General features: G+C 36.9%; 3 protein-coding genes across 5 annotated transcripts; 2 read left to right on the plus strand and 1 right to left on the minus strand.

Moving 5' to 3' along the window:
• Positions 1–1,145: 1,145 nt before the first annotated feature.
• Positions 1,146–24,727, minus strand: LOC149784064 (uncharacterized). Its single transcript, XM_089932166.1, has 6 exons — positions 22,762–24,727; positions 20,914–21,170; positions 20,174–20,282; positions 18,750–19,007; positions 17,691–17,822; positions 1,146–1,719 (listed from the first exon to the last, which is right to left on the minus strand). Exons 1-3 carry the CDS (start codon positions 22,799–22,801, stop codon positions 20,235–20,237), a joined length of 345 nt encoding a protein of 114 aa, XP_089788292.1. The 5' UTR covers positions 22,802–24,727; the 3' UTR covers positions 1,146–1,719; positions 17,691–17,822; positions 18,750–19,007; positions 20,174–20,234.
• Positions 2,596–10,818, plus strand: LOC149784065 (uncharacterized). Of its 3 annotated transcripts, none has more exons than XM_089932165.1 (8): positions 2,596–3,405; positions 3,888–3,974; positions 5,733–5,807; positions 6,195–6,229; positions 6,858–6,932; positions 7,311–7,373; positions 7,920–8,000; positions 8,530–10,818. In XM_089932165.1, the coding sequence occupies exons 3-8, from the start codon at positions 5,746–5,748 to the stop codon at positions 8,649–8,651; spliced, it is 438 nt and encodes a 145-aa protein (XP_089788291.1). In that variant the 5' UTR covers positions 2,596–3,405; positions 3,888–3,974; positions 5,733–5,745; the 3' UTR covers positions 8,652–10,818. The 3 variants fall into 3 exon arrangements, with proteins under 3 accessions (XP_089788291.1, XP_089788290.1, XP_089788289.1); XM_089932164.1 differs by having other exon boundaries at positions 2,597–3,405; positions 4,605–5,807; XM_089932163.1 differs by having other exon boundaries at positions 2,597–3,405; positions 3,888–5,807.
• Positions 24,728–25,100: 373 nt separating the features above from the next.
• LOC149784066 (uncharacterized) lies at positions 25,101–119,003 on the plus strand. The gene is made up of 23 exons (XM_089932167.1): positions 25,101–25,364; positions 51,496–51,564; positions 56,351–56,445; positions 57,672–57,773; positions 58,376–58,492; positions 61,611–61,895; positions 71,593–71,728; positions 75,824–76,040; positions 86,007–86,524; positions 90,773–91,114; positions 91,695–91,812; positions 92,428–92,607; positions 93,329–93,365; positions 93,894–94,166; positions 94,779–94,829; positions 102,202–102,344; positions 102,732–102,921; positions 103,212–103,331; positions 105,669–105,823; positions 106,685–106,807; positions 107,449–107,563; positions 113,869–113,962; positions 115,673–119,003. The coding sequence occupies exons 1-23, from the start codon at positions 25,288–25,290 to the stop codon at positions 115,803–115,805; spliced, it is 3,690 nt and encodes a 1,229-aa protein (XP_089788293.1). The 5' UTR covers positions 25,101–25,287; the 3' UTR covers positions 115,806–119,003.
• The last annotated feature ends 16,525 nt before the right edge of the window (positions 119,004–135,528 follow it).

Here is a 135,528-nt window from a genome sequence, read left to right on the forward strand (position 1 = left end):
GGTCGGGGTCTGTCCGCACCCCCGGAACCTCCACTCTTCGAGTGTGCCTGCTCGTATCGCTCCGCCATGCTAGCGATCTCTTCGAGCATCCTGTGCTCTCGCTCTGCTAGGAAGACCGCGACGGTAAGTACTCAGGACATGTTCCTTGAGTATAACCTCGCGTAGCCCGTCGTACGATCGTTCGACTTCGGCCATCTTCATCCACTTCTCAAATAACCCTCGAACACGGGTGTGAAATTGAGAGTGGGTCGAGTCCCGAAAAAGTTTACGGTACGTTTCGGTGGTCAGCCGATAATGGCAAAGAAGGGCCTTCTTGAGCGCATTATAGTCGTCAGCATCGTCTGCAGCTAAGCCTTGGTAGACTTCACGAGCTGCACCTTGCAAAAAAGCTGAGACATTAATCGCCCAATGTTGCTCAGGAATTTTATGAGCGCGAGCGAGTTTCTCAAACTGCACGAGAAAATCGTCGATAGATTCTTCCTATTTGTTGAACCGCGGCATGCTTATCTGGATGAAAGGTCGTCTAGTCTCTCCAGAACTTGTACTGGTGTCGTCCCTATGGGTGTCCCTAGCCGCTATCCTGACCTTCTCCATTTCGAGAGTGTGAGCCAGTCTGGCCAGCTCTAACTCTCTGTCCGCTGATATCCTAGCCAGCTCTTGCTCAGCTGCTATCTTAGCCAGCGCCTTCTCCGCTGCTTTTTCTACCTTCCATTCCTTGATTCTTTCTTCAATAAATGCTGCCAGGCGATCTCCCTCGTATCCGAGATCTTCCGAACCCATGGCACGGTACTCCTTGATCATTTGCCTTTCTGTAGCCATATTGTTATACTAATAGGAAGTGATACCTTGTCTCGACCTTACTAACAATGGACAGATATTACAAGTTCCCAGCCAAATACTTACCTGTCGACAGCAACTAATTTCGTTCAGGTAAGATATTTGCTCGATATTTGCTTCACAATTACTACAAGTAGTTAAAGATCTACCAAGCATGCAAATATCAAAAATAACAAACACAAGATGAGAAAATCATAAAAATTCAAAATACACAGGATGGAAAATATCTCACACTGTTCACTAATACTTCCTAACAAATAAACTTTAGGTCGTAAAATAATATTTATGTCTAATTCAAATCCCGGACGAAGCGCCCACTGTGAAGTTCTATGTAACTCCCTGTTAGTCGTTGGGGTGGGATGCTCCCAATATTTATTTGAATTATTGAGGAATTCCCACCCTGGCTCGTTTTTGTAGGAAGTGATATTAGTGATAAGAGAGGTAAAGCTCCGAGCCCCCCGTCAGCAATACCGACAATTAAATAAATAAGAATACGAGGGTGAAATCCAAAAGAATAACAATTTAATACATAATACAAATTAAACGATATTAAGTTCTCAACCAATCTGCTTCCTCTCGACCATGTGACAACCTATTTCATCACGTGATCTTAGTGTGAGATGGCTTTCCCCTGTACTTGGTTTCTAATCATCTGAGTTTCCTACGCCAATTGCTTTCCTCCTTCCGGCGTTCTCCGATTCTTCCTGTCCTCCTCCCCTTTTGTCTTCCTTTCTCCTCCTCCTTTTCTTTCTCTCTTTCTCCTTCAACGAGGCTTGTTCCCCGCCTAATTCTATTCTCTATTTCTCCTTCCGGCGTTCTCCGCCTATTTCTATCCTGTCTCTCTGAGACTCGGGACTTCACTACTCTGTCCCCAAAAGCTTCCTACGAAAAACACAAGGACGTTAGTATTTGTGTTAGCCATCTCGCTCACACTAAATCAACAATCAATCAATCATCAGATCAAGGTTATCTACATCTTTGGTCACGCATTCAAGCACGTCGAAAAACACACACGTTCTTATAAAAACAAAGTTGCAATAAGAGCGGTATCCTACTTATCATACAGATATCACTAAATTGCGTCAGATCAATATATATATATATATATATATATATATATATATATATATATATATATTCTTAATCTCATTATTCTCAACAATATCACAATAATCCGACGCATTTCTGTACATTACACTCCCACAAGTGTACACAAATATTCAAATATTCATATTTAAATTTACACACTGCAACCATTTCACAAGCTACCATTTAATTCACAATGGCAAAATCTAGAATATCACATGAATAATACACTAGTTTACTACGAAGTAACTAAATAGCGAAATACAATACTAATACTGACGAGCGAGCAATCTACATAATCATAGCTCATTTCTCAAGTACGCATGTAACTTAAACAATACAAGCGTAATTCTACGAGTGGCCGAGTGGTCTAAAGCGCTCACCGTTCCGGATCACTGCCATCTCACCTCTGTCTGCGTGTGTTCGAGTCCAAGGCTCGGCTAGCGTGGGTACGTGGGAAAGCCTGCCAGTAGCTTCTCGTGGGTCGGTGGTTCTTCCCTGGGTTTTCCAGGGTTTTTCCTCCACCAGTTATACTGGCCGCCATGTATAGCCTATCTTGTGCTGAAAAATGGCGTTAAACCCTAGAACAACAACTAGAACAACGTGTTAACGATTCTAGTGAGTAAATATACATATTGCACTTAATTACAATTACAATGCCGTAACATTCTGTAACAATCAAGCAAATAGCTCACTGACCTTTACAAAGCTTTCTGTCCTTAGAATGTACTAAGAGTTTTCCCGCCAAATCACGAGTGGCTCCCTCGGAGTGAGTATATTCTGCTTTACCAGTACGACGGCTTACAAATCACTAATTCGTTATTAGTTGAAATGAGTGTTAAGTTCTGATTCGACTAGATGGCCCCACCCTTCCTCAGTTCTGATTGGATATTAATTCTACCCCCAGTCGGTTCAACTTAACAGACGAGCCTCAGGCCATCTGTCAAGCGGAGAGATTTACAATAGCGTTGAGGGTCCTTTGTTCTTAAAACAAAGCTTTTAACATCTATATGCTAGGGTTAACACCTAACGGAGGGTTTTTGTACAAACAAAATCGCCGTAACAGTGCAAGGTCGAAATACTCATTGCGCTAACCCATTCCTTTGTTCCTGACTTACGTAATCGCGAGCAGGTAAATGTGACACATGTATAGCCTATCTTGTGCTGAAAAATGGCGTTAAACCATACAACAACAACAACAACAACAACAATAGTATCAAACTTATTCAGTACTGCAGGTGACTAATGGCTCAAATATAATTATCACTATTATAAATGCAAACAGAAGAAAGAAACATTTGTCTATCTTACAAGGGATTTTTGTTTTAAATCTTTAGTGTGATATTCTGGGCAGTCTGGAGATTCATGTTGGTGGGCTCTTTGTGGACACTGATGGCTGCACTGGTGTGTTTGGGAGTAACAGGGCCCATGGCTATTTTCTTCAGAGTGGCATCAGGGAAAATGTTGCATCTCAGATGCAGGGTGAGTTTGTTTTTATTATAGCAAACTCAGTAGGAAGCATCATATTTTTTAATGGTTGACATATACTAGTGTAACATTAATTTATGTGCACCAAGATTTTACTATTATCTCATTAGCATCATTTTTCTTGTGAAGTTTGAGGGCAGGTATAGGGATGAGTTTTCTCATGACATTGTTGCCATTAGCTATTTAAACTTGCCCCGAAGCCTTCGTCAGCATGACACAATTGGATGTAGACTATGGAGATGTGTCGTTTTCCACCAATGTATGATAAACACCATGCCATAACATAATAGGTGTTCCATGGAACCCCTGACCAGTGTAAGGACTAAAATAAATTGTCCTGTTGTTTTTAGTCCTTGAAGTCTTTTAAAAAAGGATGACTTGAAAATTGCATATGTTCATAAAAAATGTCATGCCATATGCATATTTTGTCATGTTTAAAATTGCACTTGCAATTAAATCATTACTCACTGTTACAGCCTCTGAATGTAAGTTACACAGGGAAGCAGATCAAGACCACAGAAAAGCAGTCAGATTGGTGACAAAAACATTCAATGACTGTTCGGGTAAGGTTAATTCTTTTAAAGGTATGTAAAGACTTATTTACTCAAGTGACATCCATGTACACATATTGAACATTTCAGAATATACATATTCAAAATGCACCTGTCAATTTGTTGTAATAACCCAGTTGATTTCAGACTTATTACAGATTTAAATGAAAGGTGAATCACTAAATCACTAAGATAACCATTAGCCCAGATATGTAGATATGATGATGCTTGAAAATAGAGTTGTGAGAAAGTTGTATTTCTCAAAATGAAATTTATTATGTAATGCCAGTCCATCTGAAAGACAGAATTTGAAATTTGTACCATGTATCCTGCATATGTACATCAATACTTTAAAATATAAATCAAACCCATAAAAATAGAAAAATTATTTGGAAAATATAACTGTCCATAAATGTAATTTTTTATATTTCTTAATATACATGCACTGCATATATGATTTGTCAGTTACTTCTGCTATCCCATAGGTGAATTCATATCATTACCTATTGCTTTAGTCCATATGCTGCATTTTGTTTATCTTCCACAAGTACTAGTTTAATAAACTCTACTGACTGCAGTCAGTATCTCAGTCTTTGTGTTTGCCATGAATTTGTTCTACATTACTTTGTATTCTCCATACAGAAAAAGCAACCGGAAAGCATCAAGTGCCCTACAAGACAATTAAAGAGGGAAAATACAGATTGGAAGTTAAAAACCTACCCAGTAGTGTTAAGTTCAGATACAAGAATCATTGACCATTATGTGTGTGTGTGTGTCTTTGTTTAGATTTTTAACCTAGCTTTAAAAAAATTTCAGCTATATCGCTGTCATATCTGCAGTGTGGCATCATGCCACAGACATGTAGCATGATGTCGCATGATGTCTCACCCAGTCACATTATCTTGACACCAGACTGACTAGTCCTAACACTAACCTCTTACTGCTGTGTGCCTAATGAAGCAGCTGTTATTACCATTTTTATAAATCTTTGGTATGTCTGGGGGTGGGTGGGTGTTGAACCTGTAACTTCCTGCATCCAAGGTTGAAACTCTAACCACTTAGGCCACTGGATCATTCTACCTTACTTAATCAGGAACTCATTAAAGCTACTGGTTTACCCAGAACGGGTCTTTGCTCATTTTTTTGCACACATAACATAATGCACAAGACATCATTATAAGCACATCAGAGAATTTGGAGCAGAGAGCACTATTTGTTGTTGTAGGGTTTAACACCATACATGGCGGCCAGCATTAATGGTGGAGGAAGAATCCGGGAAATCCCCAGAAAGAACCACCGGCCCTCGGGAAGCTGCTGGCAAGCTTTCTCACATGCCCACATTGGCCAAATCCGAGACTCGAATCCACGCAGACAGAGGTGAGATGGCAGCAATCTGTAACGGAGAGCACTTTAGACCACTCGGTCACTCTGGGCCCTCACACTATTTTGTAAGCAATACTAAAATATAATCCTTGTGTCCAAATTTTTCTTCTTTCATGTCAACTTGTATCTGTAACTTCTTCAAAACTGCAAAAAATGACAACTTGTTTAAAACATAGCTAATGTTTCTTTTTAAATTTCTGTCCAGTTAACATTAATTTGCTCAATGCTAATGTTTTTCGTTTAATACAGATCTTAATTTATATACTATCAATGTTGTAGTGATACCTGTACCTATGATTTGATGTTTGTTAGAATTTTTTATTTTTCATTTCATAGTACAAGTATATAAACAAATGTCAAGTTGAAACATTATTTTTATCATTACAGGGAGCCTAGTTGCATGGGATTGAAGACGCAAAAGAGCATTATGAGTGTCAAAGATATTGAGATCATTGTATTAAGGTGTCTGATCTTACTTTCTTCATTCAAGATCAGATTTTAACACATGGAAGAAAATGTTGCACTTAGATGTGCTTCTGCATATTACAATTAAGAACTTAATTGTTCGAGCTTAAAACAGAAAATTTGATGCATTTAAGCAGATATGTTTTGATTGAAGTACAGTTTGTGTAATATGAATGGCTTTTTAAAGTACATGATGTAATCCTCGAGTTCTTAAAATGGCTATGTTAATATTTGACAAGCCGTATACCACAATTATACAATTATACATATACATATATATATATATATATATATATATATATATATATATATATATATATATATATATATATATATATCCACAAAAGACCAAGGTATATCTGTAGTTTGCATTTTTCTCCATAGTCAACCAAGCAACGCTCCCGCACTTGGAAATGAAGGTATGTATATGTGATTACACTAATATTTTTTAATTGAGTGTATTTATTTTAAACATTTTTTCATGCTTATCAGTAACAAGTTTATTGTATGGAATAATGCTTCATTATGAGCTTGAGATTTTTTTCTTCTTGCAAACTTCATTTGGATATATAAGCATGTATAAGTCACTGTCTTGCATCTGTACGTAATGCACTACATACATTCAGACTTAGACGAGTTGCAACAGCTGGGCAGGAGCAGTGAGAAAAGTAAGTGTGGACTTAACTGTTTTGTTACCTTTAAAACTTAAAGCATTTATTATGATGTAACATTCAGTAAATTCAATGCTTTTGTTGGGGTCTTTAGATGTGATATTTTGTCCCTTTTTGTCTAAGCCTGTTGATAAGCACATAAAATTTGCCATAACCGTCTTTACACACATGATTAATGCCATGTATCATGTATGTTGCCCCAAAATAATACATGGTGTGTTCCTCATTTTAATGTCTTATCCATTTTGGCAGTCTTAATATTCAAACATTAAGTTCTGCTTTTACATGTCATAACTAATTTATTTGAATATTAAGTGATTTTTGGAACAATTACAAGCCAGTCTGCTAACTGTGATACATACCTTTAAAATTGCAGGTAGGCCATCTGAAACTGAAACTGAAACAGCTGGTCCTGAACAGTTGGAAAATGAAGCCATTATTCCTTCACAAAGTAAATTTATTAATGACTTGTGTTTCTGCAGCAATATATCAATACATACTATGTTTAAAAATCAGAAACCAGTGTGTTTATTATGCAGTAACATTCAGTAATTGCAAATGTAATTATTTTATTGGGTCTTTAAATGTGATATTTAGTCTAATTTTGTCTAAGCCTGTAGATAAAGAGATACAATTTATGCTTAAGCTTCTTCACACAGGAGTAATGCCATGGCATGTGTATGCTACTACAAAATAATGTATGGATGTATTACTTGCTATAGTGTCCATTACATGTTGTAGCTAATTTTGTTGAATATTATATGCTTATTTGAACAGTTACAGGACTGACCCTCTGCTAAATAGTTGATACATACTTTAAAAATTACAGGTGGGACTACTGAAACAGCTCAACAGTCAGACAATGAAGCCATGATTCCATCATTAAGTAAAGGTATTAATGGCTTCTATAGTTCCTATTTTTGCAATAAGATTTCGTTACAGAGTATGTTTTAAAACCAAAAGCCAATATGTTGAACCTTTAGAGTATCAGGATTTGTGTTGATACTTGGTATGTGTCCCAGAAGCACATGTTAAATGTTGACATATCACTGTATTCATTTAATTTATTTAAAGCAACCATGTATTGTTAGCCATCTTTTTGGTAACAGCACTGATAAGCTCTAACCAAAACATATTGTAATCAGGTTCATCTCCTAAAAGTTTATCTTGCCTAACATTTTTCATCTTTAAAATGTATGCAATGTTTTCTTCTTAGATCGCATACATGTTTTTGTATGACTGTTTCTCTGTCCCTTTTATGGTAATTATGCAGTAGTATTTGAACCCTTATAATTTATATTGCAATTTAAACAGAGAACTATTTTTACAAAACATAGTGTGGCAATTTTGAAATCAAGCTTTCACTAGGACTTGGTATAAGTGAATTTATAAATGAATATTAGCCTTGAAGTAACACGGGCACAAATTTGAATTTCAGATGTTGTTGCCATTTTGTTGGGTGCTGTTGGATCCAGCGAATTCCCAGAATCCAATGAAGTGTCAGTCGAGCCCTCATCATGTAAGATAATATAAATTTCTTTGTCCAATAAAATTGATTCATTATTTGATTCAGTGTTTTCCACATGGATTATCAGAATAGCATGTGTTAAGCTCACAACACACTGCAGATGCAATAGCCTGTTGAGTTCTTGCACAATATATGCAATCTTAGCCATTAGACTCTTCATTTAATGCACGTTTCCTGTTCACGTGCATACAACACAAAACCATCTGCTTTTAGATGTGATTAGCAGTGTAACTGATTGATTGACCTCAGTAAAGAAGTGGCATAAATTATTACACAAAATATAGGCAACTTAAAATAATTTTTACATCCACAACTTTTGTGTTATTTATGTATGACAGTCGCAGTAACTTTCATAAATCTGCAGGTGTGCTAAATGGATTTCGATATATGTAATTATAGGAATCCAGTGGAGTATATCTATGAATATTACTAAACCAGTAACATCCCATATATGTGCTCTGACAATTACTAAGTCTACTCAGTTATTTACTGAATGCACACATTATTTTGTTTATTGTAGCTAAAATCTATGAGGTTCAGCAGATTTTGCAGCAAAGGAAAAGGGGCAGAAGAAAAGAACTTATCAAATGGAAAAATTTTGATACGCCAACATGGGAACTAGAGGAAAATTTAGTTTCTTAGCTGTAGAAGGCTTGCTAAGGGCTGTTCCATTTAAACATACATGATACCCAAAAAATATCGGCCAGGGTAGTTCATTTTCACAAAGTTCATATTAAAATGACAAGAAAATTCGAAATTGCATCTATTAGTGAGTACTCCACTTTGAAAGCGCCTTCCCTGGGTACCATGTATGTTTTAATTGAACAGCACCTAAGCAGTTAAAATGCCAATTTATATAGATATCTCATGATCTTGTTTAACTTTTTTCCAAAACCACACTGTCGCCACTCAAAATAATTGAATCATGTGTGCAAGGTAAATTAACACTCAGACTGGATAAAGAATGTAAGAAAGAATTGAATAATACTGTTTAGAAAAATGTTCTAAATGTTTTGAGTGCATTGCAGGTAGAAATAGAATAAATTTGGCAGTAACTTTAGTCCTGTTTCTTTAAGCATATTGAATACTGAGGCACAAAATGGAATGAGTCTATCAAAATGGCAGTGCTAAACTAAACAGTAAACTAGTGAATTTTATTTATAAGGTACGGGAGCAAGCTTTCTCCATGATTATATTTGAATGACAGGTTTTGGCTATAATAGTCTGCTTACGCTTCCTCCTGGGGCAAGGCTTATCTAATTTGGAGTCTGAAGTTGCTAAACACAGTTTCTATTTTGTTGTTTTCAAACAGCAATTCGTGTTCAACGAAATTTTTTGGTATGAAATAAAAATCAGGAAACACAATAAAGGTAGAAGAGTCTGATTTGTCTTTTAAATAACACACATAGATAAAGAGTCATACATTTTCTCCTTAGTCATTATTTTAGAAAAATGGTGACAGAAAACTGATTTTATTAAATATAGTCATGTTTACACTAATAATTAGTCTATATTTAATTGAATGATCATGTTTGCTTCACGTCACCAGTTCTCGCATCTTTCCTGGTCAGACATTCAAGAAAGATAAACCATAATTGATTGAACTATTTGTACAGGATTTGAATCATTTTAGTAAATATTTGTATGAATCTCAGACATGTTATTAGTCCAGACCTGCCAACTCTTACGATTTTGCAGTAAGTCTTACAAAAATTACTCTTAAAATACAGACTTAAGCATACTAGCGAAATCTGTGGAAAAATTATAGTTGCCAAAAAACCTGTATAATTGGTTCATGTGTGTTTTATTTGGATCCGGGTGTCATCTTAGAATTAGTAAAATTAGTCAGGAAACCAGACTAACTTTATACCAACACCCCAGATCCTTTAAATTGCACCTGTTTCTTATGTGAAGCATCTGCATGATCATACTGTTGTTCATATAATTTTTTTAAATGGTGTCCAGAAAGTGATGTAATGTGTACAGATGTTGACTTTCTCAAGTGTTTTATATATGTTACACGTGTTGTCATAGTTACCAGGTATAAAATTTTGTGTCAGAGCCATTAAGTTAAGTATTTGTAAGATGTTTGTGATCATTTGTACTGAAGAGTGAGTTTGTTGTGAAGTTTATATGTATCTTATAGATGTGTTTGCTATAGACACCTTTGTAGTGTAACCACTGGAGATGTTAATTTCATAAATCTTTACTTGTGGGGGCAGTAAGCAAATTTATGATGTGCGAATTTTCAGTGAAATTTTTATGTATATTAAATATGCAAGTCTAATGTATCAGTTGTGTTTATAATGTAACATTGTGAGGTGTTAATTTTAATAAAAATCCACCTGTTCTGGACAGTAAACAAATTTAGAATGTTTATAATATTTGTGGTCATATTTAATGTGTGTGCAAGTTTATAATAAAGTGCATATATACATACATACATACATATATATATATATATATATATATATATATATATATATATATATATATATATATATATATATATGCACATGCACACATGTCTTTGGGCATAATGTACTTTAGATAAGATTGTACCAGCATTTTAGAAATAATTTTCATTAGACTAGGAGTTTACAGTTTACTTATTTATTTTTTCCACTGTTAAAAAAGAAGGTATAGTCCTTAACAAAGCACTTTGACAGTAAATTATATGTTAGATGGACAGTTTAGAATTAAGTAAACTGTATTAGTAGATGTACATAAAATCTTGTTTACCATGAACATGTACTACCACACTTGTTATTAAAAATGATGTTGAAATTGTTACTTGGAAGATTTTTATGCTGATTATATATCAATAAAATCCATCTATTTTAAATATGTTTTGTTTATTTTACCCCACCATTTTCCACATCACCAGACTTTTTGAACAAGGGTTCAACCTTAAATTTCATTACAGTTTATTTTCCCCCATTTTGTCAGCTTTTGTTGCTCATTGGTTTGCCAAAAGACATGGGTATCATTTTCTGATCGCACTGTTAGTATCAACAGTGTTAAAAGTTTTGAAAGTTGTAAAACTTTCACATCTGTGTCAGTAGTCAAATTTAAGTTTGGGACATTACTATATTCCTAAAGTTTGCAACATTATTATGTTTCTGGAGCAGAGATTTCTGATCCAATCTTGATCAAACTTCTAATATGGGCTTATATCACTCAGCTATCAAATGAGTATTATCATGAAATAAATCCATGCTTTGAAATGAGGTGAGTATGCAACTCTGGAGTGGACATTTCTGATCTAATTTTGATGAAGCTTTCAATATAGACATACATAAATGAAGAGTTAATTAATGATCGAGGGTCATACTTATGAATGTGGTGATCTTTAATCTGATTGGCTGAGTTTGTAGCCATTTTCAGAGCCCAGCTTTTGCTTTTTCTGTTGATAATGATATTAATATCCTTATAATTTTGCTTCATAATATAAAAGCATATTTGATATGAAGTCTCTGTAAGCATAGATGCATTTGGTCCCATTCTTCTACACTGTTGGATTTATAGTCAAGAAGGCTAATGGATACCATGATCGTGATGGATACTCCAATCACTATTTTTTTTAAAAAATAGGTCATCATTACATGCTTTTCACACTCCCGTGATATCTACCCGATTCATTGCAGGAAGCAATACTTCATATATAACGCAACCGGACCGCTCCAGTGTCCCAGTGCTTAGAGCGTTCTTCTCGGTTGTGGGAGGTCGCGGGTTCAAACCCGGGATAATGTGAATGTGTGTGACGTGATGCCACATGTATACAGCATGATGCACCATTGCTAGTGATCACTATTACCTACCACACTGCAGACATCGTATGTTTATGGCTCATATTGTTAAAAACTACGTTACAAATACACACACATGTAATACGTGATGTTAAATATTTTTGTTTGGTTTCGATTACCGGTGATTTCTAACACTATTCTAAACATTGGCCAATCTGACAAGCATACACAAATAATTGTTTCGTCAGCCATTAACTTGCACATGATATGTTCATGTGCAACACTAAGTGACTTTTTCTAGCATGGGGCTGTTTAACCCATTCTATAAATTGGCTGGTAGTAGACTTTTTACTAGACGTTTTACTGGCATTTTGCTTATCTGTCCCTAACTCATCCCTGGATAGTTCAATCGTCTAAGGCGCTCGCCTTTACATATCACTCACACATCTCACTATCCGCCAAAGTTCCGAGTCTCAAATCAACAAACATGAGTATATGAGAAAGCTTATCAGTAGCCAAGGACGTACTTTCTGCGCCATCAGTGGGGTTAACATACTTATGTTCCTTTATTACAAGAGTTATGCCGACCGAAAGGGCGCGTGTTCGAATACTATCATAAGAGCAATTTGGGTCAGCTACCCTCTTAATACGTCCATGAGTAAGGTACTTGACTATAATAGCGTTGGCGCTAAATAACGTACTTACCGAGACCAGTTCAACCCAGAAGATATGTTCATACGAACATACATTAGTGTAGCATGTGAAAATAATAGTCACCAGAATTTCTCAGCTTAGCAACTTAGGTCTTTAGCATCTATATCTGCTCTTTTCAATTTGTCAGCGTTTGACTTATTTTTTGATAGTTTATCATGGAATGGTACTTTTGAAGCCCGTTATCAACATTGTTAAAAGCTCCTCTCTCACATGTACCATATATTTACTTGCTTAGGTCACGAACTTTTTGAAATAGTTCCTCGCTTGCAAAGAATGATTTAGGTACACATATTTTACTTTCATATGTTTTCAGTCAAAGTCATACACACTGGGCCGGCCTAAGACGGATTGCACCGATTAGGCACAATCAGAACTCGCTCTCACATCGACCCGTCGCGTAAGTAATTTAAACAGAGATATCTATAGAGACAGTAATTTTAAAGCGAAGGAAGAAAATTTAAGTACGATTTCATATAAAATTTGTTTTAAAGTTTATTTCCAAATGCCGTGCTCACAGGGGGCCCGGCCAAACAGATCCAAATTGGGCCCGCGTTTTTTAAGGCCGTTCCTGTATATACAAGTTTTAGCAGGTGAATATATGCCATATAAAATAAGGAATGAATTAAGATGAAGATTAAACACACAAATTTGAAGGTGATATAATTCATACCATTAATACAATGTGCTCACAGTAAAACGTAACAGAAGATAATTTAAATACGATAGATTCCTCTTACATTTAATCATACATACCTATTTTAAAGAGAAAAATTACTAGTTCTAGAAACATAAACAAAGTCAAATCACTTGAATTCAATATCTTTGTTACTATTCTGATGGATGAATGGATGGATGGATAGATAAGATAAGATAAGATAAGATAAGATAAGATAAGATAAGATAAGATAGATAGATAGATATATAGATAGATAGATAGATTTAGTTAATACTAATAACTTTTCAAACGAGATGTTTACAAATTACAAAACTCATGTCGGAACTGTGTTTACCCTGTATTTCGCTATGGATTACTTTTTGCACAGTCTACTAATGGTAAAGAAGATTATAACATATAACAATACATGTCCTATTTTTAATTTTAAAAAACCAAACGAAGTCTTTAGAGAATACAATAGAGAATAAACATAAATTACATCATTCGCTGATCGTGAGGTCTCAAAATGCATTTCGTTCGGATTAACAGAAACATATCTTTTTCTCAGTTTCCGTACCTACTCTTTTTCTGGCGTGCAGGTCAAATAAATTTTTTTCTGACCATAAGCAATTTTCTTCCCACAACAAAAACAAGTTCCTAATTTTCCGAATGCTATAAGTAGTCCGGATTTATTTCCTCCAAAGGTAACATCATTAGACATCATACTAGATTAAGACGCTTACTATTTCTCCAAACAAATTTAAGCGTTTAATGAACATAGATTATATGATACAATAGTTTTGCTCACAGTTTTGGTTTAAAGCAAATAAAATCAGGCAAAAGAAGATTTATGTAATTTATATACACACTGATTAAATAACGCTCACATAGTATCATTTTGTTGAGTAATAACAACTAGGTTTTATTTTATTCTTCAGATGAATAAAATTCTCTCATGCAACTGGACATACCGATCCGGAAATTTAAGTTCCAAGACTGCTAGTCCTAGATCATACTATCTTACACATGCTCTTTCGTTAATCGGTCATTAGTGCATGCTTGTTGTATATACTCCTCCAAAATTACTATGATGATTGTCATAGAAAAGCTTAAAAGACACGTTCATCCGACGTTATCGGCGGTTCGGAATGAAAATGTCTTGGACGTCTAACATTGCTCAGTTAGAAAAACTTATCACTACTACCCTTACGATGACATATCGACATGGATTTTACACTACATGGGCTCGTATCTTTGCTTATACACGGTACTTGTCATACATATACTAGTATCGATTTAGTATATGTATGACAGGTACAGTGTATAAACAACGATACAAGGCCATGAGGTCTTCACTAAAAGATTCCTAATTTTATCTGTTGTTGTTGGGTTTAACGCCATTCTTCAGCACACGATAGGCTATATGTGGCGGCCAGTATTACTGGTGGAGAAAGAACCCGGGAAAACTTAGGAAAGAACCACCTAGTCTTGCCCTTACATCTTATATGTGCCTTTTCGTTTAGGAGCAACTAGATAACAATAAGGTGGCAGAGTGGTCTAAAGCGCTCTCCGGAACAGATCACTGCAATCTCACCTCTGCATGGGTTTGAGTCTTGGATTCGGCCAATATTCATATGTGAGAAAGCTTGCCATTAGCTTCTTGTGGGTGCGGGAGGGCGTAGGATGGGGGGTCACATTTCTTCTCACCAAACAAATTTAGGCTTTTGCAGTTGGCCTAAATGAAAATGTTGACAATCGGACATACAATATTGCTGGTAAGTATGAAAATCTTTTAATCACCGCTTGGGAGAAACTGATGGTTGTATAGATACGGTGTTTTTCACTGCAAGGCTTCCTATAATGTCTGGTTGGTTATAAATGAAAAGGATAATAATCAAATATATATGCAAGATAATTGGAACACTGAGCAGTTGAAATGAGAAAAAAGGTCTTATCTTGATGGGTCTAAAATCCTTGTGACCAGTAGAGCATCAGCCCCTGTTTATGACTTCTGCTTCAGCATGAATTCAGAAATACAAGTATTATTACCTTTTTGGAGTTGTATTTGAAACACTCATCAAAGGTAAATATGAGTTGTAGGAATAAATGTGAGAAATCGTGTCACCATAGGCTCATTTCTCACAAATCTATAGCAATTTCTGAACTAAGTGCAAGGATTTATTGACACATGGCATTCTCTTGTTGCATGTGTACATGTAGAGCATATTAATTTCACATCATTTGTTTACATTATTTGAATACTGTAAATTGCGCATGTACATTAATAGTTATTTTAGCAAATGACTATTCTGAGACTGTACTCAGTACAATGTTTTGCCAAAGAATGTTAAGTATGATTAATGAGTTTTATTCCGGGCTATGTTGGATTTCAGACATGTATTTTATAATGTCTCCTTTATGTGTAAGTGTATGTGAACATGAGTGTTTAATGCAGACACAATTTGTCCTAATAATACAATAATCTATTTGATACCATCTCTGACAAAAATAAAATACCCTCTTTGTGCACCATGTTCACGTGTAATTATACACTATGTTCCAGTTTTGCAAATCGGCTTCAAAATTGGGTCAGAAATGTACTCATGTTTATTAACTTAAAACAACCATATTTGAAAATGTACATTACTGCAATTACAAGTATTTAGTAAAGTAGAAAGATTGCACGTGATAATTCTTTGAATTTGTTTGTTACAGGAATTTTAATGTTAATCCTGTGAATGAAATCTTGTGAGTGAATTTTATGTGATCACTATTATTTAATACAGGTTGTTGAAATTGTTATTACGGCATGTCATGAAAGAGTGAGAACATAATAAAACGTTGTTATAGGGCTTAATGCCATTTTTCAGCAAAAGTTAGGCTATAAATGACGGTCAGTATAAATGGTGAAGGAAGAACTGGGGAAAACTCCGGAAAGAATCACCGACCCACCGGAAGCTACTGGCAAGCTTTCTCACATACACACATTGGCCAAACCCAAGACTTGAACCCATGCAGACAGAGGTGAGATGGCAGTGATCTGTAATGGTGAGCACTTTAGACCACTCGACCATTCAGGAATAAGACACGTAAATTAAAAGTTGGTTTCAAAACAGTGAAATAATACATCATCAAAAAGTCAGGTAATTTAAAATAATACATAACCATATGTTTGTGTTATCTACAAAACAAAACACAGATATGTTTGACAATTTATTGTGAACAGCATAAAACCAAACATGACTTGCCTATTTCAATGATTAAACAGAGAATGTATTCCATGCAATATGGCCAAGTTAGTTAAATATGATAGTGTTACATTAGATAGGCAACATGAATGTAGAGAACTCAAAGCAAGTCAAATCGATGAAGGATGAACATTTTCCATATGTCTAGTTGTGTATGGTTTCATTTATTACAGTAACACTCAGAGACATTTCTTAAAGCAAAGTTGATGTGTGCTATTTACCATTATTCCCAAGATCAAAGGGTGTTTTCTACTAATTCAAGGTAATTGTGTATAGAAGTTTTATTTGCAGTTTCACTGACTACCTGTCCTCCAGATTGGTTACATTTCAATAACTGTATGATCAAAACAAGGCAACAATTTTTTTAAACTGCACTATATATACAGAAGAGGGGACTGAAGTGATTAGATAGTAGAATTAACAGTGAACTTAATCTCAGCCCTCAATGACATTAAGAATGACTGGTGCCTTTCTTATTCTATATGTATATAAAATTTGGTTGACAGAATATAACTTTCACTATAAGCATTGAGAAGAAAACTTGTAAGGAGGAGTCCATTTAGAATACATGACAAAAAATGGCCAATTTTTTTTCACCTTCCCATATTTAATGGTGTACTTTTTCCTACCCCCATCCCTGTGAGTACACTTTGGCTTTTACTTGATCACACCCACTTAACATGCAAGTGCAATGCACTGAATGGAATACTACCCTCTTACACAATCAAAAATTATTTCCTGCACATATTTATAACTTATTTCCTTGATGCTTTTCATTTTTAAAATCAGTAATGGAGTGTAAAAACATTGGAAGGTGTGCCAATACTATGGGCTATTTGTTGCTGGCTAAGACATATAAGTTTTACTCATAGCTATAATATAGTTTATGTCATTAGGCACATATGTACTAAATGGTCTTAACCACCACCCCAATGCACACATATGCAAATTTCAAAATCACCTACCCCGTTTGTGCACCATTACTAAACAAACAGCCCCTAAATGTTCAATAAGGATATTTCTGAGATCAAGAGGTATAACACCCAACACTACCAAGTATAAACAACAGTATTCAGCTGGAGGGAACCAAAATGAGTTTACATGTTCTAAAGTTTTATTTGTTTACATTAGTCATTAGTAACACAGAAAGGACATGCACTGATCTCCTGGTTCATTATTTCTCACAGCATTGGACTCGTATGTTATATTTGACAAACAAAGTTTAATACTGATAAGAAAATTAAGAAAAAAGGTTGAAATATTTATGAACATTTATAATTCATTTTCTATATAAAAAGGAAGATAATAAATGTACTTGAAAGCATGCTGGACACTGAGTCCCTGTACCAAGATCTTCACACAGATGCTTAGGGTGGCAAAATCTGTGTTGGAAATTTCGATACTGGATCAGGCACTCTTTCATCAAAATTTTGTACACATTGTTCACCTGGAAAAGAGAAAAATATAATAAAATTGAAACCAGATTTATGTTCACTTCTGATTCTATTAATAAAATCTGCCTGCTTAAAACAGGTTTCCTTGCAACATGCTATATTACAATAATTTTTCTCATGACAGTGACTGAACACAGCTACACAATGTAGAAGACTTAGCACAATACAACAAAGTATGAAACACTTGGATGCAAAGATGTGATGTGATGTGATTTGGATTTTTAACGTAGCTTTAACAATTTTTCAGTCATATTGCTATGATGTCTGCAATGTGGCAGTTTATAGTGATGTCTAGCACTGGGGCATCATGCCGCAGACATGTAGCATGATGTCCCACCCAGTCACATTATCCTGACACCGGGCCGACCAGTCCTAACACTAACCTCTTAATGCTGAGTGCCAAGCGAGGCAGCTGTTAGTACCATTTTTGTAAGTCTTTGGCATGACTTGGCCGGGGATCGAACCCATGACCTCCCACATCCGAGGCAGACGCTCTAACCACTAGGCCACCGGAGTGGTCTGGATGCAAAAAAAAAACAATTGCAAGAAGAAATCACTGTAAACTCATTCTAAAATTAATTATCAGAACATCTTTTACATTTCCAACTTAACAATATATACAATAATAAAGTGAACCTTAGACACAGTTTTGAAAAGCAAATTTAAAAAAGCCAACATTAACAAACTCCACTTATCCAAATGTCTCTGTGTCCATACAACATGTGGAAACAAATATCAACTAGTACTCTTCAGTGATACAATGCAGCATTAAAACTTCAACGTAATTAGAATTAAACAAATTACTTCAGATCCAGCAATATACATTTCTTATTAAAAATAGTGTCTGCGAGAGTTTAAGATTTCTCCATGACATGCATTTGACTAAATGTATATACATTTAAGAAAATATTTCAATCTACCTCTTAAAATTTAATGTGTAAGCATCTAACTCTAATTCAGGCCTTGCTGATGTTTAGAGTGCTTCGCTTTCAAAGCTTCACAAAATCCTTTAGCAGACACCTGGCACTCCAACATAAGTGCTGTCAACCACTCAAGAAGGCCTTTGTGGAAAGCAAGTACTGGCTTCTCTGATGATGATGGCCACAGGTAGCTTCTCAGCATGGTCTCACCTGGAAATTCAAAACTGCAAAATTTCATGACTCGCTTATGTTGTCTGCCTGGAAGCAAATGCATGTAGAATATTCAGTCTTTGGTTCCAATGATATGAACATATTTACAGTCATTTGTTGATAAATTCAACTTATAATAGCAGGTAATACAGACAACTGATGACATTTCATAGAAGGCATTGGAACAATTGTTCCTATTCATTGTTTCTTGGAGATCAAGGATATATTATGTCTTCCCAATGTTAACATTTGAACAAAAATCAATATATTTCTTCCTTAAACCACATGTAAGTCATTAACAAAGTTTAGGTCTTTGAGACAGAACTGTTCTTCATGCGCAGGAACCTATTTCAGTTTCAGTCACAGTGAACTTTAACAATGACATGGCGATCCTGAAAATGATAGGCTTCCTCCATAGCTAAAGTGAAAGCCAGCCAAAACATGGTACATGGCAGAGTTATTGGTGTGAAAATGATACAGGGAACATATATACAGACATCATTACAGAATAGTTTGCAACTTGGGCACACAGGTAAAAATTTTCACAGCATCTTTTTAAATGAATTTTCTATCATACAAAATTGGGAGGGATATAAAAACAAAGGCAAAGCAACCACATCACCAAGCTATAACTCACCCATTAGTTTAATGCTAAAATGGTCCATGCAGAAGGGTATTGAAACTGAACCTTCTGCCTGTCTTGCACTGTAATCCACCAGTATTGTATATCATTTAATCCACTAAATTTGATTCCAGTTTAATTATGTATTCGGGGGTGGGTGGGTTATAATGCATAAATATCAGAATTCTTAATTTCACAAGTGACCTATTTCATTCAGTTGTAACATATGCATTCTATCAGCTGGATTAAAGTTTTATGCAGAGATTTTCAAACAATTAAATGACTTTTCAGGAACAATATGAACTGTATTGAAATTCAAGGATTTTATTTATGAAGGCTACTATACCCAAATTCAGGATATTTCAAGTATGAATTGACAAATATACATCACTGTATGGGTGGTCTGTATAATGTGTACTTAACCTCCTAACATGATAAAAAATGTTAGCACTGAACAAAACCTTAGGATTAGATTCACTGGTTAATATCGGACCAATTGCTCCCACACTGCAGAAAGTGACAGCTTCTTTCTAAAATGACAAAGGTTTCAAACGTTTAACTATTTATATATTAACATTTTATGACATATTACCTTTGTCATCTATTATAACAATGTCTTGGTGATAGCTGGATACACAAGTATGATTGGCTGGTCATGTCCATACTGGTGCATCCATGTGAACATATATGATGGTACCATTCTGGGAAAAGAAAAATCAGTGATTACAATCTTATTCGAAAAACAAATCTGAAAATGTGAAAGTGAAAATAAAAGCAAGTTGTATGACCTGTCAGCACAATAAAGTTGAATAAATTAGCTCTTTTGTTAACATAATCTGAAAAGTGAAACTGCTTCAATTACCTTCCCACAATCTCTGTTATAGGAAAGAAAAAACCTTAGACAAAAACTAGATTTACGGCCTGAAGTTTAGGTGCCAAAGAAATCGAGTACAAAGTCTGTCCAAGCAGAACTGTACCTTACTGTATTTTCAAAGCAAATTTTCTGCCAATAAATACACAAAATTGTACTTTACTGATTGTTTTCTTCTTCATTAAGTTATCAGCATGACTATTTCAATACCACCATTGTTCAGATTATACCTTCTCCATCCTTATAGATTTTCTTAACCAAAGATTTTCAAAAGGTAAGATTATATACAGTTGCATCCAGATACATTCCTATCTAAATAAGCATATACAAACTTTACTTAAAAAATACACAAATGCTTATTATCAAGGCTTTACAGTGTTTTAACAGATTTTTGATAAACAAAGAATCTACCTTTTAAGCAAGATGTATGTTGTATAATCTATTTTCCTTTATCGTTATACCTTAAATGCTTCAAACGTGTGAAGATGAGGCAGGCTGTGGAAAATACCTATGCAAGCCTGACAATATAGTGCTGATGTACCACAATCCATGCAACGAAAAATTTGGTCAACAGTCTGAGTACATGAGATGCAGGTGTGGCTAGGAGGCATAAAGGTCACTTCCATTCCAATATTCAAAAGTTGATCCTGGATTGCAGTCCAATTTTCCACTCTTTTGGACTTCTGCTTCTGGTATGTGGTAAACTGGGCACATGGATCTAAAAATAAAGAAAAGAATTTAAGTTAACTAGCAATGTGGAAATGTTGATCAGTTCTTGCTTAGCATACTTTCATAAAACCACAGTCATGGATAGATAGACAAATGTGTAAAACATCATCCAACCAATGTTACATATTGTGAGTACATTTGAAAACAAACCTATGTGAACAACACTTCCAAAATAGATCAAAACTGCAAGTATTGCTTAAAAAGTGAAAAATATGTTGAAATATACATTTAAAGTCAAAATAAATTTCCCAGACCATTAGGCAGGATGGGTTGCTGGCTGCATGTCAGAGTATAATAAAAATGAGTCCACCCTCTGTATGAGAAAGGGTATCTGCTACACACACACAAATATATATATATATATATATATATATATATATATAAGTTACCTTATTATATTTATTAAGTTATGACTCTAAGGCTAATTTCTTGGTGGTGAGGGTTGTGGGGAGATTATAGAAATAAACCCCAGGGTACCAATGCATGACCAAGGTCCAGGGTGTTCTAGTATGATATGTGCTGACATCTTGGTCACATTATCACAATGATCACACATGCCAACTGTCAAATGTTTCTAAAAGCACAAATACTATTAGCCCATGGATGAATACAATTTCAGAAAGTGTGCATACAATAAAAACATAACTGTTATTGACCCAAGGGTCTAATATAGAGAATTTACACTACATAACACACGTACAACCATGAAGGTCTATATCACAATATCCCAGCTTGAAGGGTCTAATATAGAGAATTTACACTACATAACACATGTACAACCATGAAGGTCTATATCACAATATCCCAGCTTGAAGGGTCTAATATAGAGAATTTACACTACATAACACATGTATAACCATGAAGGTCTATATCACAATATCCCAGCTTGAAGGGTCTAATACAGAGAATTTACACTACATAACACATGTACAGCCATGAAGGTCTATATCACAATATCCCAGCTTGAAGGGTCTAATACAGAGAATTTACACTACATAACACATGTACAACCATGAAGGTCTATATCACAATATCCCAGCTTGAAGGGTCTAATATAGAGAATTTACACTACATAACACATGTACAACCATGAAGGTCTATATCACAATATCCCAGCTTGAAGGGTCTAATATAGAGAATTTACACTACATAACACATGTACAACCATGAAGGTCTATATCACAATATCCCAGCTTGAAGGGTCTAATATAGAGAATTTACACTACATAACACATGTACAACCATGAAGGTCTATATCACAATATCCCAGCACTTAATCTATGAAAGGGAGGGCATACAATTAATTTAAACATGCAGTTGCAAACAAAAAGGTTAAGAAAAACTGTGCTTAAAGCTTACCCATCCTCTCTGACAAACTGCTTTTGTCTTTTACATGTATAAATGAATGGCTATTTACACCCTTTTTTACAGCCATATCCTTTTAATTTATGTTGTGGAACAAAAGACATTGAATAGCACATAGAAACAAGTTTCCCTGTACTTTATGTTAAATCTCCATGGCAGAAAAAGCTCCATTAAATAACTCAGTGCAGCCAAACAGTTTCAACATTATAACTCACCTTCAAATTCTTTATTTCCTACATCAAATGATGTCTGCATGCCTGCTTGTACTGGCACAGTATGATTATCTGCTAAAGGCACACCATGCGAAATACTTGCAACAAGAGTGTAAAAAAACTTACATATTATAATAGAGGATACTACAGGCTAATGGCATTTCAAAATGTGTAATATCTGAACTGAATTCCCCAATAGTGGTACAGTAATATGAATTTAAGCTATGTGAATAAACATTAAGGTCCAAAAAGTATGATAACATGTGTGATATGGCCAATCATATTACACATTTTTGTGGTATGAGTGTTTTGACAGCATAACATGTAGGCTATTAAGTGCTTAGGCAACTAAGTAAAGTGTCTTCAAGGACACACAACATGTAGCTGACCCAAGCTGATGTGATGGTAGGGTTTGAACCACTCTTCTGATCTCAAGTCTGGCACATTCACTATTAAGTCACTTTTAATGATAGCTGCCTTGGTGGCCATACTGGATATAAAATCTACATTTTAATTTAGGAGAAACTATGCATCATTTAAATATCTTGTAGTGAAAACTCCTTACTGACATGAGTGGTGTCCTTATTGGATGTCAGAGCAATACTATTTTCATTTAGAGAATGGGATGCATGTGTAGAAAGTTTTATGGCAATCTGACATATATTTTAGGACATGCAGCAATGGAATGTTTGTGCTAATGGATGGACATACACTGTATTTTGGAAGAGAGATGAAAGAAGAACAGACCATCTCATAAGACCTTCTGGTCTTTGACCAGCAGAGCCAACCACTCCCCAATTATCTTGTAAATCGATTAGCCCATGGCTAAAGTAATTTTTTGCTCCGTGTTCTGATGCTGATATGTTTTAACGCAGTGTCATCAACTCAAAGTTCACCAAATAATGTCATAAAAATGTTTTCACTAATCATCACTGAGACTGAAAAAGTCTTTGAAATTGCATTAATACTTGTGAAATGAAATAAAATATACTCATACAAATCTTTAATAACAACTCGAATATTAGACAGCAAATCAGCTAGTGAACATGTTATGAAAATGTGACAGTGGGTGATAAAATCAGTGACACTGTTTAGAATACTGTGTTACATTTTTAAAGTTTTATGTGGAGCTGTCTTTACCACCTTTATTTAGGTGGATCTTTCTTAACATAATTTGTATATATTTAAAAAAGTGCCTGTAATGTATGTTTCATAAGTAAGTATGCAGCCTCTACTGAAAAATCTCCTTTAATATTATATCTTTCTCACCGATTATATGCACTTCTACAAAAACAACTTATGAAAGGTGCCCAACCGTTTGAAAGCACCAAAAAAGTACATTCAATTACATATTCTGCATAAATGACATAAATCTAATTATTTTTTTTAGTTACAAGTGAACTATTTATTATAATACCATTAGGATTCATATCCAATTTTATTTTTGTTGATGCTTATAGCTTCTATAGGACACAATCTTTATAATAAAAAAACTGTGCTTAAAATTATGTTTGTTTCATTTTCCCAATAAACTTGTGCTTCCTATGTGCTAATGATGTTGCCTTGGAATATAACTTTTTTTGGTAGCAACGGACGTGTAGTGCGTCTAAAAAAGAGATGCACAACAAGAACAAAACGGAATAAAGGGTCGCTAGGTTGAAAGCATGCGATTAAGAGTACTAGAAAATATATCATTGTTATCTGTTATCCATACTTTGCAAAAATAAATAAATGTTTTCAAAGGAAATGGGATGTATCACTATGGACGCTTTACATTTCTGAAAAGTAAAAGTTCTTAAGTGCGTCAAAAGCGATGACTCCGATAATGATGTCTTCAGCACACTGATGTACAGAATATTACTTTTAATCCTACTTGGTTAAAAACTAGCCCATTTTGTTCTTGTATTTAGAACCCTATTTACAAATGTAAATTATCTGACAGTTTTCATTTCGTTTGGAACGTCCCCGTTTATTCGTCTAGGCCTATAGCAAAGTTTTATCACTGACCGGATGTTTGATAGAAATGACGCACATGCGTAAGAACAGTTCCGACAATATTAAGCCGTAAAGGCATATAACGTATACTGTACAGTATAAAATTATACGTTGTTAACGCCTGAGAGCTTTAACAGTGCTAACAAATTTAGCCTTGAAGGCTTTTACAATGTAGGGAGCGGGTGGTTATTTACTGTTTCATTAGTTTAGTATAAAAAGAAGGGGCATTGAAAGATCGTATTTTCAAAAATACTTTCAAAATTGTCAACAAGATGCATAGTCAATGCTTGATATCTTCAGTTGGCTTTTAACACCGATTTTTTCTGTCAGCGTGTCATGAATTCTATTTGATATTATCCTAAAGTACAAAACTTTCCCTTGGTTGCCTCTTCGTCTTTAAAAGACAACATTAGCTGTTACCAAATATAGGCATTGTGACGTTCTCTATGTAAGATTGACTAGTAACATCCATCGTGGATCCACACTAAGATTCAGGTCTAACTAGGTATCTGCAGAGACAACGTCGTTAGTATCATGGACTGGAAGATCACAGTTTTCTTGATTCTACTTTCTTTCTTGAGCTTCGTAACCAATAGTGATGCACAGAGCTCGTAAGTGAATATTTTCGCATTTTTCACAGTTTTATTCCACTTAATTTTTTCAAAACTAATATTTCTTGTATATGCCCATGATGTCTAGATAACTGACATAGAAATCTAGTCTTCATCCGTTGTTTTTTATTAGAATTTAGAACGTTCAGGTAACTAGTAAATCTATCGACCTTTGTCTACGAAACAATAAATCTGTGGGTAAAATGTTGAAAATTTCTCCTCAGTAACTAGATTGCTTTCAAGCAAATCTTTGCATGAAGAACAACATGTTTCAGACGTAGAATGTTATGCGTAAATACATAAAGTAAGATCTTCACGGAATATATGTGACATATTTCATTTAAGAACTGAATGTTGTATAATCTTAGATCGCTCTAGTTGTCTACCGTTTTACTTTCTCTCTATAACTATTTGATCTCTGTCCTCGTCTTTATGTCTTTGTTCGTTATATCCGTCCGTGATAAGCAGCTTTGTTAACCAGTGTTCAACAGTCATCAGAAGATTGTAATTCGTTTTTTACTTTCTTCTGGCAAAGTTGGGCAATTCATGTAGATCAAAATGACGAGAGAGTATTGTACTTTCCTGGATATAAGAGTTCTATGTACCTCTATAAGTCGGAAAAATAATGCGCAGATAAATATCATATACTCAGATGATCCAGTCAATAGCATAATGAAAAAGTTCATCGAGTGATTCTTTATTTAGATCATGCTTCATTACAAAAATGAAAAATGTAAAAATAAAAAACGAAAACAAAATATATGAGTCTGTATTCCTCTGCTTTCAGAGGACACCAAATTTTGTCAACATATCATAAAACATTTAATATGGGAATATCAGTGATAACAGTTCCCAGTTTCAAACCCATTTTAAGTGATACAAACCTAGGTTCATTTGTCTCTGGTCTGAAAATATTAATTTAACACAAATTACTTTAACGTGGCTGTCATGTTAACCCCGACCCAGAGTAGCCCTAGTTTGAAACATGTATAATCAAAGTAATTCTGACAAGCCATTGTTTGATGTTAAACATTGCCGCAGGCTACCACTAATCCACAACGTAAGATTGCCGTGGCTAGAAGTGGAGAGCCAGACCTAGGAGTTGCGAAGCCGCCAGATAGCCAATTATCACCTAGTTGTGGAAATGTTTGTCCAGATCAAAAGAAGTTGCCTGAAGAAGTGGGAGTGTCTTAACTTCTTTTCCCTGCAGACAGACAGACAGGTTGAACTGACCGCTAAGACGATTGGACAGGGTCACAGGGCCACCCAATCAGAATCGAGATAGGGGAGAGACCCTGATTTGGGTAGAATATGATCTCCGCGTCTTCCGGCAAGAATTAGTTCGCTAAGAGAAATTACCCAGAGGAGGTTAGCGTAACTTCGCATAGCCATTCGTTATTGGCGGGAAAATCTTAGAACAGGAAATTCTAAGTACAGACAGCTTCAAATAAGGTCAGTGAGCTAGTTGTTCGGTCTTTGCGGAATGAGACAGCATGTTAATTGTAGGTCGTATGTATACTTTATAATTACTAGAACCGTAGTACGAAGAATTACTTTGTGGTGTTAATATGTTTGCATATTTTGAAGGAATGAGTTGATATTTGTAAAGAATTATATAGCTTGCTAGCCGTCGTAAGAGTTAATATTGTAGATCGCTATATGGGTATCTTATAGTAGACTAGCACATGTGTTCATGTGATTATAGATTTTGCCATTATTGAATATTTGTGTAATGTACATACATGCGTCTGATTGCTGTCAGATTGTAGTACAATGAGATTAAATATATATGTGTATATACTGACGTGACGCAATGTATTGATGTCTGTATGACAATTCGCTGATACAGTGTTATTGCGCCATTGTTTACCCTGCAAGATGTGTGTGTGAATTTCGATGTGTACGCATGCGTGACAGAAACAGTGATAGCCTTATCTGATGATTAATTGGTGATCTAGTGTGAGGTGAGATTCGATAAAGCAGATGTTAACGCCTTGTGGGTTTTTCACAGGAAGCTTTGAGGGACAGACCAGTTACAGTTTGGTCCCGTAGTCTCAGATAGAGAGACGGAGGAAAGGAGAAGAAAGGAGAGAAGTCAGGAGAAGTTGAAGTCTGGGAGCGAAATTGGAGGAGGAGATAGTAGAGAGGGAAACGGAGTCGAAGGAGGTGTTAGAGGAACGGAAAGAAGGAAGGAATTAGCGGGAAAGAAAGAGATGAGTAGATGCAAGGACAGGGGGAAAATCGAACTCACACTGTAAATCACGGGATGAATTAGGCCGTCACTTGGTCGAGGGAAAGTCGGGTGATTGAAAGTTATCGTTTTCAAATTATCGAATTTATTAAATTGTTATTGATTGAATTTCATCTTCGTGTTCTCTATAATTTAGCCGTCGGCATTGCTGACTGGGGGCTCAGAGCTGTAAATCTACCTCGTCACTAATTTAACTTTCTAACCTCACGAGCCAGGGTGGAACTTTCATCATAATTTAATTAAAATATATTGGAAGAACCACACCCCAATGCGTGCAAACGTCACAGTGGCTTGCCTGTGAACCACGGAAATTAGAATTCAGAATACGGGCTTTATTATTTTTATGAAAGTGCACTTAAGAAATTATATAATATCAAAACTCTAAACAAGCATATGATCTTTATACAATTTACCTTTGGATTTCGGGTCGTGAAAATAGATATCCAGAACTAGCAATTTTTTTATGAAATGCGCATCGGAAGTAAGGATTAACCTGATGGTCCCAAACACAACCCAACCCTCATAATTTAGATATCATTATGTAGGTTTCTACACATCTCTAAAGACACTCACTAGAAATAAAATAATAAATTGCCCAGCAAGCTGAATAATAGGTTTTGACAACTGGTGCTTATGTAGATATTTACCAGAATTTAATCCAAGTTGAAAACGCAAATGATAGCCTCCAAAGTAATTGTTCTAGTCTGCAACATCTAGTTCTGTCATTGGAGTTATACATTATTTAAATTGTGATGTGAAAATTATGTGCTGTAATCCTTTATGGCCAATGCCCTCAACATAAAGGAAAGGTTTCACTTAACAATGCCAAATTGTTTTCATTTTTCATTTATTTGTCAAATATATATTTACACGTCAGTATGGATGTCGTCTATATAATAGTTGAAGTTATTGTTAAATCTGGTTAAACCCAGTTGTACTTGTAACACTTTAATGACCGTTGTGTAATGGCCCTTTTCAAGTAGGTATTGTTAGGTTCTGTTGGTATTTACATTCCATGATGACATCTGAGTAGTGAAGGGGGGCACTTTACGGTCAATGGGAATTAGCATTACAAGACCCCTTGGGCAAGATTACCGTCAAGGGAAAATTAACATGGAGAAAAATCGTGGGTAAGATTACCGTCAAGGGAAATTAACATGGAGAAAGAAAAAATCGTGGGGCACTTTAGCGTCAAAGGAAATTAAACAGGGTGGGCCGTTATAGCGTCAAGGGCTTTCACTAAAGTGGGCCTTTATAGCGTCAAGGGAAATTGAACATGGGATTTTTTTTTAAAAATTAAAAAATAGAAAAGGGGTAGGCAATGGAAAGACTATCTCTTTTCGAGAAATATGGGACCCTGAAAAGGACCTTTGGGTTTTCTTCTTCTAATTTCTTCTTTTTCTCCACCAAGTTCTTATTTTATCTCCTATACTCTTCTTCCCTTTCTTTTTTTTCTTCTCCTCCTCTTCTTTCTTCTTCTCTTCCTCCTCATCTTTCTTCCTCTTTTCATTTTCTTCTTCTTTTTCAATTTTTTCGTTCCATTTGCGTATTCTTATTCTTTCCTCTTCATCCTCCTTCTCCTCCTTTATCTCTTTCATGACACCACTAATCTTGTCCTTTGCTTTTCTTAAGTTATTAATTTCCATCTTTACACGATGGGGACTATAGGAATAATGGTCTTCAACGAGTCTTATTAGCATCTGTTCCATTATTCCTAAGTTGTCTAAAACGTCTTGCAAGGTTTGTATTTTGTCCATTTGGTTTGACGCCATCTTCTTTTTATTCTTTGCAGAATGGTTTGAACAACGAACACTGTGGGTTCTTATAGTGAAAGCGCGGACGTGAAGGAAAACATCCCCCTAAAACATAAAATGGATCTTACCTAGATCATGACCAAACAACGCGCGGACGTGAAGGAAAACATCCCCCTACTTTTTCATTTCATATAATATAACCCAAACTATACTCTCCACATTTGCTAAGAAACAATAAAGAAACCCATAATCTACTATTCTCACAAACATACCTTTACTCTTACAAACTCAAACACACAAACACATACTCTCACATTTTTTAAAAAAGAGTTAGTGTTTATATACACACTACTCTACCTACGCACATTGGCAAATCGATCGTTATTTCTTTTCTAGAGTATTGGGTAGCCCTGAAAAGGGCTGTTGGTTTGTTTTTTTTTTAACTCCTGATGCACCTATCTAATGGTTGCACCGTCCTGGCCTGGCGCCACACACGCATCTTCTTCCCCAGTCTTCTTTCACCTTTCTTCTGGGGAGCGCAGAGGGAGGATGATTCGCTTCAACACCCCAATCCTCCGTCTCGGGAATATTGAACGACATCCTCTCTTCTCTTTTCTTTTCCTCTTCTTCCCTCTCTCTTCTCTCCTCCTCTTCCTTCTTTACTCTTGCTTCTTCTACTATAGCCTCCGCTGATAGTTCGTTTACTATGCGCCTGGCATATTCCAGGTGCATCTGGAGTTCTAACAGTTTCACTATTCTGCTATTCATTCTTCTGGCTGTGTTGATCAATCAACAAGGGTAGCTAGACTGCCCAGCGAGTTTCAATTTATAGTGAAAGCGCGGACGTGATGGAAAACATCCCCCTAATAACATAAAATTGATCTTACCTAGATCATGACCCAAAACAACGCGCGGACCTAAAAGAAACACTCACTCACTTTTTTATGCTACCCATCACTATTGTAAAATTTTTTATAAATCACTTCAATAGACTATCCACATACGCAAAGCAATCCAATCTAACCCCAAATATACACCTCAAACAGCCCAAAAAAACAAACATCATTTTAATCTACTATCCACACCAACCTACTTTATCACTTACAAACACACAATCCTATACACAAACACATACCCTCACATTTTTTTGAAAAAGAGTTAGTGTTTATTTTCACACTACTCTACCTACACACATTGGCAAATTGATCGTTATTTCTTTTCTAGAGTATTGGGGTAGCCCTGAAAAGGGCTGTTTTTTTGTTTGCTATGGCATTCTTTTTTTAGTTTCTAAGAATGCGATGTCCTCTGAGGATAGACTTTCTGGCGATAGGTCTGCTTCTTCGAAAAGAGAAGAAGAACTCTTTAGTGTCGATACGGCAATCGACAAAGCCTCTGTCAGCTTCAGGTTGCTGCTGCTGTTGTTGCTGTTGTTGCTGCTGTTGCTGCTGTCTCTGAAGTCTGTACTTCTCTATCCATTCTTCTTTTTCCCTGTTCATTTCTTCTCTGAAGAGCTCTTCTATCAGATCTTCAGTGATTTTTAACATTCTCACATTCTCTATTTCTTCTGGCTTCGGTATCAGACTGTGTCTGACCCTATGCAAATTCACGTAGGCTTCGTTGAGTTTAGCTAGTTTGGAGCACATCTTCGTAGGAGGATGAGTCGACAATGGATGGTCAGACTGGAAACAACCCCGGTTCTTAAAGTCAAAGCGCGGACGTGAAGGAAAACATCCCCCACGGTCTTCGAGCCGCAACGTTCAGTGAGTGTCATGAGAGGGATAGTAAGAAATGAAAGAGCATCAATTCAACATTCTTATAGCTAAACAAACCACAAAGGCATTTTTTTCAAAACACAACATTTTTTATTCAAAAATCACTTAACACTAAACAACAACAACTCTAACATTTTTTGACAATAATCCAACACTATAACATCAAACAATTTTTTCAAATCACAAACATTTTTTTCTCAATAGACAATCTACTTTAAACAGGGCTGACAACGTTGTGAATGAAATCGTGATTTCCACTGTTGGAAATCATTAGGCCATTGATGGACACTACGTTTCCTAGCTTGAGACAAAAGATGAGCATAATGGTCACAAAACCATCGATCTACTTTCACATCGTTTCTAGCAGAAGAACGAGGATCAAAATGAGTCACTAAATGTTCTAAGGAATAGCCCAGGCTGCGATGATGCAGAAAATACACACAGTACTGTCCACACCCCAAGGAATCTGTGCCTTGCAATTTCACATTATTGAATCGGGTGGTCTGAGCATTTCTTCTCATAAAGTCAATGATATCGTCTTCCAAAGGGGGCAATCCGTACGAATCGAAATATTCCACACATCCTTCTTGAGGAAAGTAAACGGCTACCCAGTGGGTTCCTGGGAGATGACTGTCGTCCGTGTTGATCACGTAAGCTTGATGGTCTTTAGGTTTGCGATGAGGGAGTTCATCTTTAGCACAGACGACAGGATTCCAAGAAGACGTATACGAACTGTGGTTCAAAAGGTAATACAGTTCCCAGGTATCCATTGTTTTGTGTGTTTTCTTCTTCACAGGTAATAATAAGTCGTCAATTCGATCCTGACTTTTTGCTTGAAAATGTCTGACGAATAAACGGTTATTCGTTCTGTTTCCTCACTCTGATTCAGGAGAGCTTCGATACGATGGATCTCTTGAGTGGTTAATGGTGGACAAGAATGTTCACGCAAGTCTTTATACCACTGGTGCAACACGTCTTTGTTCGAGATGAGACTCCAAGCTTCGTCCAGATACTCGTCCAATTTTTCTTCTTGACTCAACATCAGGCATTTATCGTGTTGAATTTGACTGGGATGATCGTTTTGACATCCATAACAATTTTTCTTGATCAATTCCGTCATTTTGTCGACCAAGTGTTTGGCAAAACAGGAGACTAAATGGGCTTCTTGTTCTGGCCATCTCGACTTCATCATGACAACTTCTTCGTCTTTATCTTGAGATTCTTCTCCTTCCACGGTCTCCTCACATTTCATGTCCAAAGTTTCTCCACTAGGTAAAGAGGGATAACAGTCTTCCATGGCTTCTAGTAATCTAGAATGACTTCTCTCAAACTGTTGATTTCTATGGTATTATCGAATTCTGCATACAGGATGACGTTCACCGTTACATCAGGGGGTGGGTTTGCAAACTGAATTTCCACACGAATCTGGCCTGATTTTATAGGGTGGAAATGTCCGTCGTCGCTGCCTTGGTCTGGAGTGAAATCGAAAGCCCACAAAGCATAGCCTCCTGTATAATCGTCGTACGTAATGCCGTGACTGGTGTTGGTTCCTAACTGTCCGGTGGCTTCGTACAGGGACAAGTACGATCTCAAGTAATTGTTCTGGGTAAAGTTAGGCTCGAAAGGTCGGGTACACAAGGTCTTGCCATCGCGACTGACTTCGATCTTGGACACGCCAAAGTGTCGAAAGTTGAAAGGATTTTTATCGACAGCTCCGTTGAAGGCTGTATTCTCGACGATACCAAGGATCAAACGTTTGGGTAGCTGTCCTTGGAACAGATGATCTTCGATCATGGATCGCTGTCCCCTAGGAATGGTGAAGATTTTCACTTCCACTCGTCGGATCGGATACTTGGCGGTCGTTCTGCTCAACGTCTGACTGATGTCGTTACCTACTTTAGGTAACACTTCCACACGTCGCACGTAGAGTCTGGCTTCTTGGATGACAGTTTTGTAATCGTTAGTATTAGACAACAGATGGAAAGCGGCACTGCTGCGATTCAGTCTCAAGCGGACATCCACTCCGTTCAGCAAATATTTCTCTTGCAACCACATGTCCAAATGTAAACGATCCATCAGTTCTAAACTACGACTTAGTGCAATTTTCTTTCTTCGTTCTATAAATCCCGATAAATTTTGAGCATCCCCATCAATTGTAGTGCTGTCGAACTTTGCACCTAATGCGTCAGGCTTCCATACCACGCAAGCATCCAGATGAGTGTTTTTGGCTTCTTTTCCGTACGTCAAGAGATTTTCCAGGTACGCTCGGTAAGGGTAAGTATCCATGCTGCTGCTGACAAGTTTGTTGTTCAAGTACAAGTCCACTCCACTGAACAAGGAATGCATGAAATTGTTGACGGGAGCTACTCTGGACGTATCAATGAGAGGGTCACCGTCCACTTCGGTTACTTTGACTTTCAAGTACAAATAACTGCTATTCAGATCGATGTAATCTTCGGGCTGTCCTTTGATTTCAAACTCGATGGGAGCGGAATCGGTCAATGAGGAGACGGGATGAAATTCCACCCACTGGGATTCTTGCATGGTCATCATGGTGGGGGGCATGGCAAACAGGTCCAGTTCCGTCTTGGAACAAGCGCAAGACTCTCGGTGCATCATTTTTTTGTTGCTGTGTCTCAATAATCGAAAACGTCTAAGTCTCGAACGGTTCTTCTTTTCTTGGCCTTTCTAACTTGAAGTCTGGTGAAAGGGTGTTTTCTTCGTCGTCTCTTTCTGCCTTGTCCTTGCTGAATGCCTGATTCGGTAGCGTGCAGGGCATTTATAGGTGTGTCTCGTCGGCCCAAAATGTCTTTGCCCGTTTGCAGCAAGACATTTTTGCCTGCCCTCATGAAGGCTTCTTTAGGGTTTTGTTTGTCGATGATGACATTTTGGAGAAATTCTTTGCCTTGCGTCAGTGCCGCATCTTTCAAGGCGTGCAATCCGCGTGTCACCATCGGTTTCAACACCGGGGCCACCGAACGAAAGGCCGATTTTAACATGTCTCCTAAACCGTGTCCTCGCTGTCGAGCCACCCCTTGGTACACTGGATACATGACTTACTTACGAATCGTGAGAGAACCGTTTTCGAAAATGGAGTTTCACCGTGACTTTTCCTTTGGTGAATGGAATATTTTGTCCCTGATCTCCTTTTATAGCAATGTTGACCGTGTCCAAATACGACTTGCTGACCGGCAAATAGTGAGGATGTACAAATTCGCGGTGAACGTGATAAGTGTTTCCACCTTCCTGGTCACTGGTCGTGGTACTATCCACTTTGAAAGGAATGACACGCAGTAATGGCACAGAGGTGTGTCCCACCACGTTGTATTCCACCACATCGGAGTACGCGAACATCAAATTCAGTCCTTGGTTCAGTTCTACCGGTTTTCCAAAAGCTCTGTAAAAATCCATATTATTGTTGATCTTGGGGCTCCAATTGTTTGCGACCATTTCTGCATGTCCACCCAAAATTTCAAACAAACTACCATTGAACCTGAAGGACAACAGTTGAGTATCCTGAAATTTCATCAGTAAGCGACGAGCCACTTTATGGTACTCCAGGGTGACACTTTTTTTGACTCTGTTCAGGGCTTTGCCAAAGGCGAACTCGAACCTGTCCGCAATAGTGTCCACCAAATGTTGGCCACTAAAATAAAACTCTGCCGGAATTTTCACGGTGTAGATAATGAAGGGTGGTTTGCTGGCTGGTTTTGTGTCCCCTGAAAACCCGATGTCATTCATGTAGTTTTGTAATTGTTCGTTCAGGATTTCCACCTCAAAATAGTTTTGCTTTTCGGTGATGTTTTTGATTTGTGTTGGGTGAATCATTTCTACCAAAGCCACTTCCCAATGGGCTTCGTGATCTAAGGGGATGGCTTGAGGTAATTTGGCCGTGTAACAGCACAACGTGTTGTTGGGAAACACCTCCATGGAACTGTCACTGGGTAAGGTTAAGTAAAATTGGTTTTGGTGACTCATAATTCCAGAGTTCTGTGGCTGTCCGAGGGGTTAGTGGATGTCAGAGGCGTGTCTCCGCCCAAAATGGGGTTCTGGTTGTGGTTGTTGTTGGAGTGGTGACTGGCACTGGCACTGGACACAACGTTCCCGTTCGAGGAGAATTTCAGGGAGGGATTGGGAAGCAGGTAACCGATGCAACTGCTCAATAAAATGGTCCACAATTGTTTGTCTCCTTGTTGCAAACTCAAATTGGCAATGGCTGCCCCGATGACACAATACACCACGAAGATTTGGCAGAAAAAGACGATTTGCGTTTTAGGCACACGTTCTCCACACCACACCCACAAGGGTTGTTTTTGTAAATCTTGCACAGAAGAACTAGGGGAAGAAGGAGTGGTCGACGTAGCTGCGTCTGATGTGTGAAAGGGCATCATGGTCACTTCTTCTTTTTATAGTCGATGACTTGCGAAGCGTCGATCCAAGAATCGAAACTGGGTGGATATCCTTTCCAACGTACTTTGACTTCTTTGACACGTCGTTTGCCCACTTTACGGGTTCTGCGTTCGAGACTGCTTTCGATGTCGTACACGTCGTCTTCTTTTTTGGTGACACGTTGTAACTCGGGCAAATAAAACGTTCCTTTGAGCACTTCTCCGTTCATGTCTTCCAATTTATAGACGGTAGGATGACGGCCATGCACTCGTCCAGTGACACGAAACAATTCGGTCGTCCAGTTAGGTAAGTAACCTTTGTCGAAAGTGCGTTTGGTTTTGCCAATGCGCACCCAATCTCCTACGGCCAACTCTTCACTTTTCTTGGGGACAGCCCTCGTCGGGGACGTACCGAACAGACGCTCAAACACCAACACTTCGTTCTCGGGAGTCACGTCTTGCGGGGCACGTCCGATGCTTCGATGGTAAGATTGGTTGTACGCTTGCACCAGGTGCGGTAAGATGTCGATGTACTTCAGAGTGTGGTGATGCGTAAAATATTTCCACATGCGTTCTTTCAAAGTGCGTTGAAAACGTTCCACGATGCTGGCTTTGGTTTCGGGATTCTCGGTGGTAAAAAAATGAATGTCACGTTTCTTTAACTCTTTTTGGAAAGCTTGGTTCAGAAATTCGGTGCCTTTGTCCGTTTGCCATCGAAGAGGGTGACGACCGCTTTGTTTCAACACCCGTTGTAAGGCTCGCACTAACTCGCTGCTCGATTTGGAAGTCAAGGGCACGACCCAGGCAAATTTGGAAAAGACGTCGATGACACAAAACAAATATTTGTAGCCACGATTGTAGCTGGCCAAATGAGAGACATCGGCTAAATCGGCTTGCCATTGATGATCGATGCCTTCCACTCGGGTGCGACTTCTGACAAACTTGCGTCGAATGGGTTTGTGTAAAGTGTAGGTAGCTTGTTCTTGTAACCATCGTTGTACTTGAGGTAAACGGAGACTTTTCAGTCGAGTTTTGGCAGCACGATACAATTTTTGAACTCCTGCGTAGCCTGCAGGATGCGAGGGATCGTAGTAAATGCTGGCTAAGACTTTTTCCATTTTTTGTGTTTGTGTGTTAATAAGGCACCCACTCTTGGAAGAGGCTACTCTTTTTCTCTTGGGGTATTTTCTTGGATTGCAATGCTTTGCGTGTGCGGCCAGCAATAGGTGTCGAAGAGGAGAAGGATGTCTGAGCGGGAGATATCGGTAATTGTTTCACTTCTGTCTTCACTTCTGTCTTCACTTTCTTTTTCTCTTGTGAGGAAGAAGGGGTGGCCATCATCTTTTTAATCCATCCAATTCTGGAGGTAGGTGGTGTTGTTAACTTGCGTACTTTTTCTGGTGGAGTTTGAAACCCTTCCTCTTCTTCTCCTTTTTCTGTCTTGGTCACGGGTACTGGTGGTACTGGTACTGGTACTGGTACTGGTGATGGTGCTGGACTTTTCATCAAGGTCTTAAAATCTTTCAAAGTGGGTAGAGCTGTTTCGTCTAAAGCTTTCTGGTGAAAGAGTTGCAGTCGTTGCAAGAGTTGACCGTACTTTTGCGATTTTTCTGTTTCGGACAAATCTTGGCGATCCATCAAGGACTGCAATTCGTGTTGTAACTGGGACATCTCGCTCAAATTGGGATTGGGAGGTAAATGCGGGGTGCGTTGTTCTTGCCACCGATGGTATTCCATCCATCGTTTGTAAGGCACTAAAGCTAGTTTTCGTCCTTCCATGGGGTTGTCAGGGGTCGATTCTGAGATCTTGGGACTTTCGAAGGCCTTTTTATCTTGCTCCCACTAGTCCTCCCAACATGGTTCCCAAGACTCCTTTCAGTATGGGGCCTAACAAGAGAGGCAAAATGCCTCCACGTTGCACTAACACCTTCTTTTTTTGACGAATGGGAATTTTCTTTCGAACCATTTGGCGAAGAACGTGACGATGTTTGCTTAAGCATTGTTTCTGGTGTTTGGACAAAGGGATCGTGCCTTTCAAAACGTTCAAACAACATTCGCACACGGTATCGATGACCTCTTTGGAGGCCGTTTGAATGAGTTTTTTTCGTAGGGGTGGAGAAGCTTTGGACAGGACAGATAACAGGTCCCCGTGTTTGGCTAAACGTGGTGGCAGTCCTTTCCTTTTCTTTCCTTGGGGTTTTCTGGAGGGTGACATCTTTGAGTCTTTAGGAGCACCTAAAAACACTGATACCCTACTCGGTCACAGGCCTTTTTTATACTGGAACGCGTCGCCACTGATTGTCTTTACGTCGTATCAGTTTGAGGACAGGCATGACACGTCGTGCAGGGGTACGTAACGGACTAAATCGAGCCAGTTCTTGCTTGGACAAATCCAGTAAACTTTGTAACATGCCCGATCTTTCATGGACTTTGATTTTGGGAGAAGGTACTTTGTGAGCAGCAGCCACTGCCACTAAATTGGAGGGTCCTGCCACTGGGGAAGTTCTTTTGGGGGTCATCAACGGAGAAGTTCTTGGTGTGATCAACGTCTCCAAGTACTCTTCAGTTCCTGGTGACATCAACGGAGAAGTGGATAAACGTGAGGCTGCCGGAGACGCAGTCACCGCTGTGGCAGGTCGTGGTTTGCGAGTGTAAGGTTGTGTCCTGGCCGAAGTGCCTCTCTTGCGACTAGTTTTCTTCTGTGGACTTTTCTTTTTCTGAGGACTTTTTCTCTGTTTCTTTTTCTGGGGGCTTCTTTTCTTTTTCCGGGGTGGTGGTGTCTGGTAAGAGGAGGGTCCTGCCACTGGAGAAGTTATTCTTCTTGGGGACCTGGTCTTTTTCTTTTTCTTCTTGGGGCTTCGTTGGACTTTTGTCTTGGGGATAACTTTGGGGGCATTAGGATCCCATCTTAAGAGTGAGCGAATGATGACCCCTCCTAAAGTACCGCTCCCTCCAGGTTTCAAAATGATTTGTTTTTTGGTTTGAGTGTCGATGCGGGGATCAGCCAGTTGGACCAAAGCGACTTTGTTTCGATCGAAAAAGCGTTTGGTTTGATGAGGAATCTGAATGATTCCTTGGAGTAATTGACGTGCCGTCACCGTGAACCATCGTAAGACTTCTTTGAGACTAGCTTCTAAGACACGAGCTCGTGTTTGTGGATCTTTTTCTCGACTGATGCCATACAAGGCACGAATCAATTTGACGGGAAGATGCGACTGAAGGGACGTCATGTTCACACTGTGTGAGGCAAACGAGAAAGGGTCTGAGGTTTTTATAGATTTTTTTATGTGGAGTGAAATGAAGTCGAGGACGGAGACGTGTACAGGACAGGCCCTCCGTCTTGGCACCAGTGGTGAAACAAGTGGGTACGAAATCGCAAATCCTCGGGAGTCGTAGGTTTCAAATCGACGAGTAAATAGGCGTGTGGCGTTTGAGTGGCATCGTCGTACGCCTGAGTCAGCCAAGGCGTTCCTAACTGTTTGGCTAAGACTTGCACTTGCGATTTATCTCGAGGGCTTTTAAACAAGACCACGTAATGCGCATTGAGACTGATGGTGCGATGGGCTTTACTTTGTTGAAACAAATTTTGGGTGATGTAAATGACACTGGCATTACGGTGATGCCCTTTGCGTGTGAACCACAGTTTAATATCTTCTTCGTCTTCTCCTAACATGTCGTCGAAAATGACCAAATGGGTTTGACGGGAGTCAGAGACGATGCCGTCGTCTTCTTTAGGAATGCTTTCCACAAACACGATGGAATCGCCTTGACTTTCTCGCAAGAGGTTGTACGCCGATTGCCACTCTTTGTAACACCACACGATCCGTTGAGGTGGTCGATCGATCAAATGATGTTTATGTTCGATCAAACGTTTGACGAATTCGGTTTTGCCTGAACCGCTAGGTCCAGCAATGAGCATGTTAAAGGGATGGCGAAGATACAAAGCCTCCCAACTGGCACGATCTAAGTGTTCGTCGATGACTTTGACAGTAGAGGAAGAGGGAGTAGAGACAGCAGAGGTAGTCATGGTGTGAGAAATGTCACTTGTGACACTAAAACAAACAAGACAAGAGTTTATATACTTTTTCAGAACACGTTTATTGAATGTTTCAAATATGAACACGAAAGACAAAAATACATAAAAGCCAAAGGCTTAAGTACAAGGATAAAAGGCACATGATAACTATGAACGTGGAATAAACACAAGTGTCTGTACAACATGTTTTGGGTAATGTTCTAACCAGTTCTATAGTAGGGGGTAAGGTCACACAAGTGTCCTCCCGAAAGGGTCTTTCAGGTCTGTCCACGACAGTCCTGTCCTGGGTGACGGGTTCTTCTGGCACCGTCACTAACACGGGTTGAAAAGTAACTTTTTTCCTTGAACAACTCTCGTGCATACTGGGCCACTTCTTGGGTCCAAGCCTCAAAACCCCATTCTTTCCAGGCACGGACATCTGTCCAATGGGGATGTAAGTCACAAGCTACACACACATCGTCATACACGTCTTGGGTAGCTAAAAGTTGACGAATCTTTTTTTCCTGTTGAGGTCGAGAAGTATCCAGATGAAACCGCAAGGCTTTGAGCAAAAGGAGTTTTTCGTGACTATTTAAGGCCATTGAGGTGGTAAGTACTGATCGTAAAGAGTCCACAAAGAATCGGCTGGTAAACAAAATCCAAGAAAACAAGTCACTAAGACACACACCACTTGTCGTCCCAAATTGAATGGATACAGTTCTTGTAATAATTGATGGTAATGATCCACGGTTTGAATATGGTCATTGAGTTCCTTCCACGGAATCTGTTGGATGACATGTGACATAAACCGTGGCATGGCAGCCTGTTTTTATATTCTCTTTTTTTTCGGATGCAATAGACGTACTTTCTAGCCAGAGATCTTCGTTCTCCAGTAGGGAATCTAAATCTTGCATACTGTAACCGAAACGTCAGAGTTCGTTTAGGTGTTTCCTCTTCCTCTAAGTAGATTCCACGTAACAAATGTTTGTAATCCTTTAACTTGTCTTCCTCAATGCATTGCACTAGGTGAATCTCGAAGTAACCATAATCATGAACATATCGATCATTAGCGACCTCAAAGTTTTGAACAATGTCTGACCATTGAAAGAATTTCTGACGAATCAGTTCTCTTATACCATTCAGGTACCAGTGGTGAAATATCTGGTGACGTATCGGATGCAATTGTTCTTTACGTTTGACTTGTATTTTGACCAGCTCTCGGTAAATCCTTTCTCTCAACTCCACAGGCAAAGCACGAATGTTCTCTTGTAAAGTATTCATGAATAGGTCAGTCCATACAATTCACAAAAGTAATCCACATAGTGAGTAATTTCTGACCACTGCCATTCAGGGTAACGTCCAAGAATGTCACTGAACTCTTTTGATGTAAACGGTCTAAAGCGATACAATAGGAGGAATGCACCCTTGACCCAAAGAAATCTAACACACTGGTTGACTTTTTTCACTTTCCTCTTATGAATTTCTCGACACAAAAGTTCTACAGTGACCCATTGAGATTTCACTCTGGCAAACTCCTGCCAAACTTTCATGTAAATCTTCTCTTGTAGTTCTTTAGGTAATGATTCAATATCGTTTTTGAAATGAAGTTTAAATACTGGTCTCGGTGATGTCCAACATTTGACTCCTAACCAATCTGGTTTCTTCTTCGTCAACGACATGGTAAGTTACTTCAATGTCTCGGTCCCACTAAGGGTAAGTAATGACAATTCGGTGACCATCGAGCATGTTCTACGTAGGCCGAATCTTGCGGTTCCCAGTGGTGAAGTGACACACCGCAACTGAAGTACTTGACTTTATCTCCTTCGCCCAAGTAGAAAAATCCGGCTCTGGCTAATTCTTCGGGGGTCGGTCCTCCCAGATACTTAGGCCATTTTCCTTTGAACGATTGAAGACGATTTTCAAAGTCGCAGTATTCCGACAAACGCACAGGAAACGAATATTCGTCTTTCACAGGTTCGTTTCGATGAGGGTTGAGTGACATGGGTAGGAGTTTGCTCAGGGCTGGATGACATCCGTAGGGGGGTAGACGTGAAGGTGAACATTCCCCTTTAAAACGAAACCCAGTAAAATGTCCAAGAGGACGAGCGGCATCGCTTTCGCATCCCTCAGGTTTGACACGCACAGCATCACTTTCCATGATAGGGGCAGTGAGAACAAAGTTCCCATGATGCTTTACGGCATCGCTCAGGTCACAAGGTACAGCATCGTATCCATCGCAAGGCTCACAATCGCACTCGTCTGCAAACTCCGTTACGCAATTACAATGGTAACCACATGGACAATCGCAGTTTCCTTCCGGACATTTTCCGTCGCAATGCATGGGTCTTATCCATCCAGTATTAGTCACACTAGAGGAAGATACAACTTTTTTACAATCCCCAAACTGGAACGATGTCTCTTTCAAAGTATTCATCTTGTTCGCTCGGTCTTGGTAGTCACAATGAACTATCGATCTTGCCTAGGGTTCCTTTTTTATATACAGACCAATACGGACGTGACCGTACGGTAAGGTGAAATGATTGGGAAGTCGAACTCGCTTCTGGTATACAATTTGATAGACTTTTTCCAAGGGTCGACTGACGATGTGGTGAGTGGGTAAACGTACAATTTTGTTCGGTTGGTAGGTGGTCACTTTAAAGTTTCCATCCTCTCCCGATTGCAAGGCTTCTTTCAATACCCCAAAGTTGACCACTCGACTGGTACGATAATTCAGAGTCAGTCCTTTCACTTTGCACGTCGTGTGCACTTCTCCTTGTTTGTCACGGTATTCGTAGCCGTAATTTTTGGGACCGCCACTGACGAAACTTAGAATCTTGTCGTCGGGATGCTCGTCTGTCCAGGCTCCTAAACGGTCTCCTTCGATGTCAGGGTGATGTTGAATCGGGTGATGGATGTAAATGCAACTGTCCGTGTCAAAGTACAGGATGCGTTCCCCTAACAGTTCTAAAGCTTCGTACAATTTTAAGCGAGCATGAGCTGTCACGTAAGCCGCAATGATGACATTTCCAAAAGGGTCGTCTTGTACAAAGTCCAGATCTTCTTCGTAATTGACCAAGATTAAATTCTCTCGAACGACGTCCACGTGTTTCATGTATTTGGTTTTGTCGTGAATCATCTGGAAGTAGCGGGAAGGTTCTGTCAAATATTCCGTCTTGGGTAAACACGGTCGTTGTGCCATTTTTCCCCACAAGCAATTTAACATCACTTTGGCAAACGATCGCCTGCCTTCGTTTTTCTCGATGTGGTCTAAAGTGATGCCTTCTTGTTCATAGTATTTCTCTTTGAATTGTATTTGATCTTCGGGAGTGTGACACCAGGAAGGATAGCCGCTGGCTTCTTGCTTCAGTTTCAAAAAGGCATCCACGTAGTCGGCGAAAATGCCTTTCTGACTGGGATCACCCTTGTGGTATTGTTGTGTCTTGGGAAAGTGGCAAATTTCGTACACTTCTAACAGTTGGTATCCCATGTCCAGAGCTTTAAACAATTCTACGCTGACCCACGTTCCCGTCAAGGCCCGTTCTTCCTGGCTGTGCTGACAAGGTTGGTCTTGGTTGCACGTTTCGGCACAAGTACGGCACAAGGGAAACATCAGTTTGCCTTGACAATGGTGAGGTAAGACGGGATGGTAAAGGTTCGTGGGAGGCAAAACTTTACACTTGATCAAGCCTTCGTATTGTCGAATGTTTTTCAGGTCGATGTGTTCCGTCAGCAATTGCGGGTGCCCTACGGGAAAGCGACAATATTTGCACACGTAGGGATACAGCGAACACACGTCCAAGTATTTGATTTCTTCTCCTTTCTCTTCGTCGGCTTGGTACAGCAAACAGGTGACATTGGTCCTTCCTCCGTACAAACTATCCCTCGGGTTGAACGGGTCCATGAACTGGTAACTTTCCACGAGGCGTTTAAACTCGGGATCGGTTTTCAAACGGTGATCGTACTCGTGTTCCCACATTTCCACCACTTGGTATCCTTCCTGTTCTAACTTTAGGCGTCGCTGACAAGTGGCCTGGTACAAGTCTTCCATGGTTCGTTGCAAAAACTGATTTTTAGTGCCACGATCAGGGTAACAAACAGGACATCCGTGAAATAAGCAACCGTTAAACTCGTACACGATCTTGGGGTTTTCTAAGTCCCAGCCATCGACCGAATACGTTCCGATGGTCTTTTCGCCTCCTCCGTTGCGGGCATGCTGAATCCATTTGTCTTCCTTGTCGCACAAGTAATGTAACCAACGTAGGGCTTTGACCGAGTATTGACGCTTGACATAGTTGGTCGTTTGAGGACTGATGACAGCCACGGTGTTTTCAGGCATGAATCGTTGGTGGTACACTAAGGAACACGCTTTGGCAATGGTGCAACCTTCTTTCAAAGGATCGACCCCTCCGTGTTCCATGAACAGTTCTCGAAATTTTCAACAGCAACGCCGTAAAATGTCCACGTCGGAACGACAATACTTTAGCATTTCTTCCTGAAAGTCGAAAGGGTCCGAGGCGTGAGCCTGGTACCAAGCGTAGAAAGCTTCTCGTTGTTCGGTACGCATGTTGTCGGGGTCGTAATAGTGAGCCTCTGGTAAATGGGGTAGAACGGCGTGTTGATTGGCTTCCGTATTGAAAAAGTGTGGAAAGTACCCTTTAGCCATTTCTGTCATTCCAAACGTTTTAGGCATTCGACTCAAAGGCATGGCCAAATAGCTCATCGAATCTTTAAACTGTACTTGTCCCACTTGCATGAAAATGATTTTGGCTCCGTTCAAAGTCACTTTAGGACGTTTGGTGCCTTGTTCCGTATAGTACCTCAAAAGAAACTGTCCATCGTATCCGGAGAAATTGTGAGCCATCACCGTGGCATGACGATGACAATCTCCGTAACGTTCGATGTCCTCTTGGCTCCACGTCTTGTCGACGGGGTCTAAGACCCATTGGGCAAAATCGGCTAACGTGTTCGGTCCCCGAAAGATTTTTCACGCCCTCCAGGAATCTTGCTGCAGTGAGGGCAATGACTGAAGATAGGTTCTTGAATGCACTTCTCGCACGCTCGATGAGCCACGCAGAAATTAGGAATGTGAATGCCAGTCTCTTGCATGCATTCGAAATCGAAAAAGATGAAATTGCCTTTCTTCTTGTGACCGTCCTCTTTCTCTGGTGGGGGTTGGTATTTTTGCACGTAACATTGGTGTTCCAAGTCCACGATGTGGTGACAAATGTGACATTTTTTCTTTCCTGAACATACGTGTGCCTTGGTATTATTGGTACGTATGACTTGTTCACACGTAGAGCACAATCGCAGCAGTTGACAAGCGCATTTCTTCTGTGAACCTTGCGTCTTCAAATGTTGTTGGTAACAGGTAGGGCTGACAAACGTGCGCAGACAAGTTGAACAAGGCATTGGTTCTTCGCTCAGACAGGGTGAAGAGGCCAAACATCCTGTGCATTTCGATCCACAATGCTTGTGTTGCTCTCGATTGTTATAACCATGGTCACATTTCTCACAGTAATAACTGTATCCCAGGAATCCAGTGATACTGGTAATGGTATCGAAATGGTCATCGTGATAATAGACATGAATGTATTTTCCGTCCTTAAAGTCTTGCCCTCGAAACAATAGAGGTCCGCGCACTTCTTGAGGGTGCACTTTCAAGGTGTATCGTGGAGCTAGGACATCTTGCAATTTTTGCATCTCAGGAATGCCACAGGGTGCGTCTTTGGACAGGCCAGCTTGTTGCAACAGGAGTTCTGCTTCGTTTCGTTGTTTGGCTCGGTCCGATTGTTGAATAGTGTTCCAAGTTCTTTTCCATTCTGCCGTGTCGTTCTTGTTGGCATAGGTTCGTCCCACCACGATGGCACGGGCTAAACACATCTGGTCATGAGGGTTGCGAATTCGGACGAGACTCTTTTTGGTGTTGCGAAGGTCGTCCACCAATAACATCTTTTTGCGTCCAGTCCCTTGAGGAGGAGAGACGTGGGTCATGTCCAGTGTGGCTTTACCATCGGTGATGTCAAACTGGTCATTAGATTGTTGTACGTGTTGAATCTTGTCCATGACTTTGGAAGCAGTCAATTCTGCAGGGGTGCTAAACTCGATCCAAACAGGGGATTTCAAACCGTCGTGTTGTATGGAAAGTCTCAAGCGGTCGTCTTCTTTGGGTTGACATTGTTGCTTGAGTGCAGTGAGCAAAGAATCCCACACCCCAGTGATGAACACTTCTGCTTTCTCTAACGGCACTTCAGCCTTGAAATCTTTAAACTTCACCGTGTATTTGTAAGCCGTGGTTCTAAATTTTCTAGAGGAGCGATTTTCCGTCTCTCGAATGGAATAGTACTTTTCAGGGTTGACTAAGGGTGGTGAACTTGGTTTAGAGGGTTCGTATTCTGGTTCACTCATGTCCTATTCAAAATCACTGGCATGAATTTGTGCCAAGATTTCAGCCCTGGTACGAGGCGATAGATCACGTTTCTGCCTCTTACTTTCTTCTTCTTCTTTCTTCTCGAATGAATTAGATCGTTTCATCTTGAAAGCAAAAAGTCAAATGACTCAAGTTCAAACACCATGAGCTACTTTATAGTCATAGCAGACCAGCGTATATAAAAGGGTGCGTGTCTTGTCCTTTCACTATTCATTTCACTCTCAAGCCGAGCACAACGATGGAAGAGACTAACCAGATGGAACGTTTCGTCAGAGCTTTGCGAGGGGTCATTAGAAAATTCTCTTCAGACCAGCCTACGGACTACTCTCCTTCCTTTAGAGATAAAAGTCAAGATACTTGCTATATCTGTCAGAAGAAAGGGCATTGGTCTTCAGAGTGTCCAGACCGTCAAAAAAGAACAAAAACAGGGACTAAAAAAGACAAAAGTCAAGATACCTGTTATTATTGTAAAGAAAAAGGACATTGGTCTCCAGATTGCCCAAAAAAGAAACAAGAGGAGTCAGAAGAAAAGAAGGATTCTTCAGAAGAAGAGAGGGATTCTTCGGAAGAAGAGAGGGATTCTTCAGAGGAAGAAGAGGAAGAAAAAAGACAATTCTATTTACAAGAGGCAAAGAAACAGGAGAAGAAGAAAAGAAGAAGGGAAGAAAATGAGGAAACGACGGCGAAGAAATTTAAAAAACAGAGAGACTAAACAAGGAGAAAGAAGAAGTCAATGAACTTTTAATTAAAGTGTTGTGTTGTGAATTGTGAATTGGATTGTAAAAAATGGATAAAAGAATAAATGAATGATATAAGGTAAGTGTCTTTGAGTTTTGATTTTAAAATAAGAACGTACACTCACGCACTCATACACAGACACGTACTATAAGGGTAAAATGGTGGGGGTTTTTTGAGTTATTGGCAAATTGAAATTGTATTTCTTTTCGAGAAATGTGGGTGGCCCTGAAAAGGGCCTTTTTTTCTTCATGGTGAAGGGGTGAGTTTAAGCAATCAACTTTAACTGCCTTAAGCCTTTGCCACGGCCAAGGCCTACTTCTGGACTGCGTAATGTTGATGATGATGATGATAATGATTGGGTTGAAATCACTAAGGGTGGTACGGTAGGCTTAGTCACAGGGTTGACGTGTTTAGCTCGGGAAGGTCGTATTCTCTTCGGTCGTAATAAAGAAGTCTGATACATTTGTTTCAGACTTCTTAACTCCGCTGAAATGTCCAACAGTACCGTGACCGTTTGATTTTCACCCTCTTGTTTCTTTGCTGCTACTTCTTCTTGCTGTTGCTGCTGTTGTTTTTTTCTTACCTCTTCTTCTTGCTGTTGCTGTCGGAGAAAAGCCTGTTCCGCTTCCTTTTGTCGTTGTATAAATTTCTCCAATTCTTCTTTCTGTCTCTGTCTAAAATTCTCCACTTGCGGTAATGAAGAAGGTAACGCAGGTTCCGGAACAAATTCTTGCGAGGAGAGAAAATCCACAAAATCCCAATTCACCTCTTCTGAAAGTAAGTCCGGGTTCCCTTGGGCAGTCTCCCCTGTTGGTGCAGCCCAATGGATCGTTTTCTGAGTTTCCGTCATGTTGAATCACTGTCGCATAGATTGACTGCACACAAGCACTAGCGAATCTATATAGACCAACAGACGTCACAGACTGCTCTCTTCGGATTGGATGCGGGCTGACTGAATTTTGTAACGCGTGTTCGGATTGGTGAATGAACTCAATCCGTTTCAATCCTTCCTGTACCTGTAAATAAGCGCCGTTCAATGCATTGATTCACCTGTTCTCGTCGCTTCAAGATGTGGACTACAGTTGAGTCATCCACCCTTGTGTCTTCCATGATGTTTCGGACAGACTTGCTCATGTATGTCCGATCGAAGTGGACCGTTGTCCACAGGACAAACACCAGCCTGTGGATATGTAGGATCTACGTCGAAAGACAAGGATGCCTGAAAAGAGTGCTGATGTACGGACCAACAGTAAGACGCAGCCTAAGGACAAGAAGAAGACCAATGCGGTGCCATTTATGTTTATGAATACATTAACATAAACCCAAAGGCCCTTTTCAGGGCCAGCCATATTTCTCGAAAAGAGATAGTCTTTCCATTGCCTACCCCTTTATTATTTTTTTTAAAAAAAAATATTAAAAAAATCCCATGTTCAATTTCCCTTGACGCTATAAAGGCCCACTTTAGTGAAAGCCCTTGACGCTATAAAGACCCACCCTGTTTAATTTCCTTTGACGCTAAAGTGCCCCACGATTTTTTCTTTCTCCATGTTAATTTCCCTTGACGGTAATCTTACCCACGATTTTTCTCCATGTTAATTTTCCCTTGACGGTAATCTTGCCCAAGGGGTCTTGTAATGCTAATTCCCATTGACCGTAAAGTGCCCCCCTTCACTACTCATCTGCAATGCAGATCATTTTCTGGTATCAAATTACGTCATGTATGCATTCCGTTACTACACAAATCAGCATTATTGTACAGAAGCATCAAACACGTCAGTATTAACAAGGTGGTGCATATGATTATTAAAAATAAGAATTCTGCATCTGCAACAAATTTATTTTATCTTGTCTATTTATTGTTAGAAAAATAGAATCTTGCTAAATTTTGAAAATTCATACATAGCCTGTACCTTAACGTACGAAATGCACAATCATTAATACAAGACTGAAAGGATTTCAGCCTACGGGAAATATTTTACTAATTAGGTAAATTTGGACACAATCACTCTGTAATCCAATCATCAACTCATTTATTCATGCATCTTTAATTTTAGGTGACATAATATATTATTATTTATTTATTTGAGTATTATTATTATTCCATTTTTTCTTCTTCTGTTTATCTCTATTGAATTTAATTAAATATGCTATCTGGATGAAATCATCATAATGATCAGGAGTAATAATAATGCTGATGACGGTGATGATGATTATGTTTCTCACATAGTCTGATGATTATGTTTCTCACATAGTCATGTTCGCTGAGCATGAGACTCGAACAAACGCGGAATGAGGTGATGTGCCGATGATCTGTAAAGGTGAGCGCGTTAGCACATGTGGCCTCACAGGACTGCCAAGTCATAATTGCAAATTGGTGCCATTTTGGTATCAAATACTTGGAATAGAATTTTTGTAGACAGTTTGGTAAATAATAATAATAATAATAATAATAATAATCCTTTACACCAAATACGCTAAACAAAAAGGAAAGATATCACTTAACAATGTTAAAGTCTCTATTTTTTTTCATTTGGTAGTCAAATATATTTCATGAACGTCAATATTGATTGTGATACATACATCACAATTGTTCAATAGACATGTCGAATAAGTGCTGTTACCTCCTCTAGGGATTTACTTCCCTTGTTTGTACCCCCAATGCAGTTAATGTTCGAGTATCAAATTATGAGATGTATGCATGCAGTTACTGCATAAATCAATTTTAGTATATAGAAACGAAATATCAAGATGGAGTACAGAATCACTAATAACAAGAAACTCCACATCTACAACAATGTCATTTCATCTTGTCTATTCATTTTAAAAAAAAATATAATCTTCCTAAAATTTCAAATTTCATATTTAATCGATATCATAAGAAGTGTTTAATCCTTAATGTATCAAGAAAGCTGGCAACAATTCCAGCTTAGGAGAAATATTTTACAAATTAGGTAAATTTGGACAAAGTAATTCTTTAACTCAGTTATCCGCTCATGTATTTGAGCAGCATTAATTGTAAGTGAAATCATCAAATAAAATGTATTTGCTTATTTGCTTAATAATAATATTTAAATATTTTAGTGTTTATCTCTTTTTAATTTATATAAATATTTTAAGTGGATGAAGTAAGCATGACGATTAGGAGTGTGCTGGAAATGGAAATAATGGTCGATGTGTTTTTAGCTCCTATGTAATGTCATCACGTCCGCTATCCTGAAAATGTTTAGTGGAGACACAATAGAGCAGTGCGGGAGATCAGGATATCAGGCTAAACTTATCTAACCTTTTACAGTAAAGAGTTTGGAAAGGAAAATAATTTTCAAGGGATGTATTCACGTGCAGCATTCGAATCATAACTAGACCATATATTATAACACGTGCTATCTCTGTCACATCTGTAAACGACGAAACCAATTTAGAATTTTGAAGACGGTTTTATTCTAAGACAGACTGTAAGAGACCGTGGAATTGATAAGATATATATTCCAAGCCTTCATCGAGTTAGGATGTGTATTTATGCACTCATGAATTGCTAGCCTTGTCCGCTCAAAAGGAATGACTTTAACGTAGAAACCCTTCAATCTCTAGATATAATTTGAAGTAGATATTGGGCATCATTTTAGGAGTTAATTAATACCATCTCTGGCTATTTCGTAGGTATTTATTGACTTGAGTAACTACAGAATTACTTCATTGCAGCTTAACGATTCGTAAGCTTAGGAAAGAGCATAATCCAGTATCATTCGTTCGCTATTTCGTTATAGGAACCTATTCAACAAAATAATGAAGACATTAATTGCAAATTATAATAGAGGTTAAATACAAATTAGAATGTTTGCCATTATTTCCTGATTTATCCATGAAAATTACTGGAAAAGATTTCTCTATTATATTACAACATGCATCAAACTAGAGACATATTTCCTTTAATGTATGGTTCAAATGTACTTCAAAATAAAGACTTTAAAGTAACCCATGCAGCGTACCTATCGAATGTTCGTTGTCTTCAGAAGGTTTTACTCCAAGATGTGTACAGGGACGTAGGGTCATTATGTTATAGAACATTATGTAGCCACTGCTTAAAGTATGTACCAAGAATACTGGTACACTAACTGCATAGCCTCGATTATCCCTTTTCGACATTATTCCTTTTACTCATTTTTCCTGTTCTTGTGTAATTACCTTCAACCATGCTCCATACTTTATTTCGGGTTTGGGGGATGAACGTATGGCCGAGTGGATGAGAGCGCTGATGCACGAAATCTAAGCTATATGCATCGTTGCTAGTGGCAATGGCTTGATACCTGCTTAGTCCGAATAAAACCACTTTAACTTGTCTGATAACAGTGTTGTCATTCTATATAAATTTATTTTATAAACGCATGTATCAAAGCATAAAATATGAGATCATAAGATAAGTTCTTCGTCTCGTTTTGGTACATAGGTGCCAGTTTTTAGCTATGATTTGGCTCATATACCTTACATTTCTGAATATAAATCAAGTAGGTCTGTGCAGTCATCTGATTAATGAATTCCACCTGATCAGCGAGTGATCTCTCGTGAACCCCATGTCCTTATATTTGATAAGGAACCATTTATTGTCCGGATGAGCGCATGGCCAAATAGACTACGAATATATTCTTGACTATTTTATAATATACAAATATGAAACTTTGTTTAATTTGTTTAGTTTATATCTTATATATATTTTATAGTCTGTCTTATATAGTGAATGTTTTCATTGAGAAATGTTATTTGTAAAGTATTTAATATTGTACTATTTAAGACATATTTGCACAAGACGCCGAATCGAGTATTGGACTGAAAGATACTGCTCAGCCAGGGTCTGGTGGTGGTAAGTAAACAAACAATCTTAGCTTTCATTATGAAATTGAACATGTCGAATAATAAATTTAATGTAGATATGTTTTAAATCAACAAATGCAGTAGTTTGATTGATCTAGAATGATCTGGAGTCGAGTCTCTCTTAAGCGGAATATACTGAGAAGGTATTTTTGTCATACATTAGGAAACAAATAATGTTCCAGATTTCATTGCTTATATCGTGGCGATCATTCAGGGCCACATAAAAATCTAATCTCAATGCTTTGGATAAGAGTAAAATGTTATTTAGCGATGTTTGAATATCACTTGCGATACTTTTGTTTCAATTACCCTTGATGAATTAAACTGAAAGCTTATTTATTGTATATATATATATATATATATATATATATATATATATATATATATATATATATATATATACTTTAGAACTTTGTTAATGCTTTCACAATTCATGTAAACTTTTAAATATTTATGTACTCTCGACTGCTACAATTGCCACCCGTCCCCGCACCGCGTAGGCCATATGCACCCTTCTGTATGTCATAATAGGCTACGTTTGGAGGCAACCCAAACCCTAACCCTAACCCTTGACTGCGACAGTCCTGACAGTTACCATTCCAATGCATGATACTAGTTCGCCACCAACTTCTGCTGAAGGATTGCTCAGAAGTGCCTAATCTGATGAAGCGTCTAGTCACTCCAAGCTTAGGTGGCTATGTTAAACAGACTGCGTCGCGTCACTCCAAGCTTAGGTGGCTATGTTAAATAGACTGCGTCTAGTCACTCCAAGCTTAGGGGGCTATGTTAAATAGACTGCGTCTAGTCACTCCAAGCTTAGGTGCTATGTTAAATAGACTGTATCGCACTGGTCTTCAGAGTTTGAAAGGTCACTATTGTGAGAAAAATATTGTATTTTTATGCTCGGAATTACAAAAGGACAAGTGTCAATCGAAAATCGCTCATCTTTGCTAACGTATTTGACATGTGTTGCCATATTAAGAGAAACTCCATAAATGAGCGTTACTTCCGTCTTCTTGTCGGGCTCAAATGATGGATGCGTGCGACATAACGTTCTTCAGTTACGTGAACTCACACCAACGTGTTAATAGTCGACAACATAGTTAAACGCGGATCCAGGATAATTCGACCAGCATCTAGGAAGAGGATTTTATTTCCAAAACAGAGATAATTCCCATAAGTTCACATCGTTGAGACAACTATAGGAATGTGACTAATAGAGCTATCAGCGTTCATGATAGCAATACGATTCCAGAGCTTGGCCAGAGAACTAAATTGTATATTTAAAACAATACATCTTTAAAGAAAACATACATGTAGATAGTAATTTCATTCTGATATCCTGCTTTTGGCCAAGCTTTGTGTGGAGATACCCAACAAATTATCTCTAAACAAAATCTCTTAGTCGTGATATATGTTGGTGGCTGCAGCGAGATAACTTTACAATTTCAGAGCTTACAATGTCTCCAGAGATAAACGAATCAGCAATAGCCGTAACGTAAGTTCTTTCCCGCCAAAACAAACATATTGACGTCCGGTTACACATATTTACTTGCATTTATCAGGGCTGTATTTCTCAAACATCTCAGTTTACTCATTCATCCACAAACAGCTGAGATGCTTTAACTGTCTTAAGCATGACTACCACAAAGACGACTGGAAAAAAAATAATCTCTCGTAGGTGTCGAGACGAAGGCAATGATGAATCCTTATGTTAGGAGAAGTTCTCAGCAAAATGTCAATTTCTCATAATCGAAGGATTTCCACATACGTAAACTCGAGAATGATATCCAAAGCGTGAAACAGGATAATGGGATGGCTGTTGCCGAGTGCTGAAACGTTTAAAAACCAAGATTACAGACTTCACACCTACCAGACCGATCCGGTGGCCTAGTGGTTAGAGCGTCTGCCTCGGATGCGGGAGGTCGTGGGTTCGATCCCCGGTCGAGTCATACCAAAGACTTACAAAAATGGTACTAACAGCTGCCTCGCTTGGCGCTGAGCATTAAGAGGTTGGTGTTAGGACTGGTCGGCCCGGTGTCAGGATAATGTGACTGGGTGTGACATCATGCCACATGTCTGCGGCATGATGCCCCAGTGCTAGACATCACTAAAAAACTGCCACACTGCAGACATCGTAGCGATATGACTGAAAAATTGTTAAAGCTACGTTAAAAAATCCAATTCACACACACACACACACACACACACACACACCTACCAGACATATATCAACAACGACCCCAAAATCACTAGTTAGGCATTACATTAAAATAAACTATGTAACTGTGAGACAAACAAGAGACCCGGTGCTGCAAGTGAAAAATGGGCTCGATCCGGCCCGCAAAAAGAAAGGCAAATTAATGGCTATAGTGGTAAAAGAAAGTGTGTATATCGATTTATATAGATGTAGCTCAGGGTAGCGTATTGCAAATCACGATGTTTAACATAACAATTAAATGTACCTTAATGCAGGAATTAACTGGTCATTTACGTAGAGGAAACTTGCATCTACCACAGATCCATAAATTGGCTTGCCATTGGACGTACGCTATATAGGTACTACGAAATAGTTTAGAAACGGTCAGAAGTAAACGGATTCGAATTGTTAAATCTGATTTTTTTCTTCTGGTGGTTACATAGAACTCAGGATCACCAGAAACTCTGTCTTGGCTATTCTCTTTTATATTAGACACCACATTATTAGTGTTCAGTTGCTAGGGCTCATTTTCATGTTCATTTAGATGCATTAGTGACAAATGTTAACAACCTTTGTTTAATACGAGTTGTATCAGCTCCCTTATTAAGGAACTAACGGATCGTCTTGCACTGGTTAGACATGATTTTAATAATAAATTAACTTGACTATGGTTCGATTATGTACGAAATGTTGTCTGTATATGCTTGATCCAATACACAATCAGGACTTCACTTTGTGAGCGTGTATAACTTCCCGTAAGAAAGGTTTTTTATAGAGGCAGATGAAATATATCTTTATCTCAGAAGAACAAAACTGGTTCTTCAGAATGTTACCAAACTATGTTCCAATTTATCTAATCCCGCATATGGTGTAGTCTTTAGGACCAAATATTAAACACTGTATACATAGAACCAAAGTTTATCGCACCTTTGGTTACACAAAATCATCCATCTGTAGAATCAGAAACAATCGCACGAATATTCCAAAATCCTTTGTTCCCAAAACACTAACTTAGTTATCAAAAAGAGTCTTTAAACAATCATTTGGTTTTTCAAGTAAATTCAATGAAATAAGAACCCCAGATCGTGATTATGTTCATTTAAATCGACAGAGCTGGACACAAGATTGTAGATGCCACTGAAATACTCAATGGAACTATCTCGAGCCGGTTACCTGATCAAGTTTCTATTCTTTCACCACATAACAACGCCATATTCAAATTTTCAACGGCATCTAAGCGTCACCATTTCAGATTCTCTTTTCAGCTTGAAAAATGTTCAAAACCTTAAATGAGTCCACCTGTTTAATCTTTCATAAGCAGGATTAGCTCAATCTTGAATGGTATTTTCTACTGTTAGCTGCATAGACAAATCAGTGCGAAAGATAACAAAAATGCAGATAAGGAATCCAAACCTGCCCTGCAGGAGCTCGTTTCGGTTTCGAAGATTCCTTACAGCTACATCGTGTTTTATGTACTTGGCAAAAAAAGTTCCATGAAATCTCCACACACAAACTTCGAAACCTCAAACTCATTATTTTGAGAATGTCATCCTTCATATGGAACAACCACAGAGATGAGTCTCATACATAACTCTTGAAAGTGAACCTGTACTAGACAGAAATCTTTGCACATCTTATTGAAAGCATCGGCTTCCATTCTGTGAAACAGAAGATATGCTACCGAATGCAGTCTTGGACATTTGGGTGGCATAGAATTTATATAATCAAGTTTGTACAGATCTTTTAAGAATATCATACTTGGACCTTTAGTTTCCAAAATTTGTTTTTGTTGTACTACATGTTTATGATTATTTGAAAACACTTCTCCGATATAGCAAATATTTTTCTTAATTGCAATTAATATCTTTACCTCTTATTTGGCAACGACTGCTATGTTAATTTATGATGAATTATCATGCATACATTTATGTCAAGTGTGTGTCGAGGAGAAAACTGACCATCGCAGCGAAATCTGTATGTTTTCATGTTGTCATGTTGATTTGTATTCTCATCAGTTAAAATTTTTCAGCAAATTTTAATGTGCCAACTGCTATTATGTTTAGCTTTGACATGAATGTCAGCAAATGTGAGTGATCTATTTATATATTTTATAATGAAATTTTCATCTAACCTTTCAGAAAAATATCACATGAATTGATGACAGATTATATATAAAATATTTATTGCAAGCATTGGTGCGTACTTAGTGTTAATTCCTTGATGTCGCTAAAAAGTATTGTTTCTCGAGTTTTACATCGATGTATTATGAGCCCCAAATTGTGATTAAGGAAAGGATAATACTCTATAAAATTAAATCGCTATATATTTTGTTTTCATATATATGACACCATGTCATTTCTTACAATTATGTCTACAGGTACTGTGACTCCAAACAGTGAATTCGCCTGAAGGTATTAGGATTCTAAACCGTGAATTCGCGACGAAAGTTTTCAAATTTATATCAACTTTCTTCCCTACTGGTACAAATTTAGAATTTTATCATTAGGTGTGAAAAAAATGATAAGCATTCTAACAATATACATACTTCTTATGACTGTTTTCATTCTCTTTCAAGGTGCGCTCACCATTCCACTCGTCGGCATGCTAGAACTATAACAGATAACTATTGTTGTCCAGGGTGGGTGGATGGTAGCTCCCCATGTAGTGTTCGTAAGTATAACCTGGCAATGAGATTTATAATTCATTTATGTTCTACTACCTCAATATTGTTTTGAAATATAAAGTCTCAACTATGAAATGTAAACAGGACCGACAACGTCTCATACTTATTGAAGTTAGACGGAAGTTTTAATCAGTCTAAATAGTGTTAACATTGTTCAATCACCAGTGAGTGATTTTTCTTTGCATAGTCGTTTTATTCTGCCGACGTTAAAATTATTGAAAATCGTTAGTCATTTATGACATCTTTTTCTTTGCATTATTGAAATATTTACCTTTGTTAAGCGGTGGACCATTTCGAATTATGTAATTATCCCCTCTAGCAAATGTTTTTGGTCGATTGTAATAACAAAGTGTAACAAATATTTGCGAAAAGAAAAAAACAATTTATGCTATCTTTCCAGATTAAGCATTGTTTCTTTGGATCATTAAATTTGTAGTTTGTAGGAATTGTGAAATCTAGGAACATAGTTTTATTTAAACAACTCATTTCTTTAAGAGAGGCAAATGTCTATGAAAAAATTGGGTATAAGAAATAGTTTTAAACAACTCATTTCTTAAAGAGAGGCAAATGTCTATGAAAAAGTTGGGTATAAGAAATAGTTTTTTACAACTCATTTCTTAAAGAGAGGCAAATGTCTATGAAAAAATTGGGTATAAGAAATAGTTTTAAACAATTCATTTCTTTAAGAGAGGCAAATATCTATGAAAAAATTGTGTATAAGAAATATTTTTAAACAACTCATTTCTTTAAGAGAGGCAAATATCTATGAAAAAATTGGGTATAAGATAATGGATAAGATATTTCTGACTTTGCAATTGGAAATGTTGTAGAAGGTTATATTCTTAAAAGCATATCCACATCTTCAAGTGGGTTTAGAGGGTTACATTCGGTTCTAGATCTTGCAGTCATTCTAACGGAAGTTGTCTGTGTTGATGGGGAAAATAAAAAAAGCGATACCGTAAATCTTCATAATATACAGTCTCCTCAGTTCCCCTCTTCAAAGCCTCTCAAACTCTTGTCAATAATTCTGTTCTCGGAGAAGGGACCAGATCGTAAGACTGCTATTTACATTTTCAAACTACAGTACCTTTGAAGAAATGTATGCACTGCATTAAGCAGAAGAAAGAATTATGGGTCGTGTTTGAACGAAAGAGGAGACATCAATGCATTAATTTTGAAAAAGAAATAATGATCCAAATTTGGGTCTTTACAGCAATTTGTAACCCGTCATGTGGGAATCGTGGAACATGTATTGAGCCAGATAGATGTAGATGCAATTACCCATATTCAGGAGAGTACACGGCCTGTGCAACACGTAAGTTGAAAGAATGGTTTGCGAAACCTTTGGTTCTGTGTAAATCATTGTGTGATGGATGTGAGCATGTTTATTGGATGAACTCTAAATTATGACATTTCATTTTAATCCTATGACAGTTTTCCAGTTCGTAAAATATATACTTTGTAACCTCACTCGTAAATATAAAATGATCCAATCCGTTACCAATGAAAAGAGTGGCCATTCTTATTACGTATTCTTGGGTCCCCTTTTTGTTTCCATATGCATATGCGTCTTATGTAATAAGACTTGGATGGATATAATTCCAATTCAATATGACTGTTTCAACCTATCCCAATGTGCGCATGTTTGGTTCCCAAAATCACCATTCTGAATACAAGTTGACAGTATAAATATTCAAAGTCGTCTAATTAAGCCTGTCTTTATTTTGTCTCTCTTGCAGCACAGTTTCGTAAAAGCATTCGTTATCTGAATCACAAGATTCTTAACATTCTTTTTTAAATTTTGAAACTTTTTCTTGTTCATTAAATTGAAATTTCGAGCGGTATTAGTGAACGACGTCTTGATTATTCACCTGCATAGATACTTTAAAAATAATGTAATGAAGTTTCTGATTTCAGTAAAATGTTCACATTTGGTGCCATGTTATCCCGGGAAGTGCTTAGGTTCTGAGACGATTGATTCATGTGCATGCGACACTGGATTCTCTGGGACTGGACAAGATGCTTGTTTAACAAGTCAGCTCTCTATCTGTTACTCTTTCTTTCTCTCTCTCCCCTCATTCTATCTCTTATATATATATATATATATATATATATATATATATATATATATATATATATATATATATATATATATATATATCTATATTTACACTTGAAACAGGAATGGTAATTAGAAAGAACAAAGTCGTATTTAGAAACTGGATCGTTGATTTAGATAGAAGGATAAGTCATATCAGCTTAGAGTTAGGGTTATAATAAACACGTTTTGGATGAGAAAGACCGGCAGATCGTGATGGAGGGGAATCCGAACGGAGAAAGATAGTTTGTGAAAGCGTAAGGAAAAAAAAATAGAGAAAAAGAAGCAAAAATTTAATTGAATAAGACAAAACAGATTCAATTTAATTTTGCACCAGCTGGGAGGAGGATATATTTAGGAATAAGGAAATAGGAAATGAGGCACAAGCTGGCAATGAAGGCAATGGATGTTAAGCAAAAGTGTGACCAAACTTATGACACGGATAATATAAAAGGGTCTAGGTCGCCACATTCTCAGAGAAGATAGAGAACGCTTTTAAATACTGATCTGAAAAATATCTGTCAATAACGTTACAATGAATCGCTACATTACCCAAGGGAAAGCCCTAGATGAATAATCCCGTCATCTCTCGAGCTATGCAACAGATTGTGAAACTTTAGATAAGCTCTTCAGTTAATCATACAGAATTTTAGGAACAGGTTTTAAATTTAGAAAGCAGCTGAAGTGTCTGTATATATGTATGTATTGATTTATATGATTGGTAAGTAGGTCAAGGGATTATTTACAATGGTTACTGAAATAGAGTGGGAATAATACGCACGACTGCCTGTCTGATATATTTTTTAAAGATTTTATAGATGGCCTTGTGTTTATATGTGGATCCTTGACATAAGAGGCTATTTAGATGGTAAATGGCTAGACGGCTTGCTTATTTTGAAGATGCATTAGTGAGACTAAGCATGTTATATCTTAAGATAATAACGAGCTAAACACATGAGGAGGCATGAAGCTAGTTGCCAAAGTGATCCTGCTTATAGATGGGAGGATAGATTGATACGAAACAGGTGATAGTTACATCAGTAAACTAAAGATATATAAAGGATGGAAATAAACATTTTATCGATTCCCTAAGACATCATATTAAAAAGTAGCTGTTGGAACTGTAAGCTTAAACCATGTCATATAGTGCACTAAAGTGAATGAAAACATTAGATACGTGAATATTAGAGAATCCGCAAGTCAAAAGCGCCATACTTTCGGGTGGCAGGTGGTTTTTCTTTTAAAAAGCTAGACCAAGGATAACACTAACGGGCAAGTAGTTGCGGTTTGGGCGACTCCGAATGTGATGGAGTAGGTGTAAAATCGTAAGAAACAGGCTTTTTCGTAAATCCCCTTTTGGTGTCACTGAATGAGAGAGTCTAATAGAATATATGCTGAAGTTTGGACGGAGACAAGGAAATCCAGTCAAGGGGTTATATTATTTGTCTCCCCGAGATGTTTTGTGAGCAATGAGAGTCTCGAGCCAAGTGCTTTTGTATATACTGAGTATTAATGCGAATATATTAATGAGGGCAATGATATGAACTGTCGACCCTAAGTACACAAGTTCTACGCATCAGCAAATAGCAACATATAATCCTTTTGATATGATTACTGTATTTTCACATTTAATCGATGGATGTCATATGAAATTGACAATAAATAATTAAGATCTTTAATCCGATTAAGTTTAAACTTTAGTCAGTTATAATATAGTTAGAAGGTTCTAAGATAGGCATCTATACGATACACTGCTGTACATTATGCCTACTGGGTACAGTTCTAACAATGTGTGTCGTGTAGTGTCAGGAAATTTCAAATTCATGAATTTCTTGGACATATGGTAGGTGTTGCTATTATTAGTGCAATGAAGGCTACAGCAAATCATTTTGTGTAATATCATGTGGACTGATGAACGAACCACTCTGGCTGATAAGTGCATGAGTTTTCATATGCAATCGCATTATTAGAATTTGGTTATTTGTGGCCAGTGATGTCTGTTGCCTTTGTGTCTGGAGCTCTATCAAATAGCTCGACAGGTTATCAAAATGGAGAGACCTTAAGCATATATATGTTGTTGCTGTTGTTGAATTTTATAACAACTCCGTCAGGCACACTAGAGACATCAATGATTTCTTTTTAAAAATATTTCATTGAGCATGAACACCATGACTGAGACGACACGTCTGATATAACCAAACTGAGATAGGAGAAGTAAGGTTAGCAGAACAGGTAGATTTCTCTGTCGCATGGGTGAGAAAAGCGCCCTTTCGTTTTCATCATCGACCTTGATACTCCGTCATGCAATGGACATCATCACTGTACACATGCTTAAAAACAATTTGAGACTTGCTAATTGAGGCAAACGACTACGTCCAAATTCACACTAAACTATAAGCGGATTGACCGAGGACATGAACGAAGTTATATTTCTCAAATCCACTTGCCAACATGTTGCGCAAAGAATTCGACCAATAAAAGGATCCGCCCGGTCTTTATGATTAGCAACAGTTAAGACACGAGATGAAAAGCGTTGTAATGTTTGGGGAAGTTCTATAATTATATAACAGATAGATTACTGTATAGATAATCGACTGTTTCAGACAGCAGACATTTTGTCAGGGAGCTGCATTCCGAAATCTTAGGTCACATATGCTGAATGTGGTACGTGCATCAAGTATCAATAGTTACTTGGGGACTAGAATTGAAAACCAGATCGGACTTTCTCGACTGTCATTGGCATATAAGAAAGTACCATTTTGCACGATTTTGAAGATCACATAACAATTTCCGGGAGCTGATTTAGACTTGGGAAGGGAGGGGCGATCACTAGATTCCATTTAGTTCACTTGTCAAAGAACAAAAACGCAAAAGAAAAACTATTCTCTTCCACTCGTAGTACCATCATTCATCACCACGTCAACACGAAGAACGTCGTTAATTAATAAGTGACGACTAATATTAACGAAGCACTAGAACTACCATTACTAACTGCAAGAATAGCAATAATAATAATAATAATAATGATAATAATAACAATAATAATAATTACAGTGGCAAAGGACAAGGGAATGCCGGATATTGGTCTCAGCACAGTTACCTTGTCTCATATCAGACGTACGGACAGCTCAACCAAATTTTCCTTTGCCATGGACGGAACCACAGACCTTAAGGACACATTCTGGATTAATCAAAAAGATTTCAACTATATTATGTTTGAATTCCACTCCCTGTACGAACCTCCATCGCTCTCATATAGACCTAACTATATCCGTGACTCTGGTTTCGGCATCGTTGGAGGTCAAATCTTTGTCAATATTTCCAAGATTCCAAGATCAGGTAAAATTAATTCAATCATTTTGGTTCTTCCATACCTTATACATATCTTTGCTATATACTCGAACTAAATAAATCTATTTGCCTTTCTTTGCAAACCCCAGCATGCTAAACCTTTAAAGCTACACTTTACATAGATTTAGCCCCACAAAACCTGTGCTATGCGCCGTTTGAACTTATCAAATTATCAAAAGATGAAACAAATAGGACTTAGTGTATTTCCTCAGTTTTATATTAGCAGGTGCGAATATTTTGATTTAGAATACAGTTTCACTTATATATATTCTGACGTCTTATTCAGCTTTGAAGTTTATTATTTGTATTGTATTATGCTGTATAAACTGCCAGAGAAACATTAGAAAATGCACAGAGAGCTGTAGAAATTGAGTGAAACAAAGACTATCAATCACCCCTGTAGAAAGTGTCTGAAACTGCTTTCCTCATTAGCCTGGGTTCCTTTCTGACATTTTTCTAAATACAGTTGTTCCTAAATGAAACCTTACACACAATGCACTCACTGTGTAATAAATTTAAACTGGAAGAACGCTCCAACTTACCGGCGCGTGAGCAAGTTCTTCTTGCACGTATTGTCTTGTTGCAAAATTGACTGTATCAACATAGTTTGGGATAAATGCAACCGTCACGCCGCTGTGTCTGATTCCACCGTTGTCACTGAGCTGAACCAGGATCTTTACCACAAAGTCGCCTTTCTACTTATAATAGTATCTCGATTGTCTACTTTTGACTTTTTCAGTTTGGCAGTGTGATCTTCACAAATTACAAGGTTACCTGGGTCAACGCCAACAGCTATGTTTGCAAATCAGCTAATATCTACATCAGCACAGTGTTGTCGAACAGAATAACGGCCGTAAATGTTGATACATATGGTTGTATAATACTATCACACATACTTTAATGTGACATCAATATAAGTGTTTGCGGGATTGACGAGTGTTCCAGTACGCACAGCGCTTCACCGACAAAAAGACCGCGTATGGGGTCATCCAGCCGTGTTTGTACTAACATAGTCAAATAATAAAAACGGTAGATGACTCCGTCGTCCAAGTCTAAAGGATACATAATTAATAACCTAAAATGGCGGCGCACGTTCATACGAGTCAAACTAGAAACTATGTTGAGGTGTTACCGCACATCCAACCCAGTGAGTACCAGGGCCTGTTGATCAATCCAGATTGACGATGCTGGTTTCACGTTTGCGTGGCACTATTGATGCAAGTTCATCTCGCATAAAAAAAGCGAAAATGTTTAACGGAATTTGCCATCGCAGGAAAATCAAGATTGGTCAACGCCGTGATTTTCTGCGATTTTGTAATCAAAGACCATTGCCCGAGGGTAGTCGACGACTCGGGACTGGCAATAGAAAGCTTCTTCCGTTTTATGTGTAATTCCTGATGCAGTTCCGACAGCTCATAACGCTGCAGCCTTGAGATTTTGGAATCGCTGCAAGAAATGGAAATAGTCCACATTTCTTTGCATTTGTGCCACCTCTGACTTGGATAAATAAAAAAGTTACTAAGGTATTTTGTGTCAGGCCGCACTAATCTGTGTGAACTGTGTTTGGGTCAGCCACGCGACGACATTTCCAGTTTGCTGCAAACAATTTCACTCTGACCCCACTATTGTATTTGTTTGCGTGTTTCATTTTTCAAGCTGACTTTAAGTAAGATCAAACTTCACTTCGTGATAGACATTATTATTCATATACGTAACACGTTCAATAATGAATTTTCCACAGGTGCATCGATCACTCTAATTTGGCCCTCAGCACTCTCCAGCAGCATCTTGTCGGAAAGTATCATAGCATAGCAGATATAACAAACACCCACTATACTGACATGTGCTTGAAAATGCATGTCAAAGATTGACTGCTTGAACAACTCCAGATGTCCCAGTGAAAAGTAAGAACAAATTAGGTACAACTTTTGAAAGTCTTATATGGAAATCTGCAGACCCGTGTCATCGTTCTCATGTATGTCCATGTACGACCACATATTGTGATATGCACGTGCAATATGAAGAGTGGCTTTTGCCTAGTTTAGCCGAATTTCTTCCGAAGATTCCCGATGTCCATTTAACAGAATAAAGGTACTTCAGTCTCGTATAAGTTGTCAAATATTATTGTACTCTGTGTCTAGTCATTATCTCGTGCTGTAAGTTGAAACGCCACAAACACGAGTTTTAGTGCAGTTAGTCCATGCTGGGTAATTATTTGCCAGGTAAACTGTCCCCCAATAGCAGTTGGTGTGTGTGCGTCTGTAGTATGTGAGAGAAATGTCAACGGTGACGTGGTTCCGGATTGCAGAAATGATAACAACCGTAGATCTGTACTCACTGAAGGGGATAACACAGGCATCCACAGTGTTAATGTGTCTAATACAAGTTTGCCAGCAGTAGCGATAAATTGCATCGGTGAAGCTTTGCTATCGAAACACACCGTTCGTTTAGCTCCAAACACCACCTTGCGAACATATCTACGAAACCCAAAGATGTGACTGAGAGAAATTGCGCACTAAAACCTCAGCGAATCACCAATGAGTTGTGATTGGCGCTCTGCAAAACCAGTTTGGGTTAGAACCTCTCGCTAAAGAGACGGTAGCACCACATTGGCTTGATCACTTACATCATTGACAAAAATCTTGATTGGACAATCGGTTCTCGTGTAATCGGTGCTCTATCGGGCTAGTCCAAGAATTGTCCCCGACATCAGCTTTGTCCAGAATGGATTCGATTTCGTTTCCATCGATGTAATAACGTGCACTGTTAAACAACTCTATAATTACATTGTTACCAAATCCCACTGAGCTATAAGCATTGTAATTAGAATTGTTCTCAAGTATGAGTTTTAAATCAAATTCCAAAAAATGCTTCACATAGAAGGAAAACACAGGTGTCTTGTACTTGCAATTCTGTTTTCATTTGATTGGTATCCCTGGTTGGATAGGGGTAATACTGAAAATCTCTTGCTTCGATCCGATAACACAGGCGCTGTCACGTCAAATGCTTTATCAAACACTACTTTGAACTGGTTTATACATTATTGATTTTCCTTATTACTTCATTAATACTTCAAGCGGAATTGATTCGTTCGATGATGATGTAACTGGAGCCATCTTTGGTGCTCGTGTTACTAATTGCCTTATTCGATCTCGAAGCATCTGAACTGCTAGAGACCCAGTTGTTTCAATACATCCACATCGTCACTTTAAATAATATTCTCAACTCTCATGACAACGCGCAATGATAGGCTGTGTGGGCTTTTATTGCACTCGCAAATAATCCACGAACAGCATCGCCGAGCCCAGTTCCGTAATAGGTCGTATTCACGGGTTGTCTCGCGTTGACTATTCTAATTGGGATCACATGCCCACGCACGACCGTCATTGTTATTAATTGTCAGGACGATCTCTAATGTACAGTTGTATCGTTGACGTTTTACCCCTCAGATCCAACACGTGCTCGACTTGACCAATCAGGGCAACATGAATATGTGTCAGCCGAGTATTTTCTCATGACATAGACAGGTGATGTGGGCGTAATCGATATCAAGTCACCTGGTTCCATGGAGGGTGAAACCCCAAACATAATGTAACTAAATCTGCCGTATCGGACTTGCTTTCGGAACTGCCACTGTCAGCGTCACAAGTTAAATGCACCCTCGTTGTTGAACTAATTCTTACAATGTCAGATGCGATAAGATATCCCTCGCGCAAAAAATCGTTTATCCTCTAGGATGTGGCCAGGCCAACCAAACACTGTCCTTATGGATGACCATGCAGTAACCACCACATACAATTGAGATTTGATGGCAATAACAGTAATGAGTGTGGACTAGCTCGCATGGAAATCTTAGAGTTTTTCCAGTCACCACCGAAATGCTTCATCGAATTCTTCATTGGTAGTATGCCAGTTCAGGCAACTGTCTTTTAAAAACAAAAATGAATTGTTCGCAGGCAGGTCTCCAAAGGATTGGGATCGAATATCGAACTAACTGTAATATACTCGAACCGAAGCTAGTGCGATCTCAAGTGTGCGTGTGTCCCCAGCAGTCACAGGTACAGACAAACTCACAGTGAATTATGGTTTAGTGTATGAGGTAACGCTTTGGACTGCATTTACAGTCATCTGTTGCATTGCAACATTGATTACGCAAGACGTGAAACGTCTCAACACACACCATTTCGATCATTTCAGAACCCATCGGTTAATGAACCTCGTTCGTCGTATACATCATGATTATCTTCAACAAGTTAATGCATCAACGCGCGATATTTGTCTCTATCCATTAGACGTAGCCTCATTAATGACTTAGGGGATTGTTGCACGCACAAACTGATCCCATAAGTATTTACAATTGACCCATGGTTGTTAGGGTCACACCGTCCACGGGGTGCAAGCACAGCAAGGCCCTGTCATTTATTTGCTTGTGGATATACTAGTTTGGAAACTTAAGTTACAGATGTGGGTGGAGTTGCAGGTGCGATAAGTTGTTGATAGGTTAGTGGTTTTAACCACTTTTTCGTCCATCTCAGAGGAATTTTCATAGGTAATTCGGCTGTTTGATATTGAGCTAGACCGTTTTCCATTTGGGGTTATACATCCTGCTGGCCATGGAGTTTAGACAGTTCTTGTTGACGCCATTTATGTACTTGTTTGATCAGCCACGTCCAGTGAGCGAAATTGAGGGATATTTTGTTTCATTAACCACATGTTAAAATGCTTTTATGCAGGTGTAGGTGCAGATGCTTGCTCCTGTTCAAGTTCTTCTTTTCTATGTGCAGGAATTGGTCGAGGAGCAGTACGAGCCCCATAACTTTGTCGTGGCAAATATAGTTGTGATAATGATAGTTGTGCTCGCATTTGTACACGTTCTCTATATATCTCTTCACCTTATTCATGTTTTCCTTCTGTGAATGCATTATTCGTTTGAAGAAATTCAGCCCACCGAGCGCCAGTAACTTATTTCTTTCCAGTAATCTCCCTGAATACCATTTTAGGACATTCTCTATGAATTCTTTTACAATGTGTCATTGTTAGTATTTTATTATGTACTCTTTCCAGTCGGGAGTCTGCAAAGAGCAACACGCATATGATTTTCAAACAACATCTGCGAGCTAGTTCATTACAAAAATGATGGTAGTGTTGACAGCTCTGACTTGTAGTCGGGTGGTACATCTTGTAATTTGGTAAGTGCCTCTCTCACATCCTCGCGCATGGGTATAGCCCGAGCCTCCCGCATGGGTATAACCCTGGCCTCTCCAAATTCTTTAGCGTCTTCTTTGACTTGCTTAATATCCCTTGGCAATATCGCGATAGTCTCTGTAGTTGATCGTCTTTTTGATATCCTTGATGCGTTTGGCTATTTTACCAAGTGACCCAGAGTTGGTTCTCTTCCAGTTATTGGTGCCACATGTTATACGGCTGCACTGGTGGCCTTTGTAATATCCCCGGAACGTTCGGCAATGTGTTGTGTGTGCTTAAACAGTGGCGCAAGTGTTTGTTCAGACTCCACTGTGAGATCTTCTTGTGCCGTCTATCGCGACTGTAACATATATTAGACATTTTTGCGGCCTTCGATTATTTTTTAATCAATTCTTACTGTTCTTAAACGGCTTCACAACGTTGTCTTCCGTACGATTCTATTTTTGTCGGACATTTTTTTACTTTTATATGATTAATTGTTTAATTTATGCATCCGTTTGAGACATTTCCATATCAAGCCCAGCACGATGTATTCGTGGTCCACCATTCAAATCAATCGTGAGAAAACTAAACGGGTTCGAAGCTATGCGCGCAAACATGTCACGAAATTTAAGGTCTGAATGGTCGGCGGCACACCAAATCCAATAGATGTTTCCAAGGCCATACGCTCCAATGGCACGACATATCATCAAAATGTTACAGGTGTCACGGATCGCTTTGGGCACATGGGAGTATCGTTGGGTCAAATGAATTACGTCCGTGTTTTTGTGCTGGCCTCGTAAAAATATTTGTGCGGGATTGACTTGATTCTCGAGCCACACATAGTGGTACACCTCCAGGTTGTTTTTGTTGTCATCCAAATGGCCAATGATAGGGTGTCGTCAATGGTGGAAAAGAAATAGACGTAAGAATTGTTACCACTTGTTAAAAACCTTTGTTACCCAACTCTTTTTGAACATCTTTAAGCACATTATAACACGGCTGATCATCGGCCATAAGCCAATGGCGCAATCACGGACAACAAGTCTTAGGTTAGCCATCGTACAACCATATTCAACAACAGTTGTGTTTTTCCTGACCAGGCGGGGCCAATAATTAGCGCATGAACTGAGCTTGGAAACACGGTTTTGTCACCATTGTTCGCCTGTTTAGGTGTTGCTTGTGCGGAAAAGTCTTTGCCGCTCCTTTTACCTTCAAACGCATCTGCGAAATGTCATTTAATAATTGTATGTCGTTATAATACAATCATGTCTTCATATTGCGTGAGACGTCGTACCAGAAGTTGAACTCGAGTTCAGACAACTAATGGACGAGCAGCGGTTACAAGAACTTGTGTTCGGTGTGGAGCCAAGAATTTGCGGTTAACCATGGTTTTAAAAGAAAAATCACTGGCTGAGGCGAAATTCCGATTACATTATCAACATTACCAGGAAAGCCGAGGAGTAAATATCTGGGCGAAAATATCCTGGCTAGAATTACTGTGGGACTGGCAAGCGCCTGCATCTACGACTCGATTGTCACAACCATGCAAAAGTCCAGAGAAACACCTATCAATCACGTTGATGTTGCGTGTTACCAACATGATCGTTTTAGCAAAGCATCTGATCATATCCGTGCACGTCAGCGCGCCGATGTAGATCTCAGTTGACCTGAATGCGACGGACCCTACTTTGGGAGAATGAATCGCACGATGGGTTGTCAAAGGATTTATGAAAGCCAATATTGCACTGGAGGATCCACCTTTAGTGGTGGACCGAGGCCACTTGGAGGCATACAAAAGTAAACCAGTTTACAAAATGGACACAAAGGCCGCACATTATTCAAAATATACTACAGTCCGCCTGGGTATTGGAGAGGTGAAGCCGCCATGGAACAGTCAGCCAGTGCTCCGAAGGTGACTTATGGGGGATTGCCTTAGCATGGTTAGCGAAACAAGCGCTGTGGCAAATTTATTTACCTGTGCCAAGAAAAATTTCGCAGGTTGGTTCTATGTTCTATCGACAAGGTAAGTCACGCACCTTCAAATGCGCGCTCACCATTGCCGATGTGGCCAGCCGATACAAAGTAGATTAGACATTGCCATCTAAATATTCTGCAAGTGTCGCTGATGTACGCCTTTTTGGAGATTAATTTGTGCAGTATCGATCCATTGAAATCGACCGACCGGAAGTAGCTGCATGATAGTCCATCCTTGCAATATATTTTCATCTAGATACATAATGCAACTATTAGGGTCAGCTGGATTGTCCCCGGACACGAGCGTATATGTGACTAGTCATGGATATTCTACAACGAATTGTTCGCTCAATAAACAAATGCTGAATTGTACGCAGATACAGATCATGTTAGTCACAGAAAATTTGCACTTGAATGTAGACCAAACTTTATTTGCATGTTCGTAGTCGGCGGCGGAAATACCTTCACGTGACAACAATGAATAAAACGCCCAAATCTGTGGCAGCAAAGTTTCGGCAAATTTGCTCTGGTCGTGCATGTACTCGTACGGCTACACCTCATTTCTCGAGATCAGGTACTAATTGGTTGGACAATCTCGAGGAGTGATTTTGATACTATCCGTCGTCAGATCGCTCACTAACTACTCGAGGGACGAGTTCACAAAGTAAATCGAGGCAATGAGTTGCAATTGTCGCAGCCGAAATTATGTATTTTTCTATGTTGCTGTGATCACGTTAATCGGTGAGTCTTATGTATGCACTACTGCTTGAATGATCAAATTGGCGATTGTACCCAAGCAGGTTATGAAGTACCACAGGAATTTTGATTTTTGTTGGTATAAATTCTCAACTACAGATTACACGCGTTGTGTGCGGCCCCTCTGTATGCACAAGTGGCGTGACTTTGATCATGGACTTTTGGAACCGGGACTGCAACGTCTGCACGTATAATTCTTACTGTGATAGTTGCTGTGCCGATGAAGCAGCCGACTAAGATCGTTGATCACCCAGCAGCAACACATCAATCTGAATTATTTTTTGATGAATATGGGGAGATGGAGCCAGCAGATGCATACCTTTGTCAAACGTGAATACATTAACAGCGACATCTGCGTAACGTTTTTCAAATTTCTTCAATGAGACTTTGGTCATTTGCACGGGAAACTCAATAACACTAAAGTCAAATTTACCTAGGTGTATCCGGTATTTTCGAGGCATGCCTTGAGTTTCATTCACCGGGTACAGTACCAACAAAATTGCCGATTCCGACCAACATATGTCAAAGAGTTTTACTTTGAAAACTGACATTGGTGGGACCATGAACGGCTATTGAGGGGTGGCAAGTGGGGAGACCGCCCCAGGCTCCGCTCTTGAGGCGGCTCCGCACTTCAGGCCTAAGGTCGTCCTTATGAGTTTGTCAAGCTATATTCTCCGGTAAATTGGAAACGCTGATACACGCCACACGTAATGCACGCAAAGTTGCGAAGTCAACTTCTGGTTCCGCGCGGTCATGGTTGGCCCTAGGCCCCACGTACTCCTAACGCCACCTCTGGGTGGGACCCATTTTGGTGTGGCTATGTAACTGGATCCAAGAAACGGGCGATAAGGAGAGAGATGGACCTCGATTCGGCCACTTATTTCAAGAGTCCATCCCGATCCTGCATTGGTGCATTTCTTCAGCGTTTCCAGAATCTTTTCAATGCCTCTGAGAATTAAGCTGCTCTCTTTGCGGTTCAGGATCACGCGGGAACCACTGCGAATCCACATAGTAGTATTTTTTCTGATCCGTCCTTGTCACAACTAAGCGGCTTAACCAGATGAGCGCTGAGGAAAATGGCTACTTTGACCCTATCGGGACCAAATATTTGTAACACCGCTACGATTCTAGGAGTCAATCTCTCTCTCTCTCTCTCTCTCTCTCTCTCTCTCTCTCTCTCTCTCTCTCTGTGCGAGATTAATTGTCGTCGTTTCTACAATCCCTGTAAACGTGAAGTAGTACAAAAGGCCGGGTTTTGCCCTACGGACCCCCACTTTAGTCTTGAATAAATCGCTCGTTTCAACTGTCTGTTTCTCTATGTGAACGAATAAAATTCAAAGTGAATCACACACAACTCTCGCGTAGGGGTTAAATGGTCATGGTGGGTAGAGGCGAGGACGGGCGGACTAGTAAGGAAAAGCAACCAATTTTTGTACTATTTGTCTGAGTTGGGAGCGAAACTTTAGAAGTTTATGTCTGCTAGCTATCCTATATATGTTGAAATGGCGCAAGCCTAGCATAAACGTTCTAATTATTCTAATACAAAAGAAGTAATTTACATCACTGCTTGTTGAGGTTGATATGTGTACTAGCCATCTGTGTCGAGCATCACATTCGTTTAGTACCAAGCTTATGGTGATAGATCTAGTATGTCCAGAGTCATACTCATGTAGTTACCAGATTATGGTAAAATATGCATTATGTCAAACGTTATACTCGTGTGGTTCCCAGATTATGGTGAGTTACTTTTGATTGTATCTCCCATTAGGTGGTGCAATACGTGATGTGGCCTTTTCAAAGCAATACACCTGCAGTGGTCTCTCGAATACAGTTCCAAACAAGGATATCGCCAAATGCATTGTAACAGAAAACCAATTCTATGTAAACTTGGAAGATGGTGACTGGTAACTTCTTTCTGTGTATTTGTACTCGCACACATTCATAAATTGTCAAATATACATACAGTGTTCGATATTTTCATGCCTTACCTTAAGCGTTTACGATAATTTCTGTATAAGTCACATTGTAGTTTGGAAAATAATTGCCTAGTGATTGACATAATCTTAATATTCAAACTGAAACGGTATTGCAACTAATTTAATATATAAAGAATTATTTATAGACTGCCCCGGTTGGCCAAGTGATCTAAAAAGTGCCCGCCTTTACCGATCACTGCCATTTCACTTCTGTCGCCGCAGGTTAGAGTTTCGGGCTCGGCCAATGTAGATATGTGAGAAACCTTGCTACTAGCCTCCCGTGGTTCGGTGGTTCTCTACTCGGTTTTCGTGAGTTCTTCCTCAGCTGGCTATATTGGCTGCCTTGTATAGCTTATTCATGCACTGAAAAATGACGTTAAAGCCCCAAACAACAACCAAGCAACTTTTCGGGATTATGTATTCAAAATGAATTAAACGAAAAGCATGCCTCTAATTAATTGCCATGTTGATTCGAAAACTACTACTAGATCTGTGGAAGATTCTCTATGCACCATTATATATATATATATATATATATATATATATATATATATATATATATATATATATATATATATATATATATATATATATATATATATATAGTGGAGTTTATTTTTTTTTACGTGGTTTTCGCTGTGTATGGGATGATTGACCGCGGTGTTATAGCCCGATGGAGCAAATATTAAACTATGAAATTAATGGATAGACTAAATTTAGATATAACCAGAGGTATATAATAGAACGAGACGAGCGCCAGTATACAGAATATATCAATTCAATTAATTAGATAAACAAAAATATATGCTGTACGAGACCAATTGCAGGATGCACATTTTCTAGAAAATAAATTAATTCAAAATTCTAGATGAAATTAGCAGTTCCGTGTACATAGATACGGAGCATTTCATGCATATTCTGATTTGGTTGTTAGCCTCCTCCAGAAGCAATATATCTTGTCAGCAATGGACCATTGGTTAATAACTCCCTGGCCTCTAGGTATCTGATGCACTAGTTAAACCTTTACGAAATAAGTCAAGAAGTTGTTGATGATATCGTCTTTGTCATCGAACATGGGCATGGTGATCTGGATTGTCACCTATTTTCGGATCACCTATTTATGGGACCTGAATGTTCTATGGAGTCTACGCCCCTCCTGGATTCGGCTTCGGTCATTGACCTCTCAGTTGATCAGGAATGTTCACGTTCCCTGGCACTTTTCTTGGATTTCAATCTTGCTAACTTAAGTTTGTTCTCCTTCTCTGCTGCTTGTCGTTCTTTTTCTAGGTAGGCCCCTTTCTTGTGTTCTATTGCACTTCACTCCCCAAATTCAACTACCTAGGCCCATTCGTAACCTAACTCATCCTTCCAACTAAACTTAAATTCCTTATCTAATTTCTTGTATGTCACCATCTTGGTCTACTTTTACAGTATCACATAAAACGTAGCTTCTCGCAGTCTAGGTTTCCCTACCTACATTCTAGACCAACTGGTCCACTCAAAACTACCTCCTACATGTAATTACCTACGTCTGGTACAACCCTGCCTGTGAACACATACGAAACTATCCTTTGCACAAACAATCTGCAGAACGGGCAGTACATAGTCTGAAATTCAAGGTAACGTTGACACACTAACACAAGGCGCAATTATTGCTTCCTGACTTACCCATATATTATCGCAAGAGAATACAAAGATAACTTCGCCTCCGAATTTCACAAATTCAGCATACGAATCTTTTCTACTAAATCATCGTAAATAATATTGCATGTACATGACCGAACCTCTTACAAAGCTATTATCGCAATATTAAAAATGGCTGGAAGATTGCACTTTGCAAATAAAATGCACAGAAAAACGTTCTACTCACTTTAATCGACATTGATTAACCAGCACTACAGAAGTTATCAATATTTGAATAGTTCTATCGTTGCTCAGAGTCTTTCACTCAAATAAATTGTCCTATCCTGGACTAAGGGTCCCCAGTAACAGCGGGATTATTCCTTTTTGATACTTATCAATGTCTAAGGAATGGTCGACCGCTTTCATATAAACCAGATCGAGCGAATATATATGTAAATATATAATTTAACGGACGGAAACAATGGAAATATTAGCAAAGTTATACAATAAAACTAGATGAGCCTCCGTAAAGAGAATGTAATAATTTAATTAATTGGATAAACAAAAACATAAAGTGTGCAAGACCAACTGTAGGTTGCACCTCTACCACAATTTATTTTAAATTCAAATTTCTACAATGCATTTAACAGTTCCGTGTACTAGGATACCGCAAATGTCATAAAAGAATCAAGTGAACATTTCAAACTTTAATTCTCCGGCATGTCTGCATAACATGAGCTGGTTGCTGACCACTACCTAGAATCAAAGTTACTTGTTTGTTCGAATCGACTTATACAGCAACACTCATATTCCACCTCGTGATCCATTCTTCGTTCAGCCGTGGGCTCATTAATATCAGACATAAAACCCTTACTACCTCACGTGGCATCTTTTATGTTCGACGTGGAATCCTTAATATCCAACGTAAAATCATTACTATCCGACGTGGAATATATTTTTCTGATACATTAAATAGATGTGGACTAACAGTTTGCCCTACATTACGTCTGATAAGGAACTAACATTCCATCTTTAATTAGACTTCAGAATACCATGTCAACTTTCACAACAGACAAATAACGGATGTTGCTCCAGGCAATATACAATGAACACAGTAAAAGAAAATTATGTATTTCTGTAACAGACTAGTTACCATCACTAAATTATCAATATCGTAGTTTGCTTTCGTTTAATGACAATGAAGCCCCTGCCGTGTACACTATTAATAACTAACTTGACACATGCAGTCATATGGTTGACAGTAAATAGCCTTATATTCCACATTCCTCCACCAATTTTAATACAACCGATTCTTAGGTTGAAAGACTTCATATCTTATAAAACAACTAGATCAAACAAATTCCATTTCTTAGCTTAAATACACTATTGATTACTAACAATTCGTCGCCATAAAGCGTTACGCAAACACAATAATAGTCAATTCTTATCATACATTATTCATAAACCATTTAAGCTAAATAAATTCAAACAAATATCTTATGACTGATATCAAAGAAAATTATATATAAAATTAAGACACAGTACTTTGTACCCTGCGCTTCGAGATTAGCACTCTATAGGTGTCTCTCAAAGAGTTACAAGTACAGGTCCCTTAGACCACGTTTACTAGGGCTACTACCTTCCCCCTGGAACCATGACCTTTCTCCTTGCGGGAAGGTTTGGACTGCCTAATTTTGCTGTGTAAGACATTTATAAATCACGAGAATTTTCCCTGGGAAATCCATCAGAGATGGATAACTTCTCCAATCAGATATTTGGTTCATTCAACCGCCATTATTAACACAAGCCACTGCCGTACTGGGAAAAGGTACATATTTTCCCCCAGATCGATTAACATACCGATCACAGGAAGGTTTCCACGTATGACAAATATTTAAAGAAGTATGAAAGCTGTTTCTGCTACATTTCAACCCATGGCATTTCGATAAACAAAACCTACACCTTACCATTTCATCCAGTTTCGCATGACAGTTATCAAACGTAACCTCATTATCAATCTAAGACATCCCGACCAGATGGATTCAGATGCTAGAGTACTTAAACATGCCACAGATGTAGCCCACATACATCAACTTAAAATGACTATTTGTTAAAATGACATCTGATAAATTCATTATGTTATGTGTTACGATGATATCTTCAAAATTCGTTTTTTTATTTATGCATAATAAAGATTAATTATTGCTTGATAGCCTCGTACAATACATCGAAGAATTAAGATACCATTGATGACGGACAAGTTTGACAATTTGTATATTAAAAATCAACTTTGAAAAAGGGATCGCAAAACCATATCATATTCAAATCAAATTTAATGATTTGAAACAATTGTGGCATAGTGAGATGGTCTTAAATAATTGCACTGTTACATTTTTGCAGGTTTACTGTTGTATTCACGGCACAAAGTGGAGGCTTCCGAACGCTTTTGAGTCAAGGTTCTATCTGGTCGACTCAAGCCTATCGCGGTCAAACGGATCAGAAGGTAGTTGAGTTTAAGTTTGACTTCGAGGTCCCAAAACACTGTTCTGAGAGAAATACAAGCGTGGTATGCACAGCGACTGATTTACCGCTGAGGATTGAAAATGAATTTACCAAGGTAGATAGCATCATAAAAACAATTTACTGTATCTTCTTACATTCATTATATCCAAATATTTTCTTCATAAACTATTCTTAGATGATGTTTGCTAAGTCATCATGATCTTACACGAGCTGTTTTATATCTTACGTTGTACAAGGCAATAGGGAAGAACAAGACAACTGTCACCATCAGTTATGTTATTAGAACAAACATATTTTAGACCTAACGGAATGGATAATTGAGTGAGAACAAGACGCAAAAAGCAAACGTCAAAGTAAATGTTGCATAAGCTCTCTGAGGTTTCGACTTGTTGATTAAAAATATGTTTTGCACTGACATTATTTAGGATGATTTCATTTTGCCACAAATTTTTATATGAATGATATAGCTAAAAACAACTATTTATCTAAAGGTGTAATGGTGTTTTCTTCTGCGGTTAACAAGGCATAAGCTGTCATTTGCTAAAATATACAATAATTTTTCCCCACATAAATTATACAACGATAACTCACACACCATTAAAATTTTATAATTGCTATTCAAAACTAATTTATTTTTTGTCTCATATAATGGTGTACCCATTTTTTTCTTCTTAATTCCAATGTCTGTTATTAGGAATAATTACGTTTTGTCATTGAATAAATTCCACAAGCCTCTATAGTAAGCAATTTTCCTGACTAAAATATCTTGTTCACTTTGACAGTCTTTAAATTAAACATTGTAAATTAAGAAAGGGTTATTTGGTTTATTCAGATAGGTTTTAATTTGAATCTTTGCCTGTGACATTTCTATATACGTGTCACCTCAGGTCAGTTTGAATCATGGGAAAGATCAACACTAGTTAACATCCACGGCTGATATCTACTATGGATGTAACTTTATACAGTGGATTTTCGTCGATGACGTGTGTGTGTGATTTTGGATTTTTAACGTAGTTTTAACATTTTTTCAGTCATATCGCTACAATGTCTGCAGTGTGACAGTTTGTAGTGATGCCTAGAACTGCGGTGTCATGTCGCAGACATGTAGCATGATGTCCCTCCCACATTAGCATGATGTCCCACTGTCGGACGCTCTAACCACTAGGTCGTCGATGGCAATGTACCAGATCGAAACAATTACGCCTCATTTGAATGTATGTTGGCTTTGTCACAGAGAGAGAGAGAGAGAGAGAGAGAGAGAGAGAGAGAGAGAGAGAGAGAGAGAGAGAGAGAGTACATCAGGATTCAAATAATTTCATGTAATCTCATATAATGAAAGTAAGATTCACATAATGTCACGTAATGAAAGTAACATTCAAATAATTTCATGTAATGAAAGTAAGATTGAAATAAGCTAATGTAATGAAAATTAGATTCAAATAATCTCATGTAATGAAAGTAAGATTCAAAATAATTTCATGTAATGAAAATGACTAAATTGTACTCAGTCGAAACAACATAATCAATTGAAACAAACACATGTATCATGACTCATTTGCAGAGCCGTATGACTCATAAAATCTTTTAAAAACTTGCAAACCTGTCCATTGACAAACTACACAGTTCTCTTGAATTCTTGGGTTACCCCACACTTGTATTGGCCACACACACGCTTCATGGATCCACCATGCGCACAAGTTTGCAAATCAGCGGTTCCGTCTTTGAATGGCATTGATGGTCATGTCAGCTTACATCCCCATACAGACACATAGACGGCCAGACCGACAGCCTGATATAACCACACACACATACGCACAGACAGCTACAATAAAACCAAACTGGTCATACTAAATCCACGTAGAGGATCATCATTTCACGCTACGACTTTAAAAAATGAATATACTTCACATATAATTAAAAAATGTAACACCAACCCATATGGCTGTAGAATTAAATGGCGAACGTACACTCCTTGACAAGATCAAAAAGACCAGTGTGTCAGTTAGAAAAAATTTGAGTTAAATCTACAGGAGAATGAGTATTAGTAAGAGCAAAATACCCGTGCATACCGTGCTTTTAGTGTCTATCACCGCAAGCGATCGACGACGAGATACATGCTAGTCCAGTTGCTTAACTAAAAAACAAAACAATTATCCACCCTAGGTAACGTTGAACGTATGTACGACGAACAATGGTCAAATCGTTCTAAGGCGAAACCGTTCCACAAAGTTTAAGTGCAGTCATGTTTATTCATTCGATCCATTGTGAGTATATCGAACTAATTCAAGTGATGTGACGAACACTAAGGCAATAACTGATACATTATAAGTTTTTTGCAGTTGATGTAAGTCGTCATTTTAGCTGCCGTAACCTTCATCTCTAGCTCATCGTTGGACAGTTTAGTTTTCAGAGAGAGAGAGAGATAATTAATTTGCTAGCATCACTCGGACACTAATTATATAGACCCAACAATAATTTCTACTGGTGCACCTACGGTTGTTCTTGTGGTTGCGACTTCGATCACATCAAGAGCAACAGTTGTTACTGGGGGAAGTCAACCAATATTATTCACGACCGACCACGCGGGTTTGTATTGCAGGATAAGCGCGGTACTCATGGTGAGTTCAATCTGTCAAATGCTGCTCCGCTTCGATTTCACGTCGGTAGCGTATAGGGTCAACTATAGTTCTACTCATAATAACACAATTCGCGATATTGAATTGCTGAACAGGTAGACCTTGTCCAGACTTATCAGGTCCAAGTACAATAGGCGCATACACTTCTAGCCAATTATCATTTTTATGAGTACATCTATCATACAATTATAGAAAATATAAAGCTCGGGGATATTTAAATCTCCTGCGATTGCGCGTTCTGCTTGCCTTGCTCCATTTTCATTTGGAACACACCGGTTATGCCTGTACCTTTAGCATCTAACGATCGTCTTTGCCCGTCTTTACCCGAACAGTGCCATCTTATTAAATAACAGTAGAGATCTTTTTGCCTCACTTGAGTCAATATTTTTGTAAAATATTTATTCTTGAATGTAACCGGGGTGGATACAGTGGTGAATACCACATCACCGTTATAGAAACAATCCTTGATTGTTTATAGACTTGTTTGTGTATACGACGTTTGGGCGTTTGCCTGTGCAATGATTCCAAGGTGCCCTCGAGTTAGAAGTGGTACTTTAGGGTGGTTCCAGCTAGCAGTGTCTACGTTACCTTAAACGACATTATATTACAGTTCATAGGAAGATTTGCTAACACCAGTCTGAAGCAGATACTAATCAACAAGTCGAGCAAACTTATCAACAAAAACCTATCATCCGCTATCAGCTGATCCAATACCCCGTCGGTAGATTCCGCAACCTCATTATCGCACTGAATCCTTTACTAATAGAATAAAGATGAAGCTATGTTAAACGCAAATACCGCAGACGCTTAATTACCCTTCAGGATAAATGTTGAGTACTTCAACCTTGCCTTCATCTCCGGCAATTAATGATACTGACAATGCAACTGTGTAAAATTCGCTATCATTTTGTTTTGTGATTCGTGATATTGGTGATGGAAATTGCATATCATTTATCATCATCACCATTCGACCACATGAACTTGTACTTCGAGTTATGATAAATATGTGTGATATAGACACGCGCACCTTTAAGATGTGACTTTTAGGTTTAACAAAGCCATCATTCTGTTGAACCTAAAATAAGTCGACCATTTGCTAAGGTTGATGTTTTAGTGCTTTCCTCTTCTTTTGTTTTGATTAATATTCCCATAATTAATATCCATGAAGTTACTACATGAGGTGGCTCTGGACATATATGACTTGTTCAAGTACGTATTGTTTTATTGTCTCTTCAGTCGCCTCAGTACTCATCATTGATTTACAAACTTCTTCCGTCGTATACATGATTTATATTTTCAACAAGTTCATGCATCAACGTGCGATATTTGGCTCTGTTCATTATGTCAATGGTGACATTTGCCGCGTTGTTGCAAGAACTGACCACACGAATGTTTACAATGGATCAGCAGGGTCATTGTGGTTTCACAGTCCACCAAGACTGCTTCCATTCTTATCTTCATCTTGTGTGGGTGCATGTTTATATTTTGTATATTTATTCTTGAAAGTTCGGTATATGTAGTTGTTTTATTTGTTCATATTCTAAGTGTGCGTTTATGCAGATGTACGTTTCAGTTGTTGTTCCGTCCAGCTCTCTGGTTCTTCCTGTGTGAAAAAATTGGAGTTGTTCTGGTTGATATTATTTGCGATTTTCTTTGCTCCAAACATGACGTACTTGATGTGTTTTCACTTCACGTTTAAATTTATTCCACTCTTCACCTGTTGCCTTACCCTTATTAAACCTCTTACGGTATAATCACTTAATACAAATGTTCGCTGATACCTCTTCGAAACGAACCGTATACTATACCTTGTCATATGTTTCCAATCATTTAGAAACTTACAATACTATTTTAGTTTTCTTGACGGCCAAGGATGGAGTTGGTGCCTCGGCAGCCTCCTCTTCTGTGACCTTTGGAACTAAAAAACGCACCGGTAACTGTTTAATAGTCTTTGCGGTTTTGATATCCTTGGTGCATTGAGCTATCTTACGAACCGGACCAGGTTCTTCTTCTTTTCCATTTAGAGCGCTACTTAATTTGCCCTGGCTTTTGTTGCCTTTTTAATATCTTCAAAACGTTTGGCAATATCCTGTGTTGGTTTAATCAGCGGTGCAAACGTTTGTTCAAAGCCTGCTGTGATGTCTTCTCGTGCAGTTTGTCACGACTGTAACACATCTTTGACCATTTTGTGGCATCACAAATCAGTTCTTGGTGTTTATGGCGTTCGCGTGAGACACATTTATATCCAAACCCGCACGATATTTATCCCTGCAAGTTTCAGTCAAATTAATAGTGAGAAAACTATTCAGATCTTTTGTGATCTGCGTAAACATGTCACGAAATTCATCGCATTGAATACATTTTAGGGCGCAGTTCCACATACTCCTCGATTGGTCTACCAAATATTCGCTTTTTTACTTGTCAACAATCTTTTTATTGGCGTTGCTAAAACATTGATGTTCCTTCGAATATTAGCTGGTATCAGATTAATTTATCAAACATGCTTGTGCTATGTCTGCGTGCACATCAGCGGTCTTAATGTGTATAAGAAGCGAGTATGTGTCGGTGTTGAGACTCTTTACCCGGTCCTTGTGACGGCGACACGTGCTCCATCAAAGATCTTTCGAGACTCAAAGGTTTGGACAGCGATGAGCCTTCGAAGCTTATCTTGTATATAACTGGATCCCTGATAGGAATGATATGGTTAGATATGCATCTCAGTTTGGGCACATCGTTCAAGTGTCCATCCCCATTCTGCATTGGTGTATTTCTCCAACGGTTCGATAATCTTATCAATGCCTTTGCCAATTTCGTCATTGATGGCACTGATGTCTTTGCGATTCATGACTGTGCGTGCATCGCTGTGAATCCACGGTGTAGTAGGTTTTCTTCGGGAACTTTTAATAATATTTACTGTTTGATGATATAGTTTTCATTGTCATCATTTCCTTCATGTAGATAAAACTAATTTAAATGTTCGAATTAAAATGACGACAATCGTCATTTTCTAAGTTTCAATTTCATTTGGTCAGTCGCGCTATTCTATTTTAGTTCATCAGACAGTGCATTGAGAATATTATAATCTTATGGTGATTACATGATACTAACCCACAAGTGAAATAATCATATTTACCGTACATGCAGTCATAACTTTAATTTCTACCTTGCGCTTTGACATGTTAATTGCCGATGTACATAAATCACCATTTATAGCATACAAATCAGAAAATAACAGCACAGAAAGCAATATTTTTTGCCCGTATTAAACTGAAAAATATTAACATCTGTGCATAAATGATAATCGAGTGGTGCAGTATGGGTAAACTGTTTATGAATTAGTTATAAGTTCCGATGCAACAGAACTGTATTATTCATGTTTGGCACTAATCGGAATATAACCTATAAAAATATCGGCGTATGTTTTGTAGCATTTAAATGAAACGAACACAAATTTTAGTGCACGTGATCTTTCTGGAACCAACCGAATCTTATTTGTTGTCATTGTCATCCTATGCAAAGCTAAGAGGCTGAACTCAACATTCATTGTTTCTGTCAAACTTTCATGCTGCGTTCTATTTAATACAAGTAATATTCTCCGCTGGTTATAAATTCTCCAGGAAAAAAGTTAAAAGAATATTTGTTATTTTCGTAGGGACTAGAATGTTATGCAGTAAGAGCAAATGGTCAAAATGAGTGTTGTGGTAGCTAGAAAATAAGGCAGAAGTTGGATTTATTTATTAAGTTATATTTTCCTTATTGGTAGAGCAAATGAATAATAAATGTCAAGTTTTGTTGTATTTGTTCCAATACGTTTTGCTTCGATTTCAATTCTTATGTTTCGTGTCTTTTTTAAATATTAACATTTAAAATATTTTACAATGTCACCATTTGTGGCTAAAGTCTCCATGAAAGTCATTTCTTTGTAACTACAATGGTTTCATAAAGTTGTAAATGGTACTTTCAACCTTGCAATAATTGGATCGGATGAAAGTGTACCATTCGTATTCACAAAGGTGAAATATAAAGGGTTTCAAAAACCATGGTCAGTATCTGGAAATACAAAACTGCATAGTTAATAACAGTTTCATACATAATTTGCAATCAAAAAGATCATCATAAACACATTTGTATGTTAATGCTGATTGCTCTTTTTAGAATTCGTTTTTTATATATGCTTCACTATAATGTTTTTATTTAGTTTCTTTACCTTCACAAAATAATTTTCCCTAAATGCGTCCAATTATCAAAACCGGGTGTTCACTATTAATTTTCCCCTGAGGCTGAAGTCACTATACAATATACTTTCTGTTAAGACTTTAATGTCTTTTTCTGTATTATGCAATTAACATACTTCACTGGCTATCAAATCTCCAAAATAATCAGCCAATAAAATCATATGATCTTGAGAGGGACCACAATAAGATACAATAACAGTTAATTGACTCTGTTGGTGTAGGTATACCTTTAAATGGTTTTACCGCGGAAGAACGACACACGACTTGGATGTGTTGCAACTCATTTTTAAGACAATATATCGCCTTACTTTGACATAGATCGTTATCAACTCAGTACCCCGGCTAGTTTAAAAAAGGTCGAGTTATATAGATAGTAGAGATGGGAATGGTTCCCAATTTTGTCCACAAATGCACTACCAATGCCCTGTGGATACCCTGAATATATTTGTTTCAGATGGATTTCACGAATACACGAGAATTATCATTGACTCCATTAGAACGTGTTGAACGTACACATAAAAATTGTATACCTCAACGCTTCAGTGCTGCGCCAGAATTAGAAGTCTTCACATATTACGTAGTTCTTTTTTTTCTAGGCACGAATAAGGATGTATCATATTTTAATTTGTTTTGTTTAGCTTGGGTTGGATCACTGACCAAACCTGTTAGTTTGTATTTGAAATTAAAGTCTTGATTAAATTATGAATAACTGAATAAGTACTGTCAGATGTATTGAAAAGTTCATTAATCGATTTTATTATATATCAAAAGAGAGAACATACATATGACTCAGAAAAAGGCGTGACTTACATTATTTATATGTGTAAATGACTAAAAAAAGGCGGGACTTATATTATTCATGTATGTATATGACTAAAAAAAGAGGGGCATATACTATTCAAATATATATAGGACAAGAAGATAAGGCGAGGCTTATATTATTTGTTATTATATTTTGCATGATCCAGTTTCATATTGGACGGCTAACTTAAAAAGGGAGCGTATTTGCAAGCAAAATATATCTGTATTTGATGAGAAAATGGTTTCTCTATATCAACAATCATTGATGTAAATGCAATAATATTAATAACAATTGGTTTAAAGGATAGTCAACATTTTGGCACAATAGAACATGTTTATTGTGTCAAGGAGGTCTTATTGTTCACTTATTTTTTTCCTCTTTGTATCAGTAACTCAACGAGTTTATTCTTACTCCTTTCTTTGTTTATTTCACGTCTATAATCTACCAATGAATAAAATATACGTATATCGTCTACATCCAAATTGACATTAACCCCTGCTCTACCATAACTCGACTGCCTCCTGACTTAGTGATCCTGCTCTCACCTGTGATTATGCCCACGTTAGAGTGAAAATTTATTCGGGTTTCGGGCGTCTTGACATATCTTCCCCCGTATGTAGGTATCACATGTTGGTTTCTTTTTGTTTGTTTTTCAAGTTTATACGTAAACGCTTTACTATAGGACTCATTATGACATATACCACCTCAGTAATGCATACAATATCAGTACAATCAGCAAAAGGATACATAAATGGCCGGCAAATAAACCCACATAATAATCAATCAGTAACCTGTAAGTATATATATGTAAACTTTTGTTCATTAAATCAATCAAGCACAAACCAGATACACATTCTCAGTCGCTGCTATTTGCAATCCAAATGGTTGCAGTGTACTATAGTTCGATATTGCATGTATTGTAGACAACGTTCACAAAAGGTCAGTTACATTTTACGGCTCCAAAGTCAGTCGAACTAAGATATTTGAATGGCATAGTTACACTCGTCAGCGTTTGAAAGAATTTAGTTAAGACTATCGTGGAACATGAATAGCAGAAAGAATACAAATGCAATATGAAAGAAGTATTAAACAGGTTGTTGTTCAATCAATGACATAACAGAGAAAGTGTATATTCATATGAACTAGGAAGAACTCTCATTTAATATCATGTGTGAATTAGTTAAATCCACTGTTTTTGCAATTATTCCCTGTGGGCCACTCCACAGGTATAACGATTTTGTAGACAGGCTTGGCTTACTGGCTGGTAAATGTATCCAAAGTTTGTCGTGTACTTTCAATTTAGTTAATGTGGGATTCTTTTTAGCTACTTCTTTATGACGTTTGAATCGAGTGAATCTTTCTACGAATTTTGTTAGGGCAGCTGTCATGCAATGATATAAATGGTATATCGTATTGGTCAGTGAGGTATTAAATCGTTCAACGAGGCCATCTGCTTCAGTTTGATAAACTGAGGTAAATACTTTTTTCGTATTTACTTATGCACGTATGTCATTAATTTGTCAACCAGCCCTGAACTCAACTTTCACGTCATATTCTTGACGGGACAGGAACAATTTGACTAGTCTCTGTTTTATTAGACTGTTATCACGGTGACATACATAAGTAAACAATAAGATAGCAATGATATTAGTGACACTGCCTGATCATCTATGATAATTAATTTCGTAATTAGCATGGGGCTGGGGCGTTGTGACGATTGCATGCTGACATTTTATTTGACAATTAGATCTGACATATCATTTCAAATATCTGTAATTCTTTTTTGAAGACTAAGTTTATCTCTAGTTGAGCGATAATTCCTACTGTGTTATGTATGCATTAGTTTATTAATCGCAATGCTTACATTTGAAGTAGGTTTATTCATGGTGTTGGCTACATTTTGAACTATATATATATATATATATATATATATATATATATATATATATATATATATATATATATATATATATATATATATATATATACATACATACACACACACGTACACACACACACATATATATATTTATTTCCCAATGTACTATCAACATTTCAATTTAAATATCGTCTTTTAGAATAACAATAATAATCATACTAATAATAATGTTATTCCTCTTCTTCTTCTTCTTCTTATTATTATTACTATTATTTGAATCAATTTTTTATTTATAAGTAATGTATATCATGGAAATTAGAAATTATATGAAATTTTGTACAGTCTTTGGTTAATAAGGTAACTCATTTTACTTTTTCTGTCTATAATTTTTAATCGTTTTATCATTATTTATTTATTTTAATTGTTGATTCACGCCAATTTTCTCTCTCTATTTTAAACTTATCGCATATGATTTGAACCATCCTTTACTCACTATGTCTTTTTACAGTCACCCGTAAATATTACGTGGGGTGGATGGACAGACACCATGTCTGGGATAAAGAGTTACCACTTGGAAATTTTCAAACTCTCAGTAACTCTGTACGGTAACCTTACAGAAACTACACCCCTGAAACCGGCCCATTCTGCAGACATCAACCATACCCACGAAATGACTTACAATTACATCCACAAACCACTTGAAAGCGGAATGTACTCTGTTCTACTGCAAGTAACCGATAAGGCAAATAACTCTAAGATTGCTAGACGCTTAGTTCTCTATGATTCAGATTCAAATATTATCTTCAAGGAGGAGGACGACAAGACACTGTTTGTTTCCTCAGCCGTACCCGAGAGCGGATACATGTGGCAAACGGCAAAAAATGGAACAAAAACAGAGTTCACAGTACAGTGGACGAACCATTTTTTCAATAAATTAATCGTAGACGGAAAACTGTTGAACAAAGTTAGCGCCTATCCAATCCAGTTCCAAGAAATCCAAAGGGACGGCATCCTAAAAAGCGAGAAGTAAGTTTATTTGTACTTCTTGTTTGTTTGTTTGTTTGTTCCTTTTTTGTGGCGAATATCAGTTTATATTAATATGAAGCAACAAACCTAATGGTGCATATATGAGTCTTTTTCCTGCCAGTTTTACATTGAGCATTATGAGATTTACTATGTGCGTGGTTAGAACATAGTTTAAAACAAAGCAATGTCGCTTTTATCTATAAGTGATGCATTGCTCTTAAAGTAAAGGTTTCGTGCTTGTCAATATATAGATTTGGACCGTGCGTGTGTGTGCGCTTGTCCCGTCCATGTACTTAGCCATGTAAATGCTGTAGTTTAGAAAATGGAACTGCACGCACTTGTAACTTTAGACTGCCGAAATTATCAAATTGCAAATGCATTGAAAGTTCCTTGATACCATTGCATGCACACGGGAGAGGGGGTGTATTTAGTTAAAGAACATTTAGTGAAATCTATAGGGAGTTACTGTTCTTGTGAGAACCTCTATGATAATTTCTCATGTATATTAGTAAGAAAATTATACCCTTTCTCGGCACATAAGATTTCTAGAATGAATACATGATTGAATACTGATAGAATCACAGAGGACAAAAAATAAGTATTCAAAGATTCGTTTACATGGAGGGAGAGACAATTAGAGACATGGAGTTAAGGAAGTCTTGTCAAAAGAAACACATTTTGAAAATATGTAGGTATTTAATAACATAATTTACTCGTACGGAAATAAAACAACCATGAGCAAGAGCATTCAAGGGCTGAAGAAGACAGCAGTGGCAACAACAACAACAACTACAACAACAGTAATAATTTCAAAAAATATTATTATTATTATTATTATTATTATTATTATTATTATTATTTATCAAACTTAAATATGAACGTTTCTATGCAAACGTTTTAATTTTTAAAAAAATTCTACAACAAAAAGTAGGTGATGATGACGATAAAGAAGTAGAAAAGGAAGAAGGATTTATGAATTATATAAAAGTTTAAAACAATGCTATTATATGTTGGGCTGGATGCCTAGTGCAATAACTGGTGCGTACCATAATACACCATTGTTCACACAAACATGCTGTAAGAATCCGTAAAATATGGCTCCTTCTCTGTTTCAATGTTAGAGGAAAGAACGGGAGCTCTCCACAAATGCCAGTGTTCTCTTCAGTAGGGAACTGAATTACACTGAAAACAAACAGTATGTGAAATAATCCGTTAGCTGTTGTGGAATAGCCCTTATGTTCAATGGTAATTAGTGCAACAACCGTGTAGACTCTCTTCCGCATATTAAAGAGACAAACCTTTCTATAGTATTTAAATTGATCACTCACGGAGAAGGATAATTGGATTCTGGATGGAGGACACGACTTTATGAGTTCACATAACTTAGACTGACTAGTCGTTCGACTGGTGTTTTGCATTTTGCTGCAGCATTAATGTTCATACCAGTTTAGAATGAAAGAAGGGTTCTCGCTCCACCGAATATCGACTGTGAATAGCCTCTGCTTTGGACGTTTATCTTGGAGTTGCGAAGCAACATTTGCTGAGAAAAATTGAGAATATCCCTCATTTTCTTCCAAGTAAATGATCCTCTGAACATACATTCTCTGCAAATAGTTGCAGCTATCGCAAGGAACAGAGCTTCTCACCGATTGATAGTTACATAAAACAAAAGCATAGTTGATCAACTACTGCATGCCATCTAGAAAGGTAAGAACGGCCTGTGTCATCTGATTGCTGTTGTAAGCACATGTCAGAAAATTGTTTGAGACGTTTTGTTTTAAAACGAGCTGAATGTACATTAATGTCTTGCGCAGGTTCTTCTGTTGACTTGGATACAACTGATGGAGATCAATTGGCGGTTAGACTAAATACTCGTCATTAGACACCATCTCCACAAAATGTATCTGTCCCTTTCTGTATTTGGAGGGTATCACTTTATCATTAATTGGATTATAACGATTTCTGTACAGTGTCAAAAAAGCAAGACTGTAATTCTCTTCCATGATATTTCAATTTTGCATGTCAATGGCCATCTGTCTATGCGACCGATCAACGTGGAAGTTCAAAAATTCAAGAGCTTGTGGGGATGGGTTCTTCGCAACAAAGCAATCTTTAACACATAACATTGATTTTTTTTATTAGAAAGACGGACACCCCTCCATCGTCCTGTTTATTACCCGTTCTAACTTACGATATTCAAATTCCAATGGCTATGGCGATGTAACTAGGCATTTTTCAAGACAGAATTCTTCTGACCCAAAGTCCGTATCCAATGGCAACGCTTCAGGCGTTCAAGATGTTTCAACATTATTAAGAAAACTCTTTAACACAATGAAAGCATCGTGACCAAAGCGATTTCGTAGACATCATAACTTTCTGGAGTAGTTTTTGCATAAATAGTATCGGCTGTTTATTCCATATAAACTGTCTGAATCTTGATGGCAATGAATACATGGCTAGCCTAGAAATTGTATATTAAAAAATGTACAGCATATATTTCATGTTTATTCAGATGTACACTGTAACAAAAATCCTCAGCAAGTTTGTATTTCCTGTTTTAGGAAATAAATCTTGTTCGGAAAGAAATAAGATTGTTTTAGCAATCAGTCTTAAAATAAGAACGGTTTACTACTACAAGATTGTACTCAAACTAGACTCAAAACCTTGTCCATCTGGATAAGTACTTCAAAAAAGGAACAAAGTATTCATATTTTGGGTACATAAACGATATTTGGTTTGCGGTAACAACAGTAATTCGAAATATAACATGATTAATGCTTTATACAAATCAGTGAAAGGCTGATTGTACGTTCTAAAGGACAAATACTACATTCTTCTTTTAGAATGATCGCAAAACAAGGGATATTATACGAACATATTGCACAGGCCAGTGCATGTTCATAACATATATTTATTATATATTATTTTGTTTACTCCGTTAACTTTATATTGTCTTGACAGTATTTCTCCATACTGCACTGCTTCATACTGCACGACACGTCTGTATACAAATAGTATAGTCTGTTAAGAGGTACTTTTGATTGTAAGCAAACACCAGAGTGTAGCAGACACCAGGGTGTTTGATTTATTAGATTTGTATGTAGATATCCTAATCTAGCTGTTTGTTTTATTTGAAAGGGTTGACAATATGGATGAGTTCATTAAGTTACAGAAGAAACTTTCAACCAAGCAAACCAATAAATATGATATCCGCAATGTTCACAACAAACAAGTACACGCAGTATGGAAAATACTTTTCTGTGGTTTAGATGGTTATTTACGAGAAATTTTCATAACTATTAGCGTATCCGATGGATCAGAATATGAGCCGTGTCCACATGTGTATATAAAGATAGTACAGATAGGACATAAACATAGATCGAATTTAGCAATAACAACAAGAAAAATACATAACTTTTGGCATCTTGAATTTCCTCAAAATTTACTTACTTAATTATTTCTATCAATCAGGATTAGATGGTTTCTAAAAATGGATACACATGGCGAAGTTGTAGTGTAATTTAGACTACATTTCCATCAGAAATCACATTCCAAATTTTTTTTTACTGCCCTCCCCCCAAGGAACTGAATTTGATATTGCCTAGCAAACAATATTTAATGATGCGTGTTTTGGAGAATTTCAATTTTAAAAATGCTGCATCAAGGCCAGTCCCTACAGTCATATGAACATCGTACGGAATTAACCAAGGTAATAAATCCAGTCGATTGCGACTCGAAAAGCAGAATTTACTTTAATCAACAGAAATTCAAAATCCCTCTATTCCAAGCCATTTGGAAAAGTTGTTTCATGCTGCATTCATTCACAATAGATTCCAAATTCCAACTTTGAGTAGCGGAAAACGAGATATATTTTAACGAATGACTGAGCGCACGATATGAAACCAAGAAATTTATGTAGTCGTTAGGCGGTGCTATGTGCCCATGAAAAGTGTTAATGTGCATTGTTCAATAGACGGTTGTGTATATACTTTGGAATCCAGCATACATTCAATAACATTTTTCTGATAGTGTGTTATTTGTTTTATTTAGGCTTGGGACGGAAAGGAAATGAATATATAAATTAACGATTACTACATTTGTATAAAAAAAATAAAAACCTATTTTTTCTGACAAAATACTGCACTACTATATTTTACCAAACAAATGCCTTAACCTATGCATATTGCAATCTCCAAAACAAACAATCAGTATGAAATTATTTCTTTCAAATTCCTACTAAATGAACAGATTTGTCTACCCTGGATTTGATGATAATGAAGGTGAAAGAACTATCGAAGAAAAGCCTAACAAGAATGGCATAGTCCGCTTTGAGGTGAATGCTATTTACACAGATGACACTGATGAACCGGCTAATGGATGGATTAACGTCAATGGACTATCTGAAAGTCATAGATTTAGTGCAATGCTCAGAGATGGGAAGTTCGCTCGAATTTGGGTGCGAGCACACGATGTTCTCAGCAATACTAAGGCTGATAAGACAGAAGTTCATTTTGATTCCACGCCACCTTATTTGTCAGAGGGCTTTGCTTTTCTCAGGAATCAAAACGGGACCTATAACCACACATCGAGGTATAATACATTTTAGACAAAATATCGAAAATATATTCAGCTGTTCTTATTTTGTTAATGAAACTTACCGGTAAGCGATTTTTGTTATATAACGTCTCTGAATCAGGGGCCATAAACTACCCAAATAGTTAACTATTTGAAAGTATTGTTAAAATCAATTATAAACATCCTTATTTAGTTCTTTTTATTGTATAAACTTCCTCGAATCGTGTCATGTCATGGAAATAACCTTTACGCATTTAACCTTTGGTTCCGAAAACAACTGAAACCAAAATTGTTCATAGATGATACATTCTTATATAAAATTGGACTCTATTGATTTTATAACAAAGCGTTTCCCATTATGTTCATGATTAAGGCATACAACAAGAAGTTAAAGAACTGAAAAGAAATATTTGAAATACTTTTAAACGCTGAAAATTAGAGCTCGCGTTTTAATGGCGTTATTAATTTTAGATCCGGATGTGATAATAAACAGCTTAAATTTCTAACGATTCTTTTCGATGCATTTAACAAATCATGGAATTTCTTTAAAACATATCATACAGCAAGAACAGCACGATAGTTGTCTCTCTTATAGACTAACGTTCGATGCATGGGATGCTGATAGCGGAGTTCATAAGATCGGATTCACGCTGATTCGAGACGATACAAGGCACATTCAGTACAATGGTTACGCCGCTGCGTCAGTGAAAAACGTGAGTAATGTAGGAAACACTATCATTTGCATCTGTGTTGCATGCGAACTGATTGTGTCAAACAGTAATCTTCCAAAACTCAAGAGGATGCGTTGTAAGAGATAACCTAATTTACTTGTATGAAACGTTTGCTTACTAAACATAAGAATAAACAATAAGTACTTCACACATGTGTCAAGAAAATGCTTATCAATCACCCAAAATGAGAACCCTTCTAAGTGTTTGTCCGTCGATGCATTGTTAAATTTGATTTTCATTTGTAGTATTTATACCTGTTAGAATTTTAAAAGTAAGATATCAATTGAAACGATGTGGATATTGATTATTGTATTTTATTACATACGCGAAACAAATTCCCATTATTCCTTTCTTAATTAGGACTAATATTCAACATTTTGATATATATATAACAGAGATACAATTGTAGCTTAGCCGACTCTTCGTGTGCGCCGTTTAAATGGACAATCGAACCATTCGCATTCAGAATCCGAAGCTGTACATAAGCTGGCTTATGAATGCGAAGGTGGAGTTGAACCGTATAATCGTGACAGCATACAACAAAACTATGCCCAAAAATGCTTTCAGCGCGACTGTATGTGTTACCTTTCTTTATAGATATCCTGCAAAGCTCACGAATGCAAATGTGTCCTTGAGAAGTGCTTCATAGTTGCTCAGAATTTGGAGCTGGACAATTGCTGGTTTATGATGGCCAAGGAGGACTTAGACAAAGTAAACGTCACTGTTGAGGTCACAGTTTACAACCAAGCACTGTTAGAGACCACGTTCAGCGTTACCGTGAGTATCCTAGCGTCATATCTTGAGAGGATCTCGAAACAAAGAACATTCTTTAAAAGCAGCCGTGCTTATCTAATTTCCTTTACAGTTTGTACCCCAAATGCAAATTTCGAAATGATAAAATGGGGACAACGTTTGGCTAGTCCAATCGACAGTCTTATTTAACCACTTATATTTTTTGTTCTATTCTGTGCTAAGAAAATAAAAGACATTAAAAGGGAGACAATGACAGTATAACATGCAGATTGAATGAGACTAGTTTTGTGATTGTGCCTCTTGCTGCTCTTTATAATCTATTTTTAAATCAATGAGGTATTAAAATTCTTTTAAGCACTATAGCAAAAATGGAAACAAATAATTTCTTTTTAATCGAATCATTGCACTAAAAAAGGAAAGTTATTTTTTAGTAACGTATGCCTCGACTTCATGATGTCACTGTAATATCATGTATACATATTGTGTATTTATAGTTCATCGTATGCTCTAAATTTGCAAACGGTTCTGTATAAAAAATATACATGTTTGAATGTATCAATCAAATGAACCACAGTATTATATAATTCTCAATTATGATATGAGAACAAACAATATATTTCTGGAAAAAAAGAGCTTTTAATGCAGCGATATCACCTATTATTTTTCAACATTCAAGCAGTTAAAATTGCTGCATAAAGGAATCGTTCCTTCATAAAATAAGTCGTTTTTGTTTTCTTCTTTGCAGGTTGACAAAATACATGAATTGAATGGTCTTGAAAAATGTAAGTAATCTCACCAAAATTTTGACAGTCTTTTCTTCAGTAATTTGAAGACTAATGTTCAAAAAGTATTGCTCTGAATTGAGAGAATGAAGAGAATATTGTATTCATTTCACAGTGAGACTGAGTTCAAATAAAAGTAATCGCCCAAGAACATTTCTATAATATTGGTATTCATCTCCTCTACCATTCTCAACGCATACAAATAATTCATTGAGATAAGGTAAGACTTCATTTTAGATTGCATGCTCATTACAGCCAAATTAAAATATACATGTATTTTAAACATAAGCGATCGTAGGTGTCTCATGTACAAAAATGGAAAAACATACAAAATCACAGATAGTGTATGAGATGGTTACTAAAATCTACGAAGGACTTCAGCAGTTGGTATGTTTCAAATTAAAACACTTTTCCGGTTCTCTCAAATAAATATAAATAGAATTGTTGGCAGAAAATAGGCATTCGCATATACGGTATCGCTCTACCTTTCTCCAACAGTTAACAATTTATTTGCATACATTGTTAAAGATTCTGGTCCAACCAATATACGTGTAACTAAAAGTACCGCAAATAGCGTTCGGCTTGAATGGGATCTTCCTGAAACCGAATCCTGCTACGGACGGACGGATATCGTGATCGTACTGTATACACAAGATGGCTCAACCAAGGTTTACACTGTCAGCAGACACACCAGATTTGTAGACATGATCGGACTGGATGCATCGCAGGACCACAACGTGGTTTTCAGTCTAGGGTTTGAAGGGCAGAGACTTGGAAACATGCCTTACACGTTCCGCACACGTTAGTAAACTTAGCTTATTAATGTATACTCAGAATGAAACTGCCATTTTTCATACGTTTTCAAACTGCCTCATCTTTTATCTACAACATATCTTATAATGGATAACGCCATCGTGATGTAATTGAAATTTAATTTCTCGTATGTATTATATTTGTGTGCAACTATGTTTATAGTCAAATGAATGATGTCAGGAGAATAAAGTAATAAATGTCGAGGTATACATGGAAGGAGGTAAGATAATAACTTTAATTGCATACAGTCGGTTTGATTTGCTTTACCTTTATTTAGTCTTTAATTTCTAATGTTGTGTTTAATTTATCAGCATTGTACACCTTATCAAAATAGTCCAACTATGAAATAAAAATGAATTGTACTAGAAAAGAAACATCAATAGCAAAAGCAACTGAAGTCATATACCAATTCATCTTTATTATTGACTTCTCTTTCAACTAGCGAACGTCACTCTGTTCCCATTCTTCTTTTCTTTCTTTCTTTCTTTCTCTCGTTGTTTCTTTCGTTCTTTCTTTCTTTCTTTTTCTCTTTCTTTCTTTCTTTCTTTCTTTCTTTTTTTCTTTCTTTCTTTCTTCACTAAATATTCTTTATATTTAAAGCCGAGGAAGATAAATCAGCGTCAATCGGAGGAATTATTGGAGGTGTTATAGGTATGTATGTATGTATGTATGTATGTATGTATGTATGTATGTATGCATGTAACACCAACATTAAATTCACACAATCAGTACGAAACCTAATTGTTATTCTGGACAGTACTCTTACATTGCACCAACATGTTATGAACATATGCAAGGCTGCATATCTTGAGCTGAGACGCATCAGCTCAATTCGCAAATATCTTTCAGTTGATGCCACTAAAACACTTGTCTGTTCATTAGTACTTTCAAGACTGGACTATTGTAACTCAATTATGTCTGGTTCATCTCAATATCTGCTCCAGAAACTTCGAAAAGTTCAAAACACAGCTGCTCGGATCATACTTAGAGTACCACGATCAGAGCACACCTCCCCGCTGCCCTGTACCCTACACTGGCTATCCAGAATCAAACACAAAATGTGTTCTCTGTGCTACGTTTCACTGTCGGACTCTAGTCCAACATACCTATCCGACCTCATCCATGTGTACACACCAGCAAGATACTTACGCTCCTCTTCTGACAATCGTATGTTCATTATTTCCACTATGAAAACAAAGTTATATGGACAGCGTTCTTTTGCATACCATGGGCCATTAACGTCTTATGAACTGCCCACTGAACTTAGACACAAAGACACAGTGATCACATTCAAGAGGGCTCTCAAAACTCACTTATTTCGACTGCAATAACAAAGTTAACGACCTAATAATATTTCCTACTTTAAATATTATCAGCATGTTTTTTAAAAATGTTTTCTAATTTCATGTTGTTTGTTTTTGTAATCATATCATTATATGTGTTTTATCTTATAGGTGTTGTCTAATGTTGTAAAGCGCTTAGAGCTTCTAGGCGCTATACAAAGTCCTCATTATTATTATTATTATTAGTATGTATGCATGTATGTATGTATGTATGTATGTATGTATGTATGTATGTATGTATGTATGTATGTGTGTGTGTGTGTGTGTGTGTGTGTGTGTGTATGTATGTGTATTTATTTATGGCAAGTGCAAATAAATTACCAACGAGCTTTTCCGTCTTACATAAACTTTATAATTGAAGTAATTCTAAAATTTTACCAAAACTGTTACGTGGTCTAGTTGCAGTTCGATGAATTTGTTTATTGATGATGCCTTATTGTTAAAATTACGAGTTGCACTAGTAGTTGATAAATGGGGGTTCTGACAACTCTCATCATTGTGTGATGGAAGGTGGTTCTGACTAACTTTTTCCCTTAGATGAGTTCTCCTGTTTACGTGAGATGGGCTCACTTTTTTCTGATGAGGGTTCTGGCTCACTGTTTTCCTTACTGTGTGCGATAATGTCCATGAGAGAGTGTGTGAATACCATCGTCAGAGCAGCATTTGTCCTTGAAGGACCATAGTTCATTTTTATTGATGAGTTGTGATCGCAAGGTTCTCGTGGAATAGTAACGTAAATATCCATGTAATGACTCTGTGTAATAATCGATGGTGGCAATGTGACCGATGACCGTTTTCTTTTACTCCTTTGACTTTTGTCGGGATAGCATCATCGTCGAGTGCAATGCAATACATTTTGGATCGAAATCCTATACATTCTGTGATGGGTATTCCACAAGTTTCATCTTTGAACTTTCCACGTTTCTTTTTATTGTCTTTAGAGTGAAATGGGCTTTTTTTCTGGATAATTGCTAAGATCAAAGATTAATGAATAAAGAAATTTTTACCGAAGTCCGTCCTGGTATTGGCGCGTTGTTGTGTATTGAAGCCGACGTAGTTTTAGTTGTTGTTGTTGTAGGGTTTAACGTCATTTTTCAGCACACGATAGACTATACATGGCGGCCAGTAGTAATGGTGGAGGAAGAACCCAGGAAAACCCTGGGAAGAACCACCGATCCACGAGAAGCTACTGGCAAGTTTTCTCACATACCCACATTGGCTGAATACGAGACTCGAACCCACGCAGACAGAGGTGAGATGGCAGTGATCCGTAACGCACAGCGTTTTAAACCACTCGGCCACTCGGGGCCCCGAAGTCGCCATAGGATTTCATCCATGGAGATTGTTTAAACTTGAGAGCTCGACGAACTTGCCTAAGAACGACTCCATGCTGAAGAGGATTTTTCTTCGAGTAGTAAATGATGTATCATGTATTGTGTCTTTTAATGGAAAATGAGTACGAGTTTTTGATCTTGGCATCTCCGATGTCAAATTGTGGTTTTTATGTTCGAGTCGTTGAGGAGAATGCATGGAGGGTGTATTAAAGATTAGTTCAGTGCAGAAGGGACGATCGTTATGACAGTCGTGGAGATGTATTCGCCAGCCAGCGATACCTCCAGATCTGAAGCTCCCACATGTTGAGAAGACCCGCCGCTGACGAAGGAAGTCCGTACAAACTCATGCCACCCATGTTGAGATTTTCCGTCATCGTGCCACCCGTTAATGACGGATAACTTACGTCGGTGATTGGTGAGATTGTGGCCTCTCATGTTGAGATGACCAGCCATAGTATCTCTGACTGACTTTATCATCACTCGACAAGGAACTACTTTCCGATCCAATCAGCGTCCCAAAGGAGGTGTACGACTTTTGATATAGTAAAACATCAACACACTTCAGACCTGATCGGATCATGCTGACCCAACGTCAAGGGATATCTATCGCTAAGCATAAGAAAGCTCGGAATGCCTTCTTCTAAATTTGTCTGCATCTCAACTATCCAAACAAGGAGGATTATCGGACATTTGCTAAAGGTCATCGTTGGATCGTTATTGCTAGGATTGCTTGGCCTCGGAAAAGGACTCCAGCTGACAGGAACCACGAGAGGCAAGGGTATGAGAAAAAAGGTCTTAGGCAACTTCGATCTCAAACATCTCCTAGGATCCAGCGTTTCCCATTTCAGAGGTGTATTTTCTCAAGATCAACTTGTTAAACAGATGACACCCATTGAGAGCTTTGCCATTAACCTGCAAAATTATTATGATGGGTCGCCATCGTGAATGACCCTCATTCGAACGATATAAAGTATTTCGATTCTTTTGGTTTACCTCCTCCCGATGATTTCGTGCGCTATCTCCACACAGTGTCTGAAGGATCAGTGTATAATTCGATGTAACTACAACAACGATAGCATCTGTGGATAGTATTGAGTCGATTACATCCATCAAAGGCATCAAGGACACTCTCTCGTCGGGATCGTGTTAGGTCTACAATAATATCCATTCCTCATATAACAGTTATGGACTCGTGGTGCCTCAAGTGTAAATCCAAAACGGAGAGAATAGTCCCCTTCGAGGTGGTCACCCAAAATCATCGCCACATGATCAAATCGAGATGTGCTGGTTGTGGGTCTAAAAAGCACACATCATCGTCGGTAATGTGTCATAACTTTGTATACAACATGCACCATTGCAGACACTGCGATCTCGATACAAGCTGCAAAGACCTTCGCGTATAAAGAAATGTGTGCGTGGGAGACTGTAAAATATGTGGACATCGACAAATTCTCAGAGGATCCATGGATATCCATGCTTTCATGGAACACTTCCCCGACCTCGTGGTGGATGGACGTTACCAGGACTTAAATACACAGGGCCGTGGAATCCTTTAGAACAATAAATGGATAAACACGATCAGCCACTACCAGGCCAGGAACCCTACAACGGTGTTGATGCCATCGTGATGCATCACGATATCTGTTAATCTGATCATCCCGACGATAAAGCGGGATGCGATCGAATCATGCTGAGGGACTTAAAGGCACTAAAGCCTATACATTTCAGAGAACGGATAGATCGCGTTCTCGTGCCTGGCATCATTTTCACTAAACATAAGTTGGGCATTGGCGTATCAGAATATCCGGCCATGACATTGCTGACAGAGGAACTGCATAAACCCGCACGCATGCATTTTCCACAAAGCAGAGCCATCGCTATAGACGCAGACGAGATATGTTCAGCAGATCTCGTTGATATGATAGATTACAGCGCGTACAAAGATCATTTCCATTTTCTCATGACCGCCATCGATGTCTTTAGTAAATACGCTTGGGTCAATGTTCTCAAAAACAAAAATGGAACACTCCATTGTGGAACCGCTGCATTAAAATCATAGGTCCACGAACATCAAATAAACTCTTGGTGGATCACCGAAATGAATTTTATAACAAAACAGTCTCAGAGTGGCTAAAAACCGTTTAACAGAGCTTTCAAACATCTCATGTTGAAGAAATTAACCAACGCTAATGCCAAACGATGTTTAGATTTCCCACCAGATCTCGTCGACTACTACAATCGTACCTGCCATCGAAGCATTCGAATGACTCCAGCGGAATCCCCTTCCAAAGATCAAAAACAGAAGGTCGTAGAGGCCTTATTTTTCGATCCAAATTGAAAGTAGAGAATCACTTCAGAATCAGCAGACAAAAATCCACGTTCGTGAAAAGGTACACTCCTTACACTCTTCAGGCGAAACCAACCAAGGGTCTTGCTACGAGCAGGAATTACAAAACCAAAAAGCCAGGACGTCTTTAAAGTTGACAGAGCCATCTCTATCAAAGGGAATAAATCACTCATCAAGTGGTTTGGCTATCCTGAACAATTCAACCCATAGATTAACACCGCTTCCTCGACTAGGATAGCGCCTCCGAAATAATCGTATCGTACTCCGAACCCAAAATTCTTCTCAGAGACTGTCCTACATTTCGAGGTATGCTCTTGAAGACCCATCTTCTCAAAGATACGCTTGAACACATCCTCAATTTGTTATGAAGTTCGCACGATCAGCCAACTGAACTCCAGTCACATTATTCAGCCAATAATGAAAGTCATTTCGCTGAGACCCCGACAAATGAAAACGCTTCAATTTATTTTTGATGTAATACTGCTGAATGTATCGCTGCACTGGGCGTTGATTACTTTGATTACGCCTCTTCAGTCATTTTCCTCCTCATCTCTCTCTTCACAATATATCATCTCAGGCACATAATTCAAATCCGTACGCTATCAACTCCTTCGCACGCTTTAACCACTCATGAGACTCCTCCTCACTTAATTCAGACTCTGGGTCCTGACTCTCCTTACTGAGTCCCAACCTATCTACACTCCAGGGGAAGCACAGAAGAGACATTCTATTACAAAAGCACAACTCTAAAAGAGTGAGTCAGAATCCCCATCGGTAAAACGTGAGCCAGTCTCACGTAAACAGGATAATCCATCAAATAAAAAAAGTGAGCCAGAACCCCCATAACCCAGTAGTGTAGCTTTATAGAGGCTCTTCTGCTCACTCCTTCATCACACAGTGATGAAAGTGAACCAGAATCCCCATTTTCAGCTACTTGCACATCAAATTGTAAAGTACTAGAGTGGAGAAATGCTCACACATATATCGCATTTTTGTTTAAAGCGGGCAAGTTCAAACTTTAGCAAAAAAAATTGTTTATCTTTTACCCGCAATTTGTTAGTTTTCACTCCATGACATTTTCCATTTACAACAATATCACTAATAACAATATATTGGTGATTATGATGCACGTTCCACTTTCTATTCCAGTCTCTTATCTACACGCATATAATAATAAGTATACAATAAGTGTAATAATAGGTATAATTATAGGTTACTGCATTTGTATTGGAAAATATGAACGAGGTTTTGGATGGAATACTGTACGAACTTGTGAGTGCAATATATCCTTCCGAAAAAGCAGGTTCATATTTTCCCATACAAATGCAGTAACCTTTTTATTATATGCTCATGTTTTTTATTCTACCTAAGGTTTAATTATACAAACAAAATACACCAGAAGAAACAATGTAAATGAATGAATGCCGTATTCCAAACTAAATACACAAGTCCAGATTTGTCATTACACAATGACATCATTATTAATGCGCACATAACTCCACCCAGATAAATTTGAACTTAGTCGCGCGCTCGACAGAACTTTCGAACGAAAATGGCGTGTCTAGTTAAAATTGAAATTTGCAGTCATATTGTGAATGAATGCGCATTGCAACAACTTTTCCATTTGATCTGGAATGAATATCTTTTGGTATTTTGTTTCGATTCAACGAACGTTTGTGATTTTGGACTGGATTCATCTGTGCAAATTATACATGAAATACATCGGATTGAAGTGGCGGGGGAGAAGCGTGTTTACGTCTGCAAATGTGTTTCTGTTTCTGCCACTGAATGTTTGAAATCATAACGTGGGAAAAATATGAAGTCTTTCAATTGCAATTATCAAAAGGACGCTATGGAATTCGATGCTTATTTCATTTTGAGTGCAGTAAGGAGGATGCAATTGCACTTATCATCGAAATTACAGTATATGCCTTGTCACTTGTATGTTATTTGTAAGGACATAATCTTACGTCTTTTATATAATGTAGCTAGCCTAAATCCATAACATTGTATCAACGCGGAATGTGCAAAAACAACTTGGTTTTATTGCAGTCCACGAAACATGTTTTAGTTCATTCAGAAACAAATTTAAACAACCACAACGTAAAGAGCCTCTTACGCGAGTGTATATGATTTGTTTACAAATCTAAAGTACGTCTGCGTCATTGTTTGTTTACAATAGAAAGTAGTTCCTTTATTCACGTGAATGCTATATGTGTATTGTCGCGCGCGTTCAGTATCGGGGAATATTGAACGATTCTGACAATATAAAGTTAACAGGGAAAAAATGAGCATATAATAATGATAATTATACTGATAAGTACACATTATGTACAACCAGCTTAATATTATTTACCGTTTGCCTAGCGACTGACTTCTTGTGCACATCGACTTCTTACCTTTTACCTTGTTCTGCTCTCTTTTCCGACTGAGAGCACAACGTGTTGATCAGGTTGCTGGTGCATGAGAGCTGGTGTCGGTTTGTTCTGGTTCCGTTGTACATACATACATACATTATATATATATATATGTGTGTGTGTTTGAGTGTTTATGTGTTTGTGTGTGTGTGTGTGTGTGTGTTCAATGATATACCTCTGTCATACTGCATTAAAGCTTTTGGATAGAGATCAGAAACACACGAAAACACTACATAAGAATCAAGCGATTTAGTGCAATCAACATATACTTTCTGTATATTTCTGCTTCGCACGATCGAACGTACACTTCGTGTTAATGAACTTAAGGTAAAGGTTGCTGACTATGCTGAAGACAAATGTTAGAAACAGAAATGAATGCAATATAAACTCGATCACTCGAACATCTTTATCTCGAATTATTGGCGTCATTAAAATGACACGTTACATCCTGCAAAGCATTTGCTCCTCTACAACCTCCAAAACTGAACAAAATCAGAAACTACAGCAAACTCCCGTGGGCCTCAAAACTGTTATCTTTTGATGTTCGATTATATAACAATAATGCTTTTATTTCAACTGCAGCTGCTGCAATCATCATTGCTTTGGTCATAGTAATAATAGTCTTGATTAGAAGGGGGAAGCTTGAGCCTGTCAGAGAACGCTTACGTCCAATGACTGTCCGAATCAGAAACACGATCAGGAGACGTTCAAAGAATGCATATGCCGTGAGTAAATTTCTGTTGATGTGAAATATTTTTCATTGCGTAGGATTGTGTAATTTATTTATTCAGGCGATGGATGTGAATCTGACTCGCAAACTAAAAGTACGATCGCATTTAAAGATGTAAGAGTTTTGAACACATATTGCGTGTTGTGAGTTTCATGAGCAACTTCTGTGCTTTGAGTTTATGTAAATTGCAAAGCATGCACCGGTGACACGGTTCTTATAACGTCATATTGACATATATTGACCTCTTCAAATTAGTCATCGCTCAGTATGTAATTTTGCATAATATGCGAAAAGAACAAAACTAAGTAATTCAGAATTTACATATTACAATTTATAGGCGATATTAATGACAATAAACAGTAAGTTTGGTTATTTTCTACAGAAAAGTGATGAGGACGAGATGTACATTTACGGTGGAATGAATTTTGATGAACGCCAGTCTTGGCACATGAGTCGAAATAACGTCATTCTCGAAAGTCTTCTGAAGAGTGGTCATTTTGCCAACATATTCAAAGTGTCCGTGACTTATGACGCAAGGAATCAAGAAAGTGCTGTCGCCAAGTGCCTGAAGGGTTATAAATTTTCTCCCTCTATCTACCTCTCTCTGTCTCTCTGTCTCGGTCTCTCTCTGTCTCTCTCTCAGAGTTAGGTATTCCTTATTTCATATTATAATTTGTTCAGTGTACAGTCGTGCTCCAACGTTATATTTTTTGAAAAGTTGGTTTTGTGCCAAGCCTAATGATAGCATTAGAAAATATAATGACAGCAGAAATACTTGCAAATCGTTAATTATATGCTTATTCAATTCGTATGGAAGTTTGAAATTAAAACAAAATATTTGTTTCAAATTTCTCTTCAACAGAGGGCTACACTAACAGAGACAAGGAACTGATGATGGCAAAAATTAATTTTAGCGGCACTCAGCTTGTAAATCATCCAAATGTTCTAAGGTTTATTGGGGCCGTTGTAGACGACAATGACAGTAAGTTAACAAATCGTTAAATTTGTCCAGGAGAAATATAAGCATTACTTTAATTGTTGTAAAAGTTGTATATTAAAAATTGTCACGACTACATATTAATGCACGTGCATACATGCATGTCAAGCAAACAAACTACATAAAGTTTCCTTCGGAGTACAATTAATTTTAAAAATGCACAATGATTATGACAAAATATGTTGCGTTTTACTACCATTAGCTGTAGAAGGAATGTTTGAAAATATTTTTAAATCAGATAAAACGTTGTTGAACATACGTATACTTGTATAAATGTATATAGTTGAACATCACGACAACACAATCCTTGGTATATAAAGTTGTTCTATCCCAGCCTGTATCTCATCTGAATTCAAACAATCGTTTTAGCAATGTACAATCTGCATATCACCGTTGCCACAGTACTGAAATTACTCCTCTAAAAGTAGTTAATGACATTCTCACTGCTTTGGATAGCGGAAAGATTACAGTCCTCACCCTCCTTGATTTCTCTGCGGCATTTGACACAATATACCATGATATATTACTTCACCGTCTCCAGAATGTATTTGGCATTTATGATACAGCCTTACTGTGGTTCAAGTCCTACTTGGTCAACAGGACACACATTGTGACTGCAAATGGAATACACTCCAGCCCAGTTGATCTATGTTGTGGTGTTCCACAGAGGTCTGTTCTTGGACCTGTTATCTTCATTCTATACACTCAGCCGCTCTCAAGACTATAAATCATCATCCAGTGTCTCACCAATTGTACGCTGATGACACGCACATATACAAATATAGCCACCCAAATGAAGTTGATGCTACCATCCAAGGTGTTGAGAGGTGCATTTCTAATGTGAAATCATGGATGACATGTAACAAGCTGCAGATGAATGGTGATAAACCTGAGGCCATTCTGATTACAACACAAAGACTTTCTACTTCACATCCTTTACCTCAAAATATTATTATCAGCAACACCAACATTAAATTCACACAATCAGTACAAAACCTAGGTGTTACTCTGGACAGTACTCTTACATTGCACCAACATGTCATGAACATATCCAAGGCTGCATATCTTGAGCTGAGACGCATCAGCTCAATTCGCAAATATCTTTTATTGATGCCACTAAAACACTTGTGTGTTCATTAGTACTTTCAAGACTGGACTATTGTAACTCAGCTCTGTCTGGTTCATCTCAATATCTGCTCCAGAAACTTCAAAAAGTTCAAAACACAGCTGCTCGGATCATACTTAGAGTACCACGATCAGAGCACACCACCCCGCTGCTCTGTACCCTACACTGGATATCCATTCGATCCAGAATCAAACACAAAATTTGTTCTCTGTGCTACCTTTCATTGACGAACTCTTGTCCAACATACCTATCCGACCTCACCGATGTGTACACACCAGCAAGATACTTACGCTCCTCTTCTGACAATCGTAAACTTATTATTCTCACTTTGAAAACAAAGTCATATGGACCGAGATTTTTTTGCATACCAGGGCCGAGCAACGTGGAATGAATTGCCCACTGAACTTAGACACGAAGGCCGAGTGGTCTAAAACACTCTCCGTTACGGATCACTGCCATCTCACCTCTGTCTGCGTGGGTTCGAGTCTAGGATTTGGCCAATGAGGATATGTGAGAAAGCTTGTCAGTAGCTTCTCCTGGGTCGGTGGTTCTTCCCGAGGTTTTCCTGGGTTCTCCCTCCACCATTAATACTGGCCGCCATGCATAGCCTATCGTGTGCTGAAAAATGGCGTTAAAACCCACAACAACAACAACAATATATATATGCAGCCTTGGATATGTTCATGACATGTTGGTGCAATGTATATATACAAATACACACACACACACACATATATATATTACGGAATAGACTCGATACCACCTCATCGCTATTGCTCAACATGACTGATGCCTATCTTGAATGAAGGATCTGAACTTGGGACACTTGTTTATAGCCTTTTCATGATATATATATATTAGTCTGAGTCGATCGAATATCCTGATTAGCAAAATACTTCAGGTCTTTCCATGTAATCTTCATTTAATAAACTGGTAGCTGCATAGTAGCTTCGTCTCCTTTATCTGTACCATCAGCATCAGTAACAATCTTGTAAGGAGTAGAAAAATGGGTTGAAAGTTCTTTTCGTGTTGGTTGCGAATGTCATTGATATTTACAGGTCGTTAAATACAAGTATAACAAGTCAAGCAGCAGAGTTTCATGAGAGTTCCTGAATCGTATGTTTATTTTATATTTCGTTTCTTCGACGTAATCACGATAATACTGTATTAAATAACTATGTTCTACCTTTTCCAAGTTGGTCCATTCATGATATACGAGTATTGTGAAAATGGAAGCCTAAGAGATTACCTGGAAAGCCAAAGAAATAACGTAACCATGGAATTGCAGGAGAACCTATACCGCTTTGGACTGGATACCTGTAAAGGAATGGAATTCCTTGTTTCCAAAAAGGTTGGTATAGTATGAATGTTAGGCTATACGGATCGTTTCCATAATCTTTCATCTTACATCTCTGTTCGTACGTAATTTATGCGAAAATGGCACCATCGTAAACATCTAATAAACATCAGCTCAGTGAATTAATGTCAAAAATGTGCTGTACTTAAATACATGAACATATTGTTCACAGTTTCCTTGGATATATTTCGTCCCTATTTTATCACTTAACAAGTCATAGTACTTCGACAACTTCAGAATATGTTTTTTACAAGGAAGATCAAAGTAAGTATGCATGCATGTATGTATAGCATCTGGTGTGTAATGCCAGGTATGAAGGCATAGAAAACGAAAATAAACCCAAGATGGCGTAAATCCCTAAAAAAAAATCAAAGACCCTTTCAGCTGCAACAACATGACTGGACATATCCCAGTGCAGAAAGGTTGCATTAATTAGTCGCCTTTAACGACATGTGGGAGGGCTGATCGGGTCAATAGCCCACAGTGAAGATTATAACACTTCTCCTTTTCACTTAACAGTAGGTTGATAAATAGCACCACCAACATGACATACACAAATTAATAAAATACCTTCACGCTAAGCTCAATAAATAAATGAATACAATAAAATGAAATCTTTGTAATGAATAGTTTCTTCATCAGTTGGTTTCGCAACGGTCTTACAAGAAGTTTTCCATGCTGAAGTCTTTACATGCAATCCGTAATCAATCCGTATTCATTGTTCTTTATCCGTAAGAAAATGTGAATCATTTCATTTCTCAAGCTTTCATCCCATAATCTAAACAAATGCCTAGGCGTCTCTTCTCTTGCACAGTGCTTGATCTGAGATTCTATTTTATAAACTTAACTTTCCAGATTGTTCACCGTCGACTTGCTGCTAGAAACATTCTCTTGAACGTCTTAAATGAAGTGAAAATTTCCGGGTTCGGACCTCAGAATTTTGAACTGAATGATAGCGATAACGAGTCGGGAAAGAAGGTCGGTATTTTCTTAGCAGATACAAAGAAAGGAAGCAATATATATATATATATATATATATATATATATATATATATATATATATATATATATATATATATACGCTCTTCACCTTTTGCCATGATGCTTTTCTTTATCACATCTTTTCTCATTGACCGATTTTCACTAATTTAGCCCACTCTTGTTTTTTCAAAGAATCCCCTGCCTAATTTATTAAAATATTTCAGTGCTCTTTCCACATATTTCAAACGATAGAAATTCTCTCTCTCTCTCTCTCTCTCTCTCTCTCTCTCTCTCTCTCTCTCTCTCTATATATATATATATATATATATATATATATATATATATATATATATATATATATATATATTCAGCCCTGATAAATCTTCTTACTACTGCCTGAAGTAAAATGGTTTGGATAAGTCGTATTTCATATTGCTAATTATACAATTTAATTTATGTTATCGCTCATTAGCTTCATAGTACCAGGTTATATACGTCTAACTGTTGTTGGAGAGCTAAAAAGATTTATATATAACAGGATCACATAAGACTCGTTTGGCTTCTTCCTTTCCCACTGCTGGTTTGTCATCATGATCACCATTTATTTATTTATTTATTTATTTATTTATTTATTACAGGAGAGGATTCCAATAAAATGGATGGCACCGGAGTGTATGGACAGCACTGCCGGTGCTAACGAGAAGAGCGATGTGTGGTCATATGGTGTCGTCCTGTGGGAGATATTTAGTCTCGGTAAGTCTTTTATCTCGTTTTTCCCAAGATACATAAGTCAGAACAGAAATAAAGGAACAAACAAAACGCATGACATTGTACAACATTATATAAATCTGTTTACTTAATAACTTCTGTAGCATCGAACGAATCGGTTTCATTAGATGCTTGACTCTCCTACTCTGTCACGCACCTATGTATTGTTACGACTCTACGGTCTTAGACTAAGTAAGAGAAATATGAGAAACAAACGAGCTTCGTAAAATCAATAAATTTATTTATCAAAATTAAACAGTAAAGTAATTGAGATGAAAGTACAGTTTTGTGAACTAAATTCTACTGATCCTAAAAGTTATATCCACAAGTCCATAAATATCGAATGTTCTGAATGAATTCCAATATTTAATGGGCTAATGTTCAAATTGCCTTGAATAGGTTTATGTGTGAACATCTTTGTTGAATAACAATGGTGTAATCTAGAATGTATTTGAATGAATTCAAAATAATCCCCAAATGGTGATTTTGTCTAAAGAATCAATGAGCACGTTGTAATTAAAATGAATAACTTTTAATAAACGACTCCTCTCAGATTATATAAGGAAACAGCTGAAAATGATTTCAGAGACTGATTTCATGATATATTGATAAGGTTTTATTATGTAATAGACTGATCTTATGATATATTGATATGATTTTATTATGTAATAAACTGATCTTATGATATATTGATATGGTTTTATTATGTAATAGACTGATCTTATAATATATTGATATGGTTTTTTATGTAATAGATTGGTCTTATGATATACTGATATGGTTTTATTATGTAATAGACTGATCTTATTATATGAATAACTAATTTTGTTGAAAAAGTTTTATACAAAACACCTACGACAAAAATAACATGACCATGATGTTCTTCTAAGGTTCGATTCCAGAATATTCTAAATTGTAGACAGTGCTAGACCTTGAACTCAAATATAAGTAAATAACTAATTCAAAAATGATAACAGTCAGGTATACCAAATCTACTCGACCCTCAATCACGGACAATGGTCAAGCACCCAAAAGAAATATACTCTGTCAGGTTCCATTTTTTTGTATTCTGCCTGTTACGCACTCCGCTACTCGCACAACTAACTATTAATTGAGGCCGAGTACCAGAGAAAACTAATGTTCCGACCGTGGATAGCAAAACAACTTTTTTTTAAAGAATCTATAGCCTAGTTAATTCCTCCTGCGAACGGTTGTGCATTATTTGCAGTTCGATATTGCTTATAGACAACTATATGCAAGGATATACGTTATATGTTTGACACTGTTGAATATCTTCACTACTGAATACCTTTATCTTCTCTAAGAACTAAAAGATGGATCGTACTGTCTCCATAATAAAATAGTATATTTTAATATTATAGTTGTTTCATTTCCTAAATTATATAAATTCTTAAGATTGATAGCGTTTACCAAAGCAGAATCATTAAGTTATTGTAATCAATTATTCACCTGCATTGGTCAGTGCAGTATGTTGATAATGTATTTGAATCTTTATATACAGTCAATTACGTTTCTCTGTTTGTAACGAGCGAATATTCATGAATTAAAAAGTTTGGTTCAATTCCACGCATTACATGATGAAAATTGGTACAGGATATTCATGTTATTGTTTTCTTCTCTGGTTTATAATGTTAATATTATAAAAGTAATGTTTAAAAATTGTACATTTCCTCGAAAGACATTTTATTCCCAATTATATATATATATATATATATATATATATATATATATATATATATATATATATATATATATATATATATATATATATATATATATTTGTATTTGCAAATTGTTGAAAACTTGATATGTTGTCTCTTTCAACGATCTGTCCATATGTACTGAATGTATGTGAAAGAATGCAAGTGAAATATCAAATAACCTTGATGTAAAAGCAATCCTATGTTTATTTTGAAACATCAAATACAAATAATGACATAATTAAGATTTCCTGAAATAGTGCGTCCTTGTACATTTCGTGAAATACGATACTTCGTCCCAGTAGTAAATGATCGCAGATAACTACCTTATAATGTGAGTAACGCCCAGATATAACCTATTATATCCAATGTCTAAAATAATAGTATAATGTGAGCAGCGCTGACGTAACCTACTGTACTAGATGTCTAAGATAATGTTACAATGTGAGTAGCCCCAGGCATAACCTACTTTATCCAGAGTCATGTTATAATGTGAGTTGCATCCGGACATAACCTAATATATCCAATTTATAATGCAATAGACTGAAAAAAACTAACTTCAGGATGCTATGTTACAATAAAAAATTATAACGAGACTCTTTATCATCGTGTTCCTTTTGACCTTGTAAATGTAAACAATGTCTGGTTTGAGCCTTTATCCACAAAGAAAACAGATATTAACTAAAAGGTGATTAATTTCAAGTAATTCTAGGTATTACGTTCATTGGTCATGAATTTGTCGACTGTAGTTTAGTATTGTAGTTCAGTGAAACACATGTACCCAAATAGGGTATGTCTCGGCTCCGCAATGGTTGTATGAGTGCCAACTAACAAAGGTGTATTTTTGGTTTTAAACAACTATTTGAGAATGATTTAATAAATGACGATGTCGTTAAGGAACCGATTTCGCATGCGCACGAGGTGGCATATTGCCGTGTTACAACACCTTAAATGTTTCTCCTTTCCATATTAACTGATAATATATCTATATTGCATGCGTCATGAATAATCTTATTTTAGACTACTGCTAATATTGATTTGCTTGACGTAAATGTACCTTGAAGTACCTTGCTATTTGTCGCCTGCATTTGAAGCTTTCGTTGCAACATATTATGTTGCAGTTTGTTTTTCACTGCAGCTGGCTGTCTCGCTTGCCTATTTATGTATTAACTTAATGTCAACAAAAGTGGGTAACTATATTAATGTTACATTGAAATGTCGCTCAAAGTGAATGTATTATTTTAATAAACGGACTACCCAGTCTGGACCTCAGCTTCCGGTAGGTGAAACATTTAATTGTTTTAGGTCTTCTCTTTAATTTTTTAGTATTGTAATGTTCTGATATCACAGAATGTCTCGAAATCAGTTTGGTAATGTCTACTATCATGTTACGTGAAATACATATTCAGTTCTAAATTCAGATTTACATAATGGAAGAAATTTTGTTTCACCATTCAAGTTCTCATCTAAAAGGAAGAAAACTGATTCCATCACCTCTTCTAATGAACTGAATGGATTGTACTGATTGATTAAATTCCAATGCTTATTATATTTTGGACAGTTAATTAAGAAAACTATGCTTACTGTGTAGTTTCATGGAAATTCCATTTCTGAATCATGTCTAAAAACGATTAATATGTACATGTTACGCATTAAAGAATACGATAAATAATCTTTTAAGTAGTTTAGACGCTAGATGCAATTAATATGATATGTGCTTCTAATTCTTAATGTACAGCCGTCTGATTCTCAATGTAGACTTTAGAAATTTAGTCGATATTTGAGGCGGCGAATTTTTATCCACGATGCTTATACTTGTATTTCACCCCGAATCAGCTGAAAGTTAAATTGTTGTGCCTATCTGGTGACGGTTTATACGGAACAATACATGAATTCCTCCGTAAACAGTTTTTCACACGCATGGTTACTCAGTACAAGACTTAATTCCCGGACTATCAAATGGAGAATATGAGAATGAATTGGAAGATAAATCCAACACCTTTCTTGAAACTATGCTGTAAACATAAGGTTCTATTTAGGTGAAGCCTTTATATTAAACCGTTCGTCACTTGGTGTTGTTATAGTTAAACCGGAAGTCAAGATATGAGATTTTCGTGCGCAAGCTATTGGCAGAACTTACCGTATAATGCATGACGATTACTGAATGCACTAGAACATGAATATTTACCTTAAACTTCCTTTAATGCATATTTGTGCATGACTGAACATAACTGATGTTTGTTTCGTATTTGCGCGAATGAGTTCCCACCAGAGGCTCTGGGTGGCAGTACATTGCTTGGCAATGTTTGATTACCGCATACAGTAAGATACCGTAGTCAGTACAACATTAATATTAACAGTGTGCTATATCGTTTTGTTTGTTTTTTTCCTTTTCCTTTTGCTTTATTTTATTTGTTTGTATGTTTTTTTGCATGTACATTATTAGAATGTGCGACTGGCATCTTATACCGTCAAGCAAGAAGAAATTGCGTTGTTTGTTTTCTGTTGTGTACGATAGTGAAAAATCACCGAATGAACTATATGATTACAATCCAATCTAGTATGTGGACACAATCCAATCGATTATGTGGATACAATCCAAGTAGGTATTATGTATCAGAGGATACATGTCATTTTAAAGTTCTTGAAATTTTTCTCTGTTTGCAATACTTTACAATTCCTAAGACTGTTGTAAGATGAGTGACAGATGCTGTTTTTGTTATTAGGGCAACAATTCCAAATAATCCAACCACATGCTTCTTTTTGTATGATTATTACTGAACTCAGGTAACTATTATACGATCACACTAGTTACACTATGGTTAGTAATAAAAGAAAACTTAGTTGGAGTGGAAGAATAAAGTGAGTTCTGATATCGTTAACGTACTCCGATTCTCTCATTCACCCTCACTACTAACTGATTATATCAGGTATTGAAATTATTACCTTATTTACAGCTTGTAGGATATGTGGATTGTTTTATTATATAATACATTTTCATGTTTACAATCCTACATTAAAAATATCTAAGTGTAATCCAATGGAACATCCGGTCTTAAACATTGTAATTTATCCGAAATATATTCTGAGATATTGTAACAACTCTCAAAGGTCTTGCTATTAATATAATCCATATGTAGACTGAAATCTAACTGTTATAGGAAAACCTTTGGTTAGTTCTATATAGGTACCTCGATGCAATCAAAATTAGCTCCCTTTCTCCTCCAGTAACGTTACTCAGGCACATTTTGCTGGTGACAATTGTTGGGATGAATACGGCTATAGTTCTGTATTTGCTAAATATTAGCACCGACACTTATCTTTAATACAAATAATAATCAAAATAAATATGTATTCATAAAATTTTCTACTTTTTTTAATCGTTTTTCCTTCAAATACAAACTCGGAGAATAGGATCAACTGTTCTAAATATCGTAAATGTCGGCGACAAAGTAATGAAGTAGGAATTGCGAAAAAGCTATCCACATATTAAAATGCGATCCGAAAAGCGATCCACATATTAAAATAACTACGATTTGTTTGAAAATTAATTTGCATCACTTACTATGCCTTCAACCTTTTCAAATGATCACATTTCGCAAATCCGGACCAACAGATTTGTCTAGGACGGAAAGTGTGATTTGTCATGGGTAACAAGCAACTTGTTTCGTCATGGTTACTTGAAATCACGTGATACATATTGATTATGATAATAACAAACACTGAAGTAATATAAAATTTGTGGGCAAAATTGCACATTTCTTTATTCATTGGTTGCTACAAATTAATCACATGTTCGGCAATGTGAAACAGCCGAAAACTTCAGTATTCGTATATCATGTTTTCCAGTTTCATTCAGAAATTATAAACCTTGGTAAATACAGTAACGAAAACTTGCTTCTTTGTACCTAGTGATATAGTGAATATCACAAAGAAATTAAGTGACGATAACATAAAGCCAAAATTAGCTGGAGTTAACGAAACTCACTCTCGTATCATATCAATGAGTATTTTCTTATAAAATGATACACAGCTCTTATTGCCAAATGACTCTCGACTTGAAGAAACGTGTTACAATTACCTTGTAAAATGACGTACAATGCATCAGCAGTCAAAGATTACTGGATCAATAATGTTTTTATCTTCGCATCATGCTTTGGTAGAACTTGAATATAATCCTTTTCGTCATAAAATCAGCATCAATACTGAAAGGCCATGTTAGGTCATAAAAATGAAATGATTCGAGTGACAAAATCTATTTCGGTTGCATGCCTCGTTTGCTGATATAGAGCTCGATTCACTCCTCCATACATCTCAATTAATATAAAGTCCAAATTTAAAGTCTTATTTCCGTGACGTATCGTAGATGGAAACCATCTTAATCATAGACAAGGCAATCGAACAATATATCTATATTTTGTTTTTATGCATGTGCGTGTGTTAGTACATCTTTTTTATATCTATGCATACCTATGTCAATCTAAACATCTAAAGTATTTCAAAACCATTGACTTTTCTCTCCTCTGCCTGTCCCTAATTATAGCTTATTATATATCTCTGTTCATACAGGCCAGACTCCGTATCCCAATATCAAGAGCCGTGACCTATCTGCAAGATTGAGAAAAGGAGAACGTCTTCCAAAACCAGAGCTATGCGATGACACGTACGTTTTATATAAACCTCCGGGTTGAGATATATCATAATAATCAAGCTGTAATGAATAAGTCAGTTTTTATGTCATTAGTATCATAAATTGAATACGATAAAAATTATAGACTACTTTTAAACTTATTATACAACCACAGTTAATGCCATGCTATAAGTGAAAGATAATAGTATATACGATCACAGTTAATGCCATTCTGTAAGTAAGAGATAATATTATATACAATCACAGTTAATGCCATGCTATAAGTAAGAGATAATATTATATACAATCACAGTTAATGCCATGCTATAAGTAAGAGATAATATTATATACAATCACAGTTAATGCCATGCTATAAGTAAGAGATAATATTATATACAATCACAGTTAATGCCATGCTATAAGTAAGAGCTAATATTATATACAATCACAGTTAATGCCATGCTATAAGTAAGAGATAATAGTATATACGATCACAGTTAATGCCATGCTATAAGTAAGAGATAATAGTATATACGATCACAGTTAATGCCATGCTATAAGTGAGAGATACTATTATATGCAATCACAGTTAATGCCATGCTGTAAGTGAGAGATAATATTATATACAATCATAGTTAATGCCATGCTGTTAAGTGAGAGATAATAGTATTATACCCTTATGATGCATAAATTGTCACACGTTACTTGTATTCCTTTTCTTTCAAATTTGTATTCACATTATCTTTTTATACAGCTTCGTGCTTGTGAAATGCATACCACTGTAGTGAAATCGTACATTAATGATGATTTCAGATCAACATCCTAATATTCGCCATTTGTGTAATCACCATCACCATTATTGTCAAAGAAAGTGTCATTAGTAATGAAGAGAGAGAGAGAGAGAGAAAGAGAGAGCGAGAGCACAGTAACAACAGATTGTTGTAGTACATGTGTTGTTGCTTAGTGGAAGCAGAAACTAGAAGTAAATTTGGCCTTCAGCGGTGTCTACTATGTTCTGGTAATTGATAATCGATGCTGCGATACTCCGTTCGTTAATAATATATGTTAGGATACTCCATTAATTGATAATCGACAATCAGTTACAATGTTTCTGCAAGGTTACAACAACAACAAAAAAAAAAAAAAAAAAAAAAAAAAACAAGACTTACTCGTGGTATGGAGGTGGCATACTATATTATCTAATCGCTACCACGTATTACTTGTCTTGTCTGTATCATAACATAAACATAAATAAATCCCATCAAAATATTATCATTGACGTTCCATTATAAAGAATTATCTTTATTGTAAAATATGAATACGACAAAGCTTCTTGTACAACGGTCTTATTGTTATTATATAAAATAACATTATTATCACCTTTGTCCTTATTATTTCTGGTTGTGTGTGTGGGTGTGGGGGGTGTGTGTATGTGTGGGAGAGAGAGAGAGAGAGAGGATTACGTTAATGAAGCATCCAAAATATTAATTAGTTTTTATTAATTGCCATTTTATTACTTACTATATGATTGATTCGTATTCATGTGAAACTGTCATATATTCTGTACTAAATTGTTTTATACATTTAATTATTCTGGTATATCGATCCCTTCCTTTATAATATACGCTTTCAACTACAAGCCAAGGTACATGTTCCAATGAAGAAGTTATTTTGTTGTGAACAAGGTGTTAATCATTCTCAGCCATCATTGCAGATATCAGATATTCTTTTCTTTCCTGATAGGTGGTATGGTTTGATGCAGAGAACCTGGACTAAATCCCCAGACAAAAGACCAACATTCACTGAAATGAAGGAGGAGCTTGGACAGTTGTTCACCCAGCCTGCCGGAGATGACTTTTACTACTATAAACGCTAATGAATATCAAGTCATTTTCAGTACCATTATTTTCTAGTTAATACGATGCTTAACATGTTGATTTTTCATTAAGGTTATATTTAATACCAATGGGATATTTTTATGCTTGCAATCTTATGTTCATTTCAAATATTAGCTTAAATATAAATTCTGAGACTATTTTATTACCTAGGTATCTGTACGTTAGGTTGGTACAGTGATATCAAGTGTATCATACAACCTTTGTATTATTTTGTGATCCTGTAATCGATGGATGTATTCTGTGTAAATATTAGGTATTGTGAACAATGAATAATAAAACAGATTATGATATACAAGTAGTTCCATTTAAACAGTTCAAACAATTTAGGTACTATACCAGTACATTTTCTAGGTTACCATCATAGAACACATACTTCAAGGTACTGCAAACGTTGATAAATTGTATTATGTGCTACTAATACATTTAACTCGACATATAAGTATCAGTAATCATATGAATGAATCAAAACAAGTTTTCAGCATTGTACCTAATCATATGAATGAGTCAAAATAAGTTTTCAGCCTTGTAGCTAATCATATGAATGAGTCAAAATAAGTTTTCAGTCTTGTACCTAATCATATGAATGAGTAAAAATAAGTTTTCAGCCTTGTAGCTAATCATATGAATGAGTCAAAATAAGTTTTCAGCCTTGTACCTAGTCATATGAACGAGTCAGACACTTAACACCTCAATAATATGAATGCTACTTCACGTGAATGTTCAGGATCAAAGAGATCTAACTCTATTTGGAGCTTTATCATGCAATCTAGCAAGCACGGTGAAGTCGTCCTTCCTGCCATCCTTAAAGAGCATAAACAGGACATATTTTTATTTATATATTCAGGGCTAATTTTAGTAGAGAATACATCTAACAATCAAAATGATAGAATAAAACAAAAACGATTAAAACTGTACCTATCAGAATGCTGCCTAATATTTTCTGAAAGCATTTCATGCCGTTTTAAATTATAACATTTATTAAAAGTATTTAACGAAACTACACGTCTATAAGCAAAACAGTAGGAGTTATGACTTGCTTGAATGACTGATTAAATTTTGCGTTGCTTGCAAAACATGTAGTCCAGAGCTGCCTCACCTTTAAAGTGACATATAGTGGATTCCTGTCGCAATTTGCCGACTATATTTAATAGGATACAAATCCTTCACAGGATGTTGTACTTAAAGACTTAAATTCGATAACAACAACCATACACCCATCATGTGCAATGTTAATTTTGATTTCCTGTAACTGGTTTTGTGTCCTTTTTACATGTTTAAGTTGTATTGAACAGATCTGGGAGCAAACGTTGCCCGTAATCGATATCCAATATGTGCTTGGTATACGACTCGTTTCAACCTTCGCAAGGCCAAGTGAGTTTTGTATGCTTGAAACATATAATGAAAACAATATTCACAAAGACAGACCTAGGTCGTTTTACAGTGGCAGTGTAAAATGTTACATAATAAAACCATATTAATATATCTACTTTTCAGTCAAAAATAACGAGCCTTAATAAATATTTTGCACTTCGAGCATCTCGTTTCCAGAGTACATTGCCTTTGCAATATTGAAATTGATTAGGCTGAATTAAAGATCACTTGAAGTGTTAAATAGAGTCCTTATGGTAAAAGCACAATTGAACTTACTAATTAGTGCAATGTAGCTATAACGTATATATGAAATTCTTTCACTTTTGACATCTGCTTCTTTCAACTATCAAGTAACAGATTAAAATTTCGTAGATTGTCCCTGGTGCTCTTTCTTTAGACCATACTAAAGCTGTCGGAGGGCACAACTATTGAAACATGAAACACTTTCAATTCTTGTCAAGTAGCTACTTTGCAGGTATTGTAAAATTTAAACACTTTGCTGTATACTTAACATATATTACGCGTTTCATGGAGCAGTAACCTGATATCCCCAATTCCTGAGATGTAAAGGTACTACAACAAACATAAAGATATTATTTAAAACCCTGATACATACATATACAACTCAATGTGACAAGAAAGACATCCAATTTATCATGGTGTGAGTAATATAATCTGAATCATGCAGACCATTTGACGTTGAATACATTTAAAAACCTTTCATATATTATATGTAATTATTTCGTTTAGTATTTATTCAGTCTATTCACAAGTAAACTTCAATGTTGTACATATGATGATTTTCTTTCTTTATGACAAAATGCGATTTCAATTTTATGAACTGCCTTGGATAACGTTCTATTACCAATTCAGATATCTGCGTTCTTTTCTGATTAGCTCTGTTTCTATCGCACTAAAATCTTTGCATTCTACACAGTCTCGAATTGAGGTGAATATTATGTAGAAAATGTACACCGAAAGGAAATTCACCATCACATTAGTATTGCTGTGAGTATATCGAATTCAACAACAATTGTTACTATACAGGTAAAGCATATATGACCAGTTGTGTATTGTTCTAGTAACTGGACCGATTTTCCTGGACTCAGCTAGTGAGATTTTCAGATCGACATTTTCGGCATGTTTCGCACCATATGCTTGCATCTCTTGTGGCATAACTGGTAAAGCACGTGACATACAGAACAAAGAAAAATTATAAATATAGGCTGATTATTGTTCATTTGAAGTTTGTAAGAACGAGAACTTAAGTGCATAAAAAGTTTGAATTCAAAATGGAGACTCGGGTAGACGTTTTATAGAAAATATATTACTTATGTCTAATTAGTTAATGTTGAAAAGTCTGAAAATCTCGAAATTGTTTCGTTTCTGAATTAATTGTAAATTTTCGATAGGGCCTAAGTTGTCGGATCTGATGATCTAAAATGTATTAAGATAAATAAGTTCTGCCCCATTTAACCCAAGGAAATAAAATGTGTGCATTTTGTTTCAACTTTTGAATTTTTATTATTATTTATGTCCATTACAATATATTTCTATGCAGCAAATCTGATATGTATGAGGTCTAAAGTACTTACATCATCTTCCTTGTTGACCATTGTTGTAAGTCATGCTTGGTACGGTGCAACGTAAATGAATGGCACAATATCTGTTTGTCATTGCCATTGAGAACGTTTGCTTCAGGCATCTATCAGTTATGGAATTAGGAACAAAGAACAGTAAGTAAGAAAATATTGTTGAATTGATTGCATGTCTTAATTTGCTTTCATTAAATATATCTAGCTCTGTTTCCTCTTGGACTCTTTTTTTAGCCACTTCCTGAAAGAGTAATGGGAACGCAATCACACTCGACCCCATGGAAGCATATTTGAATGCGATTATTACTTCTCTACATGCCGGGGGACATGTTCCTGGCCCGTAGGATACCTCACTATATCAATACACGTTTTGTGAAGATTTTTAATATTTGCATAAAATAGAAAACATTCGAGATTTGCAGTAAGAAATGTCTCTGGTAGTATGCATTCCAGCTAGAAAATAATTGATATAATTTTAATAATATCATAGCAAAAAGAATTAGAGATCCTTTGTACAGAAATGGTAAGTAGTATACATTTAAGGTGGCAGCACAAGATTTGCATGAGAACTTAAATGACACTGAATAAATTTGAAGGAGGTCTTCTATTCAAAAGATATCGAAGGTAGCTATTAAAAGTATAGCAAACCTTAAAGATTTCATTTAGGAAGAGACCTACCCTGGATAAAGAGCCATGCGTTTAGAATTTTTGTAGTAGTGAACACAACTTTTAAATATATAGTCGTGGTACTTGTTGTTGTTCTAGGGTTTAACGCCATTTTTCAGTACAAGATAGGCTATACATGGCGGCCAGTATAACTTGGAGGAAGGACCCTGGAAAACCCAGAGAAGAACCACCGACCCACGAGAAGCTACTGACAGGCTTTCCCACATACCCACGCTAGCCGAGCCTTGGACTCGAACCCACACAGACAGAGGTGAGATGGGAGTGATCCAGAACGGTGAGCGCTTTAGACCATTTGGCCACTCTGGGCCCCCTGTCGTGGTACTAAGCAAACGTGAAATAGATAATGTAACTAACATTAAGTAGGCAATATGCGTTCAAATTATGTCAGGAAATAAACGAAAGTACCAGACAGATGTTTGACAGAATTCGCTATTTCGCATTGCGCATAAAATATTATCAACCACCAGGAGAAATATTTAGTATATATATTTGAATGAATGGGTTATAAACCGAAACAAGACCGTTTAAATGAAAACAAAGTTGGTTAATGACTGCTATTTCTATGCTCCGGTGATAAAGTTGCACACTGTCAAATACAAACACCAGAGACCGAAAAAAATAATTATGTATGACCGATTGAAAGGAAATACATAAAATGTGGAATCCCTTGCATGATTGAAACGTCCCATAGGCAACGTAAACAGTAGCGCGACTAACAAACTATCAATTCAGTAAGAATAACTGAGATATAAAAGAACGGCATGCTGGCATGTTAAAAACGGACCCAATTAATATAATGATATACAACATTACTATATAAAAATAAAAGATTTCTCACACTTGGTGCCATTGCATAGTAATAGATATCACAGGCGGAAACACATTTAATTAACATTTATGTCATTTTTTCATTGCACAAAAAGAATTATCAAGCGATAATTGGGTACATTGCAATATAAATAATGCAATAGAACCTCTAAAACTAGACGTACCGATTAAAAGTTTAAAAGGTTCTTCTGATTTTGACATCATCGATTTGCCAGAGACAACCTACAGAGTTGGTATAATAGTGATTGTCAAAGGACACAATATAATATACTTTCCTGGCTTATTATATCAGAGGCAGTATGTGTGAGTGAAAGTTAGAATCAAAACATAGTGTTTGCTACTGACTCGATCGACTATATAGCAGTTGCCTATTAATTACGTACAGAGCCGACAAGGGGTGGGGGAGGTGACAACCGGTGAATTTATCCCCGGGGCCCAGGCCCGTAAGAGGCCATGCTCAAACGACACTTTTTAATTTTATATAAGAAAAATTTTGTTTAAACAAGAACTAGGATAGGCCCGGGTGTTTCTTACCCCCGGGACCGTGTTCGCTCTCTACGGCCCGATTACGTAGATAAAGCGACCCAGAATGAAATGTATTAATCATTCAAACCAGCTAAAAGAAACATATTTCATCCAGAATAATGCTATATTGGCTCTATTTTAAGTACTTTGCCACAAACTAAGTTACCTCCTTTGAGCACATAGACTAAAACTTCTTTTTAGTTAGAGACTATTACATCTCTACGCTATTCATATTTCCAAAACCGGAGTGATATTTCTTGTTTCTACAAGGAACTGTAGACTTCAACACTACAGATTACAACATACGTCATCTTCTTCTGTCTTGGATTCTTCGTCGGAACTCGAACTTGAAATCATTAGAACATTTTGTTATTAGGACTTCAAAAATTTTATTCGTGGATTATTCTTGGAGTATTTTTGGATTTGATTCTTAAAACCTTAAATTCATTATTTTTCAATTTTACAGCACTTTTCCAGGAAAATAAATTATTCTATTTTTCAAAGCTTGTTGTTTTCACTCTTTCTTATGTTACTGTTTATTCGAGCCTAAAGACGTAACATAAAAAAGATCAATTATTATTTGAAATTCTTAACATGTCGATAAGATCTGAATAAGGTGATTGTCAATAGTTTCAGGCAAAACACACACACACACACTCGCACACAACCGCACGCATTAAAATAAATCAGCCATATCAAAGGACAAAATACACCATTTGGGGAATGAAAATAAGGACTCCACTATAATAGAAGACATTTTAAAGACAAACAAGCAAAGTTGGAAAGTTAAAATCATACGAAAGGTGGTAGGAGTTAGCATACCCATCTGTAGAGAGGACATACTGTTATGCTCTGATATCTTTTTCACCTGCACTGAACATCGACTGTTTGTAAACAAATCTGGATTTTGAAATCAACTATCTGCCAGTAGCAGGCATGCACTACGAAACTACCTTTCTGAATTTTGTTGCTCGTTAAAATCACAGCTATTTTTCTGTGTATATTACACCAAAAGCTATCATCGTTAAATATTAACTTCTAAGACATATATTCAATTCATAAAAGGAAAACAGCTTGTATATGGAAAACGAGTAATTGGCCAGTGTACTCTCACATTTTATGATCACTTTGAAAGTTTATTATAAATGCTTTCTATGTGTACTGGATACAGTACTTTTACTCGTTATTCACCTTCCATAACATACATGCAATTTGCACAATTATAGTCCCTTTGTTGTACTTGCCCATAGAAATCATAATTTAGTAGATTATTACGAGGAGATAACTGATTATCATAGATCTCTTGATGTAGAATTAAAGGAGTTTAAGAAATTAATCGGACTACAACCAAATATAATTCAGTGTGAAATAATACTTAAAATAATTTCAGAAACTTATATGAACGATTTGCTGCAAATGACACCAAATGATTTAATAGTGGCAAATAGAAAGATAGTTCATGATACATTTCAACAGCGGTAATTTCAGTTGCATAAAGAAAAGTTTTCAGATGTACGTGTACCATTGTTTTATAGACCAGCTGATACACGATGACAGAATATCGACATTGAAATACCAGGACAGACTGAGAAACAGGATCTCGTACTAAATGAAGCTGTCGCATTTGAGGTCAGTGTTGCTGAGGATATGCTACGCGCTGATAAATTACCGTGGACACTGGGATACGCAATGACAGTTCACTCATCTCAGGGGTTAACTATTTTTGATACAGTTGTTTGGATCGTCGATGATCATGTCGAATGTGCAAACGTAGTTTATCTCGCAGTGTCTCGAGTCAGAAGAATATATCAGAATTATATAGACACTACAGAAACCATCAAGGATGTTATTGATACTGATATAGTTTTAAAAACAAATAGCTGGTTATAAACAAAGTGACAAAACAAAACAAACGAGAATTTGATTCTAGATGTTGAATTTGTCATAGCATTGAAGAAGCAGCAGAATAATCATCGTTCGAGCTGTAATACAGTAATGTTGTGGCAGTACTCGAGTAATGATCCAAAACAATTTACCGTAGATAGAAAAGATAGTAGTCTTGGTCATACACGGGAAAGTGTGATACGGACCTGTCTTGAGTGTAACCGGCGTAGAGGTGCTAGTTAAGTGATCATGGTGGTAATTGTGTATCCGTAGGAATTACTTGTAATTGTTCACGCGTAAATCCACGTTGAAGAGAAGTTGAATCTAATCTGTAGATTTGCGGGCCTACCAGTAGATGCAACCACGCTGGAAATTTTGTGTGTGGTAATACTCCAGATAGGATCAGTCGGTCTTTTTCAGCAGGTTCATATAAATATCGTAGAGTAACATTACCCAGCACTGGCTGTGCTGAAAAATCACGTCGTTGTACTTGTATATGTTTTTTGTGATTGCGTTAATAGGTTTCATATTGATTGTTCGTGTTACTTCATTATTTAATACAGCTATCACACTTGGTAATCTTGCAACCCATTCACCAGATCTTTTGTCTTGAATTATCTTTTTCGTGCATTGATATATAAATAACCGATCAGCAAGTGTTCTATTAAATCGTTCAACAATTGCCTGATCACGATGAATTACAGTATGTCCTCGTCGTAGTGTTGCTTCATCAACGATGTTACTGCACCCTGAAATTCTCTGCCAGGATCAACTTGTAGCAGTGTGACCATCGTAGACTACCACGTCGATAAATTTGTTCAAACGCAGAAGCTATTGCAATTGCTGTCTTTGTTGATAGCGGCTCTGTTTCCTTGTATCTACTTGCAACATCAACGACAGTTAGCGCGTATTTGTATGCTAATTGACGTCTTCCAATTTTAATAGCATCATGTGGTAAACATAAAATATCAACCTGATGAACTTCATTTGTCACGCTAACATTGAAATTTGCATGATGAATTGTGTAGGTGATGGTAGTTAAAGTTGCCATATTGCCTGTCGTGCTAACCATTTTTCAGCAGTCGAACAATCGACACCTGCTGCTCCGGCGAGTTTACTAATCACTGCTCTACCGTTTCAATATCCTCTTGGGCTATAATAAATCGTCTCCATTATAATAATAGTCGGTTGATTGCCGGCTCCTAGTACAAAATTACCTTTCATCGCAGATCTCACCAACCAATTAGCTAATGATTCTTTAAAAGATTTATTTTTTATGGAATTTATATCAAGTCGAGTACCAGGACCGCAATAGTTATATCCTGGAAGATGTTTTTCTCCTGGGTATTTCATCCATGGAGCTCCTGGTAACTTTGTTAACTTGGCGGCAATATCACCTCCCATTTTTTGAAAATACTGTTTGGATCAGGAATACATTTTTAAAAATTTACCACATCGTTCACACTTACGTGTAAATGCTTGTCGTTTGTTTTTTGTTTTTATAGTTGTTGTGGGAGTACGCGCCCTGCATTTCACACAATATAAATCCATATTATTTATTATATTTTTATAACATGGCTGTCAATGATTTCTCGGCAACAAAAAAGCGCGAACCGGTCAAGCATTATCCAGTGTTGCTAAATTATATTCGAATGATTATTATAAGACCGTCTTGCTCTGGTAAAACACAATTTCTACTTAATTTGATAATGAAGTGGATGAAATGGGATTAGTTGTATTTGATATCTCCGTCAGCCGATGATCAACGATGTTACAATATACTTAAAGACTTCAACGAGCGCGATTTTATTACTGATATTGATGACTTCAACAATTTAGTCCTGTGCGATGATGTGATATTGGACAAACAATTAAATCCTGCTGGAATATTTTTCCGAGGAAGAAATAAAAACACCGATGTGATTTTATGTACTCAGCGGTATACAGAAATGCCTAAAGTGATCAGGGATAACTGTAATGTTTTTGCTGTGTTTAACGGAGTTAATAAGAATACGATAAGAAATATTTATCAGACTTGGTGCCGCGGTGATATGGATTATAATCGGTTTAAAAATTTATTTAGCAAAGTGGAGTTAACCGCGTATGGTTTCATAACAATAAAATTGCATGATCCACGGACGCGATATCAAATTGATCTTGATAAAAATAATTAATTGATAGCAGCAGAGAGGGCGCTGCCACAGATATGTATCACGGTGGGTAAACGCTGTGTATACATGAAAAAACACTGACGCAAAAAAAGTAACAAAAACAACTAAGCCGTAAGAGAGACTGACTCTCGGAAACTTAGAGGCTTTGGTTTCACGTTATCGGCGTTGGTTTTTTCTTCTTTCTTTTTCTTCTTCATTTTCGTATAAGCCTTAGTTTTCATAAATATACCGTATTAAAAGTCCTTCGTTCTCCCTCCCTGCTGCTGGACGCTTATTGATCGGAAAACGTGAGCATCACCAGCAACTGGACACTTAGTTCATTTCCCATCGAACATACATTTATTATAATAAAGCTTAAAACTAATGTATATATTCGATGGCACACACACCATACATGCTGTCATTAGTGCAAATCGGTAAATATATATATATATATATATGAATGCACTTAGATAGGCCGGTAGCTTCGCGTGTATTGTTTATAATGGTATTTTCCAGCAACTATATGTATTCTTACAATGTCGATGTCTTCCAGTAACATGTATGTATGTTTATTTACAGATATCAATGATTTGACTCTGTGTATGAACATATTTTACTTATATACGAATGGATGCAGAAAGGAATTGCTTTGATTGATGGATATATTTGTATAGGTCTGAGTTGTTCAAAACTATCGCTAATTCGGTACCTTTGTACAAAACCTCTGTCCCTAAGCACACGTTGTTCAATCTCTCTAGTTCTCTCTTCCGATCTTTAATTCAATTCATTGAATTGCCACTGTTCCCATGGTTCCCATTGTTATGTATATTTAATTGTTTACTGGACTTTATAAATTGTAAATAGAATGTTTGCATAGCACTGAGTTCGTAACATTCTAGACTCGTATTTACAATTAGATTGGAATTTCCCATTGAAATGATTCATATCATGGAAAAGTGTAACTTGTATAAATAGGGATTTGATAAATTCCCGATCTATATCGGTCAGGGGGAATCCACGATCTGAATTTTCACTTGTGTTATTGACATGTAATTCGAGAAGAATTATTTAGTTAAAATATTCATTGGGATTACTAAAGTGGTCTTTGACTTTTGGATTAATACATTACTTTGGAATTGTGCGCACATAGTCAAAGACATTATGGATTGCATGGTTGTCTTTTATCAAGATTTGTCTATATTTCTGGACCTGTGATATGATATTTAGGCTTGTTTGGAATTTAACGTGCAAGGTTGTAAATATATTTTGAATTTTTCTTTTGTACTGTAGAGAAATACAAGACATTACTTAAAATTGTTGGTTTCAGTTTACTTTCGTTTTTGTTACAAAATTTAAAACCTAGAGTAGTAACATCAGACGTTCACAACACTCTGATCAACATTAAATCTAACAACAAAGTGAAATCCCTCAATGATTCGAACCGCTAATTTATTTCCCATATAAATGAATGTCATATATTTAAATAATACTTTCTTCATTGGATTGGTATGAAAACCAAACACAGTTCCGTTTATCATAAGTTTTGTCAGCTTTGAAAAAACAGGTGTTTTGTAACATTTTCTTGAGACTCGTGCCGCTAAATAATGACCTAATAATATAGCTTCGTACGAAAGTCCATATACTATTTTGCCAGTAGGAATTTAAATACAGGATACACTTATATACAATTTTTAGACGTTGTCCGCTTCAGAGATAAAATGTTCTATTTATTATGGAGTTTGAAGGGCTGAATTTAAATAAGACAGTTGAAACCACTTATTGGCTACGAGTTCAAAGATATTTAAGTTTTTCCCTTTTACGTCTATGCATATAGTGTAGATAGCATAGTTTTAATCATAAGCTGTAAACCTAGGTCTTTTCATGTGTTTATGGTTGCTTCACATGATAATATTTCATCTGTCCTGTTTATTTAGCACTTTCAAAGCAGCAAATGGGTTACATAAGTGAAGTTTATTAAAAAAAAATGTACATATAACTTCTTGGCTTGTCTCTTGTATTCATTAAATGAATCTCTTGTCATTGTCCAGCAATAGTCTGCAACCATTGATGGGCTCCATTTGCCCTGATTCTCCATTGTGAAAGGCCCTGGTCAAATCGATCACCATGCTCGTCGATCATTGATCCGCGGATCGGTGGAAAAAATATCGATGAGAGTGCAAAAATGTATTTTTGGTGACATGTTCCAACTGAGGCTTTTGGAGGTTTTCAACCAACTCCAAGTAGTTGTCTGCCTTGTCGTATCCGAGAAAATTTGTTGCCACTAATCGAAAGGCTTTCCATGCCGTATTTTTCTTGCCACTCAGTGCTCGGTTAAATGCATCATCTCGAAGAAGTTCACGAATCGGAGGACCAACAAAGACACCTTCCTTTATCTTAGCATCACTTAACCGTGGAAAGATTCCATGGAGATACTTGAAAGCTGCTTATGCTTTGTCCATGTCCCAGCTTGATGTGCAAGGGTGGAAACACAATTTGCTTTGATTCAACAAGTGGTGGATGTTGAAAACGTTTCCTCCAGACTCCAATGACTGTCGCAGTGGCCAATTTCTCTTCATGTAGTATGAATCTCTCGCACGACTATCCGATTCAGAGAGAAAACAGCAACACTTTGTGAATCCTGTATGTAGAACAAGCAAGAGAGCAAGAACCTTCAAATCGCCACAAAGCTGCCACTAATGTTCATCATAGTCTATGCACCTCAAAGGTTGTTTCATGTTTTCATAGGTTTCCTTTATATAGACTGCATGCGCAACTGGAATTGATGGCAAAATATTGCCATTATGGAGCAAAAGAGATTTAAGACTCGTCTTTGATAAATCAATTAACAGTCTCCACTTCTCTGGATTATGAACGATGTTGAAGGGTGCCATCACAACATCGATGCTGCTGTAGGTTACAAGATCCCTTTGACGGATACTGAACAGGGAAACCCTAGCATGACCTAACAGGAGATTCCACTGCTGAAGTCAGGATCTCAACAGCTCTGCGCTACACCTGGATTGCTCCAAATCCATGATAAGGTGGTTCAATTCGCCTTGTGTTATGAGATGTGATTCAGAGGAGGAGGATGGGAGAAAATATGGATCATGTGATATTGATGGTTCGGATCTAGACATTTCATCCTCGTCCTTTTCCTCATCTGATTCAAGTGAGAATGATTCAGGTGCATCAGGAATTGGCAATCCTTCTCCGTGGGATACTGGGTGTATAGCTGATGGAATGTTTGGATAATCCACAGTCCATGGTTCTTCTTTGACACACCTTTCCCGACTGGAGACCCCATGCAGAAGTAACAATTCCTAATATGATCTGTTGGATCTCTCCGAATCATTGGCACTGCAAAAGTCATAGATTTCCTTTTCCCGTTTAACCACTGACAAAGAATTTTCGTACAAGTGTTGCAGCATAAATTAAATAGATAGGTTTTCTTAGTGTTCATACTGCGCTTTTGTGATGCAAAAGTCACTTCACCACAAACAAATCAGAAGCTGTCTGCTTTGTTTACACAAGTACGAGACATCACTGCTCACTTTGGCTAAACAGAACTGTGTCCCTTTCCAAAATCAATCACTGACAAATAAGAGAGTACGACACCGTATGATTTCTGGAGCTGATATAGGGCAATTTGTTTAGCAGAGTGATGTAAGCTTACTTATGATTGCATCATCCATGACTTCTAGGAATAACATGACGCGATTCGTATCGTGTATGACGCAATGCCATCTTCGTATTTCATCATTCATTGTTTTGCCTAAAAAGCAAGTACTGTCCTGTCAAGGCCGTATTTTAGTCATTTCTGGTTTAAAGTGAGAGTCCTTTCCTTGATAACTCACTTATCGTCCGCTATTCCTTAGTCAAGGGTCGTATACCCAGTATCGTATCTTTAAAACTAGAGCCAATCAACACATTTAAGCATTATTTTCGTTCTCAGTGAGCAAGAATAAATAACGTCTGACTACATTTAGTTTGGAAGCATTTTGGCTGTAGATCAGTTATATCAAAATTAAAAGAAATATTTTATTGTGAACAATAATAATTAGATTGAAAATTATGAAATACATAATGGAATAAAATTAAAATCATTTACTAGCTATTGAGTACTTTATTTTTTATTCACCCACCATCACACTCGTGCTGTAAATTAATTAATGGTTCGATACCTATCCCGATCATCAATTTTATACATTGATATGTATTGAGAGAATTGGGAAACAAGTTTGCACTGCACTAATTAGGGTGGAATTCTAAGCACATGCAATGATAAAATTCGACACTTATGTAAAGCCTACAAATGATAAGAAAGAATGTTGCTTTGCAAGAAATGTTCACACATTTATATATTATAGATGTAGATAACTGAATAAATGCACGTATTTTAATAGTAAGACTAATGGTTTTCTTAATTTTCTGTGTCTGCCTTTTGGGATGACAAGTTTTGATTCGTACTTTTCAACGTTTAATGAACTTGATTAAATCTGGACTAAGTAATCGCGATGCTGACATCGATGATGTCATAATCTACAACGACTTCGGAAAGATCACTTAGAGACACTTCGGAAATTCTTTGCCAGACTTACTGATGCAAATTAGACAATTCATTTATCTAAAAGTGAGTTTTGTTGTGCTTGTGTTACATTTCTAGGACATATCGAGGGACATGGACAAGTTAAACCTGTAAATGGAGAGGTCAAAGTTATATCTAATTCCATGTGCCTATCAATAAAAAGAAACTGAAACGACTTTTTAGCATAGTTAGATACTATCGAAAACTTGTTCCAATTTTCTATCATTGTATAAAATGTATTGAATAAGAAAACCACGTTTCATTGGTCTGAAAAGTGTCAGGAATCTTTTGACACCTATCAGGCCATACTCCAGTTCTTTCAACTCCAAATTTCTGTCAATCATTTAAAATTTATTTTTAAGCAAGTGATGTTGGGTTGGTGCAGTAAAGATTCAAGAAGTCAAAAATGGCATGGATCATCTAGTGGTCTATTTTTCTAGGAAATTGAACAAGCACCAGAGAAAATATTCCACAATCGAGAAGGAATGTTTGACTTTGATATTGGCATTGCATCACATTGATGTCTATATCAGCTCAGCTCCTTCTCCAATTATTGTATTTAGTGATCATAACCCCATTACTTTCATTGGCAAGCTGCAAAATAAAAAAAAAAAAAATTCAGAGATTATAAAGAATACGTTTTTGATGTTGTTGTAATATAATTTAACAGCAGGTGCACTCCCGCGTATATTAAAATATTGTATTATTTCATGTATACTTTGTATCATTCATAAGATTTCATCTTATGTAATATTTGATTACATGTATATTTGAGTACTAGTAAAAAATAAGCTTTATTGCATAAATCTTTCTTTTTCTTTATTAGGAGGAATTATTATGAAAACTTAATTTGCATTGTTTGTTATTTAGTATTTTAATTCTTTTGATTTCGTTTCATGATGTGTGTAAGGAAACATTGTATCTAGTATCTGACCGTGTCCAAATTCAGAGAGAGTTATCTTAAGCTGAGTCAGGACATCGTGTTTGTATATCAAGACTCATTGTCATATGTTTATTGTGATTTTGGTGATGGACTTCCTACTTACAACTAAGATCCTTCCAGAACAATGTAAGTATGACCTTCATCTGTGGACTCTTTTTATGTCTTATTTTAAAATCTAAATCTTGTTTATTTGAAAATTAGTTATTCGTGCTTTAAGATCTTAGCATGATCAATTGTATCATTCTTGTGTCCACAATTTCATTTCGGCTGGAATTTATTTAATTACATTATTTAATTAAAATGATACTTCTCTGGAAATAACATGTGCTTTAAAAATTTGATATTCTTGGAAATAGAGACTTGAATTTTTACCGACATTTTAAAAAAGGATTTAATTTCTGGATTTTATTTGGTGATCCAACAAAAAACTGTTAGCACATCAGCATTCTTCGGGCAACTACAGGCACATCAACACCTTCAGAGTCGGATTTAATTTGGTATTCCACTAAATTCCACTTTGGTATTCATGAATTTGATTATTAAGTCTTGTGCCTCTAATTCTAGGATTTTATTTTGGAATTAATTTGCAATACCGTAAGTTTCTTCTTTTAGATTTTGCCTCGGTTTTTTTTGGGAAATACATTATTTGTTGAATTTTGTTATAGCTTATTTCTTCTCATTCTGTTCTATTACTTATCTTAAGACCATATAGTGGTAATAAATTACACCCACTCCACACTCTTCATTCGTCCACTACCTGTTTTCATGAATTTCTGATAACAAGATGAAGTTTTAGAAAGCTGAAAGTTCTTAATTATATTATTTAATATGAAATCATAAGAAGTGTTTATGGTAGCTAACAGGTTCAGTTTGATTTACACCACTGGTCACACGTTTCAGTGTAGAAAAAAGCAAGCAAAAGCAAAACATAGATCAAGTGAGACTGTCAGATGATACTAACTCCTCTTGTTGCAAACCCCCCCACCCCCCCCACCCCCCACAAAATAAACTGTGCAAACTATAATTCTAACAGAATAAAATATATACTTCCGGTCACACTTTCAGACTGAAATCATAAACAACAGCCATATTTCAGTGCCCAAAAAGACGGAAGTAATTATTATTAAGTAAGTTGTTTGAATAGAAGAAACTTTAATTTTAAAGCAGGAGTGTGCGAAAAATGTAAAGAGCGGTGTCAACAATTACAATATGAAAAACGTTTTGAGGCAAAGTACAATCTTCTAGAGAAAAGAAAAAAAGAAACAGGTTCCGATCCTTCTGCTGACAAGTGTGAAGCTTTGGTTAATACAAGTCTTTAAGGCTCACTAAGAATAGGATTATCTGCATACCTGGGACTCCGAACAAAAAAGGGGTATATATAAATTCAGCACGATTCAAGCTTACAGAAAAACATTAGTTTCTTATTGTGCATATATATATATATATATATATATATATATATATATATATATATATATATATATATATATATATATATATGTTAATAATAATAATAATAATAATAGTATCATTCCATATATACTAATAATAACAATAATAATAATAATAACAGTGTCATTCCATATATATATATATATATATATATATATATATAATACTAATAATAACAGTGTCATTCTAAAAAAATCTGACAAGATAATGTACACAAGATGTCTTGTTCTGAGAGACTGGATTGTTTTATAGAGGCTCTAGTTGTGATTTAAAAACTGCATATAGCATATACCATTTTAGAGCGGAAGTTTCAGACAGACAGTCTATGGGAGATAACCTATCCAAACTATCTAATGCTGTAACACAGAGTTGTGAATTAAAATATAATTTAGTCCATTTAAAAAGACCCGTTCAACATAGTTGGGAAAACACCATTCCAACACGCAATTCGGTGCTGTTGCACTCTGGTAGATATGTAACTAAAAATAGAAAGGCGATTAGTGTGGTAATCAACACCCAGCTCTGCTTCTGTGATCAATTTCATACACGTCAAGAGGTTGTTAATGGTGCCTTTTGTGAAAATTAAACCGTTCAAATGGATATTCGATATGAAATAGTCACTAGAGTGTGTATTCGACTTTGCACTTAAGTCTCACGTGGATGTAAAACAATGTAACAATTGATCCAGTTGCAGCAGGTAAGGGACAGCTGTAAAGCAGTATGTTACTGATTTTCACAATTATTTGAATCTAAACTTGTATCTCATTTAAATTACTCCAGAGTGACCCATTGCAGTTTTGCAGTTTGTCATAAATCAACTAATGCTACTGAGACGTGTCCGATAATGTACATAGTTGTCATGGATACACAGTACATCCATTCCTATAGTGATCGGGCGACTGGTTCATTTCCCATAGAACTTAATGCTAATAAGTTAAGTAATTAAATACATCAGACTCTCAAGCAAACCACACATGATCCCATTTATTAGATTTCGATAATTTGTTCAACCTTGAAAAACAGGTGTTTCGAACCATATTTATTGAGCCTCGTGCCAATAAACAGAGGGACAACCTCATCTTCACCTAAAAACAGGATGGCGTTGAAAATCGATATGTTAAATATCAGTAAATACAATATATAAATATGAAAATTAAGTAAATAGTTTATTGTCAGCTATATCACATAGGATGAAAAAGCATAAAGAGAGAAATTGAATTAATTTACTAGCCAGTAAGTGCACCTCAGAATATTTAGTAGTCTGTTTTTATCCCCCACCAGTAGACTGGTTCTCTGTCTGTAAAATAATTATTGGTCCGATACGTTAATCCAGAAACTGACTACATATTATATGTCAGCGACTGTTTGATCTACTCTGGATCAAAGAATATGCATACTATTAATGGTCGACTATAGATGAGGTCAGAAATGATCAAAGGAAAACTAGCTCTGATTTTCGAAATCTTCAAATATTATTATTCACGTACGCCGACTACATTGTCGAAACGAATATCTAATTCCTGCTGTAAAAGAGATATAATTTGGTTTTAATTTTTTATAGATTAGTGAGATGTATGTTTGACTAAGTCTCGATTGTGTACTGATCAAACTGAAAATCTTATATCCAGATACTTGATCAGATCTAGAATCAGCGACTTCGATTTTATTTGGTTGGATTTAGTTCTCCTTCAAAAGGCCTCTATGTTGCGACAAGTAAACCATCATTTACCTGAGTCAAACAAAATTTGCTCTTCAGTGTTCCTACCAAACAATCTTCTCAACAATCATATCTCGGATAGGATGTAGTATTTAGGCCTTTATACGAAAACCCGTACGCTCAGAAATCGTATTAGATTCCATGTTTGAGAAGTTCGTCCTTATCGAGAAACAGAAAAAATGTTGAAAATACTGAAAAATTATATATAACAAAATCATTTCCTTAGTCTCAAGATTATATTTTATCTTTGCGAATTCAAAACATCCTCGGTAAATCCCAATCCTTATATACAGACGGTTCCAACGTCCTCGGTAAATCCAAATCCTTATATACAGACTGTTCGAAAGAGGTAGACAAGGTTGGAGCTGCCCTTGTAACACCTCATAGAAGCATGACGAACCGTTCGCTAGGTAAAGCCTCAATTATTATAGCAAAAATTATAACCATACGAAACTTTGAACAACACTGAAGCGCTCTCCAAAACAACCCAACATATTTCCTTTTCATTCAGGTTACTTTTCCGCCATGAAAGCCTTGCAACACTTTACGTCTAGCAACCCGAATATTACAGATATAAGATTTTTACATGCAATTTGGAAAATATGTATTTTATAATGTTGGTTGTCAAATAACACTGTCATAAATGGTAATAAAATAACAGGCACAGCAGCCAAATCTGCCCTTTTCTCACCTGTTCCGGCATGGAGGATTCTATATAATGACTTCAAATATTATATACAGCAGTATGTTATGCATTTGACAAATTATGTGAAATACATGCTCCACATACAACCTGCAGGACATCCCTCGAATAAAACAAATGATTAGACACGAGGCTGTATTGTGCCGATCGCATATATGAAACACATATCTGACACATGCATACCTCCTCAATGATTAATTGTACACATTACCATATATACCAAACACAACGGAAGTTGATATCTTAGGATTCTACAGGATAAAGCTTGATAATATTAGGCAGAATTAATATTTAATACCTAAAAATGCTATCATACAGGTTAGCGAATTTTTAATTGGTACTCTACGGATATTCGAACTATGGTTCAAGGGTAAACGGCACCCCATCGCCTTGGCTGCACCTACCAGTCCATATTACATCACGAATAAGCTAGCATCATGAGTAGAGTACGAATTAAAAATTATCTAACATGTTTGATAGTATTATTTTTTATTAAATATTAATTTTGCCTGATATTATCAAGCATTCTCCTATAGAACTGTAGAATTCAGGGACGGCTCTTTCCGTTCTGTTCGGTAATTCTCTATAATTAATCCTATATTTCCTTGATTCTTTTCGTAGGAACCAGGAATGTCTGTGTAGATGGATGGGAATTAATTAATAGGTCGCCATGCGAGTGTGCCTGTGACACACGATTGCATGTAACACCAACTAAGACGCATCATTTTTCGTAGTTCGGTAAGCAATTAAAACACATCATATGACAAACACCTACATATACGCTGTACAATATTTGAACACTGAAACGTATGAAATATTGCTAATAAAATGTGTCATATTATATTTAATCAATAAGCTTTATATTAAAGTATAATCCAAGGTTTTGTTGGATAAACTATTTGTTTGACATCTTTGGGCTAGTTGTCAAGGGAGTTTTACTTGGTCACACTGAATGAAAATAGTGCTTTCCCACTCAAATTTATTAATACCGCAAGGTGCGCCGTTTATTTTTACCCTAACTTAGTTTGTATGCGGCGCTGAGAAGAATCAAGGAAGTTTTCTTTTCATATGAATATTCATATTGTCGAATTCTTCCCAACTGTGACCACGAATGGGGAATTTCTAATCATGTTTCAGGTATACAGGTATGAAGCAAAAACTAAAAAACCTTTGCTGTCATTTGAGGATAACAAAACAACCTTTGTAGAAAAAAGAAATAATAAACGTGCAAGAGAAGTGTTTTATATGTATAGCTTTA

The sequence above is a fragment of the Sinohyriopsis cumingii genome, chromosome 14 (genome assembly GCF_028554795.1).
Source record: "Sinohyriopsis cumingii isolate HCF-2022 chromosome 14, ASM2855479v2, whole genome shotgun sequence".
In the NCBI taxonomy this organism is placed as follows: domain Eukaryota; kingdom Metazoa; phylum Mollusca; class Bivalvia; order Unionida; family Unionidae; genus Sinohyriopsis; species Sinohyriopsis cumingii.

Bases quoted from the DNA above. Each gene is read 5' to 3' on its own strand.
- LOC149784065 (XM_089932165.1), top strand. From the start codon at position 5,746: ATGGGATTGAAGACGCAAAAGAGCATTATGAGTGTCAAAGATATTGAG. The intron at 6,933-7,310 runs GTAAATTTATTA...TAAAAATTACAG, and splicing joins AGCCATTATTCCTTCACAAA to GTGGGACTACTGAAACAGCT. The intron at 7,374-7,919 runs GTATTAATGGCT...TTTGAATTTCAG, and splicing joins GATTCCATCATTAAGTAAAG to ATGTTGTTGCCATTTTGTTG.
- LOC149784064 (XM_089932166.1), bottom strand. From the start codon at position 22,801: ATGCAGACATCATTTGATGTAGGAAATAAAGAATTTGAAG. The intron at 21,171-22,761 runs GTGAGTTATAAT...CTTTATTTTTAG, and splicing joins AGGAAATAAAGAATTTGAAG to ATCCATGTGCCCAGTTTACC. The intron at 20,283-20,913 runs GTATAACGATAA...TTCTTTTCCCAG, and splicing joins ACACGTTTGAAGCATTTAAG to AATGGTACCATCATATATGT.
- LOC149784066 (XM_089932167.1), top strand. From the start codon at position 25,288: ATGGACTGGAAGATCACAGTTTTCTTGATTCTACTTTCTTTCTTGAGC. The intron at 51,565-56,350 runs GTAAGTAAACAA...TTCTCTTTCAAG, and splicing joins TCAGCCAGGGTCTGGTGGTG to GTGCGCTCACCATTCCACTC. The intron at 103,332-105,668 runs GTAAGTTAACAA...ACCTTTTCCAAG, and splicing joins CGTTGTAGACGACAATGACA to TTGGTCCATTCATGATATAC.